Raw genomic sequence first — 144,179 nt, 5'->3', positions numbered from 1 at the left:
GTGCTCAAAAGCACTCATCGATTACTTCACAATGTAGGGATTTCCAGTGAGATTTTTCTCTTTAGAGTATTTATTTCCTTAATCTCAGCTGCATACATTTCCCAAACTTCAAAGAAATATCACAATTATTATTTTCCATAAAATAACAATGATGTATTAATGTCTATATTATGTCCATATTAGTCCATCTTTAAAATCTCCTTCCCCACAAGTAGTTCTTGCCACTTCCTTGATGCAAGTTCAAATCACTGTCTCTCTCACCATTAGTTCATCAGATCAGCTGGAAATGTATCTCAATGAACAATATCAAAGCAAAATGAGGGAGAATTCGAAGCTGCAGAGATATGTTTTTTTGAGAGGAATGATGAAAATATCATAGAAGGACAGAGTAACAAATGAGGAAGTGTTGCGAAAAGCCAGAATAAGAAGAGAGCCGATATGATCAATCAGGAAATGGCAACTGGAATTTCTGGGATATGTACTGTGGAAACAGAAGCTCAAACATCTTACAGTGATGGGAAAAATTGACGGAAAAAAAAGTAGCAGTCAACAGCGCATGATATTCATAAGTTACATCAAGAGGTGGACTGGTAAAAGTTTTGAAGAGCTTATTATAACTTCTCAGATTAAAGGCAGATGGAAGACCGTGATCGTCCACATCATACAACATGGCACATAATGATGATAATGATGAATGCATAAAGAAATAATATTTTAATTTGATAGTTTCTTCTAGCCATTATCATCGAATATCAAGTCATTTTAGAACATCCTTTCCTTTGCATCCATCATAAAACATTCCTTAAAAGGGACTTGCATTTCTATCTTGTGATACACAACATAGAATAAATCAACAAATTACATCAAAAGTCACTTCCTTTATAAACTTTAACGAGAAAATGAACCTCTGAACAACAATATGTCTGAACAACTTTTAGCATCAGAAAATTTCACCTTCCAAGTGAACCAAGGGATCACATCAGTGCTATTATGAGAATGAGCACTGTCACGGCAATCATGTACAGGCAGATTTACTGTAATATTTTTTGTTAAATATCATGAAACTTGCTTAGGGCCGAATCATTGTTTCCTCTCACTGCCTGTTAATGATAACACCGTGTGACTGAATACGCAACAATAATTGAAAGCTTGTCTGTGTATGTAACATTCTCTATTTAGGAGTAATGTTATCAGTGTTACCACAATATTTTGCATTATTAATTGGTATCCAATAATAACATTTGTTATAAGCTTATTTCCCCATTTTCAACTTGTAGTCGAAGTCGATCTGTAACATAATTGATTTCCTGAGGACACCAATAAATCAGAACAAGTTTTCATTTTAAGATATTATTCACACCACAGTATGAAATACTCACAACTGTTTGATTAAGGGCAAATACAAAATCTGGACAGATACAATACTCTATGGAACTAAAGTCTCTAAAAATCTTATGGGACTTACTAATTTCAGTTGACTAGGTAGGAGAACTTTTTCACTTCATCGTAGCTTCTACTTCGGTGCATCTTTCCAGGCAAAGGCTTCACTGCAGCCTTTTAGAACATAACTCAGAAATACTCAAAATTATCCTGTTACCTTAACATAAAGTAATGGAGTGGAATAGTGGACATAATTGGGGAAATGAAAATGTCTAATATCTTCATAGTAAGTATGCTCAATACCTGTAGGACACGAAGGGAAAGTGCAAAAGGATATTTGTCTAATGGAGAAGTCTTCATTAAAAATGGATTTTTCACAATATTTTAATCTAATAACGGTTTCATTGTCATGTTTCCATGAGTGGGACTATTCAATGACATAACAGTGTCTGTACTTTTCTTCAAGTGTAGAAGGATTAAGGGATTTTTCCATTAGTTTATCTTCAATATCTGGGCTGTAATCTTTCAGTTTTGTTTTGGTGTTATTCATCATTTCTGCAAGTCATTCTTTGCCTTTCCATGTATCGATGTTCATTTCATCTGCAATGCAGTCAGAGTGAATGCTTACATGGAAAAGGACAATCACTTTGCCAGAGGCAAAGATTAAGGGTTCCAGTGTTTTAGTTCACAAATGATAAAGAGGTAAGGGCAATTTAGTCATATCATTGCTCTCAGATCCCTCTATTCTCTGAGTGATTAATTTTTTGGGGTACCTGAGACAGATGAAACAATTTCCGTAGTAAATGTGACTCTGAGAAAAAGTCTTGGAGTGCTGTGACGGTTGTGATCTTACTACAAGAAGTTGCAGAGACTAACCATGTATATTAACCAAGATATGTTCCATTTTCGCTTTAAGAACAAAAGACTGACTTCCATTTATGACCTGAAGTTAAGCAAACTGGTATCTGGAAGTTTACTTACATCTGTTTTTGATCTTACAAGTGGCAGCTGCTTGTGTTTAGAAAGCAAGCTTAACAAACATGAGATAAAAGTGAATATTTATCACATTATAAGATGATGAGAGGCATAGATAGAGTATACAAACAATATCTTTTCCAGGGGCTGAAATGTCTAATACCAGAAGGCATGCATATAAATTGAGAAGGGGTAATTTCAAAGGAGATGTAAGGAGCAAGCTTTTTTTACACTACGAATGGTGGGTACCGGAATGCGCTGTCTGGGGTGGTGGGAGAGACAGAAATATTAGGAACTTTTAAGAGACGTCAAGATAGACACATGAATGTGGGGAAAATGGAAGGATATGGATGTTATGTAGGTAGAAGAAAATAATTTAGTTAGCCATTTAATTACTAACTTAATTGGTTTGGCACAACATTGTGGGCTGGAGGGTCTTTTCCTGTGCTGTACTGTTCTATGTTGTGTGTTTTATGTTTCTCCTCTTGTTTATCCTGATATAGGCAGATCATTATCACCTTTCTCTCTCACTTATATACATTTCTGCTCATCTCTGATTGCTGCTGCATTCCACACTCAAAGTAAAGTTCCTGCAAATTGCTTTACTGTCATATTAGTGACCAGTTTGTACTTGTGCCCCGTGGCTTGGTCCCCCATTCACTTATAATTATTTCCTCTACCTCTATAAAAGCTTTTCATAATGCAGACCCCTATCAATTCAGCTTTTTTTTTAATGCGGAACGGATTGGATGTATTCAATTTCTAATGATAGATCCTTAATGTCTTTTTGCAACTTGTTCAGTATCTTCACATAAGATTTTTTTGATATGGATTCTAGAATCATGCTGAAGTGTGGTCTGGCCAAGAATCTATATAAATTCAGCATTACTTCTATTTTTTTTCTGAAACCTGTTATTAGAATTGATTTTTAAAAAAAAATTATGTTAAGTTTCAAAACTATTTTTGTTAGTACTGTATCCATAGTTCCTTAATCTTTCTGAAGATATGTATTGTTGAAACACTTTTTCTCATCAACACTAAAATGAGATTAATGTACTAAACAATAATTTGTATATGTGGACTATATATATTTAATCTGCAATTGAATTTTATCTCCTATGCTTAACTGAGATAAATCCCAATTTAGTACTATAGACTGTGAAACAAATTAGAATATAATCTTCATCTGTAGCCGTGCTTAATAATAGTATTTTAAGATGTTATGAAAGGGCATTGTCATTATCCATTCAAAATAACCAGCTGTGTTATTACCAGTCAGATTTCTATTAGCCAAATGGAAATTCTTAGAAATGGTAATAAATATTATAATAAGTTAGCATAACTAGTTATCTGACTTCAGAGGAGCAAAAAGGAATGCTCATAATTGCATCTGTAAACTAGCATTTTAGAATAGAAAAAGTTTCCACGTTCAGTCCTTCTAAGGTAATGGCAGCATCTTATTCTATAAAACAGTAATAAAATAAGAATACCATGATGGAATGGTGGAAGAACTTTGATGAGCTAAATGGCCTAATTCTGCTCCCATGTCTTAAGATTTTATGGTTTAACTGTTGAGTTGTGAGTGAATCATGGTGAATGATGGAATCTTTCTTTAGTTAAGTAGTCTATTGTTTATTGTCTGGATATTTGCCCAGTGTGAAGAGATCTGGTAGATTTGATGCTTAAGTTATGGTTATTCAACTAAATGACTATGAGTTTGGAATCATTTTGGAGTTGTAAGGAAAGGAAAGAAGGAAATGCCAGAAAATACACATGCAAACATCTGAAAGAAATTGAAACTCCCTCCTGCATGTGTTCTGTACTCAGATGACTCGTGTATTATTGCAAAGGAAATCTGATACTGACAGGATGACTGGGTTAAGAGGTAGCCCAGGGCCCAAGCAAAATAACATTACGTATGTGTGTTTAATGGTTTATTGCCAAGCCTTAGAATATCCAGATGCGATGACATCTTTTGGAATTATATTCCTGTCCAAACATAACTTGCTTGTATCTGAAATTTTCAATTGTAATTACAAATGTAATTTTACCTGAAACATGAGCATTGGAGAAAACTGCAGAGAATAAGTTTTAATTATTTAATTTAAGTCCTAATGTGGACAATAACAATGTACAGTATATTATCTTCTGTGGTTTCATTTATTACAGATGACTTGGAGGATGATTTAGGAACATGATTCAAGAATGCAAACTCAGCCAAGAGCTAAATGTGTGAAGTTCTGCCAGAGTTGTAGGGCATCTAGGAGCTTGCTTTAGGCCGCACAAATTTAGCTCATGAAATCGCATCATTTTACTCTGCAGCTTTAAGAATGATCTTCTCTCCTTAAATGGGTCATTGACTGTTTCTAACATTTTGTGTTCCTATATCTGCATATATCCTACTTGATTACATTCAATCATGAAAGGACAACAAAATTAATTACCTTGCCCCATTGCTTCAAATAGAGAGCCTCACCTGTTCAGGATGTGTATTAGAAACCTGTGCATATGCATAGTTTTCTGTAAGTGAGAGGAAGTTTATGCACAATGCATCTGCATTTCTGAGATGTGTACTATAAGATGTAGAGTTAAAAGACACAACCCACTAGTTATATAACTAGATATTTTTGTGCATTGTTGCTTCTAGAAAATTGTAAAACTCACTGTGTCTTCTGCATTCAAGTTCTGCGTGGCTGCTGTTGTCAAAAGACATTCTGGTTTGTGAAATTCAACCTGTTGTTATATATTAATAATTGTGGGTAAATTTGCAGGCAAATATTTGACAGTGAGAGTATTGTGCACAATATGTCATTAGATAGGAACACATTGAAGCTGAAGTATATACATTACATAGATTCATTGTTTTGGATATTTATGGGGTCACAATAAGGATATCAACTATATGGGATTAAGGGGTATTAGTAGAGTTATGAATGCTCTTTTCGGAAATCAAAACAAAAGTTTGTTCTCAGATGCAGTTGAATTTAATAGCGGTAAGAGTTATCTGCAGTTGTCTATTTTCCCCATTGCACCCAGCCAGATTCTAAGACCTTCAGTTGTAGGGCATGTAAAACAATGAGGAAGGAAGTGTCAGATTAGTTGGGAATTGGAGTTCAGAGACAGGAGTGGCAGTAGGGGTTCAGAAGAATGGCAATGAAGAGGAAAGCTTAAGGGAGTAGGGTGTAATTAGGAGGAAATTGCAGAGAAGGGGAAGTTCTTGCACTGTATGCAGAGAAGACTACAGCGTATGTCAGGGAAAATTGAGGCTGGAATTGTGGAAGGGAATTGAGTTGTTTGGGCATTAGGGATGACTAGAGTCAGGGAGGAAGTAAGATCAGGAACTACAGCAAGAAAGAGAGGATAGGAATGAAATACATGAGTATAGTATGGAAGGGGAAGATTGGAAAGAGGGTTGTGGGTAGTGTTGAAGGTGAACTGTAGGTTGAGTGTGGTTCTGATTGCAGAGAATTGTGATTACTGGGTATGGCCCATAATATCTACTCACTCCTTTTCTATGTCCTTTAGTTATTTGTTTATCAGAAGTTTATCATTCTCAAATATGAAATTAGCAATTACATTTTTGGATGTAGTGTGGATTAGTTTATTGTGATTAATGTTTTTCACAGACTGACTTGGTTAGGAGTGCTCCTGTTAGGAAGACAGTGTACCTCTTGTAGTCAGGAGCCTCTGCATCCCATTAACTGCTGTTAGGACTGATGAGCAAAAATAGAAATTAAATGTGAGGACTGCAGCTTGCTTTATAGTTAATCATCTTCATCTCCATTCCACCATTCCCATCTTGGCTAAAATAGGAAATGGGTGAGTTCAAGCTCGGTCATGCTTGAGAATTTTGACATCACACTCCTGCCAAACCCACCTGTTGTCAGAAGTTAAAATTCTTCAAAATAGTACATAAGTGCTTCCATTATGAAGCGACAAAAAATCCTTCATTTTTGAGATTTGGCTGACATATGATTCCCTAAATACTTTGAAAACATGTGTAAATGTACATTCTGGGATAATGATCCATCTGAAGATCTGAAATGACCAGAATGATTATCCTATATCCCTGTGAGAAGGGGTTTTAGTCTAATCTTCATAGGACTTGGTTACATGTACGGAAAGAATGAAGTACTAAGGAATGCTACTAATACTGAACTACAACCAAACTCAGATGATCTTTCATTAACTATTGATTGGTTATTTTAGTGGTAAGATGTAGACTGACCTTGCTCTCACCCGTTATCCACAGAATCATATATTTTAATGTACAAGAATAGAAATAAGTACCCTGGCTGATTTCTTCTTTTCAATCCTTTCCTCAATAGAGTTGAAACTTTTTCGTCCCTCAGTTACTAGAAACTGAAATCTCACAAGTCACCTTTGAAGTTAGCTTTATAAAATGTGCTTGAGGAGAGTGAGTTTATCTCAGCAATGTTATCATCAAACTTACCAGGTAGGACAGAGAGGTACGTTCTTTGATCAAGGTTGTCACTGTCACATTCTAGACCCTTATATGCTATTGAAGAGTCGATGTCATCAGTAGCTATGTCCTGTTGAGTAAAATTTAGCCATATTCTATGGTGGGATAGTGATAAAGCAAGTAGAGATGCTGTCTATAACTACAGCAACCTGGCTTCAGTTCCATCTGCATGAAATTTACATATTCTCTCTCTGACCACATAGGTTTCCCCATGGGTGTCCTTGTTTCCTCCCATACCTCAAGAATTTGCTTGTTGATTATCCAATTTAACTTGCCACGAGTGTGTAGATGAGATTTTAAAAAACTGGAAGAGAAGATGTGAATGTAAGGAGAAAAGGTTAAAGGGAAAGCGGATTGCTCTGTAAGTTGGCATAGACCTGTTGGGTAGAAATGCCCTTCTTCTATCTAATAAGGGAATATGTTTTACAGTGGCAGCTTTTTGCTTTTGGGGACTTCAGTCCATCTGCACTGTAATTCCTTTAGCTTAGTATGTTCATTTTTATAAACTTACAGATTAGTTTTTCTGCAATGATCTTTTAAAAATTACATGAAGGAAAAAAGTTTCCACTGAAATGATATAATGACTGGAAAGAGTAATGGATTTTTATCTTTAAACCTCAGCATTGCGTCGGGCGTACCTTATCATGAAGGAGAAATTAGTCAAAAAGGACAACACAACTTTTTAGCAGAAGAATAATTTGATCCTGCTTCATTACTGGTTGATGAAGTATGCATCCTGTCTGGTTGCATCAAGGTCTGGAATGGCAGTTTGAAAGCACAAATATGTAAGAAGCTGCAGAGTAATGGACTTTACCCAAAACACAAAGGGCACATTTCTCCCAGCATTGGTAATATACAAAGGAGGCAATATCTATCATCAAGGATTCCCACCATCTGAACCAAACCATCTTTTCATATTTACCATCAGACAGGAGGTACTGAAGCTTGAAATCCCACATTACCGGGTTCAAGAACAGCTATTTCCCTTCAACCATTTTGCTCTTGAACAAACTGACAAAGCCCTAAACCTTACAGTTCAGCAACACTATGAAAATTTTGATCACTCTGTTCTAAAATGTACTGGGTTTTTTTTTTGCTCTAATTTCTTGTAAAAACTGTATATAACTTACATTGAGTTGCCACTTCATTAGTTACAGGAAGTACCCAATAAAGTGGCCACTCAGTGTATTTTCCTGGTTTTCCTCTGCTGCAGCCCATTCACTTCGAGGCTTGAAGTGTTGTGCATTCAAAGATGCTCTTCTGTACCCCACTGTTGTAACATTTGCTTATATGAGTTATTGTCGCCTTCCTGTCAGCTTGATCCAGTCTGACTATTCTCCACTGACCTCTCTCATTAACAAAGTGTTTTTGCCCACAGAACTGCTGCTCACTGGATTGATTTTGTTTTCCACACCATTCTCTGTAAACTCTAGAGACTGTTGTGCATGAAAGTCCAAAGAGATCAACAGGTTCTGAGATACTCAAACCAACTCATCCGGCACCAACAATCACTCTATGGTCAAAGTCACTTAGATCACAGTTTTTCCCCATTCTGATGTTTGATCTGAACAGCAAATGAACCTCTTGACCATGTCTGCATACTTTTATACTTTGAATTGCTGCCACATGATTAGCTGATTAGATATTAGCATTAACAAGCAGGCATAATAGGTGTACCTAACCAAGTGGTCACAGAGTGCATGCTTGACTTGTTTTTCTTGTAAGTACTGTTTTTTCGATGCTATTTTTTTTCTGTGATACTGCAATAGTAGTCTTTCATTGCACACATGCGTCCATGCACTTATGCACAGGACAATAAATTTGACTTTGAGTACATTTGTCTTTGGTTTATGATCCTCCAGTCCCAAAAATTCACCCCTTATGTCATTCTTCATACCAAGGTGCTATGCACAGAACTCTAATTCAAGGTGCTAAGCATAAACCTCTTTTACTACAAACTTTCTGGTCATGAGCTAAAATCCTTACCAGACATAATTATGCAGTGATGTGAAAAAACAAATGGAGTGAAATCACTGTCTGGAAAAAGCATGTGATTTTTAACATAACAGTTAATCTGTTCAGCTAAGACTTGCAGTGAAGGAAATGGAAAGCTTTTAATCGTGTGACAAGGATGACACAGCTATTTCTTGCAACTATTTGGTTCAAGAATATTGTACAAAGATGCATTTTAAAAACATTTTCCATTCATAGGATGTAGAATTGATCAGACTTAATTCTATTTATTGTCCATCCAAACTCATCCCTGAACTGGGAAACTAAGTGTCAATAGGTAAACATTGACCAGACTCTAAGGATGGCAGATTTCCTTCCCCAAAAGGAGTTGTTGAACCAGATGTGTTTTTAACAATAATCTAGTAACTTCAGGGTTAGTGATACTGAGACTAGTTTTTAACGTCAGTTCTATGAATTGGATTTCAGTTCCCTAGCTGCCAAGGTGGGAATTGGATGCCTGTTTCTACCTCGAATATCTGGAATTCCAACTACGGTAACAACCCTACTGCACCCAGCAGTTTAGTTGGATGTGACTGCGGCTAACCATCATGCTGCACATCACATAACAGTATTCTGTCCCCTTTGTATATTTGGTGGGATATTTACTGACATAATTCCCTCATCTCGAAAGTGTTGGGTTGATAAGCATAATTGGAAACAAGGCAGTTGTTCTGTAACCACAGGGAAGATAACATTTAAAAAAAAGCAAACAATGCTATGTGAAGGAATACAGACCAAAAGAAAATCCAGGAAGGGCTCATTAAATATATGGTTGCCTGCATGTGGTTTATGTGTGCAAATGAAAGTACCAGTTATCAGAGTCAGAATCCTGTTTAGTATCACCGGTATGTGCAATAAAATTTTTTAACTTTGCGGCAACAGTACAAAGCAAAAGCTGATAATGGAAAAAGAAAACTATGAATTAGAGTTTAAAAAAAAATTAAATTAAATAAGTAGTTCAAAAAATAGGAAATAAAGAAGTAGTGAGGTAGTGTTCATAGGTTCAATGTTCATTCAGAAATCGGATGGCAGAGGGGAAGCAGCTGTTCCTGAATCACTGAATGTGTTCCTTCAGGCTTCTGTATCAGGCAATGAGAAAAGGGCATGTTCTGGGAGGTGGAGGTCCTCAATGATGGACATTGTCTTTCTAAAGCACCATTCCTTGAAGATGACCTGGATTCTATGGAGGCCGGTGCCCATGATCAAGCTGGCTAATTTTACAACTCTCTGCAGCTTACTTCGATCCTGGGTGGTAGCTTCCCCAGCTCCCACCCCACCAGATGGTGTTGCAGCCAGTTAGAATGCTCTGCATGGTACATTTATAGAAATTTGTGAGTATTTTTGGTGACAAACCAAATCTCTTCAGGCTCCTAATGAAATATAGCCACTGTCTTGCCTTCTTTATAGTTGTGTTAATATGTTGAGTCCAGGTTAGGTCCTCAGTGATGTTGACACCCAGGAACTTGAAATTGCTCACACACTCCATTTCTGCTCCCTCAATGAGGATTGGTATGTGTTCCTTTGTCTTACCCTTTCTGAAGTCCACAATCACTTACCTGATCTTATTGACCTTGAGTGTAAAGTTGTTGCTGTGACTCTCTCAACTAGCTGGTATATCGTGTTTCTGTACACCCTCTTGTCACCATCTGAGATTCTGCCAATAGTAATCATGTTTTGTAAATCCTGTTCTCTTGTACCAATTCCTCACTCCTGAGTACAATTGCTTCATTGTCATTTTAATTTAAGAGCACTTCTCTCGAGCTTGTTCCCCGTACCAGATTCCATAAGCTGCAACCTCCTGAGGTAGAATATGCCCTCTCCCCAAGTTATAATAAAGCAAACCTAGTGAGTGGTGAAATGGTGCTCTGACTCGAGCTGCCCGTATTATTTTCAGAACCCAGACTGGTAATTGCCATTTAGTTTTTTTACTGTCACACGTACTGAGGTACAGTGAAAATCTCTGCATGCCATCCATACAGACAACTGCATTCTTTTTCCAATATTTTTATTGATTTCTATATAGAAGAATACAGAGTTCAAGAGAATACATATTATAAAACAAAAGAAAAAAATATAATAATACCAGATACAGTATATTAAATCACATTAACAAACTCCTTACTCTATATTCATATGGATTAGATTAATTCATATATTAAGATATAAATAATTTCAAAACATAAGTATGTTGAGGTAGTACAAAGACAAAAGCAATAACAGAATGCAGAATATAGTGTTATAGTTACAGAAAAAGTGCAGTGCAGGCAGATAATAAGGTGGAAAGCCGACAATGAGGTGGATTGTCAGGTCCAGAGTTCATCTTTAACATAAGAGATGTCTGTATATGAGTTTTATAAAGAAGTATGAAGCATATGGAAACAATTCTGACACCACTGCACATCTGGTTATGTGTGTGTAACCAGGAGGGAAATCATGGATTTTGTAATTGACTTGTTAAGAGCATGAATGAGCTCAGTAATCAGCATTCATTAATATTCCATTCATGCAGCACATAAACATGATGTGCATTAGGATTTTGAAGTGTTCAGAATAAAGCATCAGTTGAACAACTGTGGTTTTTGATGAGTGAAAAGAGTTTTCTTTATGAGAATTAAAGTGACAGAAACAAAGCCTGGGGAACTCTTGAAATATTATGCTAGCGGTAAAAGGAAGAAAAATTGATGACTGCTCCGAATTGAGTAATTTAAGTGGAAACTAGACAGCTGTGAACATAATTTAGGCAAGAAACCATGCTCTTGTCTTGTTATTGAGCCCTCGAGTGACAAATGGAAAGTTTATGCTTCCAGCCTAGTTGGCTTGTTTTATGACATGTCTAATAGCCGAGGAAGATATCCTTTAAAGAAATGTACAAGTCTCATCAGCACACTGCTGTATCTGATTACCATCACCACATTAATTCTTCATGTGATATTTGTTTAACTCAGTATTCCAGGGTAGGTGTCCTGAGAGGAGACAAATGATTTACATGTCTTTGGTTAAACAATTTTATGTTTTCCCAAGAAACTTGAAGATAAAATTTAATTTCAAAATGCAGGTAAATGTTTGTTCCTTTTCAAGTAGCTCAACATAATTAGGAAAATATAGAATATACTTGGAACATATTGAAGGTTAATCATTGCCACTTTACACCATAGACGAGTTTGTGTTCTAGCTGTGTTTATTGATTGAATGGAATCATAAAGACAAGTTAATCTATTTAAGGAAGGAATATGAGGGAGAAAACAATCAAGCAAATGAAAATTTGATGAATTACTGCATGCAGTTGTAATAAATACTCTGAGTCATGTGCTGTGCTGTGCTGAAGTAATGACACAGTAGACAATGTAGATACGAAAATATAAGACAGTTGAAGACTCACCAGCTGAAATAGAGAACTGAAATCTGAACAGCATGCATAACAGCTCCGAAATTGGAATTAAAAATGCTGCTAAAATGTAGCTGTAAGAAAGAAATATGCCCACACAGTGAACACAACAGCTTCCTTCCCCAGATCCCTCATCAGCTCACATCCTCTGGACCTCCAATACGTATAGTTTCCTGAAGAAGTGTCTCCCACACTGCACCTGCCTTCATTGTTAGACTTGCTTTACCCCATCATTTTGTAAACAAATGGGAAGATTTACTGTAGGTCTTCAGTTACTAAAGACATTACTCAGTGGGTTAGAATGTGAACGGATAAAATATGAGGGGTACCATGGGAGCGTAGAGTTTACTGCGGCACTGTTACAGCTCGGGCCGTTGGAGTTCTGAATTCAATTCCGGTGTCCTCTGTAAGAAGTTTGTACATTCTTCTCGTGAGCATGTGGGTTTCCTCTGGATGTTCCGGTTTCTTCCCACAGTCCACAGTTAGTAGGTTAATTGGTCATTGTAAATTGTCCTGTGATTAGACTAGGGTTAAATAGGTGGTTTGCTGGGCGGTGCAGCTCACTGGGCTCGGAAGGAGGGCCTGTTCCACACCCTATCTCTAAATAAATACTGTAAATAAATGAGATACTCCTGGTGGTTGTGTTAAGTTTAGTTAGAATTAAGTTTCAAAGAAATAGCACCGCATTTGATGTAGGAAGAATGAAAAGTTGTGACAGTTCTATATTCTGTTTTGTTGTATTTGTCTTTTCTGACTTTTCAAAGATGTACACTCGTTCACTATCAGATGTGAAATGTGATTAAAAAGCAACTCCAAGTTGTTTTTTTTTAACAAGTGAACCTTCATAGCCATTTTGTTCTGAAAAAGGCAACATTATTTCAAGGTATTCCGTGCAGTCTGATTTCAAAGAATTTGGGAATGCTGCATTCAAGTGATGCAAATCAGGCTAGCTCAGTTATAAACAGCTGGACAGAGTGCTTTGCTGGACCAACAAAATTGAAGAATCTCGATATGCTTAGAAAAACTTAGTCCAGTCAAACCTCATTATTACAATCTCACGGAAGCTATCAGTGCAAGCATTACCAAGATCCATCTTATTAATACTTGACCTTTTTGACTGACTATTTGGAGCTTTACCATGGGCCAGAGAAATCAGTTTCAGGAGGGGTTCTAGTAACAATGTGTCAATATCCTCATGGCAATTAAACCCCAGTTCATGGGATATTCATGCATAACCAGTCCATGGATAACCTTCACCAACTATTCATAAGCCATGATTGTTGGAAAGGCTGCTAGATGATTTCTTTACCTGCATGCTGTTATTTATTTGCTATTGTTAAGATCCAGAGTGGGCTGCACTGAGTTTAAGGTAACTCATCTCAGAGAAACTATCTTGGGGCACATGGCCTTCCCACAAATCTTCTTATCAGCCCTTGCCACAATATCTATGAAGTAGGGAAGAATGAGTGAATGTCTCTCCTCCACTGCTCAAGAACCTTTCTGTCATGTTTCTGCACAGAGGGCTCGAGGCAAACTGACATCATTATATTCAACACAAATATGTGGCTGAAATTTACTTCTCTGAAAAAATAATACATTTGCTTGAATGTTTTGAAGTTTCAAGTAAATTTATTATAAAAGTACATGTTGTATATGTCACCATATACAACTCTGACGTTCTGTTTCAGATGATGATGCAACCAATTAGAAAGCTCTCCACAGTACATCTGCAGAAAGTTGCAAGTGTCTTTGGTGACATACTATATCTCCTCAAACCCCTAATGAAATATAGTTGCTGTTGTGCCTTCTTTGTAATTGCATCAGTATGTTGGGCCCAGGACAGATCTTCAGAGATTTTGATACCCAGGAACTTGAAACTGCTCACCCTTTGCACTGCCAATCCCTTGATACAGACTGGTGTTTGCTGCTTCGACTCTTCCTTCCTGAAGTCCACAGTCAATTCCTTGGTCTTACTGATGTTGAGTGCAAGGTTGTTGTTGTGACACCACTCAACCAGCTGATCTATCTCACTCCAGTATGCCTCCTCATCTCCATCTGAAACTCTGCCAATAATAATTGTGTCATTGACAAATTTATATATGGCATTTGAGCTGTGTCAAATGTTTAATCAGTCAATCATGAAGCAGAAATTCAATGCATAAAAGCGTGAATACACAATCAGGAGACTCTGCTGATGTTCATACCAAACATCAGATGTTTGATCTATGTGACTTTGACCATGAAATGATTGTTGGTTGTAGGTGGGGTGGTTTGAATATCTCAGAAACTGATCATCTCTAGGATTTTCATACACAACAGTCTCCGGAGTTTACTGAAAATGGTGTGAAAAACAAAAAAATAATATTTCTATAGCATTTCTAACCATATGATATTATGATTGTAGTGCCCTATACGTTCTTCCACTGATACATGGCTTGTCTCATCATTGACAACTAAGACAGCAGTACCTTCATTCCCATGGAACTACAAATATATTGTGAAGGAAATTTCCAGAGTACACTTCAAAAAATTCTTCTTTTAGGCAGTAGTATTATGACTCTTCCATTCTGTGTTTGGACATTTGAAATTTCCCCTGATTTTTCTTTTCTTTAGCTTTTTGTGCAAATTTTGCAATTTTCTGCTTTCTCAGAAGTTGGCAGCCAAAAAATACATAAGTATTGTAAAGATGTTTATAATATATTTTAACTCAAACTAAACAGATTCTGTTCCTTTCTGCTCCAAGGTGCCCTGCTTTCTTCTGCTTTAGAATATTTTTCTCAACCATTACTGACACCCCATCTCCTTTCTCTCATTGTCTGTCTTTTCTGAGCACCTGATATCCAGAAATATTTATTACCCAATCCTGTCCCCAGTTTTAGCCAGGTGTCCTTTTCTTCTGTAACATTATAACCTAACCTGCCCAATTTAACTTATAACTCCTCATTTTGCTTAATACTCCATATATTTATGATCATAAACTATTAATTTGTCTTAAATTTCATTGTATTATTTCTTAATCCATTCCTGTCTAAAACAATACTATTTCTCACCCTATTGTTATTTATCTTTTCCAATTCTAGACACATGGAATGCCGGAAAAATAAACTGTGGACTGCTGTTGATTGTGGTTTGATTGTTTTTAATACAGGACATCTTGGTGGTATAGCTCTGTTATGTATGCTTATAGGTAATGGCGAGCAGGTTGAAAATGGAAATTACAGCTGCAAGATCCACAATCAGCAGGAGTGGTTACGAAAATCAGAATCAGGTTTAGTATCACTGGCATATCATGTGAAATTTGTTGTCTTTGCAGCAGCAATATAATGCAATACATAATTAAGGAGAAAAAAACTGAATTTCAGTAAGCATAGATTAAATAGTTATTATCTAAGTAGTGCAAAAATAAAAATAAAAATGTAGTGAGGTATTGTTCATGGGTTCAATGTCCATTCAAATATCAGATGGCAGAGGGGAAGAAGCTGTACCTGAATTGTTGAGTGTGTGCTTATAGGCTCCTGTATCACTTTCCTGATGGTAGCAATGAGACCAGAGCATGTCCTGGGTGATGGGGATCCTTGATGATAGATATCATGTTTTTGAGGCATTGCTCCTTGAAGATGTCCTGGATGGTACAGAAGCTAATACCCATGATGGAGCCGACTAAGTTTACAAGTCTCTGCAGCTTACTTCGATCTTGTGAATTAGCCCAACCCCACTCCCTCCCCACCAATACCAGATGGTGATACAGCCTATTACAATGTTCTCCACGGTACATCAGTAGGAATTTGTGAGTATCTTTGGTGACATACCAAATTTCATCAAACTCCTAATGAAATATAGCTGCTGTTGTTCCATCTTTGTAACTGCATCAATAGGAAAGTTCCTCGAAGATGAGACACCCAGAAACTTGAAAATCTCATTGCACCTGTCACACTCAATTCTTAAATATATACTAATAATCACGATGCTTCCATAATCAACTTTTTAAAATTGAAAATGTACACATGAATGTTGAGATATGCAGCAGAATTTCCATACCTGAATCAATATAATAACAATAGAAGGGGATTAAGTTGTACAGGGAGACCTACTCCATGCACTTTGTTATGAGAATAGTGGTACATTAACCAAGCATCAAAATATTGTCATGATGAAAGACTGATGATTGATATATGTCAGTCAGTCAGTCAGTGGGTCCCGTCCCGAATCCGGGGTTGACGGCTATGCACCTCCATCTTCTTCGATCTTGCGCTCTTTTTCTGGCCCCAGCATAACTCAACCCAGTGGATTGCCTCACATTATCATACCAAGTGGTTTGCTGCCTTCCTCTTTCCCTTTTTCCTTCTATCATCCCTTCCAATAACAACTTCTGCAGTCCACCACCTCTTAACAAGTGCCCAGCATATTCCAACTTCCTTTTCTGTGTTAAAGCTAATTATTTATTATTTACAGTAGGCAGCAATAATTTTCAGATTATTACAGCAATGAGATATGCAAGTCCTGATGTTTATGTTCTCATTTTTTTGTGCTGCTGGATCTGTATCTGAATCTGTGACTTCCAGACCATTTGCAGATATTATCAAATATCTGTACATACCTTCAAAATGGTGCCGAGCTGCAGTCTCTTTTGAAGTCATAGCTCTGACTTAGTTAACTTTTAGTTTTTACTTAGGCTTGAAGGATGGTTTTGGGTTCAGAGAGGGGAGATGGGTTTAGGGACAGGGATGTGGGGGAATTGGAGGACAGGGCAGAGTCTAAGTCTAAGTCTCCACTTCACGTTCGAAACCCAGCAGCGTGAGCTGACTGGTGTTCGAGGCCTAGTTATCAGGGTCTCCTCATTGTCGAATCCCGCGTTCAAGGCCTGGTGTTTGGGCTATCATCCAGGGTCCTTGTTCCTCATCATCTGTGATTCCTGATTCGATACCAAAGATGAAGCATAAAGGTTGATCGGAGGTCTGGATTAAAGTCTGGAGGTCGACTGGAGTTCTGGATTGACGGCTGAAGGTTGGTCAGAGATCTGATTGAAGCCTGAAGGTTGATCAGAGGTCCAATCGAGGCCTAATGGCCAGAGCCCAGGTCTGCGAATCTCTGCAAGTGCACTGAGGAAATTGTGCCTTGTGTCTGTGAATCCACAAGTTCACTGGAGGCTGAAGGACTGTGTATGTGGGTGGGAGGAAAGAAAGGGGCTTGATTTGCTGTTGTAGTTTTTATGCTTGACATGTTCTGTTTTTGTTGTATTCTGCCAGATATTGTGGACATGCTATGGTGGCACTGGAATGTATGGAGGTAGGAAAAGATGGGAGAACACACGCCTATTTTCATCGAAAGTGTAAGCATCTTTAAGTTTCCGAGTGGCTACAACTCAGAGGACTTACCCTAGGTTCAACAAATTGATGCAGTCAGGAAGAAGGCATACCTTTGGCACGTGCAAATTCCTATAGATGTACAGTGGAGAGCATTATGACTGCATCACCTCTCTATCCAGGACATGCCCTTTGCTCTTTACAACCACCACAGAAGATGTACAGAAGCCTGAAGGTCCACGCCAAAGGATTCCGAGAAAGCTTCTTCCCCTCTGCCATCAGATTTCTGAATGGTCTATGAATTCAAGTTTATTATTCCTTCTTTTACAGTATTTATTTATTCTGTAATTTATAGTAATTTTATGTCTTTATACAGGAAAGCCGCAGCAAAACAACAAATTTCACATTATATCAGTCAATGATAATGAATCCAATTTTGATTCTGATTCAAAAATACTATCAATTCTATAGTCATGCTAACAGAGCTTTAAAAATGTAAATTAATTTTAATTAAAAATATTTTCATGATTGAAGTTATTTTTAATTAGTAAGTTTCCTTCCAGTTCTGGCAAGGAAATTGATGGTTGATAGAAATCTTTAACTAGGCAGGCACCTTATAGCAGAATAGAAAGATCCTACCATATATCTGAGAACCAATTAACATAAGAAGATAACATAAGAAATAGGAGCAGGAGGAGGCCATCCGGCCTGTGGAGACTGCCCCGCCATTCAATAAGTTCATGGATGATCTGTTCATAAACTCAGCTCCATCTACCTGCCTTTTCCCCATAACCCTTAATTAACTACTTAGTCTTCACTTTCTGCATTTAAATACCACTTCACAAACACAGGAATCCCTTCCAAAATCATCTCCAATTCTCCTTACATCTATTGCCTCTTCTAAGATGCTTCTTTTAAAATCTACATCTTTGATCATGCCCATGATTATATGATTCAAATATTTCATTTTGTAAGCATGTTTCTAATTGTTAGAACATAGTGCAACACCAGACAGGCTATTTGGCACAAAATGTTGTGCCAATCTTGATGCCAGTTTATACTAAATGTCCTTTTCCTGTCTATCACCTATATTCCTCCATTCTCTTCCTATTCAGATGTCTATCTGGAAACCTGTTAAACGCCACTAAACTGCCTGCTTCCACTACTCCCTTGGTAACCCATTCTAGGCACCTACCACTCTCTACACAAAAAGTTTGCCCCTCTTTCACCTTTAAATTTCCTTCATTTAACCCTCATAAGCATGCAATCTGATGTTTGACATTTCTACCTCGGGAAAAAGATTTTGAGCGTCTACTCTATCTATGCTCCTCCTAATTAAAAAAAAACAAACTGGACTCCTCAACCTCTGCCACTCTAGGGAGAACAACCCAAGATTGTCCAATCTTTCTTAATAGTTCATATTCTCTGATCTAGTAAGCCTCTTCTTCACCCTCTCCACATCTTTCCTATAATGGGAAACCAGAACTGCACACAACACTCAAAGAGCAGCTTGACTAAAGTTCTATACAGCTGCAGCAGTCTTCCTCACTCTTACACTCAATACCCTGACCATTCTGTGCATCATCTTTACCACCTTATCCACTTTCAGTGGGCTATGGACCTGGACCCTAACATCCCTCCATTCTCTATTAGATAGATAGATATACTTTATTGATCCCGAGGGAAGTTGGGTTTCGTTACAGCTGCACCAACCAAGAATAGAGCATAAATATAGCAATACAAAAACCACAAACAATCAAACAACAAAATGCAAACTATGCCAGATGGAAAATAAGTCCAGGACCAGTCTATTGGCTCAGGGTGTCTGACCCTCCACGGGAGGAGCTGTAAGTTCGATGGCCACAGGCAGGAACAACTACTACTACTACTAAGAATGCTCCTTAATACTATTAAGGAGCATTCTATTAACCTTTATTAATTTCTCCTTTCATCTAACCTCCCAAAGTTCAATACCTCACACTTTCCCAGGATAAATGCTAACTGCAATTTCTGTGTCCATATCTACAGTATAGCTGATCTATTTCCCAATTTATCCCTTGTTAGTTTTTTTTAGACTGTCCAACATCCAATCTTGGAGTCATCAGCAAATGTGCTAATCCACACATTTTCATCCAAATCACTGACGTATATCACAAACAATAGAAGTCCCAGCACCGCTGGTTATGAAACACCAGTGGTTGCAGCCTTCCTACTAGAGTTTGCTTAGTAATTGCTAATGATTCACACTCACTGAGTGATTTATGTAAGTCTATTGCTGTGGAATGTAACAATAATAATTCAAGAACTTCAAGGGTAGATACTTTGTATCACTCACAGTTACATAACATGAAAGCAGACACTTTGGTCCAACTAACCATCTAACACTAAACCCATCTTGTTCTCTCCACATTCTCATCGACTCCCCCCACCCCGCCAGTCGTCTACAGCCTGGGGCCATTTATGGTGGCAAGTTAATCTAACAACATACACTTCTTTAGGATGTTGAAGGGAACCTGTTGAAAACCATGCAGTGACAAGGAGAATGTGAAACTTCCATGTCAGCTGTGTTGGAGGTTAGTATTAAGCCTTGGGTGCTCTGAGGCAGAAGCTTAACAAAATGCAGACATCCCACCCTGCAAAAACTCATTTCAGGGAGGTAGCAGCCCTACCCCCCACAACCCTGTATTCTCCACCACCCCCCCCCCCTGCACCGGTCGACCTCCAAGCGCGTATGTAATACTTTGTTCAGTGATTTTGTCTAATCTGTAAACCAAGTTGAGAATATGCAGAAAATGTGACATTAAAATATGTACATATATTATATTATATTATACTATCATGTTTATTCTATTACAACTTTAAGCAAGTCTACAGGGAGTTTGGTGTCATCACGTAGGACATCAATAGAGTAGCTCCTTAGCAGCTAGCCAGCTAGTTTAAATAATGTTAGCTATGCTAATGAATGAATGACACCTGTTAAACTCACCTCAACATGTCCTTTACATTTTAACCCCCATGGGCAATAGAAAAGTCACTGTTGCAAACAGTGCAATGAACAACACTGTCATTATTTTTGAGGTCAACTGTAAAGCCCACCCACAAAGAAAACTGATAGGACTACTTAGCATGAAGAGAGACCAATCAGGGTGCTGCTCTTGCTCTCGCTCTCGCTCTCCCTCTCCCTCTCAAAAAAATTGATTGTGGAATATTGTATATAATTTCTGGGCATCAAGGAGCAACTATCAATATGCGGGAGACTCCGGGAACTTCCAGGAAAGGTGGGATGTCTGAAAATGTGCCACTGGGCTCCTTCTCTCTGTCATTACTTACTTACTGCCCATTACACCGTTGGCATTTAAGGCAGCAATGAATGTCCTCCATTTCTGACCATATAGAAGCTGTCACAGTTCCGATCGTTATTTTCTCTTATTATCCTAATTCTCTTTTCCCCATGTTCTCCTGGGCTCCTTGATTGCAGCACCTGATTCTCTTCTAAACCTGCTGCATAAAAACCCTGGCTTTGCATCCACTCATGGCCAGACCGCTGCTTCAGCCACTGCGGTAATTCATGTTCCCAGCCGCTTAGAATGGTGTATTCTACGTTTACTTCCATACCGAGGTTTACCAGTGAAACTCTGTCTCTCCATATCAAGATAAGTATTCTAAGTTTACTTCAGTACTGAGATTTACCTGTGAAGCTCTGTCTCTCCGTGTCAAGATAAGTATTCTAAGTTTTACTTCAGTACCGAGGTTTACTTGTGTAACTCCGTCTCTCCGTGTTAAGAAAAGTATTGTCTGCCACTTGCCTTTCTATGCTCCCTGTCAAGATAAGTTTTGCCTGCCGCATGTCTCCTGTTTGCCGTTCAGCTCCAGCAACGCCATGTGTCAAGAAAAGTATTGTCTCCCATTTGCCTTTCCATATTACGCTCCATGTCAAGATAAGTGTTGCCTGCCGCTTGTACCCTGTTTGCCATTCAGCTCCAGCAACACCCTGTGTCAAGAAAAGCTTTGCCTGCCTCCTGCTCCTCCGTTCACCCACGCCGTTTGCCTGTGTTAATTCTGGCTCTTGACTGCTTAGCATTGTGTATTCTAAGTTCTGTTTCTGTGCCGTATGCCTGTGTTAACCCTCTCTCGGCTGCTTAGAATTGTGTATTCTAAGTTCTTATCCCGCACTGTTTTCCAGTGTTAGTCTGTCTCTCGACCACTAAGCATTGTGTATTTCAAGTTCTGTTTCCACGCTGTTTGCCTGTGTTAACTCTGTCTCTCCATGTTAATAGGAGCATTGCATGCCACCTGTCTTCCCGTTCATCCTTCCGCCTGCTGTTCTCTCAAGCCATGCTCTCACCCTGGTCTGCATCCCTGCTCTACCTCGTTCCTCTGCCCGGCTCGGGGGTTAAATACCGCATTCCCACCGTAGCAACCCAGGTTCAATTTCTGGCCAAGCCTTCCTCGCTTCTTGGCTTTCCTCTGCCTAATCCTTGCACCCGGGCCTTCCCTGTAACCATTAATAAACATTTTAGATTACTCTACCTCCGTGTCTGTGCCCTGTGTTTGGGTTCACCCTGTTCCATTGCAACAGAAGCCATCTTCATTGTTGTTTCAGTAACATTTGCTTTTCAACCATTTAGGGTTGTTAGCCCTGAGCTGAACCCCTGAACCTGGAGGACTGGTGCACCACTCTTATCTGGCCTCTACCCTTTGATTCATTTGGCATGAATGACCCTACCAAGAAGCAAAGTGTAAGGCTATGACTCCTGCCCACAAAGCCATCCAGCATGCGAACTTCCAAACGCTATGACAAGGTTGTGATCCTCTTGGAGGGCTCTCTGCTATTGCTCCAAATTTAAACTGTGAAGAAAACAATCAGTTCACATTAGATTCAGAACAACAAAAAAAAAGTCAATAACGAACGTTCCACCAAAATCCTGCTGAGTATCCTACTGCCCAACTTTTGGGAATCTTGAAGCCAAACAGAAATGTGCTGTATTTTCAATTCATACCGTGGGCATGTGGACAAGTGGTTAAGGCATTGGACTTGTGACCTGAAGGTCGTGAGTTCGAGTCCCAGCTGAGGAAACATGTTGTGTCCTTGAGCAAGGCACTTAATCACACATTGCTCTGCGACGACACTGGTGCCAAGCTGTATGGGTCCTAATGCCCTTCCCTTGGACAACATCGGTGTCGTAGAGAGGGGAGACTTGCAGCATGGGCAACTGCTGGTCTTCCATACAACCTTGCCCAGGACTGCGCCCTGGTGAATGAAGACTTTCCAGGCACAGATCCATGGCCTCGCAAGACTAATGGATACCTGGTTCCATTTCCAATCATGTTTGTGATTGTTATCCAAACTCAGTTTTGTTTCAGCAGCGTTGTTAATGCAAAATTATTTTCCCCAATTTCAAATATTTCCTGGTTTCATGTTCCATGTCCCTGCAGTTTCCTCCAGTTCTTCCCTTTCCTTGCAAATACGAGGGTGATTAATAAGTTCATGGCCTAAGGTAGGAGTCAATTTTAGAAAACCTAAGACATTTAATTTTCAACATAGTCCCCTCCTACATTTACACACTTAGTCCAGCGGTCATGAAGCATATGGATCTTGGACCTCCAGAAAGTGTCCACAGCAGGGGTGATTGATAAGTTCATGGCCTAAGGTAGAAGGAGATGTAATGTAATGAGAGCTGTATAACTCATCTCCTTCTACCTTATGCCACGAACTTATCAATCACCCCTCCTATGGTTGCTTCCAACACTGCAGGCCTTTAGGATTATTTCCCCCTTCATCAACTCTGGCCTCTCAAGTACCCCAATCTATCACTGGTAGCCATGCTATCAACAGTTGTAGATGAGTGTGTCCCCACAAAATCATACAGGGTCTTTCCCAACAAGACAGCCCTGGATAGACCATGAGATCTAAAATCATCTGAGGGTCAGATCAGGGGCATTCAAGTCCGGAGACAAGAAAGCTACAAGACATGTATGCATGATCTCCAAAAAGCCATCTCATGGGTGAAGTGCAGATTCTGGACCAAATCTGAAACAATGAGGGATGCTCAGCAGCTGTGGCAAGGCTTGAATGCTATCATCTCCTGTGAAGTTAAACCAAACAACATGGGAGATGGCAGGGCTTTGCTTCCAGATGAGCTCAATGGCTTCTATGCTCACTTTTAGCATCAGAACATAGAGGAATCATCACAAACCCCTACATCTTCTGATGATGCTTTGATCTCAGTATCTGAAAAGCCTCATTATATCCTTGTGCAATTGGATCTTCTATTTCCTCAAATGCAGACCCTAATCTGTTCAGATTGGCAAAAACATTTTCTTCGCACAGGTGCACCTCAAAGCTGCGTGCTTAGACCCCTGCTCTATTTGCTTTACACACAACTGCATGGCTAAGCACAACTCCAATGTCATATTCAAGTCATAGGCTGAACCAAAAGTTTTGACGAATCACCATATAGGAGGAAGATTGAAACTCTGGCTGAGTGGTGCCAGAACAACAACCTCTTACAACAACCTCAGCAAGGCCAACAGTTGATTATTGACTTCAGGAGAAGGAAACCAGAAGTTCATGAGTCAGTCCTATTCAGAGGTACTGATGGTTAGCAACTTTAAATTCCTCAAAGTTATTATTTCGGAGGGCATGACGTGGGCCCAGCACATATGTGCAATTACGAAGAACGCATGACAGTGCCTCTCCTTTTTTAAGATTTTGTGAAGATTTGGCATAACATTTAAAATTTGGTAGTGGAGAGAATATTGCCTGCTGCATCACAGCACAGTATGGAAACACCGGTGCCCTTGAAAGGAAAGTCCTACAAAAGGTAATGGAGTGGATATGGTCCAGTCCATCGCAAATAAGGTCCTCCCGACCACTGAGCCCATTTACATGAAGCATTGTCGCAGGAAAGCAGCATCCATCATCAGGGACCCCCACCACCCAGGACATGCTCTCTACTCGCTGCTCCCATCAGGAACGTGGTACAGGAGCCTAAAGATTCATACTGCCAGGTTCAGGAACAATTATTACCCCTCATTCATCAGGCTCTTGACCAAAGAGGGTAACTTCACTCAACTTCACTTGTCCCATCATTGAAATGTTCCCAAAACCTATGGTCTCACTTTTAAGGAATCTTCATCTCATGTTCTCAATATTTATTGCTTATTTATTTATTATTTTTTTTCCTTATTTGCACCATTTGTTGTCATTTGCACTTTGGTTGAATGTCCAAGTTGGTGTGGTCTTTCATTGATTCTATTATGGTTACTATTCTATTATGGATTTATTGAATATGCCTGCAAGAAAATGAATCTCACGGTTGTATAGGGTGATCTATATGTACTTTGATAATATATTTACTTTGAACTGTCAAACGCCTAAGCTCTGGAATTCCTTTCATAGGAATCTCAACTGCTGTGCCTCTCTTACCTTTTTTTAAGTAGTTTGTTAAGACTGAAATTAATGTTGATAAGAATTGGCTCTTAAAATGTTGTTCCCCATTGAACATTTGTGCAACCTGGCAGAATGGATACAGATGAATTTTATTGTTCTTACACATACTGGCAGCTTAGTTTTCATCATTAAATATTCTGTTTTGTAGAGATAAGCCACTTAGCTAGAAATATGACACTGAAAGAGGCCAGGAATCTGAGATGAGATGAGTAATGGAAACCAAAAGATACCTCTCACTCTACAATTTTTTTTGGAAGATGCAGTTGGTAAAGAGCAAAGCAATTTTTTCCCCTCTCAATAAATACTCCTAATTCTGTAATAACAGAAATCAGCTTGAGCACATTGTTGGATCAGTGTATATCCAGAAATGTAGAAACAGAAGTAGATTATTTAATCACTTGAGTTTGCTTTGCTGCTTTGGTCTGTGAATTAACTTCACATAAGTGCCTTTGCTACTTACCTCTCGTTAAAACAATTCTTATAAATCTCAATTCTATCACTAAGAATTGATCCAGCTTTAATTTCTATTTGCAGCTTTGAGCTTTCAATCATATTTTGATTGCAGGAGCGCTTGCTATCTTAGATTTTCTATTTCAGTTTTCGGCAGGGAAACTGATGATCAGGATAGTCATTGATACACTGCAGCTGGGCCAGTCTAATTTACACCTTACAATTCACTAGAATTTCTAGGCCATTGACACTCAATAGCTGTTTTGTTTTTCTACATTTCAAGCAACCAATCACAGACAATTGTTCCCACATTGGTCGGTGATGAACTGTTATTTTCCAGCCAATCTTAAACTCTATCTCCTTGTAACTGCCATTTAAAACAAATTATTTCATAACTCAAAACATATTATCTCAAGTATTTTAGCTGACGATTACAGGATCTTGTCCTCTGTCAACTGAAAAAAAAATCCATTGGACTTAATTCCAGTTATGCTAGTCTTGCATATGGATGCAATCCTTTGCACTTTTTCATGGCAAGATAATGTTGATTCAATTTCCAATCCCTATAAACCTCCATTCCCAACGGGAAACCTTAATGTCCTCTGTTTCTTTCTTAAGGAGCTAAACAGTTCCCCTTCATTAACACGCTCATTCACTTGGCTCAATTTGTCCTTGCCCTCAACAACTTCTCTTTTGATTTGCAAATGCCCTAATCATGACAGTCATTTTGTTGGCTATGCATAATAGTCTTTGTTCCAGCCTGTTCTGGTATACACCCTCTCAACCTTTTCTCTGCTACATTCATATCTGCATAAGAGCTGCTTCCAGCACTTGTACAGAAATTAATTTCACAAACTTTGCCGAATCTACTACTCCAGCCCTCAGATTCTCCTGTCCCATCTGACTCTTTGTTTGATCTCTCTGTCACCATCTCAGGTGACACACTGTCACTGAAACCTTTTATAAATCCAGCCCCCTCTACAACTATTTCCTCGAATGTAGACCTGCTCCTACACTGCCACTAATTAGGATGCCATTCCCTTTTCTCAATTTCTCCTTCTCTGCTGTATCTGTTCTCATGATGAGGCCTTCTGCTCTAGAGCTTCTGAAATGTTCTACTTCTTCTGAAAGTGTTGCTTCTCCTTTACCATAGTTGTTGGAGCACTCACACATGTTTCTGCCATTTCTCACATGTCGACGATGAACAACATCCTCTCAGAACAGCAAAATAACAATACAGTTCTCTTGGTCCTCAACCTTTCCCCCACCACTCTTTGTATCCAACCCAACATTCTTCACCACTTTTGTCAGCTTAATGTAATCACAGAACCAATTACGTCTTTCTCCTTCTGTGTTCCACAGGGATCACTCTGTTTGAGACTCCCAAGTCCACTTATCCCTCTGCACTTTCTCCCCATTTCTTAGCATTTTCCTCTGCAACTGTAGGAGGATTAACACTTGGTCCTTCACCTCCACCCTCGTCATTATCCAGGAACCTAAATTGCATTTCCAAGTGAGGAGGAGATGCACTTGCATCCTTTCTAGCCTAGTCTGTGCCCACAATATTGCCTTCGCTACATTGGTGAAACCGAACCAAGTGGTTGAAGATTTTGAAGAGCACCCGCTATCTGTCCACAATGGTCATCTCAACCTTCCAGTTATATGCCATGTTGACTCTCCTCTCCATTCCTCTCGCACACTAGCCTGCCTGTCTTCAGCTTTCTTCATTGCTAGAGAGGCCAAATGCAAAGTGGGAGAACAACATCTCAAGCTCTTCTTAGGTTACTTACAACCCAATGGTATGAATATTGAATTTTCCAGTTTCAGATAACCCAAATCTATGGTGCTCTCCTCTCACACACATATACCAGTCTATCTTGTTCTTTTTCCTCTGTTTTTTTTTAATCCTTCCTATCCCCTCCCTCCATCTGGTTTCATTTGATCATCACTCCCTCCTCATTGAGTTCATCCTGTCACTATCAACTTTTATCCCCATCCCACTCCCTCACCTGGCTCAATCTGCCAATCAGCATCTCCCATTTGGTTCCAGCTATCACCTAATGGACTCTAACCCACCACCCCAATCCTTTTATACTTTATACTTCATTGTCGCCAAACAATTGATACTAGAAAGTACAATCATCACAGCGATATTTGATTCTGCGCTTCCCGCTCCCTGGCTTACAAATTGATAGTAAATATTAAAAATTTAAATTATAAATCATAAATAGAAAATAGAAAAATGGAAAGTAAGGTAGCGTAAAATAACCAAGAGGCAGGGCCGCACCCTCCAATCCCTTTACTGCATCTATTGGCAATCTTTCCTGCTTCATCTCATTCTTGATGAAAGGTTTCAACCCAAAACATCAATTTATATGTTCTGCCTCCACAAATGCTATGCTTGATGTACTGATTTCTTTCAGAGTTCTCTTTTTATTCTAGGTTCTAGCATTTGCAGTCTCTTTTACCTTAATCTGATGGAGGGTCTTTGACCTGAAACGATTTATCTCTCTAGAGATGCTTGTGACTTATAGAATGCTTTCGGCATTTTCTGAGCAAAGACAGGCAATACAGGGAGGATCTTAAATCGGCAAACAAATCAAGACGGAGGTGCACTGATAACTAAAACAAGACAGGTGAAAATAATTCACTCGTAATCAGGGGAGGAGGAGTGCAGGGCCTGGAGGGTTCTGGTACCCCCAGGAGGTCAGATCAAGGCATGACATGTACATCTTCCCCACCCCCCGCCCCCACTCCTGTGGCCAGCAGCTGATGGCCAGGGTGATCCAGATGGTGAAATTGGAAGTTTCTGATTTGATCCGGGTTTAGGATTTCATTGAAGGGAACTCACAGTCTTTCCTCTGGGTCATAACCCTTGCAATCAACCAAGTACTGGAGCCAGCCATGAATTAGGGAGGAGTCCAAAAGCTGACAGACGATATATGCCGGCTGACCATTAATGATGCAATGAGCCAGGGTGATCGTGGGACTGACACCAGTGGACTGCTCAGAAGGGGCTTTAGATGGGAAACATGGAAGGTGGGGTTGATATTGGGCTCCACAGGGGACTGTCTTGTCTCCCTTTCTCTTCACCACTTACACCTCGGATTTCAACTACTGCACAGAGTCTTGTCATCTTCAGAAGTTTTCTGATGACTCTGCCATAGTTGGATGCATCAGCAAGGGAGATGAGGCTGAGTACAGGGCTACGGTAGGAAACTTTGTCACATGGTGTGAGCAGAATTATCTGCAGCTTAATGTGAAAAAGACTAAGGAGCTGGTGGTAGACCTGAGGAGAGCTAAGGTACCGGTGACCCCTGTTTCCATCCAAGGGGTCAGTGTGGACATGGTGGAGGATTACAAATATCTGAGGATATGAATTGACAATAAACTGGACTGGCCAAAGAACACTGAGGCTGTCCACAAGAAGGGGCAGAGCCGTCTCTATTTCCTGAGGAGACTGAGGTCCTTTAACATCTGCTGAACGATGCTGAGGATGTTCTACAAGTCTGTGGTGGCCAGTGCGATCATGTTTGCTGTTGTGTGCTGGGGCAGCAGGCTGAGTGTAGTAGACACCAAAAGAATCAACAAACTCATTCGTAAGGCCAGTGATGTTGTGGGGATGGAACTGGACTCTCTCACGATGGTGTCTGAAAAGAGAATGCTGTCCAAGTTGCACGCCATCTTGGACAATGTCTCCCATTCACTACATAATGTACCGGTTGGGAACAGGAGTATATTCAGCTAGAGACTCATTCCACCGAGATACACCACAGAGTGTCATAGGAGGTCATTCCTGCCTGTGGCCATCAAACTTTACAACTCCTCTCTTGGAGGGTCAGACACCCTGAGTCAATAGGCTGGTCCTGGACTTATTTCATAATTTACAGGCGTAATTTGCATATTATTATTTAACTATTTATGGTTTTATTACTATTTAATTATTTATGGTGCATCTGTAACGAAAACCAATTTCCCCGGGATCAATAAAGTATGACTATGACTATATACATGGCCTGTGGTATTTGGAGGTGGTGGTATATGGGTTGATCCAATGGAGAATCTTGAACAATCCAATGTAGCATGACACCACTTTCTGAGACTCAACCCACATAGGAAGGTCTTTGGTGGAGAGTCATACCCTTTGACCACGATGGAACAAAGGCCTCCTACTGTTGTTGCAGAGAGACCTTCAGCAGGACTGCCCAAGCTTTCCTCCATTTGTACCAGCAATTACAGACCATCCGTTCAGCAGACAGGACTCCCACCATGGACTCCTACTAGGTATAGGGAGACATACCTGACGAAGAGTGGCACAGGGCATTCTGAGCAAATTTTGCCCAGAGCAGGTGATCATTCCAGGTGGTTGGGTCATCCAACACAAGGCACTTCAGGGTCTTCTCCAGGTCCTGGTTGATCCTCTCCGTCTACCCTCTGGAGTAAGGGTGAAGTCCTAATGAGTGACTGACCATAGCTCCAGTGAGTTGAACCAGGAGGTAAACTGAGGGCCTTGGTCAGAAACAATGTCCTGGGAAAAGCCATGTACTCTAAACACACATTGCAGCATTGAGATGGCTGTCTCCTGAGCTGAGGAAAGCTTGAGTAGCAGGCCTTGGAGAACTGGTCCACCATCACCCTAATCACGGTGTTACCTCATGATGGAGACAGACTGGTAACGACTCCATGAGATATGGGACCCAGATCGGGAAGGAATGGGCAGTGGGTGTAGCAGCCCCCATGGACATGCTCTGGGCTGCCACATATGATTTGACATTCCCATCCACGGCCAGCCACTGGAACCGACTCCTGATGAACACTGCATTCGAGCAGTGCCTCGATACGTGCCACGTGTCCCCACTTTAACACATCCGTTAGGAGCAAAAAGGCAACCAGATAGGCTATTACCTGGGTCTGCCTCCTGCTGCTGTGCTCTCTTGACGATGGTCTCCTGGTGATGATGGCGCCACCAGCGGGGTCCTTCGGGCTATGGGTTCTGAGAGAGTGACTCGGTCTGGTGGTTCAAGCTGCCTGAAGAGGGCATCTGGCTTCTGAGTCTTCAATCCTCGATGGTAGGTAATGTTGCTATCAAAATGTTACTATCAAAATGGTGAAAAAGAGAGATCAGTGAGCCTGGCACGAATTTAAATGTTTGCTTCTTGAATATAGGTCAGTTTCCTGCGAGCTGTCCAGACCACAAATGGAGTTTTAGCTTCCCCCAGGCAAACCTCCAGGGCTAATTTGACCACCAATAGCTCTCTATTCCAAATGTCATAGCTCTTGTCTGCAGGAGAGAGCTACTGGGAGAAGAACGTGGATATAGCACAGGGATGAAGTCTCTGATCAGACAGACGTCATTACAAACGAACATCCCAAGCCTCCAACCCCACCGTCTGAGGCGTCTATTTCAATAGCGAATGACAGCTCTGAGTCAGGGAGAACAAAGCCAGGATCTGTTGTGGCCCAGTGCTTCAATTCCTGCAAAGCCACCTCAGCCTCTGTGGTTCAGTGAAATGGGTTGGAGGGCAGTAAGGGAGGCTGCAACAGAACAGAAGTTGCGGATGAACATAGAGACATAGAACGTTCTGCATAGAAACAGACACTTTGGCTCATCTAGACTGTACCAAATGATTAGACTACCTCATCCCAACAACCAGCACTTGGACCATAGTTCTCCATACACCTCCTATCCATGTACCTATCCAAATTTCTCTTAAATGCTGAAATCAATCTCATATCCACCACTTCTGCTGGCAACTCTTTCCATACTTTCACCGCCCTCTGAGTGAAGAAATTTCCCCTCATGTTCCCCTGAACACTTCACCTTTCTCACTTAACCCATGACCTCTAGTTCTAGTCTCACCGAAACTCAGCAATAAAAGCCTGTTTGCATTTACCCTATCTATGCCCCTCACAATTTTGTATACGTCTATCAAATCCTCTCCCTCACATTTCTACACTCTAGAGAGTCCTAATCTATTCAACCTTTCCCTATAACTCAGCTTCTCAAGTCCTGGCAACAACCTTGTAAATTTTCTCTGCACTTTTTCAAACATATTGACATCTTTTCTGTAGGAAGATGATCAAAACTGGACACAATTCTCCAAGATTAGGCCTCACCCAATGTCTTATACAACTTCAACGTAATATTCCAACTCTTGTACTCAACATTTTGATTTAAGACCCTATCTACCTGTGATTCCACTTTCAAGGAATTATGGACTTGTATTCCCAAATTGCTCTGCTCTACTACACTCCTCAGTGCCCTACCAGTCACCATACCAGTCCCACCCTGGTTTGTCCTTCCAAAGTGCAACACCTCACTCTTGTCTGCATTAAATTCCAACCGTCATTTTTCCAGCTGGCCCAGATCCCGCTGCAAGCTTTGATAGTCTTCCTCGCAGTCTTCCTCACTGTCCACTGCAGGTACAAACTTGGTGTCATCCACAAAGTTGCGGATCCAGTTTACCACATAATCCTCCAGATCGTTAATAGAGGTTACAAACACCTACAGAGCCAGCACCGATCCTTGTGGCATACTGCTTGTCACAGGCCTTCAGTCAGAGGGGCAACCCTTTATTACCATTCTCTGACTTTTCCTGCAAAGACAATGTTTAATTGAACTTACTACCTCATCTTGGATGTCAGGCCCTGGGGAATTATCTACTCTAATATTCTTCAAGACAGCAAACACTTCCTCCTTGGTAATTTGTATACAGTCCATGACCTCACTGCTGCTTTGCATTAATTCTAGAGTCTCTATGTCCATCTCCTGAGTAAATACAGATGCAAAAAACTCCATTTAAGATCTCCCCCATCTCCTTCAGCTCCATTGATAGTCATCCACTCTAACCTTCCAGCAGAACAGTCCCTTGCTATTCTTTTGCTCTTAATATATCTGTAGACACATTGTGGGCCGAAGGGCCTGTACTGTGCTGTACTAGACACCCTTAGGATTCTGCTTCACCTTGTCTGCTGGAGCAAACTCGTGCCTTCTTTTAGCCCTCCTGGTTTCCTTCTTAAGTGTTCTCTCACATTTCTTATACTCCTCAAGTATTCCTCATTTGCTTCGTCCTACCTATACCTGCTATGCACTTCCTGCTGTTTCTTAAGCAAGTCCTCAATATTTCTCAAAAATCAGGTTTCCCTAAACCTGTTATCCTTGCCTTTTATTCTGACTGGAACATACAAACTCTGTACTCACATTTTTTGTCCGTCTTGTACGAGCACTGCCGTGACATTTTCCCTGACTAGTACTGCTATCCCTGGCCCTTTAATTCCGACTGCTTTAACATGACTGGAACAATGGAACCTGGGAACGTTGAACTGCCATTCCAGCCGCCAAGCCTCACTAATGACCACAATGTCAATAATTCCACATACTGATCCAAGCCCTAAACTCATCTGCCTTTCCTACAATACTCCTTGCATTGAAATATACACAAGTCAGAACATTAGTCTTGCCATACTCAACCATTCGATCCTTGACTTTATATTTTGGCTTAACAACATTTTCCCCACAACCATTCTACTATCTGCTCTGGCATTCTGGTTCCCATCGCTCTGCAGTTCTAGTTTAACCACCCCCCCTCCCCCCATGCAGCACTGGTAAACCTTTCTGCAAGTATATTGGTCCCCCTCCAGTTTAGGTGCAAACCATCCCTTCTGTACAGGTCCCACCTTCCCTGGAAGAGAGCACAAAGATCCAAAAATCTGCCTGGCACCTGAGAGGCAGCATGCCATCCGGAAATATTGTTCTCATCCACAGAACCTCCTGCCTGTTCCCCTAACCAATGAACCCCCTATCCCACTTTCTATTCTGATCCACAGAGACAGACACAGTGCCAGAGATCTGACCGCTGTGGATTGCCTCTGCTAGGTCATGCTCCGGATGTATCCTAATCTGTTGTTGATGGGAATGGCCACAGGGATACTCTGCACTGGCCTTTACCCCTCCTGTTGGTAACCGAGTTTCCTGTGTCCTGCACCTTGGGTGTAACTACCTCCCAGAATGTCCTATCTATCAACCCCTCAGCCTCTGAAATCATCTGCGGTTCATCCAACTCCAGTTTCAATTCCTCATTATGGTCTGAAAGTAGAATGCACTTCTTGCAAGTCTCCCCACCTTCCCACATCACCCAAGTGGACCGTTCTACTATCTTGCCTGGCATCCCCACTGCTCTAACTGTGCAATGAGAAAGAACAAAAGAAAATTAAATGAAAAAAAAATCTATCTACAGCCTCTGACTCTCCTCATCAAAGCCTTTTAGAGCCAAAGCCTGAATTCCCCACACTAACACTGGCTCACTTCCACAATGGATGCTCCACTTAAACCTAACTTCTGCTTATTGGTTCTTGTCAACTGCCTAATTATGCACAATGCAACGTCTCCTCAGGAGATGCAGCACAGAGAATGTCCCAACTGGTGCCTCTAATTTCCTTTGAACTCTCTCTTCCACTATGCCATCTAACGTCTCCCTAGGAACTGTGCCACGCAGAACCTCCAGTAAAAACTTATGATCCCCAGATACTGCTGGAGCTGCTTGATCGTGGTGGGATGCAGCCATTCCCTGATGGTCTGGTCCTTGCTATGGTCCATCTGCAGGTTTCCCTGAAAGGGAATAAACTTGAGGAAGAAGACTGCAGAGATGTAAAACTCATTCCTCTCCGGCTTGGCAAATGGTTGGTTCTGGAGTAAACATTGAAAGACCCATTGAATATATTGGACGTGTTCATGGTAGATCCCAGCACATGAGGACCAAGTGAGATAGCATCTCTCAGAGAACATTGCTGATAAGGGACTGGAAAACCGCAGAGTGTTAACAAAACTGAATGCTATCATGAGATATTCGTAGTGGCCAAAAGCAGCTTTCCATTTATCACCCTCCCAAATGCAGACCAGGTTGTATGCATTTTGGAGGTCCAGTTTAGTAAAGGTGGTAGCCCCTTGCAGCAACTCAAAAGCTATGGTCATCAGTGGCAAGAGGTACTGGTTCTCTGCTGCGATCTTGTTGAGCCCTCAATAATCTTTACATGGTTGAAGTCCACCATCATTTTTCTCCCCAAAGAAGAAGCCCGCACCAGCAGAGAATATGGAGGGGAGGAGGGAACCAGACACTAGGACCACAAATATACTCTTCCATGGCCACCTTTTCTGAAACTAACAGCGAATAGAGTATTCCTTGGGGCGGACATTTTCCAGACAGCAATTCAATTCTGCAGTCATAGGTTTGATGAGGTGGGAATGCTATAGCCCTTTCCTTACAAAAAATGTTCTAAGAGGTCTGTATCCTCAGGATGAATTCAGGACAGCTCGGGAGAGGCAGGAGGTAGCCTCAGAGTGAAAAGGTCATCTGTGGAATGCACCAGTGGACCTGTCACTTTGTGGGCTATGGAGGACCATGCAGGTGTGTTTTAAGATTAACAGGAACTCAGGAGAATAAATGAGATGAAACTGGATAGTCTCAGTATGCTGTTCTATGTGCAGACAGATGACAGCACTGAAATGGCAGATCCTCCAGAGGTCTTCCGTGCAGAGACTTGGCTGTGACCAGTTGATTGAGATGAGCTAGGGGACCTCAGGAATGTCTTTCCAACCCAAAGTCCATGATATTGCCTGCTGCACAAGATAAAGACTCCAAGGGCATGCTGCTGTTTGCCGCAGGAGATGGAGGTAAACACATGACCCCAGATTCAGCAGACCTGGGAGAAATGATGGAGTCTGTCACAGACATCCCTTCCCTGGAAGGGTCTGGATGATTTCCCAACAACTCAGGACAAACAGAATGGAAATTGACCAGCCCACCTCAGGAATCTGTCCAGTTCTATTGGCTTCTCTGGAGGAAGTTGAGGGGAGCTGGAGGGGTGTGGATGACTGCAACAAGGACAATGAGGCCAGAGGTGCTCAGAACCTGGCAATCCTACAGGACTTACTGTGACGCTCCCTTTTCCTTTCTTAGAGACGATTGTCAACCCAAATGGAGGTATCAATGAGAGTGTCAATATCTTCACCTGGTTTTTGGCTGCTAATTCATCATCAATGTCATCTTTTAGCCCACAGTGGAACACAGCTATAAGGGCTTCAGTGTTCCAACAACTCTCTATCTCCAGGGTGCCGAACTCGATTGCATAGTCGGCCACACTACAGGTACCCTGACAATATTGGGGGAGTCAGTTTGCCACACCTCATCCTCTGACTGGGTGGGCAAACGTCCTCTTCATCTCCCTGAAGAGGGATATGTCTGTACAACTTGGAGAATTCCTTTCCCAGAGTACCATAGCCCAGGCAAGAGCTTTGCTAGAGCAGATAGAGATAACATGGCCACTTATGCAGTGGTTAGCGGGGAACTTGTTGGGTTGCCGCTCGAAAACCAGAGAACACTGAGTAAGAAACCCTCTACAGGTCCTGGGGTTGCCATCATATCACTCAGGCACCAGCATGTTCAGAGTCCCACCATGGGAACCATGGGGAACTGGACAAACGGGTGATGCCTATGTTAGCTAGAGATTCAGGAGCTGGGGTGACAGCAGGGGATGCAGACCAAGCCAGATTATCTCAGTGAGTACCTGCAGGATGGTCAAGTTCTGCTAGAGCAGCTGCTCATGTCTACTCAGCATAACCTCCTGGCTGGCCAGCATTGATTGGAGATACTCATACTCTGCTGGTTCCACATTTAGCTCATTCTTACACGAGAAAATCTGCAGATGCTGGAAATTCAAGCAACACACACAAAATGGTGGCGGTAGTAGAGATAGAGAGAGTCTTACTATCTCTTCTTTCAGTTAGCCCTGACAAAGGGTCATGGCCCAAAACATCGACTGTACTTCTTCCTATAGATGCTGCCTGGCCTGCTGCGTTCCACCACAACTATCTCTTCTTTCAGTTAGTCCTGACGAAGGGTCTCGGTCCGAAACATCAACTGTACTTCTTCCTATAGATGCTGCCTGGCCTGCTGCGTTCCACTAGCATTTTGTGCGTGTTGCTTTAGCTCACTCTTGTTGAGATTGCAAGGCTGGATTTGATCTGGGATTGTTAAAGTGAAGTGGACTACCAGGAGAGGCTGAAACCAATTGGACCCAAGTACAGAGCAGGATGGAGTTGAATAAAGAATCTGTACTTGTGAATTTTTTTTGGAGAGAACACTAGCTAGGACACAAGAATCACCCCACACAGGGTAAACAAAACAAAACACAGATAACTTAAAAAAAGCACAGGTGAAAATAATCTATTAGTAATCAGGGAAGGAGGCATGTTGGTGCTTGGAGGACCCTGTTGCCCCCAGGTGGTCAGAACTTAGGCATGACAATAACACATTTCCACCTTATAGGAATCCACTTGGGGAATTGCTTTCCACAATAGTTTGGACTGCTTGCTTTTGTGTTGACATCTCTTCCAATGTACAACTTTTGTTGCTACCTTCCAGCTATATAAACTGGTATCATATTTAAGACTGCAGATGGGTTAAATTCCTCAGTGGTCTTTTTTTGCTATTCCCTTCAAAGTTGTGGTCTTGCAAGTCATATAATGCAGAAGACTCAGTGTGCTTATCAGTGTGCAAGGAATCTATTTGCTAAGCCTCACACGAACCTATTAGATAGCCCACAGTTTAAAAATCTGCCAAAACACCAAAGAATGGGTAAATCATTTAATGCATAATGTATTTGCTGATTGTTTTTCCTGTTTTTTGATTCCTCAAGCTGAGCTTGCAACTCTGTACAATTTTAAATAGCTGTGGATTGAAATAATCCTCCATTTTCTTATCTAAACGGGAACTCGTGTGATTCTCTGTATCAAACGAGTTCCCATTTTCCAGATTAGTAACCACATGATAGAACATAGAGCCAATCTCTGTCAACAGCATATTCTTCTTATGTCTTCTTTAAGCAGTGTTCGGCATTGAAAACATTTCCAGTGTGATCCTATACTTTGAGGCTATGTTTAATATTAAAGCATTTCCTATCTTGACATGCTTGCTGTGAAGGATTTACACTTGACTGACAGTGAATTAGACTGAATTGCAGCATCCACGACACAATCCTTGGAAGGCTGTAGCTGCCATGCTTCAGGTGGCCATCAAGCTAGTAAAACACAGTTCTGTGCTTTTTTAAGGAATGGGATAACAACATATGAAATAGGAGCAAGATCAGAATATTCACCTCAGGAGGCTGTTCACTCCATTATCACAGAGGATCTCGATGCCATTTTCCAGCTCCTTCTCCAAACCCCTCGATTCTTTTAATGCTCAAAAAGTCTATTGATCACAGGTTTGAATGCCATCAGAGACTCAGCCTCTATACACCCCTATGTTAGAGATTTCAAACCCTCTGCATGAAGCTATTTCTTCTTATTTCATCACTAAATGATATGCACACATTTTTGACTGTGACTTTCTGCTTTAAGATCCCGAGCCCCAGGAAACATCCTCCCCTTGTCTACCCTGACAAGCACTCCAAATATTTTGAATGTCTCAGTGTGGCCACCCCTCATTCTTACGGGAAAGTAGAGACTTAGATTACTCCATCACTTCTCATATATGTAGATTGAGAATCAGATTTATTATCACTGACTTACATGATGTGAAATTCGTTGTTTTGTAACATATCTTCCTCCGAAATACATTGTATTTATCTCAGAACTGAAGAAAGCATTTTGCCCTTGAGGACCGTGTCAGCTTCTAGTGGAGCAATTCCATTAATTCCATTCCCATTCTTTAATGCCTGGTAGTGTTTCAAGTTATTCTCACTCACGCAGACACATCAACTCCCCTTTGATTTATTTTGCTATTGACCTACACTGGAAAGTAATTTGCAGTAGCTATTTATCCTACCAGCCTTTGTTTGGGAGGAGACAGGGTCACCTATGGAAGCCCATATGGTCACAGAGAGAATGTGTACACACCACAGAAACAGCACCCAAGGTCAGGATCGAACCAGAGCTTCTGGGGCTGTGAGACAGCTGCACTATTGTGTTGCCCTGGTAAATGTTAAATGCACAGTGTCTTTGACAAGTTTGTCCTTCTTTAGCAAAGTAGATCATATACACTATTTTAGAAGTGGAGCCCGCAAGGCGCTATATATTTGTAGTAGGACACCCCTACTCTTGTACTCTGAACGTCTTGCAACAAAACCCATTTGACTTTCTAATTGCCAGCCGCACCCAGCAATTATTACTTGGTTAATTTATGTAGGAGCACACCCATGTCTAATTTAGCATTTACATTTTCTCTTGCCATTTAAAACATACTAAGTACTTCTGTATTTTCTATTGAAGTGAATGACCTCACATTTTCCCACATTACCATTACACTCCTTCTGTTATATTGCTGCCCACTTATTCAATTTATCTATATCCCCTTGAAACCTCTTCCAATTCTCATTACTAAACGTCTCACTTGGTTTTGCGTCATCAGTAAACTTGGAAATGTTACATTTGATGCCCTCAGGCAAATGGTTTGTTTAGATTGTGAACAGCTGTGGCCCGAGCTTGGATCCCTGCGGTACCCAACCAGTCACAGCTTGCCAATCTGAGAAAAAACAACAATTATTCCTAGTAACACACACACAAAATGCTGGAGGGACTCAGCAGGTCAGGCAGTATCTATGGAAATGAACAAACGGTCGACTGTTAGGGCTGAGACCCATCTTTAGGAGTGGTAACAGAGGGGGAGGATACCTGAATAAAAAGGTGAGGGTAGGGGAAGGAGGATATCTAGAAGGTGATTGCTGAATCCAGGTGGGTGGGAAAGATAAAGGACTGACAGGAGAGGGGAGAGGATCATGGATGAAAGGGAAGGAGGAGGGGACCGAGGAGGAGGTGATAGGCAAATGAGAAGAGGTAACAAGTTGGAGTGGGGAATGGAAGAAGAAGGGAGAGAGAGGGAGTTTTTTCTACCAGAAAGGGGAATTGATCAGGTTGGAGGCTACCCAGACAGAATACAAGGTGTTGCTCCACCACCCTGAGGGTAGCCTCATCGGGGCACAAGAGGAGGCCACGGACCGACATGTTGGAACAGGAATGGGGATTGAAATTAAAACGTTTGGCCACCAAGAAGTTCTGTTGTTGGGTGGAGTGGATGTGCTCAACGAAGCAGTCCCCCACTTTATGGCCAGTGTAGAGGAGGCCACAATGGGAGCACAGGACACAGTAGACGACCCCAGCAGATTCGCGGGTGAAGTATTGCCTCACCTGGAAGGACTGTTTGGGGCCCTGAATGGAGGTGAGGGAGGAGGTGAATGGGCAGGTGTGGCTCTTAGGCTGCTAGCAGGGATAGGAGCTGGGAGGGAGATTAGTGGGGAAGGTCCACCCCATGAGCCTCTACATCAAGCACATCATTCACTGCAGCTTCCGCCATCTTCAAAGGGATCCTCCCACTAAGCATATTTTACCTACCCCCTTTCTCCACTTTCCACATTGCTCCCTCTGTGATTCTCTTGTCCATCCATCCCTTTCCACTAATCTCCTTCCAGATACTTATCCCTGCAAGCGGCCAGAGTGCCACACCTCCATTCAGAGCCCAAAACAGTCCTTTGAAGTGAGGCAACACTTCACCTGTGAATCTGTTGGAGTCATCTATTGTGTCTGCTGCTGCCTCCTCTATATTAGTGAAATCTGTCGTAAATTGGGGGACCAGTTCATCAGGCACCTCCACTCCATTCACCAAAAGCCGAGCTTCCCGGTGGCATAACATTTTAATTTTGATTCAAAATGTCAGTCTATGGCCTCCTCTTGTGCCCATGATTAGGTTACTGTCAGGGTGGAGGAGCAATACCTTATATTCCATCTGGGTAGACTCCAAAATGATGGCATGAATATCAATTTCTCCTTCTAGTAAAAAAAATCCTTCCCCTTCCCCTCTTCTTCTATTCCCCACTTTGACCTCCTAACTCTTCTTACCTGCCTATTACCTCCCTCGGGTCCCCTCCACCTGTCCTTTCTCCTGTGGTCCATTCTCCTCTCCTATCATATTCTTTCTTCTCCAGCTCTTTATCCTTCCTACCCACCTGGCTTCACCTATCACCTTCTCGCTATCCACCACATTTTTATTCTGGCGTCTTCCCCCATCCCGACCAGTTCTGATGAAGGGTCTCAGCCCAAAAAGTCGATTGTTTATTCATTTCTATAGATGTTGCCTGACTTGCTGAGTTACTTCTGCATTCTGTGTGTGTTGCTTTGGATTTCCAGAATCTGCAGAATTTCTCATGTTTAAAATATTCCCTGTCTTTGTCTTAAATCCATGCAAGTATATTATCATCTGCTCTCTGTGGTTTAATATTGTTGACAACATGAATCTCATCGAAAGCCTTCCGAAAATCCAAATGCACCATATTTTGTGGTTCTCCATCACTTACTCTATCAGATGTATTGTCCGAGAATACGGAGAAGTTCAACAAAATTTCCCTTTCATTGATCCTTTTTGATTTTTCTCAATTATTTTCTTTTCTTAGTGACCCTTTAATATATTTGCTGGTGCAGAGAAAGTTTTTCTTTTGTAAATTGTGTCCCTGATATTAGGATCTCTGTCCTTGACGGAAATTCAGCATGAATTTATTTCCTCTAAGATTAAATTTTCCTCAGTAATGTTTCTCATGTGGCCCTGCTTCTGGTCACTTGTGCCTCACGGAGTCTCCCATCCAACTTGCTACTTATTACCCTAGATGAGTGAAACAAGTCCGTCTTCTTTGCAGGGCAACCTCATCCTTTTCTGAGTTTTGAGCTAGACCCAGGAAAAGAAAAAAGGGAGAAGTATTAATGTGATATGAAATTATTTGGCTGTAGCAGGAGAAGATAATCAGAAAGACCATTCAGCATTATGTTGTCATACTCAAGGACTCAAGTATTAAATGTTGCCTTCATCCGCTTCTTGAATGTATGGCTTTCCTTTCCCCTTCTTCCACTTTACTACGAGCTCTGAAGACAACTCCCACTTAGTGCAGAGAGAGAAGTTCATAAGTTACCTTAAATAAACAGCTACCCAGCTGATAGCAATCCTCCACGCCAGTGTGATTTGAACAGGGGGAGTTGGTGCATTGAGAAAAAGGAAGTGTTTTGAATGCAAGAGGAAAATATTGTGCCATTAGAGATAGCAGAACATGCAAGATCTTATCTTTCATCATTCTGTGCCGTGTCATATGACATAGGCGATCAAGGTCTCGTGACCATGATTGGCCTTGGTACATATTCCTACAGAAGTGGTTCCTATTGCCTTTTTCTGGACATTGTCTTTACAAGGTGGGTGACCCCAGCCATTACCAATACTCTACAGTGTCAGTGGTGGCATAACCAGGATTCACCAGCTGCTCATGAAAACATCCAGCTCTTCCTACTCCCATGGCTTCATCTGACCCTGATCAGGGTGGGGGAGTTGCTAAGTAGGTGTTGCTCCTTACCCATGGGTGACCTACAGGATAGCGGAGGGGAAGTGTGCCTTATATCTCCTTTAGTAGAGACAAAACCCCACCCCGCCATGATTATCTAGGTCAATTCATTGATGTGACTTTACAGCTGAATGCCAGGCTTGGGAACAATGGTCCTCACATCCAATCTGTCCTGCCATTCAGGGAGAGAGTGGTCAAGCTACAGCCCCTTGGCTGGATTATATACATTAATGCCACCATGGTGGTCAAAGCATGATACTGTACCTGTGATTCGCTTAAACTCAGAAAATTTAAACCTCATTTGTAGAAGAGTGAAAGAACATTTTATAATGAGAGTTATTTCAAGTAGATACTAATCCCTTCGCAAATCCAATTTGGACAGCTGCATGACACAGCTGAAAACCCAAGGCTACCAGCCAGTCAGATTTAAATGGGTCTGAGAAGTGGTTCGATTTTCAAATTTCTGCTATCATACAGGCAACATTATCAGTAATAACCTACATTTACATGGTGCCTTTAGTATTTAATTATGTTTCAAGCTGCTTCACAGGAGCCCAAAAATACCCAGTGGAGAGTCTCCCTCATGAAATATTAATTTTGTTTTTAGCACTACTTGGCACTTTGGATTCTTCCAGTTAATTTTTTTTTCAAAGCAAAAAGACTTGCCTGAAGTCAAACAAGCACTCTCAGAATATTGGCAGAAGGTTCTCAAAGAGCTGCATAGAGTTCAAAGTATGTTAGTCAATAATGCCTGTCATTTTTGAGGTACAGTATTTATTTAGCCTGGTGTTCATTCATTCTTTAGGTGCTGTGTTGTATGACGTAGGTGGTCATGGTCTTTCCATGATCGTGATAGTTCTTGGCAATTTTTTTCTAATAGAAATAGTTTGTCATCACCTTCTTCTGGGAGGCCGGTGGAGGTCGTTGAATAAAGTGTCCGCAAATTGTGCTTGAATGAAGATGATGCAAATTGGAGATCAGTTCCACTTGGCATGTCTCTGTGCCTCCAACTCTCTTACTAGCATTGTTACTGCCCTACTCTTTTGCAGCCATGCAAGTCGTAATGTCAAGCCAATATTGCAGCCATTGAAATTTCTGCAAGGTGTAATTGTCTTTATTGGCAGCTGGGCTGCAGGTGAAGAAAAGCATGGCCCTTCTCATGGGTCAATAAAAAGAAGGCTGGATCAAGTGGAGTAACCATTTTGGAGCAGCTATTGACAGTGGACCTTTAGAATTGTAGAGAGCTGAGATAAAGCGAGGCTGGATAGGCAACACAGGTGCTTGGAATGAGAGCAGGAACTTCAAAAAGACAAAACTCATTGATCAGCTAATTGGAGGGCCTTTTGTCCAATGAAAAGAAAGTTAGATGGGGTGAGATGGAGATGGCCATTACCTTGGTCAGTTCAAGAGGCTTTAATGAAGGGACACTGTTACCAGTCAGATTTTAGTTTTGTCCTTGATCTTTAGTGTTTGATTCATTGTAGGAAGGATAGCAATGGTGTACTTGCCCTTTAAGATGTGGGAAGTCATGGAATGTTTGGATCTCCCTAATCCATCTGTGGTAAGTGCACTCAGGAAATGCAGTTGGATTTGGATGTACTCTTGACCATCTGTGAGGCTGAGGGCCTCATAGATGTGACCTATGCTGAGGTAGTTAAATCCAGGATACAGGATGGGTGACTCTCAGGAAATGGAAGGGGAGCAGAAGGTCAGCCATGTGGTCATTCCCAACACCAACAAGTAAACTCACTTGGGTATGGTTGAGGAGGTTGTTCTTTAAGGGGCATGAACAGTAGACAGGTCTTGGACAATGTGACTGGTTCAGCGAGAAAGGCCAGTCAGATAGATTGATAGAGGGACAGATGGGAGCTTCCATGAGCACAGAAGAGACACTAGGATGGTTTGTTGCTACTGCGGGGGGGGGGGGGGGGGAATCATTGTCAAGCATGTATGTTTCTGAACAACTACAGAAAATTCTTGGGGAGAGGGTGGGGTTGGTAATGAACAGCCTTAAATCATTATGCACGTTGAAGGTTCTCGGCCTGAAATATTGACTGCTTATTGCTTATCATAGGTGTTACTCTGGATTTTCAGCATCTGAAAATCTCTTGTGTTGAGTTAGAACAAGAGATGAGGTCCTGCAGAATAAGCATGGGTTGCTAGCTAAGTTGATAAGCAGGACCTTAAGCTAGAGCTCTCTGGATCACTTCTTGTGCTACTGGCTAGCAAGGTCAAAAATAAAAGCGTAGGTCAGATAAATTCATGGCTCAGGAACTGTTGCAGGGCTTGGGAATTCAGGTTCTTGGACCATTGTTATCTCCTCTGAGGTATAGGAAACCTGGACAAGAGGGAAGGATTGCACCAGAACCAGAGAGGGACCAACGTCCTTTCAGGAAAATTTGCTAGCGTTGCACAGCAGGGCTTAGACTAGATTGGTGGGGGTAGGGGGGTGGTGTGGGACTCTGTGTAGCAGCAAGTTGTGGGGTAAAGCAATAACTTGTGAGAGCACTTCTAGTGATCAGGATGGCCAGAGACATAGTAATGACAGGGAAAGGAAATCTCTGTTAAACCACATTGATTTCAATGCTTGAGCTTTAACAGGTAAGGCAGATAAACTCAGCATGAATTGGCTCTGAGGACTGTGATGTAGTCAACAAATTCAGCTGAGAAGGGTAAGATTGGCAGCTCAGTATTCCAGGATACAGATGATACATGTGTGAAAAAACTGCAAGTAAGCAAAGAATGAGTGTAACCTTTTTGATAAGGGAGAAGGCAACAGCAGTACTTGGAAATGACATTGTTGGGGGATGGTGCAGTGAGGCCAAATGGGTACAACTTGTAAACAAGAAGAGGAGGGTCACTGTTGATGGGCTATATAATAGATCTCCTGATAGTCAGTGGAAATTTAAGGAGAAAGTGTATAGAGAAATTGCTCATATTTGTATAAATATTAGGGTTGTTTGGTTAGAGATTTTAAGTTCCCCGGTATTAACTGGGTAGTCCAGAGCTGTAAGGCCCTGGATCAGCTGGAATCCATATAATGTGTGCAGGAAAGTTTCCTGAGTCAATATTTTGAAGTCCCAATTTGGAAGTGTGCAACACTGCACCTAATCTTATGGAACGGGGCAGGACACATAACTGAGGTGACAGTTGGAGAGCATTTTGATTCTTGTGATCATAATTCAGTTTTAAGGTTGATGGAAAAAAGTAGGACAGTTCAATAATTAAGAGTGTTAAAGTAGAATAGGACTAACTTTGAGGGGAATTGGGCACGGTGTAGCAGAGGATGATTGGGTGAGCCTAAATGAAAGGAAAAAATTCTGTGGAAGCTTTTAAAATTGTGATTGCAAGTGTTCTGAAGCAGTATGTTCCTGTTAGAGTGAAGGGTAAGCCTGGTGAGTTAAGGTAATCCTGGCTGATAAGAGATAGAGGCTGCGACCAAGAAAAATAAGGAAACATAAATCGGGTTCAGGAGGTCAGCATCATGTAAGTCCCTTGAAGACTATAAAAAGTTAAGACTACTCTTGAGGTGGATTTCAGGAGCACAGTAGGTGGACGAGATGGAATCTCGCAGATTCCAGAAGGTTCTATAGCTATACTAACAATGGAAGGTGACGAGGAAGAGAGAATGCCTCCTTTGTCTTAAGCCACAGGAGATGGGTGGGAATTTTAACAAACATTTCTCCTCTGTGAGAAACTTCTTTTCAAGGAGCAATCTGTGGTTGCTCAAGAGGCAAGGGAAACCAATAGAGCTGTTTTGGAGGACAATCATATTACCAAGAGGAGGTATTTTCGGACTTGCAGCACATTAGGTGGATAAATTTATTTTGATTTAATGGCAGTGTGGAGTTGGCCCCTCCAGCCCTTTGAGCCATGCTGCCTCAGAAAACAAGCAAACCTGATTTACCCAAACCTAATCATGGGACAGTTTATAATGACCACTTAACCTACCTGGTACATCTTTGGAGTGTGGGAGGAAACTGGAGCACAGGGAAATCCCATGCATTCCCCGGGGAAGATGTAAAGAGATTCATTACAGAATAGCACTATAATTGAACTCCAAACTCTGCAATACCCCAAACTGTATTAGTGTGACACTAATACAGTATGCTCTTGTGGTGCCTGCAGGACACTCCAGGGTGAGATGGAGTACGTCCTTAGACTTTGTGCAAGTCTAGAGAGGAAATTGCTGAGGACTTTATGGAGATATTTGTTTCATCAGCCACTGGTGAAATTCTGAAAGTCAGGAAGGGGGTCAATATTGTTCCATTCTTTAAAAAAAGGGAGCACGGACAAACCAGGGAACTACAGGCTGTTCAGCCTAACATCAGTAGTGGAGAAGTTGTTAGAGGGAATTTTGAGGGAAAGAATCAATCAACATGCAGGTAGACTGATTAGTAGGAGTTAGCATGGCTTTGTGCATGACAAGTCTTGCTTGATAAACATTTTTTTAAACCTATGAAAAGATAACATCCATCTTTTAGTTGCCTATTTGGACTTTGGTAAGGCCTTTGATGAAGCCCTGTATGGTAGGCTGGTCTGGAAGGGTAGGTCCCATGGAAACCAGGGAGTGCTAGTTCAGTGGATTTATAGTTGGCTCAGAAATAGAAAGTAGAGGGTAGTGGTTGAAGGTTGTTTCTCAGAATGGAGACTGATGACTAGTAGTATATCACAGGGGCTGGGGTTATTTATATAAATGATTTGGATGCAAATATGCAAGGCTTTATCAGTAAGTTTGCAAATGACATGAACTTGGAGCCATTGTTGAAACTGGAGAACAGGAAATTATAATTGGTTTGGGAAGTGGACTGAGGAGTGGCAAATAAATTTCAATTGATATGTGTGTGGTGATATTGTTACATACCTCATGGGTATCTTGTGACTGTCTTATGACCATGATGTAATTGAGTATCTAATGAGCATGATGTACTGGTCTTGTGGAGGTCACATGATGTAATTTTCCCACCGATGTAAGGTCACGTGATGACATGTTCTCACCAGGTATATGCAGGGAGACCCCTGGTGTGACGCAGTTAGTTTTTCCAGTTGAGTTTTAAGCTTAGTTTGTTTTTTAATTTGCCAGATACTCCATTATGCTGCGTATTTGTCTTATGACACAGTTTCATTTTAAAGTGGAGTTCTACTTTCTATTGTAAGTAGCGTTGGAGAGTGAAGACCTTACTAAAGTACAGGAACTCGCAGAGTCGAGTAAAGCTGATGTCGTTCGGCGGTATTGGAGAGGATCAACCTTGATTGAATCTTTGTTCAAGAAGTAGTGACTTGCATCTGAGATGTTCTCTACTAAGGCAGGAAGGATTGTGCAGTGTCTATTCTCCAGAGGAAAAGGTCAGTTCCTTTAAACCATTTTATTTCCGTCGTCGTGAATTCTGCGGACAAGGCAGGTTCCGGCTGGGATCAGCAGTAATGTGGCACCTTTGAGGAATTCTTCGCTTCAGGAAAGTCTCTCCTAATTAACTGTATAAATCTCTTGGACTTTCGAATTTACCATTCCAGGAACTGTGTTCGAATTTACCACTTTAAGAACTGTTTTCACATTTACCCTTTTAAGAGCTGGTCCAGAGTTGCCGTAGAGCAATTAACTTCCAGTTAATTTAATCATTTGAATATTTTTCGCTGTTGTTGAGCAGAGTTTAATAAATGTTTGTTTGTTTTTATAAGACGTGACTGTGTTGATATATTCATTGTTGCCAGTCACGTGACAATATATTTTGAAAAATCAAAGCAACATAGCCTAGGACAAGTACTGTGAAAGGTGGGGCGCTTGGGATTGTAATGGAAGCAGCTTAGTCAACAAGTCTATATTTGGTTGAAAGCATTTACTACACTAGCCTTCAGTCAGGGCATCGTGTTTGGTCGTGTGCATAAGTTGATGAGTTTGCAGTTGGAGAATTATGTACAAATTTGATCACATTGTTACATACAGACATGATTAAACTGGGAAGTGCAGGAAAGATTTGTAAGGATGTTACCAGGACTAGAGGGCTTGAGTGATAGGGATAGGTTGGCCAGGCTAGTTCTTTATGTATTCAAATTATAAGAGAATGCTTCTTTAAAAATGATAAGAATCATAGATAAAGTGATGGTAAGTCTTTTGCCAATGATGGAAGCGACCAAAGCTGGGTGGAACAGGTGAATGGAGACTGAGCCAGGATGATCCTGAGGGGTACCATTTTCATGTAAAGTTGCCTTTCTCAATGCTTTTTCTTCCATGGAGGAACCCTTGAAATAATTTTCCGGTCTTGGGGAGACCCCGCATAAAAATTATATCTACAGCTCACGGTATATTAGTGTGATCAGTAAGTTGTAGATATAATAAATCAAAAATAATTTTCAATGCTATTTTGAGTAGAGAATGAATTCTTAGGCAAACTTTCCTGGGAAAAAGAAACAGGTAGTTGAGCTTAGTTTATCTTTCCTGAAATTGATCTTTCTTTGCCTTTCATAAATATTAAAAATTCTTAAGAAAAACTTAATAATTTTCTGTTAAATATCTGGTTTAAGCCAAAATGGGATTAAACTTATCTAAAGATAGGCTAGGTAGATTTAATTTAAATAAAGGTTGTAAATTGATTTTAATACATGCTATTTACAACTTAATTTATTGACAATGTTGAATAGTAGCTGCTAAAAACCATAAGCCAAAGCAATATGAATAAAAATATAGCCCAAGACACAATTTTATACACTACTTTGGAAAAAAAATTCTTACTAAGTGACATGATCAGGCTCAAATATAGGCCTAGGATGTAAAAGCTGTGCTTGTTCTTTGCTGCACTAATACTCAGTTCTGTGTCAAAGTTGAGATAAGCAGACACATGTTTCACCTTCTGAAATGAGACACTTTATATCCTTGCTCTTGATGCTTGTTGAACAAGAAAAAGCTTGCTCACACGTGTAAGAAGTTGAAAACTGCAGCAAAATGTTGTTTGCTTTTCTACAAATGGTAGGATACCCTTCTTTCACAGAAGCCCAGAACTTGTCCAGGAACAGGTCAGTAAATCTCATCTTGAGTGCATGATCAGACTGCTCTCTCAATGTCTTTCCTTTTTTCTCAAAGCCAAATTCTAAAGCTGAGCAGAAGATACAAAGAAAAAGTCCCTCATCTAGTCCTATCCATGTTGAAAGGGAGGTAAAATGCTGTTCAATTTTGTTTTGCAGTTCTTCCAAGTGGTGTTCAATAAGACTTGAGACTTTCTGATATCCTTCCTCACTCTCAAGTCTAAGCATCAGTGGAAATATTTCAAGGTTTCCTTTTGCAACATGATTTTTCCAACGATTCAGTTTCCTTTTAAATCCAAGAATTTGTCACCTCCAATTTTCTACTGCAGCAGTAGTGTTTGTTTGCTCCCATAAGTCAGTTGGTGGTGGGAAAAGGGAAGTTGGGGAAGGTAATTTGGGAAGGAGAGACTGACATCACAGCTCAGGTTGGATGAGTACCTACAAAGCTTAGAAAAATGCTCTTCACGCTCCTCAACAGCCTATTGTACTCCCCTCCGTGCAGTACAGCGCTCGCCAATTATGAATGGCCTCCCATATCTTGTATCAAAAGCTGAGAATGGACTGAACCAAATAAGCATGGTCCTACTGCGCACTGCCATACTGGGCCGAGAGACTCCTAATGAGATTTCTCGTGGGCCCACTCAGTCACTGCCCACCACTATGAGTGCTGACATTGTGAGTTGCGTGAAGTTCAAAAAAAGGTGTTTAATTTTTGAAATCTCAATTTCTTGCGGAACCCCTGTTGAGAAACACTGATGTAGAGCAAGCTGCTGGGGGATGAGGTTGAGGCAGGTACAGCAGTATCATTTAAGAAGCACGTGGATAAGTAAATAGAGGGGCTGTGCTTAGAGGAAATGGGCTGATGCAGGAAACTGGGAGTAGCTGGGTGGACACTGGTTGGCATGGACTTGTTGGCTAGCAGGACCTGTATCTATGCTGAATTGCTCTATAACTCTGCCTCTGTTCTCCAAATTGCTGTCAAAACAGCCTTCATTTGTTTCTTTATTTGGAAAGGGATTATAAAATTCTAGAGTTTAAAAATTATTTTTTCAGAAATATGAAGAGAGATTTATTTAATTTCAGTAAGCTGGTGATAATTGAAGCATAAATTTGCAGGAAAATAAAGAAGAATTTTTTAAAAATCTTTAATCATTCACATGATAAATGCACCAGCTAGATATATAGCCATTGCTGAAGTGAAGTTTATAGGCCACATACAAAATGTATCAACCCTTTTAACTCAGCGACTTATGAAAGGCTCCTGACATCGGCAGTGAGTCCAAGGATAGAATGAAAACACAAATGTATGCCAACATCTCATCTCCAGCATGTTCAGTACCTCTGAACCTGAATCACTGCTGGGGAAGTCCAGAGCAATCTGCTGCAGTGTTACAGAACTGTTAGCTAACTGTTATCAATTGACCCCAAGGCAAGTGAGAGCCAACAATTTGAAAGGCAGGGAAGGAAACAGTGTTCAAATGGCTTCAGAGATGTTCCAATTTTGTGGCTTCCATTGCAAGATCTCCACTTACAGCTTCATGCTAATATTTTTTTCTGAAGGATTGCAGAGGACATCTGTATGTGGGGAAATAAGAATGGTTTATTTTCATTCTCCTACTGTGATTTTCAAGGCGTGTAATTTGCTGAGTGCCTTGGATTCTGGATGATGGGGAATTAATGCAGCTGAGCACGTTCCTTGTCTTTGTGACATAATCTCATTTCAGAGACTGAGTTTATCATGCTGACCTAATTCTCAGAAATTAAATTGCTGCACGCAGGTACAGTGCTTCAATTGTAAGTGCTGTTACATGAGAAGTTCCAACCTGGATTTAACTGGCAAAACTTTCTTGAAGCATATGTTTTACAAAACTTGAAGCAAATCTTTTTCTCTTCCATAGAAATATTTTAGTATTCATCGTTTGATCTATAAGCACACACTGTCTAAAGAACAAAAGAGAGAGAGAGAAAGAGCTTGGTGAAAAGTAATGAAATAAGGACCTTTCCTAACTTCTGTTATTCTTATTGTAGAAAGACTTGAACAATAACATCAACAATCCTGCTTAAGTTTCCAAATTTTACTGTTGTGACTAATTCAGCTTCGAATTTGTTTGTTTATATGTCAGCAATGACAGTTTCAGTGCCTCAGTGTCTGGTCAAAAACAAATGTTCTTCTCCTTGCTCTTCAGTAACTCTTGCTGGAAATCCCTGTATATGGGTGTTAGGTGATGAATAGAATCTAACTGTGATCAGCAAATCATGAAAAATCCTGACTTGTTTTTCAAAGTTCAAAATAAATTTTGTTGTTCACCATATACAACCCTGAAATTCATTTCCTTGTGGGCATACTCAGCAAATCTATAGAATAGTAACTAAAAGGATCAATGAAAGATCAACTAGAGTGCAGAAGACAAAAACAGTGCAAATGTAAATAAATAATAATAAGTAATGAGAACATGAGGTAACATGATAAAGGATCCTTAAAGTGAGATCTTTAGTGGTGGGAACATCTCAATGGACGGGAAATTGAGTATAGTAATCCCCTTTATTCAAGAGCCTGATGGTGTAGTAACTGTTCTTGGACCTGGAGGAGCGAGTCTTAAGGCTTTTGTTTCTTCTACCTGATGACAGCAGTGAGAAAAGAGCACGGCCTGGGTGGTAGGGATCTCTCATGATGGATGGTCCTTTCCTATGACAGTGTTTCATGTAGATATGGTCAATGCTAGGAAGGGCTTTACCCATAATGTACTAGGCCGAATCCACTATCTTTAGTAAGATTTTCCGTTCAAGGGCATTGATGCTTCCATACCAGATAGTGATGCAGCCAGTCAACATGCTCTCCACTACACTACTGTAGAAGTTTGTCAGAGTTTTAGATGTCATGCCAAATCTCTGCAGACTCCTAAGGAAGCAGAGATGCTGCCGTGTTTTCCTTGCGATTGCATTTATGTGCTGGGTTCAGAACAGATCCATTGAAATAGTAACTCCCAGGAATTTAAAGTTGTTGACTCTCTACACCCCTGACCTTCCAATGATTACTGGCTCTGATTCTGGTTTCCCTCTCCTGAAGTCTACAATCAATTCCTTGGTCTTGCTGACATTGAGTGAGAGATTATTTTTATGATAACATTCAGCCAAATTTTCAATCTCCCTCCTGTATGCTGATTCATTACAATCCTTGATATGGCCCACACCAGTGGTGTCATCTGCAAACATGAGTATGGTATTGGAGCTGTGCTTAGCCACACAGTCATAAGCGTCAAGCGAGTAGAACAGGGGGCTAAGCGTAGAGCCTTGTGGTGCACCTACGCTGATGGAGATTGTGGTGGAGATGTTGTTGCCAATCCAATCTGACTGGGGTCTACAGGTGAGGAAACCCAGGATCCAATTGCACAAGGAGGTATTGAAGCCAAGGTCTCAGAGCTTATTGATTAGTTTTGATAGAACTAACTTTTGCATGGAAGGGGTGGAGTGTGGAGGTTGTTGGCACTGCAAGACTCTGGACATTCAGGATAAAAAGAGGGGAAAAACTGAATGAAAAGAAATTCATTATTGTCGTAGCGTGGATGAAATCACAGGAGAGACGGAGTCACTGGTAGATACAAAGCAGCTTCTTTATTCGACACAACAAGGTACAGCAGGCATCATACGGATGGGGATGCTTTCAGTAGAAAGGTCTGCTAGCCCAATGTGGGCTCAATATTTATATGCTAAACACAAAGGCAATCGCTACTTAAAAAGTTATAGACAATGCTTCCTTTTGAAGTGACATACAAAACATCACACTTCCTAACTTCATCCTTTCCTTCCGACGCCAACATGTCTGGGTAGGTATCCACAGCCTTTAGGAATGCAAGTTAAATCCACAATACATTTATTTGGCATTTTATGTGCTAACATAGAAGACAACTAATATTTATAAAGTATAGTTAGTACTGTCTTCGAAACTACACCATCAGGTCAAACTACAGCATCTGGTCAAACTACGCCGTCAGAAGCATCTGGTATTTATACCTTTTTAGGAAGCGCATTGTTGTGAACTCAATCCACAGTACTTTGTCAAATAGAAGTCTGGTGGCCAAAGTTATTTAAGTGTAAACAAATCATCTAGCCAAAAAAACTCACTCTAACAGTCATTATATCCACAAGACTCACAGCTCCAGTGAACTGGATCTAGTTCTCCTTCTACCTCCTTTCAGTGTTTGGACTGGCAGGTTTTATGGCCATTGTAATTTGCCCCTAATGTATTATGAGTGGTAGAATCCAAGGCAAGTTTATGGGAATGTTGGGAGAATAAGTTACAGAGAAAGTTGGTGGGGAATGGAATTGCTCCATGAATCAACATAAACTCAATGGGTGGGATGGTCTCAATGTTATATGGAGATGTGAAAGTTCCTCACACAATCTACAGCTGCTCTTTTTGCTGCTTTCATAGCGAGTGGTGGCTATTTCATGTATATAATATAATAAGTAAGATTTAGAAAGGAAGATTAGAATATAGTCAGCTGTATTAAGAACAAAGATCTCCAACTTATTATGAAACATCAGGCATTCACCACCTCACCAGCAAACATTTAACAGACAGAATTCAAGATTATCTTCTTCTCATTCAATCTGCTGTCAATAGCGTCAAATTGACAATGGAGTTTTCTGTGGGAAACTGGCCAATATATTGCTTTAAGCTGTTCTGGAAGGGATCATCTTTTGTGCAGAACTTTTCTTCAGCATTTGTTCTCCATTGCAGACGGTCAAAAGTGTGCATGAATAATTTTATTCTTTGGCAAAACTGAGCTGAATCAGTCACCATTGCAAATCTATGCTTCACAGACTTGTGGTATGGATATTTATCCATAGTTTCACCAACTATCTTTAATCACAGACTATGGAAAAACTTATTTCAAATTTACAAAAACTGTATTTACACAAAACTATATGGTGACAAAAGTTCAAAACTCAAAGTAAATTTATTATCCATACACCAGATATAATCCTGAAACTCATTTTCTTGCGGGCATACTCAATAAATCTCAATAACCTTAGTCGAATCAATGAAACCAGCTGGGGTACAACCTGTTGTGCAAAAGACAACAAACTGTGCAAATACAAATGGAAATAATAATAATAAATAAGCAATAAATATTGAGAACATGAGATGAAGAGTGCTTGAAAGTGAGTGTGTTGGTTGTGGGAGCAGCTCAGTGATGGGGTAAGTGAAATTGAGAGAAGTTATCCCTTTTGTTCAAGAACCTGGCTGAGGGGTAATAACTGTTTCTGAATCTGGTGATGTGAATCCTGAGGATACTGTATCTCCTTCCTGATGGCAGTAGTGACGTGGGTGGTGGAGGTCCCTGATGATGGATGCTGCTTTCCTACGACAAGGCTTCGTGTAGATGTGATCAGTGATGCGGAGGGCTTTATGCATGTTAGACTGGACTGTATCCACTAATTTGTGCAGGATTTTCCATTCAAGGACATTGGTGTTTCCGTACCAGGCTATGATGCAGCCAGTCTATATACTCTCCACTACACTTCTATAGAAGTTTGTCAAAGTTTTAATGTCATGCTGAATCTTCATAAACTCCTAAGGAGGGAGAGGTGCTGCCGTACTTTCTTCGTAATTGCATTTATGTGCTGGGCCCAGGACAGTTCCTCTGAAATTTTAAACAAAGAGGAACTTAAATTTTCTGACTCTCTCCACCTCTGACCACCTAATGAGAGCTGGCTCATGGCCCTCTGGATTTCTTCTCCTGAAGTCAATAATCAGTTCCTTGGTCTCGCTAACATTGAGTAAGAAGTTGTTGTTGTGGCACCACTCAGCCAGATTTTCAATCTCCTTCCTATATGCTGATTCATCGCCACCTTTGATTCGGCCAAGACAGTGATGTCATCAGCAAACTCGAATATGATATTGTTCTGCTTAGCCATGCAATAGTAAATGTAAAGTGAGTACAGCAGGGACTAAACACACAGCTTTTTCTGGAGATAGTGGCAGGGATGTTGTTGCCAATCCAAATTGACTAGGGTCTGCAAGAGAGGAAATCGAGGATTCAATTGCACAAGGAGGTATTGAGGCCAAGGTCTTGAAGCTTATTGTTTAGTTTTGAGGGGATAATGGTATTAAATTCTGAGCTGTAGTCAATAAAGAACATCCTGAGGTAGGGACCTTTGCTGTACAGACGTTCCAGGGTTGAATGAAAAGACAATGAGGTATCATCTGTTATGGATCTGTTATGCCAGTAGGCAAATTGGAATGGATCCAAGTTGTTCCACAGGCAGGAGTTGATATGTTTCATCACCAGCCTCTGAAAACACTTTGTCACTGTGGATGTAAGTGCAATCGGATGATAATCATTGAGGCAGGTCACCACATTCTTCACACAGAGTATGAAGCATCAAACCACAGTCCTTGAAACAGTTTAGTAATGTTCAGTTTAGTGCAGATCTTCTCAATTGACCGCTGTGTCATTCATTGACTACAGGCCGCAGAGGTAGACCCCCGATCAAAATCACACAAAATTGCAATAAAAAAAAATGGAGTAGCCAGAAACCAGAACCACATATAACATGAACTACAAAGTCCAACCACAAACCGTGTTAATTAAGCTTTGCTCCTGGCCCAAGACTCTGGCAGCAGTGAGAGAGAGAATGACCGGACAAACACAGGCACCTTCCTCTGACGGCAGTGAGTGAGAGGGCTTGAGAGAGAGAGACAGGTCAAACGCAGGCACCTTCTTCTAACGGCAGTTAGCTGGAGGGAGAGGGAGAACGGTCAAACACAGGCAGTTGGTGCTGAACACCCACTCGCCTTCCGCTATCGTCCTCCTTGCTTTCAATCATGCTGGACACTTTAATTGGCAAGATCAGTGAGTAATGGAGTTGACCGACATCCCACCTCTCCCGGAAGTTCCGGGAGTCTCCCACATATTAATAGTGGCTCCCTGATGCCCTCAAATTATATACAATATCCCGGAAATCAATTTTTTGAGAGCGAGCGAGAGAGCACGAGAACGAGAGAGGGAGAGAGAGAGCGAGAGTGAGAGAGCGCGAGAGCGACCACGAGAGAGAGAGAGCAAGTGAGAGCGTGAGAGTGAGCACGAGAGCGACCACGAGAGAGTGAGAGAGCGCACTAGAGAGAGTGAGATTGAGCGCGAGAGTGACCACGAGAGAGAGAGAGCACGCTAGAGAGAGCGAGCGCAAGAGCAACTACGAGAGAGAGAGAGCGTGAGAGATAGAGCGCGCGAGAGAGAGAGAGAGAGCACACACGCCACGGAAGAATGTTCCAAAAAAAGAAAATATAAAATGTATGTCACCCCAGACTACCCTAAAGTGTACCCTTGCCTAATAGGGGTCAAAAATAATGACAGTGTTTCTCGCTGCACTGTTTGCAACGGTGACTTCTATTGCCCATGGTGGGTTAAGACTGTGTAAAAGACATGTTGAGGTGAGTTTAACACGTGTCATTTGTTCATTAGCATAGCTAACGTTATTTATACTAGCTGGCTACTTGTTAAGGAGCTACTTTATTGCGGACATCCCACCTCTCCTGGAAGTTCCGGGAGTCTCCCTCAAATTGATGGTGCTACCTCCCTGAAATGAGTTTTTGCAGGGTGGGATGTCTTAGTTGATCATGGGTCTATGCCCCGTCCCAGGCTTCTTGGCCTCCAGACTGCACTCTCTGCTCCAGACCTCACCGAATTCCCTCAGAGACAGCCAAGTGCCAGATCGCTGAATCAGCCAGAAAACACACCATCTAAATGTTAATCAAAGCTTCCAATGTATGAGGCTTAGTAGTTGAATCAAGATGAGTTAAAGGGGTAAAACAACAACATAGTTCATTAAAATGTACTCTTTTGTAGAAAAAAAACACATTTTAAAACTTCTTGCGTTCACTTTTATTCCTGTGTATTTTTCCCTCTTTTCCTGAAGATATTGATTGTGTTTTGTTAAATACTGATTCACTTTCCTGGTGGAATCAAGACAGTGAATTTTATCAACCATGTACCCGTGAGACATTATAATCAGCTGACTTTCCAGTAAAAATGATACATGAAATAAATACTGTTTATGTTAAATAGCACTGAATGCAATATGTCAAATGGAACATTATTTCTGGTTCTATTTCCCATCCTTCTCATGTTTATTTTATTTAGTTTACAAATAGAAGTCCATAATGCAGTAAATAATTTGGCATAATAATGTCACCCTTTAAGCTTTCAGCATATCAAAAATTGGACTTGTTTTGACAGTTGCCAGAAGGAAGTAGAGAGTGCTTAATTTGAAAATAAATTATTCTGCATTTGACATTGTCACATTGTTCAGATTTAATATTCAGAGATTCAAATTTCAGTCATTTGCAGGTGGGGAAGAATAAAATCTCAAACCTTATCTCTACCTAGCAGCACTGTCAGGTTGGGGAAGGGAAAAAATAAAGCTGACATTCTTTCAGTATCTGGCTGGATACTGAAAGAATCCTGTTTGTCAGTCAAAGAGCTATTTAAAGTAAGTTAGAGTAATCCCCTGTGTAAGTCTTGGAGGTAAATTTGTGAAAGTCAGAACAAAGGTAATGAAATGAATAGTGCAATTTACCATCCTTCTCCAGGGTGATAATGCCAGGTAATGCTTTGCTTGAGAGCAACTCACAGGAAAGCTGTAACATGGTGCAGAGCAATCTCAGGGAGAAGATTTATGGCTGCAATTCCCCACACAGAAGAAGCATTTTAATTGGTGTGAGCTTCTGTTAAAGGTGATGAAATCTTCATTTGGGTAGGGTGCAACGGAAGTATTGCAAGTAAACGCATTATTGATAGGAAGGTCTTTTTCTACTTTGAGAAACAGCAGAGTAATACAATTGGATATTGTGGTCAATCCATTTGGATGGCATATGACTGCAATCACTGTTTATTTTGCTTTGCAAGTATTTTCACTAATGAATATACTGAAATGTCACTGGAGGTACATCAAGGTGTGATCAAAATTGATTCATTGTGCCAATCCATAAACATTTTTGACAGGGATGAATACTCAAAACAGTTTGGCTTCTTGTTTTTCATACAAAAAAGGGACTAAAATCACAATCTATACTACTGCAGAAGTCAAGGACTGGAGAAACCAAATAGTATTTATAGATAATACAAACGTATATAGGAATGTGAATGAGATACATTAGTGCAATTGGATGCAGTCATATAATATACACTATTAAAAAACAGGCAATTAGACCCAGGTGTTACAAGGTTGGCTATTAATTTGCATTCTACCCTCTACTTATAATTCTCATGCAACTCTGTTGCCATAACCTTCCATTTTCTCCACGATTGTATGTTTATCTGGCCTTCCCTTTAATTCAACAAAACAACTCACCTCAATCATTTTGTGTAGCTGTGAGCTGTACGTTATCACTGCTTTCTGAATGATGAAATTCCATATTTGATTTTTTTTCATTGATTTAGCTGTACTTGCAGCATCTTGCTTTGCTCTTTTCTGTGTTAAAACTCAAAATAGATCATAATGTTGACAACGGTCAGACCATTGTTTAATCTTTGTCCTATTTAAATAAATTATGTGTGTAAGTGATATGACATCATCAGATACACAAAGGAAGGATTAAAATGCACAGCCATGGGTAGTGGTATGAGCTAGCTTACTGACCATGTCCCAACAACTGAAGACAGAAACAATAATCAATATATTTTGTCTTCAAAAGAAAAATAATGTTTTGAAGAAACTTTTTGAATCACTTTCCACAGTTTCCCTAGACTCATTAGCTTGGAATGAAAAATAGGTTGGGCCTCAATGTTTTTCTAAGTGAGTGTTATGCTAATAAACCTGTGCACCTATCACTCTCTGTGTTTTAAAAAAAAGCCTCGTAAATCTCCTTAAAATTTACTCCTTTCACCTTAAACTATGTCTACTAGCATTTTACATTCTTACCCTGGGAAAAAGTTTCTGATTATTATTTATATCTCTGAAAAGAATTTCAGGATGTATATTGTATATATTTCTCTAACATTAAATTGAACCTATTGAATCTAATGAACTTTATGCACTTCTCTCCTCTCAGGTTACCCCTCAGCCTCCGTTGCTCCAGAGAAAACCATCTTTGTAGTTTTATTGATCCTCTCCTTACAGTGAATACTCTATAATTCAGGTAGCCTTCTGGTGAATCTCTTCCCAACCTTCTCCAAAACCTTCACATCCTTTTTTTTAATGCGGTGACCAGAACTACACATAATGCTCCAAATGTGGCCTAATGAAAATTTTATCCAGCTACAACATGACTTCCCAATACGCTATACTCAGCATCCCAACCAATGAACGAAAATATGCTATATAATGTCCTTACTTTCCTACCTTGTTGTATTGCCTCTTTCGGGGAGCTATGGAGGTTTGTATACTACAAGATAGCTCTGTACATTAATGCTTGTGAGAGTCCTAGAACCCTGCCATTTACAGAATGTTCCTCTTACATTCCCAAAAATTCAACACCTCACAGATGTCTAGATTTAACTCCACCAGCTATTTCTCAGCCCACATTTCCAACTTGTCTATAACCTGCTGAATCCTCAGACAAATTTCCTCAATATCCATGACTCTATGGATAACACATACGAGAAAGTCTATAGATGCTGGAAATCAAAAGCAACACACACAACGCTGGAGAAACTCAGCAGGTCAAGCAGCAGCTGTGGAAATGAACAAACAGTTGACATTTTGGGCCTAGACCCTTCTTCAGGACTGAGAAGGAAAGGGGAAGATGCCAGTATAAGAAGGTGGGGAGAGAGGAAGGAGGCTCGTTGGAAGGTGATAGATGAAGCTAGGTGGGTGGTAAAAGTCAAGGACTTGAGAAGAAAGAACCTGATAGGAGAATGGATCATAGGAAAAAGGGAAGGAGGAGGAGACTCAGGGGGAAGTAATAGGCAAATGAGAAAAGTAAAAGTTCAAAGCAAGGAATAGAGGAAAACACAGATTATACAGTAAAACATCAGCTGGACGAAACACTAGATGAACCAGAGAAGAAAACCCCACCTGAGTGAAATACTTTACCCAAGGTTGACAAGGCAGTTATGTTAAGTTTTACTTATGTGGGAATAAGGGGGCTTTTCTGGTTGGCCACCAGTGACTAGTGGCATACCACAGGGGTTTGCTTTGGGACCGCTTCTTTTCACGTTATATGTCAATGACCTGGATGATGGAACTGATAGATTTTTGCTCAAGTTTATAGATGATACAAAGATAGGTGGAGGGCCAGGCAGTGTTGAAGAAGCAGGCAGTCTGCCGAAGGACTGTGACAGATTAGGAGAATGGGTAAAGAAGTGGCAGATGAAATACAGCATAGGGAAGTGTATGGTTATGAAATTTGGTAGAAATAATGAAGAAATAGACTATCTAAATGGGGAACAAATTCAGAAATCAGAGGTGCAAAGGGACTTGGAAGTCTTCAAACAAGATCCCCTAAAATTTAACTTGCAGGTTGAATCAGTGGTAAGGAAAGCAAATGCAATGTTAGCATTCATTTTTAGAGGACTGGAATATAAAAACAAGAATGTAATGCTGAGGCTTTATAAGGCACTGATCAGATAACACTTGGAGTATTGTGAGCAGTTTTGGGCAACATCTAAGAAAGGATGTGGTGGCTTTGGAGAGGGTTCAAGTGAGGTTCACAAGAACGAAAGGATTAACATATGAAGTGCATTTGATAGCTCTGGGCCAGTACTAGCTGGAGTTTAGAAGAATGAGGAGGGATCTAATTGAAACCTGGTGAATGTTGAATATTCAATGTTGAAAGGCCGAGATAGAGTAGATGTGGAGAGGATGTTTCCAGTAGTAGGGAAGTCTAGGACTAGAAGGCACAGCCTCAGACTACAAGGACTCCCCGTTAGAACACAAATGAAGAATTTCTTTAGCCAGAGTGTGATGAATCTGTGAACTCATTGCTACATATGGCTGTGGAGGCTAAGTTATCAGGTATACTTAAAGAGTGGAGGCTGATAAGTTCTTGACTAGTAAAGGTGTCAATGGCTATGGGGAGAAGGCAGGAGATTGAGTTTGAGAGGAATGTTAAATCAGCCACCATAGAATGGGGTAGCAGACTTGATGGGCTGAATAGCCTATTTCTGCTCCTATGTGTTATGGTCTTATTAATGCAGCAATATTTTCATGCAGAGTTGGTGGGGATCACATACTTGAAGAAATTTTCCCATACATGGTTGCTCCGTTAAATGTTATATGTGCATTTGGTTATTAAACTAGATTTAAAAGCCAGCACTGGAGAACTTCTGCCTTTCACATCACGCTGTATGGTGGCTCAGCCGCAGATATTTGAGTGGGATGAAAGTATCAGATGAATAGTCAGTCCCCACATGCTAACACATCAGCATTGTCAAGGTTGTTTTGACTCAAAATGCGTGCAAACAAGGCACTGTTACCATCTTGGATTTTAAAGGACCTTAATATCAGTAAACAGATGCTTCCAGATTCAATTTCATCCTTTCTGGCATATATCAACTCGTTAATGGTAACAGTCAACAAAGAAAATCAATGTGACCTTTGGATGGATGTTCAATGTTATTAACTTTGTCAATTGATTTGTATTGGTCACATAGTTACTGTAATCAGGGATAATCTCTTGGTTGATAATTGTCTTGGAGGTTCAGATGTGGTTGTAAATGAGAAGAAAGTGGTTCTGGGAGAAAACTGAGGGGTATTTTGCATTTAGGTTGTATGGTGAACAATGGTGTGATGGTCTTAAGTTGACACATTGCCTTGTTTGAGCAGCCATCTGTAAGGAAGCCCTCTGGTATTTAACCAGGTCACCAGTATTCAACAAATCGAACCTATTGTACTCCCCCTTCTGTCAATTTAGAACAGGGGGCTTGCCAACTCTATCTTAATGAAACTTCCCATTCAAAAATGAACCAGGTTGCATGGTAGTCGCATTGCTTGTCCTCTTACAACCTCCTGATCAAACATTGAACCAGGCTGAAACTACAAGGGACTGGCACTCTAAGCACACACTTTGATGTTGCTTTCCCAAACCCAAGGCTAAGCATGCAAGCACCTGCTGAAGGTCATAGATCAAAGAGAAATGAATTGCAAACAGCCTCTGGAGTTTATTATGACTGCCGGTAGATGAAAGGAAACCATGGGAGAGCAGAGAAAGGTGAGGGGGAGCATGGGAATAAAAACGTTCAGTGTTAAGATTTAATATAAAAACTAAGGAAACTGATGACTGGAAGAATAGCAGCATTTTCCGGACAGGCAGAGAAAAAGAAATCTGAGTTTATTTACATAAGACCTTTATGGAAATAATCGTGCTTGCAAGAACCTGCCATCAGTGTTAGCACAATGGTTTTGGCCACTGCCAGTAATTAAAAGGAAAAAGCAGTGTTCAGTCAGGAAAATAATCACCACATTAAGTCAATTACAAAGGAAACTGTGTAGCACTGCCACACAACCTTACAAAGGTCTTTCTTGTTGCCATAAATATATAGATCACTTAGTGTGTCACTTGTCTGGTTCTTTTTCTATGTTGTTTGTTATTGCAGTCAGTTGGCAAGCATTTGTATTTTTAGAGGAGGAACTGCACTTGGCTGCTTTCATATAGAAAATAGTGAAAAGTGTGGAAAGTTAGAAAAGCATAAACTACTGACTACGTTATTCATTTCTCTTCCTCCCTTCAGTTTCTGCTTCCTGCTCCCAGCCAGCGTTATTTTTCCTCCTACTCCATCCAAAAACTGAACAATTTTTCTGTCTGTCTACTGTACCTCTTTCAACATTCTGCTGTGTCAGTTTAAAACACCCATGGTGATGATTATTCATTTCTTATTTTTTTGCTAATCTTGCTTTCTAAAAACAGCAGCTGCCACATGTAAGATCAAAAACAGATGTAAGTAAACTTCCAACTATCAGTTTGTTTGACCCCTGATCATAAATAGAAATCATCTTCAGTTCTTAAAATGTAAATGGAAAGCAGTAACCAGCTTGAAGTTAAAAAAGCATTCTCTATAGATCAGCCTTGAAAACAAGCTCTGAATTTTGCAGACACCTCACTGTGTATAAACAAATGCTAGCTCACAGCATCCTGTCTTACTGGTCAAGAGTAGAATGTAAGAAAATATGATGTTGAAATTGACTTGTTTCAAACAGACATGCTGACTCTTCAGTTGCTTAGTTCAAGGACGTTTGCAGAACAGATGGATCATATAATTTAGCATACCAATAACTGATGGGTTTATAGTTGAAAGTTGATATACACAAGGAAGTTAGCTTCACAGCGCTTACAGCCTCAGTTAAGGTCTCTATTTCAAAAAAATGCTTTTGGATCATTTATGTTAAAAGCATATCTGAGGAAATGCTTGTGAGGTCACCCAAGTGGGAGAAAAAGAGTATAACTGTAGAGAACTGTTCAGACTTATGAGGAATGGGGTAAGAAAAATCAAGAATAATCATTAGAGAAATAATTTCTCCAGCTTTGGTTTCTGTGACAGATCATTTGTTCATCTGTCATTTATTGGTATGTACCTGTATTTTGGAAATCCTTTATTATTTGAGTTTAAGAAATCCTTTGAGTTTGATCCTTTATGTTCAACAAATGCTCTGTATTTTGGATTTTAGAAGTAGTTTGTAACTTGGAAATGTATTTTTATGTTTCATAGTTCTAGATAATGATTATGATTCCAGATAAAATAGAAATCCTCTGAGAATTGGGAAATGTTTAAGATAGAAATCCTTTGAGTTTTAAATGTGCTTAAGAATGTGTGAATTTGAATGTGTATCTCTATAAATAAATGAACTGTGTTTTAAATTACTTTGTTAGCCAGAAGTATTTTCTCCTTGGAAGGGAGAGGGAACCCACTGCTCAAATAGTGAGTATTGGCAGCTAAACTCACTGTGGAGAATAAAGTTGGGAAGTAAACTAGTCTTTAATTGTCGGTAAGTTCATCTGATCACTACCTTGGACTAAAGATATCCCCAGGCATAAACCAGGATTAAGAAAAATAAGACATTAATGAATAATTGTTGATTAGGTAAAAATATCAGGCTGAGATGTGTATCTGGATTTTGAATCCTAATATTCATTTGGGATTTCTGCATAGTTTGTAACTAAGGTCTTGAATAAATATTCTTTCAGTGGAATATAGATCAGTAGGAAAAGACAGTCAGTCAAATTGATTCGATTCCTGGAGTAGTTAGGCCTAGCAACTGTGAAAATGAATTTTGCAGAGCAACTGAACACAACTGTAACTTAGTGACACTTTGAATGGAGTATGATGGAGATAGAAGAGACTACGGGTGCCGGAATTTGGAGCATGCAAAAAAAAGCTGGAGGAACTCAACAGATCAGGTAGTGCCTATAGAGGAATCAGAATCAGGTTTAATATCACTGGCATACGTTGTGAAATTTGATGTCTTTGTGGCAGCAGTACAATGCCATGCATAATAATAGAGAAACCAACTGAGTTACACTAATATATATAAAATTGTTAAATTAAATAAATATTGCAAAAATAAATATAAAAATTAGTAATGAAGTAGTGTTCATGGTTTCAATGTCCATTCAGAAATCAGAGGGGAAGAAGCTGTTCCTGAGTCATTAAGTGTGTGTCTTCAGGCTCCTGTACCTCTTTTCTGGTTGTAGCAATGAGAACAGGGTGATGGGGGTCCTTTTTGAACCATCTGTGGTAAACCATATATATGTTGTAACTGGGTTAACTGTCTGGACATGCCCCTCTGCTGACTGCCCCTGTGGCTCCTCCCACAGATTCCTGAATAAAGGTGATTTTGTCTTATCCCTCCCCCTCAGTCCAGGGGCAGACACTCAGCATGGAGGTCGTATTGTACAGCGATAAAAGCCTTTCAGTATTTTACCCAACTTCAGTCTTTTGGAGTTATTGAAGGTGCTTCACCATTACTCCTTGAAGATGCCTGGGATACTACAGAGGCTAGTGCCTATGATGGAGCTGACTAAGTTTACAACACTATGCAGCTTATTTCAATCTTCTGCTGAAGACCCTCTCCCCATATAAGATGGTGATGCAAACAGTTAGAACGCTCTCCACGGTACATCTAATAAATCTTCAAGTGTCTTTTGTGACATACCAAATCTTCTCAAACTCCTATTGAAAATAGATAGTTGATGTTTTGGGTTGAGACTCTGGATCCATCTGAATCTTGTTGAAAAGAAAATTTTAAGATAAGTTTTGAAGATATAGAGAGGTGAAGTATGATAATGGAATTCAAGGATGACCCTTTCAGAATGTGAGACAAAATGGATGAAAGCTCTGTCCCAGTGGTAGAGTAGAAGCTGGTGGATGGGGAAGGTAAGTGTGGAAAGCAAACCAAATGGTGGATGCAGCATTAGGCTCTGCTCCTCTCATTCTCACAATTTTACAATACATGCCCTGTTGTATTAGTAGCTGTAATCATCTCCTGAGGAATCACCACAAATAACAGGACATTGCAAAAGGCACTAACCCCATTGTTATTCTTTCATTCCCATTGCATCCAGAACCCATTAAAAATTACTAAAACAACTATCCAAATTTATTTCTCGTTCAAATCTGATATTAGGTCCAAATATTTGTGATGAGCATAAACTGTTTACCATTGAAATTGAATTTTACCACACACTTCCATAACTATTTCCATAAATTTGGGAAGTATTTATGTAATTCATGTAATGTTAATTTAGTTCAAGCTTGTAGTGAAAAATATATTCTCATACTGACTTAAAGTGTGTTTTAGTTTGCAATCAACTCCCTAATACTGCTTTTGCTAAGTTGATTTGTATCTAGGTTCACAGATTAGCTTAATGGAAAGCTTGGCTCAAATTGTATCTTTATCAGAAGGATTGAATTTCACATTATTACACAAGATGATCTGGAGCTGAAAATTTAAAAAAAAACAATGACTGAGGTAATTAATTTTACGTTATCCAATAATGATCATTTTTAATTGATGGTAGATGATGGTAGATGATAAAGGCTGTATGCAATTTATTACTGGCTGAGAAGTTGAAAACACACTGCAAATTTCCTGAGGAATACATTTAGCCTATGGCATTGAAGAGTTAATTACAACCTTCTTGTCGTTAAATATAGCACAGAGGAAACATTTTAATATGAGGCTCTCCAGGCACACTGATTACATAAAACTCATGTGAAAACCATAAGAAGCTTGAATTGAGGAAAATCCATTTCCCACCCAGCTAAGCTTCCTTTTTCTGAAACCACACATAACAACATTAATCCTTACAAGCAATCAATAATCTTCTGTTAGCTCCATGTGAATGAAACAAATGTGGTAATCTCACCAACAAAGCACTTTACAGCTCAGAAAAAGACCACTCACTTCATCACAATCATGGCACTCTTCAAATGTTTTAGCTCCATTTTATCTATAGATTCAATATTCAGTCACTTTGCAAATCTTTCTTTACAATTCATTTTTCTTGTAAACAACTTGCAAATACTTGTAACTAGCAGTCCCCTTATATGGTGGGTAAACTTTGCCATCTTCAAAATTGTGAGAAGTCATCTCTTTCAAAATCTTGTGAGCAGGGCATCAGATTTTGCAAACGTACTGTCTTACCATTCCATTGATTTCTCCAAAACTTATTATTAACTAATGCTAATTTATTTCAATTGATCATCTACTTAAATCTCTTGTTTTCCATTATTCTAAGAGATTTTACATAGAACATAGAATAGTACAGCACAGTACAGGCCCTTCGGCCCACAATGTTGTGCTGACCCTCAAACCCTGCCTCCCATATAACCCCCCCCACCTTAAGTTCCTCCATATACCTGTCTGGTAGTCTCTTAAATTTCACTAGTGTATCTGCCTCCACCACTGACTCAGGCAGTGCATTCCACGCACCAACCGCTCTCTGAGAAACAAAACCTTCCTCTAATATCCCCTTGAACTTCCCACCCCTTAACTTAAAGCCATGTCCTCTTGTATTGAGCAGTGGTGCCCTGGGGAAGAGGCACTGGCTGTCCACTCTATCTATTCCTCTTAATAGCTTGTACACCTCTATCATGTCTCCTCTCATCCTCCTTCTCTCCAAAGAGTAAAGCCCTAGCCCCCTTAATCTCTGATCATAATCCATACTCTCTAAACCAGGCAGCATCCTGGTAAATCTCCTCTGTACCCTTTCCAATGCTTCCACATCCTTCCTATTGTGAGGTGACCAGAACTGGACACAGTACTCCAAGTGTGACCTAACTAGAGTTTTATAGAGCTGCATCATTACTGCACGACTCTTAAACTCTATCCCTCGACTTATGAAAGCTAACACCCCATAAGCTACCCTATCTACCTGTGAGGCAACTTTCAGGGATCTGTGTACATGTGCCCCCAGATCCCTCTGCTCCTCCACACTACCAAGTATCCTGCCATTTACTTTGTACTCTGCCTTGGAATTTGTCTTCCAAAGTGTACTACCACTCACTTCTCCGGGTTGAACTCCATCTGCCACTTCTCAGCCCACTTCTGCATCCTATCAATGTCTCTCTGCAATCTTCGACAATCCTCTACACTATCTACAACACCACCAACCTTTGTGTCATCTGCAAACTTGCCAACCCACCCTTCTACCCCCACATCCAGGTTGTTAATAAAAATCACGAAAAATAGAAGTCCCAGAACCGATCCTTGTGGGACACCACTAGTCACAACCCTCCAATCTGAATGTACTCTCTCCACCACCACCCTCTGCCTCCTGCAGGCAAGTCAATTCTGAATCCACTTGGCCAACCTTCCCTGGATCCCATGCCTTCTGACTTTCTGAATAAGCCTACCGTGGGGAACCTTGTCAAATACCTTACTAAAATCCATGTAGATCACATCCACTGCACTACCCTCATCTATATGCCTGGTCACCTCCTCAAAGAACTCTATCAGGCTTATTAGACACGATCTGCCCTTCACAAAGCCACATTGACTGTCCCTGATCAGACCATGATTTTTTAAATGCCCATAGATCCTATCTCTAAGAATCTTTTCCAACAGATTTCCCACCACAGACGTAAGGCTCACTGGTCTATAATTACTCGGACTATCCCTACTACCTTTTTTGAAACAAGGGGACAACATTCGCCTCCCTCCAATCATCCGGTAGCATTCCTGTGGACACCAAGGACAGAAAGATCCTAGCCAGAGGCTCAGCAATCTCTTCCCTCACCTTGTGGAGCAGTCTGGGGATTATTCCGTCGGGCCCCGGGGGCTTATCCGTCTTAATGTATTTTAACAACTCCAACACCTCCTCTCCCTTAATATCAACATGCACTAGAACATCAACCTCACTCATATTGTCCTCACCGTCATCAAGTTCCCTCTCAATGGTGAATACCGAATAGAAGTATTCATTGAGGACCTCACTCAATTCCACAGCCTCCAGGCACATCTTCCCACCTTTATCTCTAATGGGTCCTACATTCACTCCTCCTATCCTTTTGTTCTTCACATAATTGAAGAATGCCTTGGGGTTTTCCTTTACTCTACTGGCCAAGGCCTTCTCATTGCCCCTTCTTGCCTTTTGTTTGCCTTTGTTTGCTTTTGTTCATTTTCCCTGCATTTCCTTCTTCCTCAATATAATTTGCCCAGTCTCAATGCAGAAGGAACCCAAATTCGTCTTTGATTGTATTTTCCTTTACGTAGATTTATATACAAGATTTTATAATTTGTTTTTGTGTTTCTTGCCAGGTTTCTATTGTACCCTATTTTTCATTTCCTTTTCGATATTTAAGTTCTCCTTCGTTAAATTTTAAAAAATCCCAGTGTTATTACACTTTCTAGCAAAATTATAAGCCTGTTCCTTTGAATGCTATGTTTAATTTTTTCCTGTTATCTATGGCTATGTCATTTTCCTGTTGTGCTTTTTACATTTACAGTCGTAATTTTCAGTATTGTTGCCCAACCACCATGCAAGTCATCAAACTTTGTATCTTTTTGTATTTAGATTTAAGGCTTTATTTTCAGATCAAATCATATTTAATCTTAATGTAAAATCATTTGATAATTGCTATTCTCTGAATGCCTCTAAATTGCTTAATTGATGCATAATAATATAGGGCATCCCCTGGTTCGCACCTCAAAACTCTGATAGAGAAAATGATTCTATGAAGCGTTTGTATTCTGTGCCATCAGTTCTTCTCCCATCATTGTGAAGCTGCAAGTTGACCACATATGAGGGCACAGTGGCTCATCAATTGAGCAGAATGTGAAGGAGCCTACATGGCAGGAAATCCAGAACATCATCCAGAAAGCTAAAGCATCAGTTACCCCAGGCCCAAGCAGCGTACCTTATGAGGTGTATGTTCCCCATGACTGCCGTAGAGGGCATCGAGAGGAAAACCAACAAGCACCTGCGGAGATGGTTGGGAGTTCCCCTAAGCTTCTCTTCAGTGGGCCTCTACATTCGTTCTGGGCAACTGCAACTTCCCCTGTCATCTGTTGTGGAGGAATTCAAGGTGGCAAAATTCAGGGCCTTATTAAGCTTGAGAGATTCCAATGACATCTTGGTAAAGCAAGCAGGTGTTACAACCAGATCTGGGTGCAAGTGGGCAGCCAATGCAGCTGTGGAGCAGGCAGTGTGTTCTCTGAAGCTGCGAGATATCAGCGGCAACCCCTGCGTCGGGCAGCAAGGCCTCGGCTCAGTTCACTTCCAGCAGTGGGGAAATGCAAGCATAAGGAACAGACGAAACATGGTACAGGCAGAAGTACGGATCCGTGAGGAAGCGAAGCGGATGTCAAAGACAGTGGAACAAGGGTCCCAGGGTGCCTGGACAAAATGGGATCTGACTAAGCGCAAGATCTCGTGGGCAGAGTAATGGAGACTGGAACCCTTCCGTACTTCCTTCCTCTTGTGATCTGTGTATGACACCCCTCCTTCACCATTACATCTGTACACATGAGGGATGAGAAAGGACTTGAACTGTAAGCTCTGTGGTCAAAAGGGGCACTAGCTGATATACTCTCCGGGTGTAAAACAGTTCTAACTCAAGGATGGTATAGGTGGCACCATGATAAGGTGCTTCTGACTGTTGCTGACACACTAGAGTGGGAGAGATGCAAGAAGAGGACGGCTGGCACAGATTTGAGGAAGGCTATCACCTTCACCAAAGAGGGAGCCAGGCCTTTCGTAAGCAAACAACGAAAGCCCAATTTGCAGCTAACAGCCAGGTCCTGGGAGCTGAGGGTTGACGTGGGAAGGAGGTTGTAGTTCCCGGATGTGGAGCACACAACCCTATGCCCGAACATTGTACCGTGGTCAACTGAAGACAAGAAAATAATTCTGGTTGAGCTGACTGTGCCATGGGAGGAGGGATGGGAAGAGGCTCACAAGAGAAAGGTTCTGAAGTACCAGCCCTTAGTGCAGGAGTGTAAAGACAAGGGATGGCAGGCATGGTTTCTCCTTGTGGAGATTGGCTGCAGAGGTTTCCTAGCTAAATCAGCATGACGGTTGTTGTCAGATCTGGGCCTGGATGAAAGGAGCAAAAAACAAGCAGCTCGTAGGATGGGGGAAGAGGCAGAATGAGCCTCTTGTTGGATTTGGAGTAGGCAAGAGGAGGAGAGCTGGAAGCCAGGAGCAGATGAGCAGTAATTTGGCCACCACTGCCGGCCCACCAACTAGAGAGTGTCGTGGTTAATGGTTGAAACATTCTGTGAAGGCTGGGAACCACTTGATAAAATCTGTTCCTGGCTGAAGGCTACGGTGGCCTTATAAGGTATCTGGAGAATACACCCTAACGGGTCTTTGTAACAAGTTTCATAGCTTCAGCAGACATGGTTCAATCCTGACTTCCAGTGCTGTCCATTTGGAGTTGTCTACTCTCTTTGTGATCACATCAGTTTCCTTTGAGTGCTCTGGTAACCTCCACCAATCTAAAGGCATGTTGGTGCGTTAATTTACCACTGTAAATTGCCAGTAGTTAAGACAATTAACAGGTAAATAAGAAGCCTTTAAGATAAGTCAGGCTAATTGGAAATAAATAGAACAGTGCACTTAATGAGAATGCTCTGAGTGATATTGAAAGTCCTCACAGAGTGGACATGGAGAGGATGTTTCCAAAAGTAGGGGAGTCTTGGTCCAGAAGGCACAGCTTCAGAATACAAAGACATCCGTTTAGAACAAAGATGACTAGGAATTTCTTTAGCCAGATGGTGGTGAATCTGTGGAAATCATTGCCCTAGGCGGCTCTAGAGGCCAAGTCATTGGGTACACTTAAAGTTGTGGTTGAGAGATTCTAGATCAGTAAGGACATTCAGTGTTATGAGGAGAAGGCAGGAGAATGGGGTTGAAAGGGATAATAAATCAGCCAAGATAAAATAGCAGAGCAGACTTGATAGGCCAAATGGCCTAAATCTATTCCTAAATCTACTCCCATTTTAGTCAACGAAATAAGTGCCTTCCTTCTATGTCATAAGGTAATTCAAGTCCAATTCTCTGCAAGTACATGATTTCTTTGTAAAATTTGGTATTGGAAGTAAAACTCCACAAATTGATGCAATGCAAAATTCTTGATATCAAAGGAAGAGCTTGGCACTCAAGGTTACATCTCATCCATATTTGATACTTTCTCAAGATCTACTGTGATTCAAAGATGAGTTTGACATACTTTGATGCAGCCATCAAACAGATATGTTCCAGATTTATTGTTTCTTGTGGATCTCAAAAACAAGTTGAGAAAATGATCAGAACTGTGCATATGGTTTCCAGTTTGCTACTTGATTTCAGCTGGATATCTTTCCAGAAATAACTGGAAACCTCATTTACACTTGATAAGATCAGAGACAGTGATGATGTAATGGTCACAAAATGATTGTCAGCTGTCAGTATTTCCCTGCTGTAATTGTTATATTGTTATACAGTATATATAAAAGTTCAAAGTCCATTGATTATCAAAGGATGTACACATTATTCAGCCTTGAGATTCATCTCCCAACAGGCAGCCACAGAGCAAAGAGACACAAAAAGAGCCCATTAAAAAAATGGAGACCGTCAAACACCCAATGTGCAAAGAAAAAAAAACAAATCATGCAAACAATAAATGCAAGTGAATAACATTCTGGACTGAAGTTCACAAAGTGAGCCCATTTATAGACCCTTAGCTCGGCGCACATCAGAGCAGCAAGCTGAACCAGCCCATCCTTCACCTTGGGCTCCGGCACCCTGACCTTTCAATCTGGCCCCGTGCCTAAATTGTCGTCCAAACATTGGGTTCAGATACTTCAACATGCTCTGGGGCCAGAAGGGTATAGAACCTGAAACCTTTCCTCTTTTCATAGATTCTGCAGACCAGGCTGAGTCTTTCCACTATTTTCTGTTTTATTGATTTTTCATTGGGTACTGGTAAATATTGAGTGGTGGGGTGGAGATACATCTCTACCAAGGGAGGTGTAAGGAGCTCCTTCTCTCCGCTAGTCTGTAGATTATTGTTGGACAAGGTGTAGCACCTGCTTAGTCCCCTGATCAGGGTCACGCGAAGCCATGGGAGCAGATGGTGCACGGTCATATGAGCAGCTGGTGCATATCATGTCCTGGTTATGTGACCACTGTTGCTGGGCAGGCAATCTCTGAAGAGTATTGATAATGACTGGTGACACCCATCTTGTAAAGACACTACCCAGAAGAAGGCAATGGAAATTTTGCCAAGAGCAATCATGGTCACGGATAAGACTATGATCGTCCACATCAATATGACACATCACATAAAGATGATGATGACTGGTAAATATGTTGTTTGCCTTCAGTTGTGTTTCTTTGTAATCTGAATGAATGTACTTGTTGTTGTCAGGAAACATTGCAAGATCTGAAATTGCACTTATTCCTTCACTGGAGTTTTTCTGGAAGGTATGTTCTAGAAAGCAGGAGACCAACTGCAGGAGAAAGGTACAGCAAAGGGAAAACACACAAATGAGATGAGATTAAAGGAATACATTCTCTCCCAGAGGAATTTATAACCCAGAAAAACATCTCACAATTCTCCAAGGTGCAAAGGCTGAGAAGGCTTTATTTACCTTGTAAGTCTAAGAGAAAGCATAGATTATTACACACATCACATCTTGCACAGGTATCACCTGCTCAGTCGAGGACATAGGAGTTTTAATTCATTCATCTGCAGTCAAGTTATACTTAGGCTCATTCATTCAAAATGAGTGTTCTCAAGAATCAAAACGTGTCCCACCACCTTTACTTATAAGTGTATGATCATCAGCAACCTGTAACTCACCTTTGGGCCTTCTTCCCTGTCAGCTACCATGATTTTTTAATCTTCAAAAGCACTTCATCACTCATTCCCTTTGAAAAGGTATCATTCACAAGAAAAGACTAAGAGTGGAAAGTTGGAGCAACCTAAATATTCCCATTTTTACTGACTTAGCATTAGTCCTCTGCGGTAAATTTCAACAGATGCTAAGATTCTATAAATATTCAGATTACCGTGATACTTTCACAATTTCTACTATTTGTGACCCAGGTGTGAGCGTTTGCTGGCATAATTAATTACTATTTTACTTAATCTAGCAGTTCTATGCAATGCTCCCTTATGATTGTTGATTCTCTGAAGTCTGTATCTATATTGATCAACAGCAACAGGACATAAAATAAACCTGGCTGAGTTGGTTCTTGAATTGTCCTTTTGCTCACATTGGCTTGATCACCCAGAGTGCATCCTGTTAACCCATCGCTTATGTTATCTGATGTCCTAATTTCTGTGTTGGTATGTGGAAGGTGAGTGGTAGTATAGCATTTGCAACTAAACAAACTGGAGTGAATTATGGCTTAATACAAACAGGTGGCTAGGACTGGAATAAAGCTGTGTGCAATGCACCTGTGTCCCATAAACCCTCTGCCACCACAGCAGTTTCCAGAGTCATCCTCTGTTTCACCTGGGGATCCAAGATGAGTGCATCATGATATACACGTTCCCAGAAAGTGGTGTGGAGGGGGGGGGGGAGATATGTATCACTTATGATCTCTTTTTGTGTGGCTTCATCGTTCTGCTTAGAATAGAGGTTCCCAATCCTTTTTATGTCATGGACCCCTACCATTAGCCAAGGGGTCCTTGGACCCAGTTGGGAGCTCCTGGCTTAAAACTACAGTATGCAACCTGTCCTTGGTATTGTGGAGGAAGGACCTGTCTCATTGCCACACAATAGAAACATAGAAAACCTACAGCACATATAGGCCCTTCGGCCCACAAAGTTGTGCCGAACATGTCCCTACCTTAGAAATTACTAGGGTTATCCATAGCTCTCTATTTTTCTAAACTACATGTACATATCCAAAAGTCTCTTAAAAGACCCTATCATATCTGCCTCCACCACCGTTGCCGGCAACCCATTCCATGCATTCACCACTCTCTGAGTAAAAAACTTGCCACTGACATCTCCTCTGTACCCACTGCCAAACACCTTAAACCTGTGCCCTCTTGTGGCAGCCATTTCAGACCTGGGAAAAAGCCTCTGACTATCCACACAATCAGTACCTCTCATCATCTTATACACCTCTATCAGGTCACCTCTCATCCTCCGTCGCTCCAACGAGAAAAGGCCGAGTTCACTCAATCTGTTTTCATAAGGCATGCTTCCCAATCCAGGCAACATCATTGTAAATCTCCTCAGCACCCTTTCTATGGTTTCCACATCCTTCCTGTAGTGAGGCGACCAGAACTGAGCACAGTACTCCAAGTGGGGTCTGACCAGGGTCCTATATAGCTGCAACATTACCTCTCAGCTCCTAAATTAAATTCCATGACTGATAACAGCACATTTGGAAAGCCGTGAAATCATCGGCAAAGTCAGCATGGATTTGTGAAAGGAAAATCATGTCTGATGAATCTCATAGAATTTTTTGAGGATGTAACTAGTAGAGTGGATAGGGGAGAGCCAGTGGATGTGGTATATTTGGATTTTCAAAAGGCTTTTGACAAGGTCCCACACAGGAGATTAGTGTGCAAACTTAAAGCACACGGTATTGGGAGTAAGGTATTGATGTGGATAGAGAATTGGTTAGCAGACAGGAGGCAAAGTGTGGGAATAAACGGGACCTTTTCAGAATGGCAGGCGGTGACTAGTGGGGTACCGCAAGGCTCAGTGCTGGGACCCCAGTTGTTTACAATATATATTAATGACTTGGATGAGGGAATTAAATGCAGCATCTCCAAGTTTGCGGATGACACAAAGCTGGGTGGCAGTGTTAGCTGTGAGGAGGATGCTAAGAGGATGCAGGGTGACTTGGGTAGGTTGGGTGAGTGGGCAAATTCATGGCAGATGCAATTTAATGTGGATAAATGTGAAGTTATCCACTTTGGTGGCAAAAATAGGAAAACAGATTATTATCTGAATGGTGGCCGATTAGGAAAAGGGGAGGTGCAATGAGACCTGGGTGTCATTATACACCAGTCATTGAAAATGGGCATGCAGGTACAACAGGCGGTGAAAAAGGCGAATGGTATGCTGGCATTTATAGCGAGAGGATTCGAGTACAGGAGCAGGGAGGTACTACTGCAGTTGTACAAGGCCTTGGTGAGACCACACCTGGAGTATTGTGTGCAGTTTTGGTCCCCTAATCTGAGGAAAGACATCCTTGCCATAGAGGGAGTACAAAGAAGGTTCACCAGATTGATTCCTGGGATGGCAGGACTTTCATATGAAGAAAGACTGGATGAACTGGGCTTGTACTCATTGGAATTTAGAAGATTGAGGGGGGATCTGATTGAAACGTATAAAATCCTAAAGGGATTGGACAGGCTAGATTCAGGAAGATTGTTCCCGATGTTGGGGAAGTCCAGAACGAGGGGTCACAGTTTGAGGATAAAGGGGAAGCCTTTTAGGACCGAGATTAGGAAAAACTTCTTCACACAGAGAGTGGTGAATCTGTGGAATTCTCTGCCACAGGAATCAGTTGAGGCCAGTTCATTGGCTATATTTAAGAGGGAGTTAGATATGGCCCTTGTGGCTACGGGGATCAGGGGGTATGGAGGGAAGGCTGGGGCAGGGTTCTGAGTTGGATGATCAGCCATGATCATAATAAATGGCGGTGCAGGCTCGAAGGGCCGAATGGCCTACTCCTGCACCTATTTTCTATGTTTCTATGAAGGCCAATACACTGTATGCCTTCTTAACCACAGAGTCAACATGCGCAGCTGCTTTGAGCGTCCTATGGACTCGGACCCGAAGATCCCTCTGATCCTTCACGCTGCCAGGAGTCTTATCATTAAAACTCCATTTATCCATTTAGTTGAACATTGCCAAACTACCTGCCTTTGTTAAAACTTTCTTTAAAGAAAACACTCTTGAAAAGAAATCATCAGGCAGTGGTCAGCATGAAATGTCCTGCAGTCTTGATAGAGAAGGATACAATTGATCCAGTCGGTTTGTTTCCTGAGCAGACTGTCAAACCCATTTGGAAGAATGCCTCATTTCCAGAAGTGACCAACAAGTACAAAGATTTTACTTGGCTGGCCCACCTGTTCAGATTTTTCCTGCATAGTTGACATCTCACCCTAAATGCACACTGATCAGGAGATGCCTACAATGATGGAAACACTTTCGTTCACCACTTTGTAGACAATACATTTGCAAATAATGAATGGAAAAGGTTGCGAGTGTCATTGATGAGGTTTGTCCTGTCAGCTGTGTAACAGAGGACCCTCTGATCTATGGGCTATCCCAGGGATGCATACCAACACAAATATTAAAAGTTATGGGAAGATCACTTATTCAGTAAAATATGTACTTCTGTTTGTCGAAACTGTTTGGTCCCCCAGTACAACAGGATGTCCCTAAAGGAATGTTGCTACTTTGCATGTTCCATACAAGAGCAAGATGCACGAAGGGATGCAATGAAGCATTGTGCAACTAATCTAAAGGTCTTGGGAGGAAGTACTGAGTTTAATGTCCTCCTGCTGCTGGGCTGGGTTTCTGTGGGTAAGCCCCTCAAATACTTGAAGAATATAGTGTTTCAATATTTCAAAACCAGATTTTATTAAAGATGAAAATGTACAAAAAGAAGAATATGTGAAAAAAGAAATGTTTTGGTCAATACATTTTGTATTGTAAACTTTAAAGAGAGAGATAAATCCACAAATAACCATAGTACCAGAGCCATGCTGTGGCTCCCTGAGGTGATTCCCTTGCATTGTTGAGGGGGTGCCCCACCCAACTCTATCCCACAGCAGCAGAAGGAGCCTATACTGTTGTCCCACCTCACAGAGCTTTAGCATTGGCTACATTGAGCTTCCGTACAACCCTCAGCATGTACTCCTGTAGTTTGGACTGAGCCAGTGTGCAGCATTCTTTTGCAGATATCTTACTGTGCTGGAAGACCAACAAGGTTTGGGTAAATCAAAGGATGTCCTTCACTGAGTATTGATCACTTTCCAGCAGCACAATATCTGTCTTGGTATGTGCCCCTGGGAACAACTTGTAGATCAGAGAGTGTGTCTCCAGAAATAGCCCAAATATCAGATCAGCTGCTGGGCATGAACTAGGAGATGGACCTTTAGTCCATATCAACATCCTCTGAGTAAATTCACAGTCAGCAAAGAGTTGGGTAACTATTTCTTCCCCACGGCTGCGGTCCTGAGGGCAACATACACTAGGGGTGATATGTCTTCTCTAGATAAAGTCTCTGACTGGGAGGGCATCTCTTGTCCAATGTCCTCTTCAACGTCATGAATTTGAAGGTGCTAGGGATCTGGTTCAGAGAATCTGAGGCATTCAAGAAGAATTAGATGGAGCTGATTATGAAGGTAAATTGAGAAACTGTTATAAGGGGGGTGGCTGGGACGGGTCCACATGCAAGACACAGACACTGAAGTACTAGGGACAGGACTAGGATACAAGGTGAGGGCTAGGACATGGTCACGAAAACCGGGAACAGGACTGAATAAGAGAGCTAGAAGCCAAGGCTTGGACTCTGAGCCAGAGACTGGACAAGGACCCAGAATCTGGGTCTTACCTCTGGCTCGGACCCCAAAACTAGGCAAGGACGTGACTTGGCTGGCAGGCAGGACAAGGCTGGAGTCTTCAGGCTTGAAGCTCGGCTAGAGACTTGAGGGGAGGCTTGGCTAGAGACTTGGGGGCAGGGCGTGGGTCACCTAGGCAGAGCGCGGATCACCACCCGAAAGAGGCAAGGGACAGGAAGGGACAGAACCCACTGCAGGATAAAGGCAATCTGGCCTGATTTACCCGACGGAGGCAAGGGACAGGAAGGGAGCTAGGTACAGGGTGGCTCCAAGACAAGACTTCAGGCGAGACGAGGCGAGAGTTACCGGCAAGACAACGGCAAGGCTTCAGGTGAGGCGAGGCTTCAGGCAAGGAAGCAGAAAGCAGGGGAAGGGATACAAGAAATAAGGACAAGAACAATCCAGCCCACCTCTGGTCTCTGGAGGTATTTATGCAGCCAGTCCCAACGAGAAACAGCTGCCTCAATTAGTGCTCAAACAGGAACAGAAACAAGGTAGACAGGAAAATCTGGGGCATGGGTCGATGGACCGGACCGTGAACCGGAATGCGGACTTCACGGATCAGACCATTACAGAAACTGGGTTTGTGGAAATGATGATTTCTGTCAATAACTGAAAAGAACTTGCTAATCAGGTATGATATGCTCTCAGGGCTGCTGTACTTGGCACAGATGTGGCCTGTTCCCCATCCTCAGGATATCTTCCAGTTTATCCAGTTCAGGCTCCAAGAGATCAAAATTCAAGATAAATTTATTATCAAAGTACAAACTGTATGTGTCACCATATACAAACCTGAGATTTGATTTTCTACGGGCATACACGAGAAATCTAAGAAACATGAGAGAATCAGTAACAGACCACACCCAGCAGGACAGTTAAACAATAATTGTGCAAAAGGCAACAAACTGTACAAATGCAAAATGAATAAATAAATAAATAAAACAATAAAACAATAAATAGTGAGAACATGAGATGAAGAGTCCTTGAAAGTGAGTTCATAGATTGCGGGAACATTTCAATGATGGGCCAGTGAAGGTGAGTGGTTATTTCCATTGGTTCAAGAGTCTGATGGTTGAAGGGTAATAGTTCTTCCTGAACCTGGTGGTGTGGATCCAGAGGCTCCAATATCTCCTTGCCGTTGGTAGCAGCATGAATAGAGCATGTCCTGAATGGTGATGGTCCCTGATGATGGATACTGCTTTCCTGCAACAAATCTTTGTGTGGATGTGCAAAATGGTGAGGAGGGCTTTAGATTAGGTTAGATTAGATTTAACTTTATTGTCATTGTGCCGAGTACAGATACAAAGCCAATGAAATGCAGTTAGCATCTGACCAGAAATGCAAAGAGTAGTGTTATTTACAAAATAACTATAAATAAAAGAAGTGCTACAGCACACAAATATAAAAGTACTGAGACAGTACAATACGGATGCAATACTGCTTAGCGCTGTGATGAGAGGTTCAGCAGTGTCACAGCCTCAGGGAAGAAGCTCTTCCTGTGCCTGCTGGTGCGGGAGCGGAGGCGCCTGTAGTGCCTAGCGGATGGGAGGAGAGTAACAAGTCCATGGTTAGGGTGAGATGCATCCCTGATCATGCTTTTCACCCTGCCCAGGCAGCGTGATGCCCATGATGAACTGGGTTGTATCTACTACTTTTTGCGGGATTTTTTGTTTAAGGATATACCAGGCTGTGATGCAGCCAGTGAGTATACTCCACACTATACATCTGTAGAAGTTTATCAATGTTTTACATGTCATGCTGAATCTTCACAAACTTCTAAGGAAGTAGAACAGCTGTTTTCTCCATAATTGCACTTGCATGCTGGGCCCAGGACAAATTCTCTGAAATGATAACACCAAGGAACTTAAAATTGCTAATCCTCTCCACCTTTGATCCCCCAATGAGAAATGGCTCATAGACTTCTGGTTTCCTCCTCCTAACTCTGGGTGAGGGGTTGTTGTTGTGGCACCACTCAGCCAGATTTTCAATCTTCCTCCTATGTGCTGATTGGTGATCACCTTTGATTGGGGCAACGACCGTGGTGTCATCAGCAAACTTGAATACGGTATTGGAGTTGTGCTTAGCCTCAGTCATAAGTCACATGTATGAAGAGAGTAGAGCATGGGGCTAAGCAAACAGCCTTGTGGTGTACCCGTCTTGATGGAAATTGGTCATGATGCACAAGTCCCCTGAGAATGGGGGCGAAGCTGTACAAGTTTTCCCTCTTCCTGATGACACATACCAATCCTCATAGAGGGGTCCGAAGTGGAGAGAGTGAACAATTTCAAGGTCCTGGGTGTTAATATCTCTGAGGAACTTACATGTTTCCAACATATCGATTCAGCTATCAAGAAATCAAGTTAGTGGCTGTATTTCATTAGGAGTTCAAGGAGATTTGGTATGTAAAACACTCAAAAATTTCTACAGATCTGCCATGTGACACAGTCTGGTGTTGGGGGTGGGGGCTGGCTACTGTACAGGATCGAAGTAAGCTGCAGAAACTTGTAAATCTCAGTGCTACCATCAGGAAGGAGGTACAGAGGCCTGAAGGCACACATGCAGTGATTCAGGAACAGCTTCTTCCCCTCTGCCATCTGATTTCTGAATGGACGTTGAAACCATGAACATCACCTCGCTACTTTTTCTTATTTCTGTTTTAGCACTACTTACTTAATTTAACTATTTGATACTTAATTGTTATTCACAGTTTTTTTTCTGTATTATCATGTGCTGCCTTCTACTGCTGCCGCAAAATGAACAAACTTCAGGACATATGCCGGTGATTTTAAACCAGATTCTGATTCTGAGAAATGATTGTATCAGTCAGTGTCTGGACACCAATAAGTGGGCACAAAGTGCTTAGTTTCTACATGTCTCTAGCGTGCAGAAGAGAGGATTGGGGCCATTACCTCGCAGCATCCCAGTCAGATAGACATTGCCACACTACCTGTCCTTTTTGGAAATGTCAGCATCCATTCTTGACCATGAGTCCATCAGCAGTGATAAGTGCAGAACATCCTGCAGACACAGCGGGACAGAGGTATGTTGGATTCTGTGGGTTTGTTCCTGAACAAATGCTTCTAACCATGTTGCAGAATCCATTATTGCCAGAGCTGCTTGAAGATCATATCATCCAAAGAGGCAATACAAGAACAAATAGTGGCTTGTACATAAAAGGTACTAACAGTGCAAATATATAGACCCAATAACATTATGAACGTATAGACTAGACAAGTCCATAAGTAGATTATGAAGACACGTAGTCCTCTTTTATTGTCATTTAGTAATGCATGCATTAAGAAATGATACAATATTTCCTCCGGTGTGATATCACAAGACACAGGACAGACCAAGACTGAAAAAACTGACAAAACTACATAATTATAACATATAGTTACAACAGTGCAACAATACCATAACTTGATGAAGAAGTCCATAAGCACAGTAAAGTTCAAAGTCTCTCAAGTGTCCCACATCTCACGCAGACGGGAGAAGGAAGAAAAACTCTCCCTGCCACGCCGACCACAATCCGACTCTGAGTCATCTGAATACTTCAAGCTCTGATCAGCTCTCCGACACCGAGTGCTGAGCGCCATCTCTGTCCGAACGATTCGACCTCCTTCTCGGTTGCCAAAAGCAGGCAAGGCCGGGGATTTTGAGGCCTACCCTCCGAAAGATTCCCAACCACACAGTAACGACAGCAGCAAACGAGCATTTCAGAAATTTCTCCAGATGTTCCTCTGTGCTTTTACGTCCATTCTCCATCAAATCAGAATTGTCCACAGCCCCTATTTAAATGTAAAGAAAGCTACACTCTTTTTTGTAACTCTTATATATATTTTTGAATAAAGCTTATTGTTTGAAGTTTAACGAAAAGCTTATTGGGCTAATATATTCTGACAGGGTTATGAAAATGATACAAGTCAGAAAGATCGGAAGCTTATTGGCTGCTTGCATATACCCATCCTTACAAACATCTGATTTATATTGGAAACATACTGTAAATCATCCCAACATTGCATGTAGCAATTGGTAAGCTCATGTTCATGTGGCAAAAGAAAAGCCTCAAAATTAAACCACTTTTGATCCACCACTATAACTCTGCTGGAAGTGGGCTAAAAAAATTCTGATCAAGCAGCTCCAGGAAATTCCTGTATTTTCTTCATGACAATCTTATACATGAGAATTGTCAATACTCAAGATTGTTTATTGTTATTTCCAATATGCAAGGAGAGCAAAAGATCCGATGCAGCACAAGAAAAAAACAATAAGATAAAGAACACAATAATAAGATTAAATAAATATGAATACTTAAAGATAGTTTATACGCATAGATTTATTGTATGTTCATAAAGTGACACTAAGCACAGGAGCATCCGTACTCTTGCAGGAAATGATAAAGTAGTAGTGATGGGGGTGTGGAGGGGTGGGTTAGTGGGTGGAGACATTGATCAGCCTTACTGCTAGGGGAAAGTAACTCTTTTTAAGTCTGGTGGTCCTGGCATGGACGCTCTGCAGCCTCCTCTCTGATGGGAGCGAGACAAGCAGTCCATGAGCACAATGGGTAGGATCCTTTAAGATATTACTAGCTCTTTTACAGCACCTTTCTGTATGTCCTTGATGGCAGGGAGACTGCTGCCTGTGATGTGTTGCACAGTTTTGACTGCCCATTGTAGAGCCTTCCTGTCCTCTGTAGAACAATCAAAGCACAACAATGTGTCTTGATTCACTTTATATTCTGGTGAACAAGTTCTCTTTGTAATCAGATAGAACCCATCTCCAAGGAGTAATTTACAGCTGACGTTCTTGCTTCTAAAGAAGATGTGTTGCTATTTTTAAATGTGCTTTTGGTTACAATGTGTCAAGTTCAGTTGACAATAGTTGTTCAAGACATTGAGTGGATTAATCATGTAATTTGCATTTAAATGTTTTGATTGTATCCAATGTAAAATGATGATAAAATAGTAATTGAATTGTAACCACAGATGCACTGGAGAATTAATACAAACACAATTTAGTGCCATACTTCAGGCACATTTCTATACAAGGAAAGCTTCAGCTCAGAACATGTCTCATTACATTGATTGTTACTATAAAACCCACTTCCTTTGCTGGAGCTAGTGTAATCTGTAATTCAGTTCCTACACTTAGAATTGTTTAAATCAGCATTTTCACTGTCTCATGTAATCTCTTATACTAAAAGCCGATATAGCTGAAGATAATCATAATGATAATCCTTTCAAGTCTCTAACATGTATATTTTTTAATCTCTGGATTCATGTTTGTCCCTGGTTTGAACTCCAGGGTGGCTTTGGATAGGTGGGTGGCAGGTTCTGTTCAGAACTCAGAAACAGAATATCCTGTTTCCAGGGACTTCTAATATGTTGCCCCCGAGACATGCTGAAGAAAAAGAAATCTAATAGGGTAGGACTGTGGACCATGGAATAAGGGAAATAAGTTGGAGAACCAGAGCTGATGGGTACTGTTGGTTATGGGGACAAGGAATATGTCTGTCCATGGCCCCGGCCTCCTTTTCTGACACCATGATGCTAGATGCAGGTTGGAGAAGCATCACCTCATATGCCAACTTGGTAGTCTCCATGCATGGCATCAATATTGATTTTTCTCATTTCCAGTAACATCTACCCCATTTTCATTTATCCCCCAGCATTTGTTTTCCCTCATTTCTGTGGCTCCATTGTGTTATATTAAATTTTGCAAAACATTGCATGAACATCTGGAAGGCCAGACTTACAATTCTGCTCTTTCTAAACTTTTAGCATGTTGGATCTGTAGATTAAACATTGTTAATATCTGTGGAATGTCTGTTGCTGGTAGCTGGATTCTTTCTTAGTCTCAGGCACCATTAACATGAGGATGTCTGTTAATGACTAAATGTCTGTTGGTGACTGAGAGCTAGGTTGATGGATTCTTTCTTAGTGTCTGCATTCAAGCTTATTGCTTATGTGTGCAGTCATTAATGTACTTTTGTAAGTCCAAAGGAATGTTGTGTTGAGACATGAATGACCATTAAAGCATTTAATTGATTTATGATGTTGTTTGGTGTGAACAGACTTAGCTAATGTAGGGTCAGAGAGTTTGTCTCCGTATGTCTCTACCTTGTGAAGTGTATGAATATATTGGGCTGCCTTTCTCAGCTTCGTTGGAGTTCAACCAAGGGCCAGAGATTGTGATCAGTGCCAAGGATCCCAGGGGTAGTTACATGAGCAAGTTGGAATTCAGGGTTCCCATGACAACAGCAACAATCAAGTTGTGACTAGGAATCATGAACCCTGAAATCTTTGTAACTAGCTTTGTAAGATTTTGTGCTTTCTATTTTATGATAATAAATTAGATGTAAGTTACTTTGTTGAGCTTGTATGCTTATTGCCACATCTCCTGTATACTTGAATAGCTTGGGTTTGATTAATGCAGCCCATTACATTCATCAACCCTTCTCTTCGCCCCCACACGCTACCTCTTGCAAACTGCCCATCATCTCCCTCAGTTTCCTATCTCCTTCCCTTTCTTCCATGCTCTACTGTCCTCTCCTATCTGATTCCTTCTTCTTAAACCTAACACCTCACAACTTCTCACAACATTCCCACAACATTCCCTTTCATTCTCTTCTCCCCCACCACCTTCATTCCTCCTCTCATTTATCATCTGCCAACTTGTATCCCCATCCCTCCCCCATCCTATTATTCTGGCTTTTTCCCTTTTCCTTTCCAGTCCTGTTGAGGGATCTTAACCTAACCCTTCACTGTTCATTCCCTTCCATAGATGCTGACTGACCTACTGAGTTGCCCCAACATTTTGTGTGGATATGCTGAATGATGCTGGGATGTTGTGTGATTTCAGTCAGCTCACTGTAGCGATGCATCACATGGGTATTAGAAAAACAAAATATTACTCTTGTGGTGTCTTCTTCTTGACATGTCCTGATGAGCTTTCAGTACAAAAGACTAAGTCAATAGGCCATTGTATCTAGTTTAAAACTTAATTGTTCAAAGTAATTTAACATTAACAGATTTTTAAAGGAATGCTTTAATTTTGAATCTTCACCTTTTAGATGATGCTCTTTCTGCACTCTCATTTGGGCTGAACTGGGTCCTGCATGTAGCAGCTGCATCAGTGCCTTTACTTTCTGAGAAAGTTAAATAGGTTCGGCATTCCACTGGGTACTCTTACCAAATTCCTGCAGATGTATTGCTGAAGGTATCCTGACTGGTTGCAGCATGGTCTGGTATGCTAACATGAATGCACAGGAATGAAGCTGCAGGGAATAGTAGACTCAGTCCAGTACATCATAGGCACGTCACTTTTACCATCAGTAATAGCTACAGGAGGCACTACCTCAGGAAGGCAGCATCAAAAATCAAAGATCCTCACTGTCTGGTACATCTTTCCCTCTCCCTCCACTCTGCTTTTCATTGGGATTACTTTCTACATGACTCTCTTATCTACTCGGTCCTCCCCACTGACCTCCCTCCTATCACTTATCCCTGCCACCATGGCAAGTGCTACACCTGCCCTTACATCTCCTTCCTCACCACCATTCAGGGCCCCAAACTGTTCTTTCAGGTGAGGCAGCACGTTGCCTGTGAGTATATATGGATTATCTATTCCATCCGATGCTCCTGGTGTGGCATTCAGTGAGACTCAACAGATTGGGGACAGCTTTGTCAAGCATCTCTGCTCTGTCTGTCACAAAAGGCAGAATCTCCTAATGACCACCCATTTCAACTTAACTTTCCATCCCCATTCTAACATGTCTGTCCATGGCCTCCTCTACTGCCATGATGAAGCCAAACTCAGGTTGGAGGAGCAATACGTTACTGTATTATTCTGGTCTGGGTAGCCACCAACCTGATGACATGGACTCCAATTTCTCTTACTTCCAGTAGTTTCTCCCCCCACCCATTTTTCTTTTCTCTTCATACCCCTCTCCCTTTTTTCATTCCCCATTCTGGTTACCGTCTCACTCCTTCTCTTCTCTTCCTTCACCCTCATGACCTGCCCATCACCTCTCTCTGGTTTCCCACCTCCTTCCCCTTATTCCATGGTCCACTGTCCTCTCATATTAGATTCCTTCTTCTTCAATCCATTATCTCTTTTATCGTTCGCTTTCCAGCATCTCCCCTACCTACTCACCCATCTTCCTCTCACCTAGTCTCCCCTCTCACCTACCACCTCTCCCACTTAATTTTCTTATTCTGGCATCTTCCCCCATTGCTTTCCAGTCCTGATGAAGAGCCTTGGCGCAAAATGTTGACTGCTCATTTCCCTACATAAATGCTCTATGACCTGCTGAGTTCCTTCTACATTTAGTGTATGTTCACTGTCTAGGCCATGCCACCTTCACACAGGTGCCATCAAGGAAGGACACAGGAGTCTGAAGTCCCATACCATCAAGAACAGCTACTTCCCTTCAGCCATTCTCTTTTTGAACTAATTGGTACAACCCTAATCAGTACCTCAATATAGCAACTCTAAGACCACCTTGATCACTTTTCACAGCAATGGACTTTTCGTTGTTGTAATTTAATACTTTCATATAATAATTTTGCATATTTTGAGTGCAATTTATATATTTTTTATGAATACTGCTTTTCTGATACTAAGAACCTTTGATGCCACTGCAAATAAAGTTTCTCATTGCAGCTGTGCATGTGTATTTATGGACATGACAATAAACTTGACTTTGACCTAAAGCTCCCTTGATACTACTTCAAAATTCAAATTAAATTTATTATCAAAGTATATATATGTCACAATATGCAGTCCTGTGATTGATTTTCTTGCAGACATACATATTAAATCCAAGAAACACAAGCAGAGATCTGTGGAAATGTAGCCAATAACTATCTCACATTTTAAAAATAAACTAAAAAAAATCGACTGTCTGGTCTTTTTTACACCACTCTTAGTGGGAGCTGTTGTGCTTATATTTTGTTGCAGTTTCTTTCATTGCAACCATGAACACATTTTGAAAGCACTGCATAGTGTTGCATTTTTGGAACTTCCTTTGAAAACCATGGAAGATGTTTTATAGAAAACAAATACATATATTTTTATTTTATTGATATGCAGCACGGAATAGGCCCTTCCGACCCTTCGATCCGCGCGGCCCAGCAATCCTCCAGTTTAATCCTAGCCTGATCACTGGACAGCCTACAATGATCAATTAACCCACCAGCCGGTACGTCTTTGGAATGTGGGAGGAAACCAGAGTACCCGGAAGAAGCACACGTGGTTATGGGGAGAACATACAAGCCCCTTACATGCAACGGCAGGAATTGAACCCGCGTTGCTGGTACTGTAAAGCATTGTGCTAATCACTGTGCGACCATGCCGTGGCACTCCATCCTTACATTTAGATTTCTTCTGACTAACAACTTGACAAGACTTTTGTGATTAATTTGATTGCTCAAGTAGTTAACAGACTAGCACACCATATAATATAGGAAGATTGTGATTTGCAGTCTCCGGAAACCATTGGTGGGAACTTCTGTTATCCTTAAGTATATGGTAACAGCTGGGAAACTTAAACATGATTTCTGTTCTTTCTCCACATTTATTGACTACTCTCATAGATGGAAGTGAGTTGAGTACAAAATTGCTAATAAGAGAGAGCATACCTTGATATAGTGCAATGCCTCAGGTTAAGGGAGAACAAACTGCTGTGATGCCCTAGCATTGCTATAGACATGCTGAATTAGAGGCAAATTTACATCCACAGCACAGCGTTATCAGCATTCACTGTCAAATTTGCATTTTAAGGAGGCAGATGGATGCAGTAGTATAAGCCAAGTAATACCTGAGATGACACTTCTCTGTGTAAGTCGGTGCCGTTGGAAAAGATGTAAAGATAATAACTAGTGATGAAAAGAAATGAGCAATTGTTGTGACTTGAGAGTAAGCCAGCTAAAGGCAAGATGTCGAGCAGACTCAGAAATTAATTTAAATGAACTGTGAATCCAGCTGTTAATTGAAGCTAGAAAACTTATTTAACAATATATAATGATTTGAAAAATATGTTAAGAAAATTCCAAGTAATTAGACAAAGTTGTAATTGAGTGAATTTTATGAATAAAATGTCACGCTTTAACAAAGCAAAAAGATTGACAGAAAAAGGCAATGTCACTATGCAGTAGTGTTCCAGGCCATTTTCTTCTGTGACTTCTGTGGTTGGGGGGTGGGAATCAAATTAAAGAGGCTAGGCGTGAGGAGGTTAGTTCACTACAGGGGGATGGGAACCAGTGCAGAGAGACAGAGGGGTGTAAAGTAAGGGTAGAAACAAAAAGTACTATGGAGAAAAGTAAAAGTGGCAGGCCGACAAATCCAGGGCAAGCATTAAAAAGGGCCACTTTTCAGCATAATTGTATAAGGGCTAAGAGAGTTGTAAAAGAGCGCCTGAAGGCTTTGTGTGTCAATGCAAGGAGCATTCGTAATAAGGTGGATGAATTGAAAGTGCAGATTGTTATTAATGATTATGATATAGTTGGGATCACAGAGACATGGCTCCAGGGTGACCAGGGATGGGAGCTCAACGTTCAGGGATATTCACTATTCAGGAGGGATAGACATGAAGGAAGGGGAGGTGGGGTGGCGTTGCTGGTTAAAGAAGAGATTAACGCAATAAAAAGGAAGGACATAAGCCGGGAAGATGTGGAATCGATATGGGTAGAGCTGCGTAACACTAAGGGGCAGAAGACGCTGGTGGGAGTTGTGTACAGGCCACCTAACAGTAGTAGTGAGGTCGGAGATGGTATTAAACAGGAAATTAGAAATGTGTGCAATAAAGGAACAGCAGTTATAATGGGTGACTTCAATCTACATGTAGATTGGGTGAACCAAATTGGTAAAGGTGCTGAGGAAGAGGATTTCTTGGAATGCATGCGGGATGGTTTTTTGAACCAACATGTCGAGGAACCGACTAGAGAGCAGGCTATTCTGGACTGGGTTTTGAGCAATGAGGAAGGGTTAATTAGCAATCTTGTCGTGAGAGGACCCTTGGGTAAGAGTGACCATAATATGGTGGAATTCTTCATTAAGATGGAGAGTGACATAGTTAATTCAGAAACAAAGGTTCTGAACTTAAAGAGGGGTAACTTTGAAGGTATGAGACGTGAATTAGCTAAGATAGACTGGCAAATGACACTTAAAGGATTGACGGTGGATATGCAATGGCAAGCATTTAAAGGTTGCATGGATGAACTGCAACAAATGTTCATCCAGTTTGGCAAAAGAATAAATCAAGGAAGGTAATGCACCCGTGGCTGACAAGAGAAATTAGGGATAGTATCAATTCCAAAGAAGCAGCATACAAATTAGCCAGAGAAAGTGGCTCACCTGAGGACTGGGAGAAATTCAGAGTTCAGCAGAGGAGGACAAAGGGCTTAATTAGGAAGGGGAAAAAAGATTATGAGAGAAAACTGGCAGGCAACATAAAAACGGACTGTAAAAGCTTTTATAGATATGTAAAAAGGAAAAGACTGGTAAAGACAAATGTCGGTCCCCTGCAGGCAGAAACAGGTGAATTGATTATGGGGAGCAAGGACATGGCAGACCAATTGAATAATTACTTTGGTTCTGTCTTCACTAAGGAGGACATAAATAATCTTCCAGAAATAGTAGGGGACAGAGGGTCCAGTGAGATGGAGGAACTGAGCGAAATACATGTTAGTAGGGAAGTGGTGTTAGGTAAATTGAAGGGATTGAAGGCAGATAAATCCCCAGGGCCGGATGGTCTGCATCCCAGGGTGCTTAAGGAAGTAGCCCAAGAAATAGTGGATGCATTAGTGATAATTTTTCAAAACTCGTTAGATTCTGGACTAGTTCCTGAGGATTGGAGGGTGGCTAATGTAACTCCACTTTTTAAAAAAGGAGGGAGAGAGAAACCAGGGAATTATAGACCGGTTAGCCTAACGTCGGTGGTGGGGAAACTGCTGGAGTCTGTTATCAAGGATGTGATAACAGCACATTTGGAAAGCGGTGAAATGATCGGACAAAGTCAGCATGGATTTGTGAAAGGAAAATCATGTCTGACGAATCTCATAGAATTTTTTGAGGATGTAACTAGTAGAGTGGATAGGGGAGAACCAGTGGATGTGGTATATTTGGATTTTCAGAAGGCTTTTGACAAGGTCCCACACAGGAGATTAGTGTGCAAACTTAAAGCACACGGTATTGGGGGTAAGGTATTGGTGTGGGTGGAGAGTTGGTTAGCAGACAGGAAGCAAAGAGTGGGAATAAACGGGACCTTTTCAGAATGGCAGGCAGTGACTAGCGGGGTACCGCAAGGCTCAGTGCTGGGACCCCAGTTGTTTACAATATATATTAATGACTTGGATGAGGGAATTAAATGCAGCATCTCCAAGTTTACGGATGACACGAAGCTGGGTGGCAGTGTTAGCTGTGAGGAGGATGCTAAGAGGATGCAGGGTGACTTGGGTAGGTTGGGTGAGTGGGCAAATTCATGGCAGATGCTATTTAATGTGGATAAATGTGAAGTTATCCACTTTGGTGGCAAAAATAGGAAAACAGATTATTATCTGAATGGTGGCCGATTAGGAAAAGGGGAGGTGCAACGTGACCTGGGTGTCATTATACACCAGTCATTGAAAGTGGGCATGCAGGTACAGCAGGCGGTGAAAAAGGCGAATGGTATGCTGGCATTTATAGCGAGAGGATTTGAGTACAGGAGCAGGGAGGTACTACTGCAGTTGTACAAGGCCTTGGTGAGACCACACCTGGAGTATTGTGTGCAGTCTTGGTCCCCTAATCTGAAGAAAGACATCCTTGCCATAGAGGGAGTACAGAGAAGGTTCACCAGATTGATTCCTGGGATGGCAGGACTTTCATATGAAGAAAGACTGGATAAACTGGGCTTGTACTCGTTGGAATTTAGAAGATTGAGGGGGGATCTGATTGAAACGTATAAGATCCTAAGGGGATTGGACAGGCTAGATGCAGGAAGATTGTTCCCGATGTTGGGGAAGTCCAGAACGAGGGGTCACAGTTTGAGGATAGAGGGGAAGCCTTTTAGGACCGAGATTAGGAAAAACTTCTTCACACAGAGAGTGGTGAATCTGTGGAATTCTCTGCCACAGGAAACAGTTGAGGCCAGTTCATTGGCTATATTTAAGAGGGAGTTAGATATGGCCCTTGTGGCTACGGGGGTCAGGGGGTATGGAGGGAAGGCTGGGGCGGTGTTCTGAGTTGGATGATCAGCCATGATCATAATAAATGGCGGTGCAGGCTCGAAGGGCCAAATGGCCTACTCCTGCACCTATTTTCTATGTTTCTATGTTTCTATGTTTCTCGTTAACTGTCTATTGCTCTAATTCTCAGGTTCACATTGGTATTTCCTAATTGCAAGATCTACACTGGGCAAAAGCATGGTAATGATTCACGCAGATGGGTCTTGTCAGTCGTGGTTGGCAGCTCAACTAGGAGAAGGAAAGCTCTGATCTCAAACCTCCACTGCCTTGCGGCTATACCTACTCTTGGGGAAGGCTTTGGGAGTAAACCTGAGGAATGATCTGGAGTTGAAGCCCCTCAGGCAGTCTTAAGCTGAGTTTCTGCAGATTAGTAACTCCTGTGATGCTGCTGTTGCCAAAGTGTGTTGGTGTCTGCTGTTCCTTTGGATTCATTAGTTGTGTGGAGAGGGAGAGCCTGCTGCATGGGCAATAGCTTGATCTCCTTATCGTACTTCCCTGGCTTGCATACTGGCTTCCATATCACATAGACAGCTAGGGCACATCATCCATGGTCAACCCCAATGAATGGAGGTCCTCATGGTAATGAGGATTGCAAAGGTTCACATGGCATATGCATAGCGGCAAAATAAGTTAACTCATAAATTCATTGAGACAATAACATAACAGAGTGTTTTCAATATGTAGCAGGCCAGGCAGTGTCTCTAGGAAGAGGTACAGTCGATGTTTCAGGCTGAGACCCTTAGTCAGGACTAACTGAAAGAAGAGCTAGTAAGAGATTTGAAAGTGGGAGGGGAAGGGGGAGATCCAAAATGATAGGAGAAGACAGGAGGGGAAGGGATGGAGCCAAGAGCTGGACAGGTGATTGGCAAAAGGGATATGAGAGGATCATGGGACGGGACGCCTAGGGAGAAATAAAAGGAGGAGGGGGGAGAAACCAGAGGTTGGGCAAGGCGTATAGTGAGGGGGACAGAGGGAGAAAAAGGAGAGAGAGAAAAAGAATGTGTGTATATAAATAAATAATGGATGGGGTACGAGGGGGAGGTGGGGCATTAGCGGAAGTTTGAGAAGTCAATGTTCATGCCATCAGGTTGGAGGCTACCCAGGCGGAATATAAGGTGTTGTTCCTCCAACCTGAGTATGGCTTCATCTTGACAGTAGAGGAGGCCGTGGATAGACATATCAGAATGGGAATGGGATGGGGAATTAAGATCTGTGGTCACTGGAAGATCCTGCTTTCTCTGGCGGACAGAGCGTAGGTGTTCAGCGAAACGATCTCCCAGTCTGCGTCCGGTCTTGCTAATATATAGAAGGCCACATCAGGAGCACCGGACGCAGTATATCGCCCCAGCTGACTCACAGGTGAAGTGTTGTTGCTTGAAATTCCAGCATCTGCAGATTTCCTTGTGTTTACGTTTTCAATATGTCCTTGGTATTTCCAGAAATTTTGTTTCCAGCAAACTCTCCAAATTTCCATTCATCTTGACAATAATGAGGCTTGAATAGGCCTTGCCTAGCAGAGACACACACTGTCAAACATTTTAAGGCTGTTCTTTAGTAACTATTGAATTAAACAATTCTATTCATTGTCATGATTTGGAGATTTCTGACATTTTATTATATCCTTAGCCTGCTTTGGGATGATATCTGAGGGTCTTGCATTTGTACATGTGTGTTCTGCATGCTGAATGTGCTCCCAAAAGTTCTAATGGTTTTACTTCTGTAATAAAGATAGCTTTGCTTGGATAGGTAATCAGCCCTATCAAGGCACAATATGTGCAACTGAACATGACTGGAGCACTAAAGTGTGTGGTTATTAACTGAACATGATGAAAGTGGAATCTTTTATTACTGATGTTATTGATTACATAGTTTTGTGTATTCTTCATACCACATACATCACAGAATGGAAGGTATGTTACAAAAAAAGATCTGAATCAAGGAAAGCACCATGGGTGAGAATAACACCTCTTCTTGTTCCGTCATGAAGAACAATGAAACTGCATTTGGACTAGACCCTCAGTACAATACATGGGAGACCTGAATAAGCACCGATGAAAATTTTAGTTTCAGCTGCATCACTAATTAACACATTATTGAAGACTGACATCCACACCCTTTCCCATCGTTCTGATCTTTCCAGAGGAAATAGTCAGCACTCAATTATATAACATGAATCAGAAAACTGGCCTTTAATATATAAGTTGTCTGTGTCAGGTCATAGGAACATGTGCAAATATTGTTCAAAAATGCAGTTCAGGTGAACTGTGGCCACGCAGCTCCCCTGCCGTCTGTCTCACCACTAATCAAGGGGAACAGGCCTGCAGCATCTTACATTATTGATACCCAACAGGGTCTTGCAATCGCAAGAGAAAAGTCCAAGACAATCACCAATGGCTACATTGCATGCCGCCTACACGCTCCAGCTCCGACGCCTTCAATGCCTTCCTGTAGCAGGCAGTAAGACAGTCTGCACCAAGTCTAACTCCTCTGCCAGTGAGCAGCTAGTTGAGGTAGACCTGCATTACCCAAAGTTCTGGGAGTCCAGCATTATCTTGCGATCATGAAAAATACATTTAAAAAAGAAAAAAATCACCTTTGGATGGCCCCTGAGAGGTCGCTGTATCTGAGCGCACTGCCATCTTACTGAAGGTCTATGTGGATTTCCTATAACGCTGAAGTCTGGCTTCAGAGATTTGAGACTAGGACTATGAAATGCACAATAAAAAGGGAAGTAGCTGTCAAAATTGATGCCAACTTTTTGATCTCCAGAGAAGGGCAAAATTAAATTTAATGACCTCAACAGAATGGCCATAGTATTCAAACTGAACTTATATTTTTGAATGTACTTTGTATGCATGGTATTCCTTCAACCATTACCTTCAAGGTGGCAGAGAGGACAAAGCAAAAGCAGGGTCTCAGAGTGGGCTGCAGTAGCTGCATAGGTATTCTTGATTTTTCAGCATTTTAGGGAAAATTAGAAAACAGTGGGAAATTCAACTTTTTTTGTAGCCTCTCAGGAATGCATGTTCTCTTCTGCAGGTAAAACTAAACCTGATGTAATTCAGACATAAAAATAATTTCTGGGATGGTAGCTTTCTAGCATTTACCTTGCTTCACCATGTAGTTGGTTCACCACTGCCTTTTCCAAACTTTATAAAACAAATTACACCATTTTTACAATCTGTCACTTCTAAAAAATATTTCAAATTCCACTCTCCTATACCTGAAGAATTTCACACAGGTACCAACAGATCAACACCATTGATACTTCAATTGTATCACTAACCAAGGAAATCTATGTACATCCAATCTGATCTTTCATGAAGTGAACATTTACCATTTCTCAGTCCTGTTTTCCTGATAACAGCTAGCAAGTTCTTTGAGACTGAGCTTAGAGCCAGTTGACGTTAGTTGACATCTTAGGAGATATTGACTTATATAAAATCAATCAGCTAACCAAAGCAAGTCTATAAATTATAAACCTGCATTGTTTTGGCATCACTTACTTTTAATTGTAGTTTTTCAACATTTTAAGGTTTTCTTTCCTCTTTAGTCAGAAATAATTGGTATTCTTTCAGATGTTTAGCTATTTTATTTCAAAAAATAGACTTTATTCAAAGAATTAAAATTGTATGTAAGAAGTACAAAATGGTACATAATTTTATTTGCATTCAGAGTCATCCTGTCTATAGGTGCATTATGTTATCAATTTAATACATTCTATGTTCAAAGCACCAATGGCATTCATATTGCCTCTTTGAACAGTACATCATTCAAGTGTCTGCAGGACACTTATAAATGACTCAGGCCCTCAGTGCCCATTGGTGGCAGGATCTCAGATCACAGCCCATTCTCACAAAGCATTTGCACTGGCCTCACCAAGCATGTCCATTGGCACATTGTACTGCAGTCTAGAAAGTGCCAGCTGGCACCATTCACTTACCTAACCCTAAACCTGACCCTAACCCTAACTGAGCCCAAGTAGCACAAGAGGGATGATTTTCCCACTGTCCTTATAAATATAATCTAACCCTGAGGCATCTAGTCTTCAGTTACCTTGTTGACTTGTCATGTTTAGTATCTGTTCCCTCTTGGTCCTTGTTATTTTGAAGTTTATTGTTAAAGTTAATGCTCACCGCTAAATTGGCTCTGCTGCTTTGCATTTGGGTCAAACCTCCTTCACATTGCCTGACAGGATGAGTGAACCAATGACTGAACTAGAAGAGTCTGCTTGCCCAAAGGAGCAACATGAGCAGACAATGCAGAGCAGCAGGAAACAATTGACTATCTGCTCGGCACCCTCACGCTCTCAAACAACTCTCCGTCTTGTTACTGCAATCCCGCACCATTCAACCTCCTCCCTTGGAACAATGGATTCCAGTGCCCGAATGCTTTGAGGGATCCCCAAGCTAATGCCAAAATATCCTGTTCCAGTGCATCTTACAGTTAAAGCTCCAGCCATGCCTGCATGTTACTGACCAAGCAAAGATTGCCATTATCATATCTCTCTCGACTGGGTGAGCTCTGACATGGACTGCCACTAACTGGCAGAATGAAACACCCATTTTCAACAATATGAAGGTTCTGCCCCGCAGGCTGATCGGCTCTACTGACAGACGAGGCCTCTCAAGCCAGGAAAGAAGGTATCTTGCTCTCAATATTGAGAGCTGCAAGTTGGTCCCACGATATGTGGGACCGTTTGTGATGGAAAAGGCTATCAACAAGGTCTTGTATAGATTGTGCCTACCATCATCAATGAAGATCCACCCAGTGTTCCATGTTTCCCAGTTCAAATCAGTTACTACCTCCTCCCTGGCTCCAGTCACCCCACCTCCCTCTTCTCCCACTTCCTTCCCACTTGGTGGATGGTTCTACAGTGTGGTGCCTCCTGGCACCTTGCAAGGTACAGGGCAAGGTCCGGTACCTTATGGATTAGGAATGGTATGGTTCTAAAGAACATTCTTCGACCCTGGTAGGTGAAATCATGGGTAAATCTCTCATCCAAGGCTTCCCATGGGCACAGGCCTATTGAGCCTTAGGAGCTGTGCCTAGAGAGAGTGGGGCCCTGTCACAACCACAGACTCTGCTGTGGAGTTTATACACCCCCGCAGGTGGGCTGCGCAGTAGGTCTGGCAATTGCGCTAGTGAATATGCACAGTCCAGTTAATTACTGGGCCATTATGGTAGTACTTAAATCACTTCTTTTCACTTCTTTTTGTCGTAGTCTTGTCAAGACTTAAGCAAAGCACTGCAATATTATGCTCTTTGCTTACCCTTGTCCTTGTCTGAGAAAGAGGACTACCATTTTGACTGACTCTGGAAAGGAGCAGCATTTATTTAGTATTTAGATATTGCTTTCAGCCACACTGTTGGCATTTTACTTTCAGTTTGAGAGTTTTAATTAACGGTCCTGTTGGCCTAGCCTTTATTGTTTTCCTTTCCCTTAAAATTCTGCAGAATTGCATTAAATTCTGTGAACACTTGACCCACTGCAGTGTCTGTCTGTCTGTCTCTCTCTCTCTCTCTCTCACACACACACACACACACACACACACACACACATTTGGGCCATATCTAAATGTTCTGACGTCAGCAACAAGAATACCAAGGCCAATGATCTCTTCCAGTAGTTGGACGTGACTGAGGACAATGTCAATCAAGAGTCCATCCTTCCTCACTCTTGCATTACTAGTCTGGTGATTTGGGGAATAGCGGTGGAGATGAAGGCCGCCCAACAGTCGGATCCAACCTGAGTGGAAGGCCTCCCAACCGGTGCCTGTCACAGTGCATGCCAGAGTGTTGGAATGGGGACACTGCTCCCATCCGGCAGGACATTTAGGAATTCAATAGACCCTGGAATTTATCAAGAGACAATTTTGCTTGTCATCTATGTCTCAGGCCGTCTGTGACTTTATCTCTGCCTGTCCCATATGCCCAGAATAAGACGTCACGTCAGCACCCTGCATCTGCTCTGACCGCAGCCTGTGCCTTACTGCCCCTGGTCCCACCTCTCAGAAGATTTCATGCCCGTGTCCGATGGAAACACTGCAACTCTGGTGTTTGGGGACCAGTTCTCCAATGCTGCCCACTTCATTGCTCTTCCTAAGCTCCTGTCAAACTTATGCTTCAGCATGTGTTCAGGCTCCATGTCTTCCCTCAGGACAAAGTGTCTGATTGCTGATCGAGGACCACAGTGTTTTCAAAAGGCATTCTGTTCTCTTGTGGGAATCACGACCAGCTTCTCATCTGGTTTCCAACTCTAATCTAATAGCTAAACTGAGAGAATAAATCAGAAGCCTGGGACAATCCTGTACTGCCTTGTCTCCTCCAACCCTATGTCCTGGAGCTGCCAAAATTTGGGCCCACAATAATCAACTATCATTCTCCAATGGCATGCCCACAACTGAATGCCAAAAGGGATTTCAGCCATTGCTTTTCACTAACCAGGAGACTGATGTAGGAGCTCCTGTTGCTGAACAGGTGGTTCAATGCTACCAGTGCATATGGAGACGTACCAGGGCTTCTCTGCTGCGTGCTCAGAAATGCTAGGCAGGCTGATGGCTCCACTGACAGGTGAGGCCCCTCAAGCCAGGAGAAAATGTCTGGCTGGCGTTTAGCAATCTTCCCTTGAAAGTTGAGAGCTGCAAGTTGGCCCCACACTACATGGGGCCCTTCATAGTGGTGAAGGTTATCAACAAAGTCTCATATAGAATGTGTCTACCATCATCAATAAAGGTTCAAACAGTGTTCCATGTTTCCCAGCTCAAGTGGGTGACTACCTCCACCCTAGCTCCACTCACCTCACCCCTCTCTGTCCACCCCACTTGATAGAAAGTTTCCTGATCCATTCTGTTCTATTTGTTGCATCTCGCTGGGTGTCGGGCAGGATCCAGTATCTTGCAGATTGGGAGAGGTATGGTTCTGAAGAATGTTCTTGTGTTCTAGCCCATGACATCCTGAACAAGTCTCTCAGCAAACACAGGTCTCTGGTGCCTTGGAAGCTGCACTTAGAGAGGTTGGCGACTGTCATAACCAGGCGGTCCGTGTAACCTTGAAGGCGGGCTACAGAATGGGCTTGGAAATCACGCTTGCGAGTATGCATGTTCCTGCTGATTAGTGTTTCATTATGGTAGTATTTAACTTCCTTCCTCTCATTTCTGCTATTGTTCCTTTGTTTAAGAAAGGGAGTAGAGATAACCCAGGAAATAATAGACCAGTTCTTCTTACTTCAGTGGGCAAGTTGTTGGAGATGATCCTGAAAGGCAATATTTATGAGCATTTGGAGAGATATTATCTGATTACGGATAGTCGATAGGCTGGTCCTGGTCTTATTTCATAATTTACTGGTATAATTTACATATTGCTAATTAACTATTTATGGTTCTATTACTATTTATTATTTATGGTGCAACTGTAACGAAAACCATTTTCCCCCGGGATCAATAAAGTACGACTATGACTATGACTATGACTATAGTCAGCATAGCTTTATCAAGGGCAGGTCATGCCTTACAAACCTGATTGAATTCTTGGAGGATGTAACAAAACACATTGATGGAGTAGAGGATGAAGTGTATAATGGATTTCAGTAAGGCATTTGATAAGGTTTCTCATGCGAGGCTAATTCAGAAAGTAATGAGGCACGGGATCCAAGGAAACTTTGCTTTGTGGATCCAGAATTGACATGCCCACAGAAGGCAAAGGGTGGTTGTAGATAGTTCATATTCTACATGGAGGACAGTGACCAGTGGTGTTCTGCATGAATCGGTTCCAGGACCCCTCCTCTTTGTGAGTTTTATAATTGCCCTGGATAAGGAAGTAGAAGGGTGGGTTAGAAAGTTTGCCAATGACACAGAAGTTGGAGGTGTTGTGGATAGTCTGGAGGATTGTCAGAGGTTACAGTTGGACATTGATAAGATGCTGAACTGGGCTGAGAAGTGGCAGATGTAGTTCAATCCAGATAAGTGTGAAGTGGTTCATTTTGGTAGGCCAAATATGAAGACAGAATATAATATTAATGGTAAAACTCTTGGCAGTGTAGAGGATCAGAGAGACCTTGGGGTCCATGTCCATAGGACACTCAAAGCCGCTGCGCAGGCTGACAGTGTCATCAAGAAAGCGTATGGCGGGTTGGTATTCATCAACCATGAGATTGAGTTCAAGAGCTGTGTAGTAATGTTACAGCTATATAAAACCTTAGACCCCACTTGGAGTACTGTGTTCAGTTCTGGTCACCTCACTACAGGAAGGATGTGGAAACTATAGAGAAAGTGCAGAAGAGACTTACAAAGATGTTGCCTGAATTGGGGAGCATGCCTTATGACAATAGGTTGAGTGAACTTGGCCTTTTCTCCTTGGAATGATGGAGGATAAGAGGTGACCTAATAGTGGTGTATAAGACGATGAGAGGCATTGATCATATGGATAGCCAGAGGCTTTTTCCCAGGGCTGAATTGGCTAACACGAAGGGGCATAGTTTTAAGGTACTTGGAAGCAGGTACAAAGGGGATGTCAGAAGTAAGTTTTTCACACAAAGTGGTGTGTGCGCGGAATGCACTGTCAGTGACAGTGGTAGAGGCGGATACAATAGGGTCTTTTAAGGGACTCTTAGTTAGGTACATGGAGCATAGAAAAACAGAGGGCTATGCGGTAGTGTAATTCTAGACAGTTTCTAGAATAGGTTACATGGTCAGTACAACATTGTGAGCCGAAGGGCCTGTAATGTGCTGTAGATTTCTATGTTCTATGTTCAAGATGTGACCAAAAGCAGAGCCATGTCAATGCTCCCTGCTTACTGTTGTCCTGGTTCTAGAAAAGCAGACCATCATTTAGATGAATGCTGTTAAAAAGCGGCATTTATTTAGTATTATGTTACCACTGCACAGTTCCTATTATAAGTCAGTGAACTGCTGATCAGCTTCAGTGTCTCTCTCTCTCTCTCACTCACTCACAGCACTTGGGCCATTAACATACATTCCTGTCAGATGATGCCTTTCCTCATGGATTCAATAGAATCGTGGAACTGTATATTTCTGGGCCTGTCTAGTTCTACAGTGCCAAATGGAAGCCAAATGGAATCATACTGCTGAAAGATATGGAACCAGCCCCTTCACCTCAACTCATCTATGTCATCAATGATGCCTATCCAAGTTAGTTCCATCTGCCTGTAATTGGCCATTTCCCTTTAAACCTTTCTGATTCATGAAGCTGTCCAAATTTTACCCATCTCTACCAGTTCTTCTGATAGCTCATTCCATATACTTAACCATTCGCAGGTCCTTTCAATCTTTCACTTCTCACCTTACGCCCTCTAGTTTTGAACTCCCCTACCCTGGGAATAGACTTCTGTTATCTACAGTCTCCACTCCCCTTACAGTTTTATTATCCTTTATAAGATCACTCCTCAACCTCCTTTTCTAAGAGAAAACAGTCACAGCTTATCCAATTTCTCATTATAACTTAAGGCCTCCAGATCAAGCAATACCCTTCTGAATTTTCTCTGTATGCTCTCTGCCTTAAAAACATGCTTCATCGAGCGAGGCAATCAGAACTGCACACAATGCTTCAAGTATGGTTGCTTCTGGGAATTCCAGTCATCTCAAGGGTAATGGACAGGGCTTGTCAGGCACCTCCAGGTCAGTGCTGGTCCAAGTTCTCCTGCTCACTCTCACTTGTGGTACAAAATTAATTCTATTTACCATAAATGTGGTGAACAGCATAGAATAATTTTAACCCTTCTTGCTCTCACCACCACAGTTAGGTAATTATGCATGTTATCCTACTGCTTAGCACTACAGTGTGCAATGTAAAGTTAACTCTGGGTTCAATGTTGACATCATCAACAAATAGTCCTAAAAAATTACTGTAAATTCCGGTGTATAAACCGACCCACACCCCCCACCCCCATTTTCAAGGTGAAAAAAAGTGACTTTGTATAAGCCGACCCCTTTTGTAGAGGTTTTTGATTTAGCCAGAAAAGATCACAAGATCTCACATGCCGGTACTCAGCTTTGCTGGATCCGGAACCTGGAAATTTTGTGAACCAGTACCTGCTAAGAAAATAGGCCTACACATTATAGAGCGTTATAAGCTAATTCCTAATAGATAAATCGGGGAGGGAAGTTTTGGATTAGTTTCCCAATGGTAAAGAATCCTATGAAATGTAACCCCCGTAAAACCATTTAGTACCCATCGTAATCTCGTTAAAACATAACACTGGGTGGTGGGATCAGTACGTGTACTCAGTATTGAGTTTGCGACCACCATGTACAAAAGTTTAAAACGAATGCAATATGATGCTGGCTTCAAGCTGAAGGTTGTTGATTTTGCTAAAGGAACGAATAATTCTGCAACTGCTAAGAAGTTTAGTGTAAATGAGAAACAAGTGAGAGAGTGGAGAAAGGCAGAGGACACGCTGAGGGAAATGCCAAAGACGAAATGTGCAAACCACGGGAAAGCATGCCAGTGGGCAGAACTGGAAGAAAAAGTTTTAGAGTCGGTGAATCCCCAGCGATCGTCTGGATACATTGTTACCAGAGAAATGATTCGAGTTCAAGTGTTGAAATGGGCTGAAAAACACCGTGAGGTCAGCCAAAATTTCAAAGCTACGCGAAGTTGGTGCATCCAATTTATGAATAGACGTAATCTTGTGTTGAGACAAAAAACAAAGATTGCTCAGAGGTTGCTGAGGGACCTTGAGAATAAGATTACGGCCTCCCAATCATTTGTAATCAAGCATCGAAAGGCACATTCTTACCCGCTCTCACCGATTGGCAATATGGACGAGACACCAATGTTCTTTGATTTTGCTGGCAACCGCACTGTCAATCAGAAGGGGGAGAAAACAGTCCTTGTCAAAACACCTGGACATGAGAAGCAACATTTTACTGTCGTGTTAACGTGTATGGCTGATGGGACCAAACTACCACCAATGGTGATTTTTAAGAGGAAAACATTCCCAAAGAAGAAAAATTCCTGCGGGGTGTTGTTGTTTACGTTCAAGAATGTGGCTGGATGGACGAAGCGGGTTGCTTGAAGTGGGTTAAAGAGGTGTGGCATCGATGTCCCGAAGATTTCAGGAAGGAGAAGTCGCTACTTGTCTGGGACATGTTCAAAGCGCACTTGTCAGGTGAGACAAAAGCAGCATTGAAAGCTGAAAGTACGGACATTGCAGTCACCCAATGAGGGAGGAGAAGATGGCGGTGCGACACAGCGCGCGCGGCCATTCCGAATGATATCGTATCTGTGAAGTAGGATGCCATGCACAATCCTGATTTGATAGAGATAGACGTGAAGAAACACAGAGGAACATCTGGAGAAACTTCTGAAATGCCTGCTTCGCTGCCGCTGCTACGGTGCAATTGAGAATCTCCGGAGGGAAGGCCCCAAATCCTCACCCTTGCCTATTGCCTGTTGCCGGGGCCGGGGTCGAAGCGCTCGGCAGAGATGGTGCTCGGAGCATCGGTGTCAGAAAGCTAGTTGGAGGCTCGGAGTTTTCGGACGAACTCAGAGTTGGACTGTGGTCGGATGCTTCTGGGATGCTGCATCGGCAATTTGAGGTGCTGGAGGTTTACCGTCTGCGTGAGGTGATGGGACTTTCGAGAGATTTTGAGACTTTACCGTGCCCATGGTCTGTTCTTATCAAATTACGGTATTACTTTGTACTGTTCTAACTATACGTTATAATTATATGGTTTTTGTTAGTTTTTCAGTCTTGGTTTGTCATGTGTTTCTGTGATATCATTCTGGAAAAACATTGTATCATTTCTTAATGCATGCATTACTAAATGACAATAAAATAGGACTGCGTGTCCTCATAATCTTATCTAATCTAATCCCCGGTGGTTTGACGTCCGTGCTCCAGCCACTAGATGTGAGTTTAAACAAACCATTCAAAGAATTCATGCGTCGACAGTGGAAAGAATGGATGATGCCTGGAAATCAGTCATTCACTCCAGCACATCTCTAGCTACAGTTTGCAGAGTGGGTAATGCAATCATGGGAGGAAATGAAGGTCGAGTGAAGGCCTTCAAGAAGTGCAGCATCAGTAATGCTTTGGATGGCACTGAAGATCACTTGCTTTGGGAAGAAGTTGATGGAGATTTGGCAGCCAATAAAGCTGCAAATGATGATGTCGAAGCAGAAATTGACAATCCTTACGATGATATGGTGACTGCCGAAGAATGGAGTGCAATTTTTGGAGAGTCAGATAATGAAGAGTGTGAGAGTTTCAAGCTCTGAACGTTTGATGACAACAGTGTGCACAAGTAAATTGAGAAACAGAATGTGTTTTGTAGATCTTTTGTGTAGATTTCATAAGCGTTTGTATTTTGTTTTGTATTTGACTCAAAAACAGCCAATAATTATGACCTGTATTCCGTGTATTCATTTTCCCAAAGTTCGCACCCTCTGTATAAGCCGACCCCCTAATTTTAGGACCAAAATTAAGGGACAAATTCTCGGCTTATACACCAGAATTTATGGTAATACATTCTATTTTAAATGAATTATTTCCTCCTTTAAATGTTGTTGGCAAATACTTCTACATTCCCATTTTGGTGAAGACTGTGTTCAAAACAACTGAATTTTCAAAGAAGTCCTCAAACCTTCAACAGTTCTTCACAACCTGGCAGTGTCATGAATCTTGATGCCTTTCTCACCTCTCGAGATATTAATATTGCTGATGATGCACTTCCAGAGCAGTGCCTCAGATGAAAGGCATCCATGTTCAGTCTTTAAGAGGCCACTAAGCTGGTACTGCAGATGAATTTGAAATGCTTGAAGCAAAAGATGAAAGAATGCTATCTACTCCAATGAACTATTTCTCAAAAGTGCCATGAACTAAAGTATTTTTTTGCAGTATGTTTTTAAAGATTAGAATTCACTGCCACGACAGGGAGGAGTGGAGTCAAATTCAGTTGTGGCATTCAAATGCCGGGGTATAGGGAGAAGGACCAGCTAGATTACTCATAAATTGAGCCAGTCCGGTATCAACAGGCTTCCTCCTGCACTGTACCAATCATGTCATTCATGCTTCTGCTCAAGATGGGTACGCGAAGATCAATATTTCATCTGGTTCTGGACAGAGTACAAAAGGGTGCAATTTTCCAACATTCTGCAAATTTCTCAGTGGTCAATTAGCAAATAATATTCATCTCCTTTTGCAAATCTGTGCATAGCTGAAATGTGTTTTTAAAACATAGATTGACTTTATCAATCAGACATCAAAATGATATTTCCAGTTTGGATTTCTATACATCCATGTCACTGAAATATTTTAATATGATCAATTATTCCTCGGTCATGATAACAACTTTAATGTTAGGTTGTATTAAAGCAAAGTAGTGAGAATTATGACAGAGTGCTTCAAGCAACCTTCAGTCATACTGGTGCTCAAGAAGACTGTGTTAATCTGCCTCAGCGACTATCTCCCAGCAGCAATTACTATGCACTCACTGTGATGAATTGCTTCAAGAGGTTGGTCATGAAGCATATCAGCTCTTGCCTGAAGTGTGACCTGGATACACTCCAATTTGCCAAGTGTCACTCAGGTCAACAGCAGATGCAATTTCATTGGCTCTTCACTCAGCTGTGAAACACCTGGAATTGAAGATGCATACATCAGGATGCTCTTCATTGACTACAGCTCAGCATTCAACACTAACACCCTGAAAAATTAATAATTGAGTTCCAAGACTTGGCCTTGGTACTTCCTTGTGGAACGGAATCCTTGATTTCTTCACTTGCAGAGCCCAGTTAGTATGGATTGGTAACATCTCCTCCACGCTCACCATCAGCACTAGTGAACCACAAGGCTGTATGCTTAGTCTCCTCTCTACTCACTTTGTACCCATAATTGTGTGACTAAGTACACCTACGAAGTCGTAATTAAGTTTGCTGATGACACCACTGTTACTAGCTGAATCGAAGGTGGTAACCGTTGGCATGAAGGGGCAAGAATGAAAATCAGTAAAATCATACCACAACAACAGCCTCTTACTCAACATCAGCAAAACCAAAGAGCTGATTATTGACTACAGGAGGAAGAAACTAGAAATCCATGAGCCATTCCTCACTGGGGAACAGAGATGGATAAGGTCAGTAGCTTTAAATTTCTTGGCATTAACATATTAGAGGAACCTTCCTGGGACCAGCACATTAGTGTCATCACAAAGAAGGCAAAATAGTGGCTTTACTTTCTTAGATGTTGGTGTAGATTCAGCATGTCACCAAAACATTTGACAAATTCCTAGAGATACACAATGGCGAGTATCCTAAGTGGTTGTATTACAGCCTGGTATGGACACACAAAGGTACAGGATCTGAATCAGAACCAGAATTAGGTTTAATATCATTGGCACATATCATGAAATTTCTTGTTTTGCAGCAACAGGACTGTGTGATGAATAATAAAGAACTATATATTACAATAAGAAATATAAATATATTAAATTAAATTAAATTAAATACATAGAGCAAAGTACATAGATGGGTGGACCTCAGGAGATGATAGCGCCTAATGGCAACTCCTTTGCTTGCATCTTCAGAAAAGGCTCTATTTCTATCTTTCATATCTCCATTTTTCCCTTTCAGGGTTCTTTTGAAGACCCTGACCTGGAGTTACACACTGACTTTCGTTCTTTGTGGGAATGGGACCCAATCCCGGGGGTCTCATGACCAGCCGCTGTTCGATATACTACCAAGGATGCGGCCTAGAAGACTAGTGCGCCTTCAGAGTTGTGGGATCTTGTGGCTCTGGAGGTGGGTGGACTCGAGGTCACTGCCTCTGCAGGAAATCAATGTGTCGTGAGAGGCAGAAGATGGAAAGCAGCAAGCTGGCTGCTGGCTGTTTGCTCAGAGACCTGAGTTCTTTGGGCACAGAGCTCAGAAAAAGCGACGCAACGGCTTCTTAACATAAGTCAGCAAGTTGTTTGTTTTCCCCTCTCGCTGTGAAACGGAGATATCTCTTTTTCCCTTATTAGGGAGAGAGAGAGAGAGAGAGAGAGCCTGTGGTATGTAGAATTACTGGTTGAATGAGTAGTCTTTGACATACTGCAAGTCTCTGTCTTTATTGATGCTTTGCTGCGTGCTTGAGTGCTTGGTGGGGGGTGCTGATGCTTTTTTTGCTGGTGGGGGAGTGGGGATCGTTGCTTTGCAGCTGCTTGTTGTAATGTAGATGAAATCACAGGAGAGACAGAGTCACTGGTAGATACAAAGCAGCTTCTTTATTTGACACAACAAGGTACAGCAGGCATCATATGGATGGAAATGCTTTCAGTAGAAAGGTCTGCTAGCCCAATGTGGGCTCAATATTTATATGCTAAATACAAAGGCAATCGCTACTTAAAAAGTTATAGACAATGCATAGACAATGCTTCCTTTTGAAGCTACACACAAAATATCACACCTTCTGATTTCATCCTTTCCTCCTGAAACCAAAATGTCTGGGTTGGTATTCACAGACTTTAGGAATGCAAGTTAAATCCACAATACATTTATTTGGTACTTTACCTGCTAACATAGAGGACAATTCATATTTATAAATTATAGATAAAACTGTCTTAGAAACTACAGCATCCGGTCAAACTACAGCGTCAGCAGCGTCTGGTATTCACAGCTTTTAGGAAATGCATTGTTATGAACTCAATCCACAGTACTTTGTCAAACAGAAGATTGGTGGCCAGAGTCATTTAAGTGTAAATGAATCATCTACCCCAAAACTCACTCTAACACTGCTCATGTGTGGTAGGGGGGAGCTGGGGGAGGGCTTTGTGGTTCTAACTTTTAACTCTCATTTATTCTTTGGAGCACACTGCTGTTTTTGTGGATGGTTGCGAAGAAAGAGAATTTCAGGATGTATATTGTATACATTTCTCTGACATTAAATGTGCCTTTGAAACCATTGAAACCTTTGAAATGGGATTTTAAAATAGTGAGGTAGTGTACATGGGTTCATTATCAGTTCAGGTATCTGATGAAAGAGAGAAAGAAGCTGTTCCTAAAGCATAGTGTGTGTATCCTCAGGCTGCTGTACCTCTTGCTTGATTGTTAGCAATCCGAACAGGGCCTGTCCTGAGTGATGAGGCTCCTTAATGATGGATGCCGCATTTTTGAGGTATCAGCTTTTGAAGATGTCCTTGATGCTGTGGAAGGTAGTGCCCAAGATCAGCACTATCAGCAGTTTCTTTCCCGATCCTGTGCTGTGGCCCTTCCATACCAGATGGTGTGCAAACAGTTAAAATGCTCCCTATGCTATATCTGTAGAAATTTGCTGGAGTTTTTGATGACATACCAAATATTCTCAAACTCCCAATGGAAAATTTCTTCCTAAATGGATTAATATGTTGGGCCCAGGTATAAAGCTTCAGAGATGTTGATACTCCGGAATTTGAAAGAGATCACCCTTTCCACTGCTGATCACTTGATGAGGACTGGTGTGTGTTCCCTCGACTTTCCTTTCCTGAAGTCCACAATCAATTCCTTGGTCTTGCTGACATTGAGTGCAAATTGTCATTGTGACACCACTCTTGTGATCTATCAGTTGTGATAGTTGTGATCTATCTCACTCCTGTACATCTCTTCATCTCCATTTGAAATTCTGCGAACAATAGTTGTGTCAACAGCAAAGTTATAGATGGTGTTTGAGCTGTGCATAGCCACACAGTTATGGATGTAGTGAGAGTAGAACAGTGGGCTAAGCATGCATCCTTGATGTTCGTCAATGTTGATTGTCAGCAAGGAGGAGATGTTATTTCTGATCTGCTCTGACCCTGGTCTCCTGGTGAGGAAGTCAAGGATCCAGTTGCAGGTGGAGGTACAGAGGCCCAGGTTTTGCAGCTTGTTGATTGGTACTGAGGTAAGGTGGTATTGAAAGCTGAGCTGTAATAAATAAACAGCAGAATGATGTAGATATTTTTATTGTCCAGTTGGACAAAGGCCCAGTGGAGAGCCATTAAGATTGCATCCACCATAGACCTATTGTGGTGATAGGTAAATTGCATTGGGTCCAAGTTCATTCCAGCCTCTCTAAGCACGTTATCATAGAAGATGTGAGTGCAACTGGGCGATAGTCATTGAGGCAGCTCACCCTGCTCTTCTTGGGCACTGGTATAATTGTCATTGTTTGAAGCAGGTGGAAACCCCTGACTACAGCAATGAGAGATTGAAGATGTCCTTGAACACTCGTGTCAGTTGATTGACATAGGTTTTCAGTGCCCTACCAAGAACACATTTCGGGGCCTGATCCTGATGCCTTGCGAGGGTTCACCCTCTTGAAAGGTGTTCTGATGTCAGCTCTGAGACAAAGGTGACAAGAATGAACAAGGCTGCAGAAACTGTTGGAGACAGCCCAGTTCATCACAGGCAAAGTCCACCATCAAGAACATTTACATGGAGCGTTGCCACAAGAAAACAGCATCCATCATCAAAAATCTCTCTTCTCACTACTATCACCAGGCAGGAAGAACAGAAACCTTAGGTCCCACACCACCAGGTTCAGGAACATGTATTACCTTACAACTATCAGGTTTCTGAACAGGCATGAATAATGCCATTCACCAGAGACCTGAACTGATTCTACAACCTGCAGACTCATTTTCAAGGATCCTTTACAACTCATGTTCTCAGTATTATTTTAATTTGAAAAAAATTTCTTCTTGTAACCGGGTGACCGTCGGATATTATTCAGTATCGTTAAAAGTGTACTTAGGCATCCATCCAGGTAACGTTAGAATAGTTGTCTGTGCCTTTAAGGGAGATGGTGATGTCATTACTCACGTGTGGGATAGTGGGGTGACCATTTTGCTTTCTGCTGAAGACACGTTGAGGCGTCGGAATTGAGCTCCTCCCGAGGCTGGGCATGGTGAGGAAAGGTGAGCATTAATTGACAATACCCATGTGAATTCGTTTATGCTTGTTGGCGGATCGAGAACATCGGTAATTTGACATGTTTTACATGTGGATGCCTTAGATTTCCACCAGTGAAGAAATCAACGCTGGGTAGCATGGCTTATACCAAGTTCTTCACCATCCAAGTAGGTCAGTCTTCCTGTAATTTAACTACTAGGCAATACCTGGTAAAAGTTGTGCCAAAGTGTACCTTTCGTCTCACTTTATTGTATCGGCACTGATTGTGCACATAACCGCGTAATGTGAATGTTTAGTCTCTGTTCGGAAGTTCAGCACGTGTGTACGATTTAGATGAGACGTATTTGCTTACCTTTTTTGCTGTTATGTATAAGATGCAGGGTGGGTGGGATTCTAATGTTGTTTGTATTGTGTTCCTTCAGGATTGCCACTACCGTATTTGTACCATATTAGTACTGTATTAGTTCTGGTATTTTTATACAGCATACGCAGTTCTGTCCATACACAAGGGTGTGAATTGGAAGTTAAACTGAGATTGTAACGGCAAGAACTGGTTGTAAATTCGTTCGTTTTGTTTCGCGAACCTCTTCTGGCACTTAAACATCGAAAACCGATAAAGGAATTAAAACCCGAAAAGATCTTTGTTGTCCTGAGTGTGTACTTTTCCCCAGGCTACATTCTTTTGAACATTGGTTGTTTGTCAATCATTATTTTTTTCATGTAAATCCCTGCAAGGAAATGGTAACATATATGCACTTCGATAATAAAGTTGCTCTGAGATTAAACTTTTGTAACTTTTAAAATACGTTTGTAGAAGAAATTTTGTAAAGCAGATTGTGAGCATACAGTATATTACAAGAAGAAAATGTCAGCCAGTGAAAGGGCACTGGACTGCCATTTGTTCAGACAAGACTTACAGTCAAAGGAAGGAAGTGACTTCTGGTGAGATTGTCCAGGCCTAACCAGAAATAAAGATTAATTTACTTAGAAGACAAAACAAGCTACAGATGCTGTAAATCTGACCTAAAAGCTGAAAAAGCTGTAAACACCAAGCAGCTCAGATGTCATTGTAGACTAAGAAACAGAGGTAATGTTTCAAGTTAATGAATGTTTCATCAGAACTGTGGAAAAGATAAAAGTAAAACCTATTTTAAATTTCAGAGAAGGGTGAGGGGTGGAAAGAACAAAGGATTTGTGGTGGAAACCATGACAGACTGACTGATAAAATTGCTGGTGGTGTTAGTTGAGAATGCTGGTGAAGGCTTTCAGGTATCTGAGGGAGGTGTAAGTAAAAAGAGATGGTGGTTTCATGAATGGCCTGAAAAGAAAGAATGATTAACATGTATCTCATGCCTTTCATGACCTCGTTGACTGAAAAAGCTCTGCAACAAAATGGATATTTTTGAATGAAGTTATTGTTGCAATTTAGTGCACATGCGCCGGTCGTGCATGCAGCCTGTTACAGCCGTTCCAATCGGATTCTTACTTTTTTCTTCTTACTTTTTAACTTGTTATTTTTTGTGTTTTTTTTTCACGGTAACACGTTGAAGCTGCACCCTCTCTAACATGCTGGTAGGGCGAGTTTTATTTGGGTTTTTAGTGCTGGAAATAGTCACGGGACAGAAGCATGGTCGCATTGTTCATTCCAGGGACCAGCTGCTTGCGCTAATGCCGGCCGGTTTAGCGAGCATAGCGGCAGACACCCCTGCTGAAATCTGGAGGAAAACACACAGAGGGTGCAGAGGGGGATCACAAAGTCAAGGAAAGAGGACCAGGTCGAGACAACAGAGACATATGAAGAAGAGGAGTTCGGTGGGTAATAAAATGGACGAGTTCACAGCGCTAGCCAGGCGTCAGAGAACATTTCGGGAGTGCAACATTATGTATTTCACTGGAACGGGGCTGCACGAGGACATACCCAATGAAAACTTCTCCATGGATGGCTTCCAGACCGTTCCAGCTGACCGGAAGTGCACTGACAGCGGTAAGCGTAAAGGAGTTGGGTGCTTACTGTTCTGGTTAACAACAGATGGTGCAATCTGGGTCATATTACGATCGAGGAACGTGTTTGTAGACCGGATATTGAACTTTTTACTGTTGGACTTCAGCCACATTCCACCGAGTTACAACACTGGGCAGCACGGGAGGTCATTCCTGCCTGTGGCCGTCGAACTTGCAGCTCCTCCCGTGGAGGGTCAGACACCCTGAGCCAATAGGCTGGTCCTGGACTTTTTTCCATCTGGCATAGTTTACATTTTGTTGTTTGATTGTTTGTGGTTTTTGTATTGCTATATTTACGCTCTATTCTTGGTTGGTGCAGCTGTAATAAAAGCCAATTTCCCTCGGGATCAATAAAGTATATCTATTTATCTATCTATCTATCTAATGAGAGAAGACAATTATCCACAACGTAGTCTTTTTAGCAGGAGTGCGATAGCTAACAGACAACTTGGTCATTACTCATTTTGGTAAAGAAAAAGATATTGGGCTGGTCTCTGCTCCCTTCTTTGAAATGTAAGAGATCTGGTCATTTTTTTGCTCAAAATTATATAAACTGCTGTTTAACAATTCTGACAATCTAGAACAAAACCAGAATTTGCCTAAAGTGCTCAGTGGTCAGGCTGCATCTTTGGAAAGAGAAACCAAGTTAATGTTTCAGATCTTTTTCAGAAGATGAACTCACACATTAACATTGTTTCTCTTCCTGTCGATGCACCTTGACCTGTTGAGTACCCAGTATTTTCTGTTTCAAAGGTTTCTAAGGTACAAACGGTTGTACATTTAACATTAGAGAAATGTATACAATATACATCCTGAAATTCTTTTTCTTCACAACCATCTATGAAAACAGAGGAGCGCCCCAAAGAATGAATGGCAGTTAAAAGTTAGAACCCCAAAGACCCCCCCAAGCTCCCCCCTTCCATTCACAAGCAACAGAAAGGCAACGGCCACCAGCAAAAAAGCTCCAATGAACACTCAGCATGCAGCAAAGGATCAATAAAGACACAGACTTGCAGCACCCCAAAGACTACTCGCTCACCCGATAATTCGACATACTACAGGCTCTCTCTCTCCCTAATAAGGGAAAAAAAGGTGTCCTTGTTTCACAGCGAGAGGGGAGACAAAACAAAGCAACTCGCTGATTTATGGTGTTAAAAGTCTGTTGCATCGCTTCTTCTGAGCTCTGAGCCCAAAGAACTTGGGTATTTGGACAAACCGCCAGCTGCCAGCTCGCTGCTTTCGATTTTCTGTGTATTCCCATGACACAACAGGTTTCTATGGAGGCTCTGATCTCAAGTCTGCCCGCCTCCAGAGCCACAAAATCCTGGAACCCTGAAGGTGTGCTAGTCTTCTAGGCTGCATCCTTGGTATATTGAATAGTGGCCAGTCATGAGACCCCAAGAGCGGGTCCCATTCCTGCAAAGAACCAAAGTCAGCGTGTAACTCCAGGTCAGGGTCGTCAAAAGAACCCTGAAAGGGAAAAATAGAGATATTAAAGATGGAAATAGAGCTGTTTCCGAAGACAAAAGCAAAGGAGTCGCTGTTAGTTCAGTAGCTATTTGTCAAATTAAACAATCAGAATACAAACACACTTGGCCATGCTCACATCTTGGGACTCCAATTCCTCATTCAAGGAGGCAATTGATCCTTCATTTTCATACTTCCATAGAATTGACCACCTGTATGCTCTACTGCGATCTGATTACTGATTTCTATTGATTTTGGCATGAGTAATTGCAAACCCTGCAATCAGCAACCACTAGCAAGCCCTGAAGTGAAAAATACATCTTTGTGTTACATTCAACTTGGTATTCATTGCAAGACCAGAATTGTGGAGCTGTTAACTTTATGTCCATCATCACAATATTACAACAAACATTTAATAATCATACCTAGTTTTTTATAATAGTCTGACGCAGTGAATGGGTTGTTCCTACCCTTTGTTGAATATTCAGAATAATGCAGCAGAACTGATTTTTTGTATTCATTATCCTTTTGTGCTTCTTGTGACCTTTTATTTGTTTATGAAGTGCTGAAGAGTCAAATATTCAAATCTACGAACCTCGTCTTCAGCGTTTGCACTGCCAAAGAACTAGTAAAAATTCACAGCATTAAAAGTCTCAAAGGAGCAAACTCTACATTAAAATATGTCCTCATACAAATCATGTTTTAATTCAATACTCAATCAGGTGAAGATCATATTACTGTAATGAAAAAAAATGTTTCTTTTCTCCTCAAAAAAAAACATTTTTTTAAGTGATGTTGTCAGGGGTGTATCCTCCCTGCATCAAGCTTGTCCAGCTCTTGAAGAAGTTGGTAAGTTTCAATAAGGTGACATCTCATTCTCCTGGACTCCAGTGAACATACATTCATTCCATTCTTCCTTCATGGAGTAAGCACAGTACTCCATGGAATAAGCCTGGAGAAGTATATAAGCCAGCATTCTGAGGAGACAACACCATCAACTGCACGCTGATGATGGCTTCTTGGTTGGAGCCAAAATCCTGCAAACATTTTGCAAACTTCGACGATCAACCAGACTTCCAAACTTCTAAGTTTATTCATTCTTCCCTCATGGAGTAAGCACATCTTATTTACTTCACTACAGGTTAAACAATGCAATGAATTTAATGTTTAAAAGCACCTAGAATAATAAATGAAAAATAAAAAAATATATATTTCTTGTATGTTTATTCCATTGATCCTAAATGTATGATCTCCTATTACTTGCCAGGGAAATAATGTTTCTCTGTTTGCTTTCTGAAACTCTTTTGAAATTTTACACTTGTTAAATTTGCTCTGAAGTACCTCAGCTCAAGGAGTACTTCCCCAACTTTACAAGCTTCTATTAAAATTATTGTTGCTGTTTCATGTTGGCTCTTTTCTTCTGATATCCTATCCTTTTTAAAATAGACAGGCCAGAATATCAGGCTATGCCACGTTAGATTGTTTTTCACTGCATGGCAGTCACATGGCTCCAAAGATATTGTAGGCTTTGTGAAGAATATAACAGCTGCTAGATTAGACTTTTCCTGTGAGTAACTAGTTTATCGTGATTGTATATACGTGCTTTTTATCAGATTGATGCACTTTTTTGCAGCAAATTGGAACATATTTCCATATGTATGAATATTTATGGTTTTGCTAAGTATTAAATGTGTTAACAAATTTGTCCTATTTAATAGAAAGATGCATCCCTTTCATCTGTCTGAATACTTGAGCTAAAAATCTAGACCAAAACTTACATGCAGTGTAGGATAAATAATGATTGTCAAGTAAGATGGATGTATCATGATTAATCATCAAGGACAAAGCATATTCTTTGAATCTCTTAAAAGAGAACATCTGGTCATTGTCAGATGAATGCTTATGGGACCATTCCATGCATAAAATGACTACTGTGATTCCCATGTTGACTATAATTAAAAACGTTTAAATCATTTTTGATACCATTTTTGTTGTTTTTTTTATTGCCACATGTACTGAGGGGAAATGAAGACTAAAGTGTTACAGCTACGGAGAAGTGCAGTGCAGGCAGACAGTAAGCTGAGATCGAAGCTGTCCTTAAGCCTGATGTATATGCATTCATTCTTTTCTATCTTTTACCCAATTGTGTGGGGGGGGGCGCTGCAGAAAAGAGAGAATGCCTGGGGTGAGTGGAGTATTTGTTTATGTTGGCGCCCTTACTGAGTCAGTGAGAAGTGTTTACGGAGCCTGTTGAGGGAAGGCTCTTTCCTAACTCAGAGGTTAGACTCCCCATTAGCAGGATGATTGGACCTTTTATCATCCAACAGATGTAGAGCTCCCTTGCTAATGCTACCCTTATTGCTATTGCATCTTATTGTATTTTTGAGACTGTGACTGCTTGGGTGTTCCGTTTAGGGAAGGCTCATACCACTCCTTTGTTACTGTTTTGCAGTTTATCTTGATTCCCCTGTCAGGCACATCCTGGCTTTTATTGTCTGATGTAGTGAAAAACTCTCACATTTGGAACTAAGAGCCCTTAACATTGGGAAGTGCACTCTCTCTTGCTGCATTAACAAAATGCAGGCTGTGTTGCCTGCGTCTTCAAAGCTACTGTGCCAGTATCAATTAAGTTGCCTTACTGAGAACTTCTCAATCACAAAATTCCACATACTATTTTCATTCACATGCCTCTATATTTCAATGATAAGATACCTGTTTCTTTCTGATCAAGATCCCATAAAGGAAATAAAATGTTGACACTTAAGATGGTGGTTTTAAGCATTTCCAGCTTGCAAAATCAGAGCTGGAATTCCGTAGTCTGTGATTGTAAGCTGAACAGGTGGTATGGACTTTCAGAAGTCGTAACATGAGAGCTTCCTGATAAGTTTTTTTCTAAAATTTTGTATGAATTGTAAGAAAGGTAGAAGGAAGTCATATCATATTATGCTTACTTGAAGTGCAGGAGGCCATTTAGCATATCAAATTTGCGCCAACAGTCAGATTTTATTTCAGGTTTACACATTTGCAATTTTTTGATTTTCAGTTGTTTCTATGGATGTACAAGGAGCATTAAACAGTCTGGGTCGATATTCTTTAGATGAATTATTGTATAGAAAATTCTTATAGGGTTCAAGGAACAGATGCAGTAATGATACTTCATCTATCAGTGTGCTACAGAACCAAGTGATACAGTCTCAAGACAGGGAGTTGTCAATTCAGGATACAACAAGAAATTTCCTCAGCCAGAGTAAGGTGAATGGAAGATAGTGGAAGTTCAGTTGTTGGGTATATTCAACGTAGAAATTGATAGATTTGTTTGGATATTAATAAAATCAAGAGATTTTGTGTTAGTACAGAAAATGGTGCCCACTTGAAACATTAGTTACAATCCAATTAAATGACAAAATATTTGCAAGGGTCTGATTGGTCTACTGTTGCTTCTATTTCTTAGGTTCTTCAGAAAAATTGTCCTCAATACTTCATATTCAATGCTCCTACAAACAATGATGTGAAGAAAAATCAATAATTTCTAATTTCAGTGATATTAATTGAGGTGAAAATATAGGATAAGTGCCACAGATTACTCTTTCGATATTTGAAATAACTCATTTATACCGACTCTAAAAAGTATGTGGGGCCTTAGTTGTAAGTCTCATGCAAAAGAAAACACATTGCTCACTATATTCAGTGAGATGTCATCTAGCCCTTGGTGTGAGAGAAAGAGGGAGAAAGGCAATGGGGGAAAGCAACATGCAGAAGGAGACTGGGACAGAGAGAGAGAGAGAGAGAGACAGAGATACAAACAGATAGTGCAAAAGGTAGAAATGCACAGAAAGGAAGCAGAAAGACACGGAGTGAGATAGAGATAGAGAGATAGAGGAAGAGACACATTTGAATTTGTGTTCTTTTATGACTCTAGATGTACAAGCAAAGTATTTTGAAGGCATAAAAAGCTACAACAAAAATAAATTAGGTATATAGATAGATAGGTCAAGCAAAAGAAGAATATTGAGGTTATATTGATGGACCATTCAGAAATTTGATGACAGAGGAGAAGAATCCGTTCCTAAAACACTGAGTGTGCAGGTAACAATCAAATATCAATGTTAAAACAAACAATTTATTTATTTAACAAATCCAGCGATTCATTTTTATGATAATCTGCATCAGAGCTGGAGAGATTTTGCAGGTTCTCATAGGGTCTTTTTAAAAGCAAGACAAATTAATTGTATGAAAAATGCAATCAGGTAAAGTGAGGACAGAATTAAAATGTTTCAGAGTCAGATTTTTGAAACCTGCAGTCGATATATGCACAAGTCAGACAGATAAAGAAAGGATGTAAGTCAGGGAAGTTGGTGTCCCATATTGATTACTGGCTTATGGCAGAGTGCAGCATTTTAATTCTATCTTCACTTTACCTGATTGCATTTTTCATACAATTGATTTGTCTTGCTTTTAAAAAGGCCCCATGAGAACCTGTAAAGACCTTGAAGCACCAGCCCTTAGTGCAGGAGTGTAAAGACAAGGGATGGCAGGCATGGTTGTTCCTTGTGGAGATCGGCTGCAAAGGTTTCCCAGCCAAATCAGCATGGCGGTTGTTGTCAGATCTGGGCCTGGATGAAAGGAGCTAAAAACAAGCAGCTTGTAGGATGGGGGAAGAGGCAGAACGAGCCTCTTGTTGGATTTGAAGTAGATGAGAGGAGGGGAGCTGGAAGCCAGGAGCAGCTGGGCAGTGATTTGATCACAACTGCTGGCCCACCAACTGGGGGGTGTCGTGGTTAAGGGCTGAAACACTCTGTGAAGACTGGGAACCACCTGATGACATCTGCTCCTGCCTGAAGGCTATGGTTACCTTATAAGGTAACTGGAGATGCACCCTAACAGGTGTATGTAACAAGTAATCTCTAGTTTGTACCAGTGGCTTCCAGGAAAGAGTGGATGGCAACCGAGGAAGGTCGGTGACGCTGGAGAGACAGCTGGCCTCCAGGAAAGACTGGCATGGACTCACAAGCTAGCAACCTTGAGGGCAGCACTCACAAGAGGGCACCACTCTAGCTACGACTGAACACAAAGAGCAATACCCCAGAGTCTCCCGGGGGTGGGGGGTGGGGAGGATGAGAGACTCAACAGGACAGTCATACTGGCAATGGCCAGGACAGGAAACATGACTATGAGGAAGCTAAAGCAAACAACACTGACCGGAAAGGAATTCATGGTAAGGTGTCATTGCAGTAAACTCTGCAAAAGCATCAGAGGGCTCAAGATACACCAGAGCAGGTCTATATGTGGATCAATGGTGACCCAAGTGCTGCACACGGACTTAGTGACCGGTGAGGCGAAGGAGAATTCCAGTCAGGAAGCACCCCACAGAGCTGATAATCTCTCCGCACTTGAGTCACCTCAGCACCAATCAACAGACCTAGTGAGTTCCTCTTCGGCTACCCCAATCCACTGATCAAGGAAAGACAGGATCAAATGGCCTAGATCATCAGACAACATCACCTGGATGCAGTTTGATGATGATCTAGACGGCATCCTGGAAGTTGCCTTAGCAGATCCAGTACACAGAAAGATCAACTCACCCACAGCCATAGTGTACAATCTAGCTAAGGAAGGATTTGGCCCAATGGAGCGGAGAAGCCAGTCGGAGTTACCGCGGCAACCGAATAGGAGGGAAACGGAGATTCGTTGCTTGAGAGGCGAATTAAAGCCGCTCAGCAAGAGGTTTAAAACCAGCTCACCGGCCGATAAAGAAGGTATCAAGGACTTAACAAGTATGCTGCGGGAAAAGCTGTGAAACTCCAGGTGGCAGAACATCTGTGACAGCAAAGAAGGAAGAAAGAGAAAAGGTGAGCGCAGTTTGTGAGAGATCCATTCAGCTTCACCAGGACTCTTCTTGGCCAACAAAGATCTGGTATATTATCCAGCTCGAAGCCAGAGGTAGAGGAGTTCCTGCGGGAGGCACACAGCCACCCACGGAGGGGTCAGGGACTAGGAACCAATCGGGCTGTGCGTAGACCGGAAAATCCATCAATTGAGCTGATTGTGAAGGAGCCTACATGGCAGGAAATCCAGGACGTCATCCAGAAAGCTAAAGCATCAGCTGCCCCAGGCCCAAACGGCATACCTTATAAGGTGTATAAGAAATGCCCAAAGCTTCTTCGGAGGCTGTGGAAGGTCATGAGAAAGATCTGGGTCAAAGGTACTATTCCATCAAGTTGGAAATTGGCAGAGGGATGCTTTATTCGAAAGGAAGAGGTTTCCTCCATAATTGCCCAGTTTAGGACAATTTCTCGCCTGGACGTGGAATGTAAGATTTTCTTTTCCGTGCTCTCAAGAAGGCTGACTTCTTACATGATGCAGAACCTCTATATCAACACATCCATCCAGAAAGGCGGTATTCCAGGCTTTTCGGGGTGTCTGGAACATACCTCAATGATTAGCCATTTGATCTGTGAGGCCAAGCAGAAAAAAGGTGACCTAATAGTTGTCTGGTTAGACCTCGCGAACGCCTATGGGTCTATTCCACATGACCTCATCCTAGAAGGACTCGACCTCTACTACATCCCAGTGGCTATTCGAGACATGATCACCAGCTGCCTAGGAGGATTCAAACTCAGATTTACATCAGCCCATTTCACAACTAGTTGGCAGGACCTCCAGAAGGGGATTCCAACAGGGTGCACCATCTCCCCCATCCTATTTATTATGAGAATGAACTTCCTATTATCCGCAGCAGAAGATGTAAGCCGCAGCCCGATGCTGGAGTCGGGCATTGTTCAGCTGGCTCTACGAGGGTTCATCGAAGGCATCACTATAACAACTGCGTCACATGTCCAAGCAAGATGGGTATTGGAAACCCTGGGTAATGTAGCCACTTGGGCGAGGATGTCCTTCAAGGCCAAGAAGTCCAGGTGCATGGTAATCAGGAAGAGCAAAGTTACTAGCAAGTTTAGCCTCCAAGTTCAGGGTGAGGTCATCCCTTCCATCGAAGATAACCTAATAAAATGCTTGGGGAAATGGTTTAATGCATCACTGACAGATAGGGCCAATGTCACCAATGCTGTGAAGCAGACAGATGAATGGCTGAAGAAGATCGACAAATCTGGACTTCTGGGTAAATTCAAGACCTGGCTATACCAATATGGCTTTCTGCCCAGGCTTCTCTGGCTCTTCACACTTTATGAGTTCCCCATGGCTGCCGTAGAGGGCATCGAGAGGAAAACCAACAAGCACCTGTGGAGATGGTTGGGAGTTCCCCCAAGCTTCTCTTCAGTGGGCCTCTACATTCGTTCTGGACAACTGCAGCTTCCCCTGTCATCTGTTGTGGAGGAATTCAAGGTGGCAAAATGCAGAGCCTTATTAAGCTTGAGAGATTCCAATGACATCTTGGTAAAGCAAGCAGGCGTTACAACCAGATCTGGGCGCAAGTGGGCAGCCAACGCAGCTGTGGAGCAGGCAGTGTGTTCTCTGAAGCTGCGAGATATCAGCGGCAACCCCTGCGTCGGGCAGCAAGGCCTTGGCTCAGTTCACTTCCAGCAGTGGAGAAATGCAAGCATAACGAACAGGCAAAACATGATACAGGCATAAGTACGGATCCGTGAGGAAGAGAAGCAGATGTCAAAGGCAGTGGAACAAGGATCCCAGGGTGCCTGGACAAAATGGGATCTGCCTAAGCACAAAATCTCAGGGCAGAGTTATGGAGACTGGAGCCCTTCCGTATTTCCTTCCTCTTGCGATCCGTGTATGACACCTGTGACGAAAGTACACATACACTAAGATGTTAGCTGTCCTGTGCTGGCACCAGTGGGATCAGCAGTTGGTCTGCGACCTGTCTTCAGGAGAAAGAGAGATAAGGAAAACAATGGAGCAGCATTTGGAGATGTTAATGAAGGGACGGGAGAGTTTAACGGAAGGAGGCACAGTCTGAGAGCTGTCAAGATCGGCTCCTCTTTGAACCCTGAACTGTTTGAAGTGATGGACAGGCGATACCCCAGCAGGGGGATAAAAAGGGACAGGTTCGCTAAGGCAAGACACACACGACACCCCGAGGTAACGAGACCCTGGAAGCGGTGCGCCACCCACAAGTCGGTGGGAGTTTTGGAGGGCTGGTCGCGGGACCAAGCCATAGACGCACAGGGTGGAAAGGTACGATCGGCGGGAACCTGGTGTGTGTCTGCCCTTGCCTGGGTGCCAGGTTCACTGCAGAGGAGCGATCGTATCTGAAAACAGAGGGGTCACAGTCGGTGACCTCAGAAGACATTACAAAGGGCTCGCCCGAAAGCTGACTGCGAAGAATATCGAAGGTCTGTGTGGAAGCCGTTTGAATATTCAGTCGCTTTTGCTCTCTCTCTCCTCCTCCCCCTCCCCCCCCCCCCCCCGGTCCATCGCCACGGTAGTGATTACAGTGAACTGAACTTTGCGTCACTTTGAAACTGGTCATTTACCCCTAGATGACGATAGAGCTTGATTGATCCTGTTATCCTAATTCTGTGTACATGTGTGTTTATCATCACTGAACTGTTGCATTTATTATCCTTTTGATTAGAGTACTGTGTTGCTTATTTCTTTCATAAAACTTTCTTAGTTCCAGTAATCCAGACTCTAACTGAGTGATCCATTTCTGCTGGTTTGGCAACCCAGTTACAGGGTACGTAACACACCCCTCCTTCACCATTACATCTGTACACATGGGGAATGAGAGAGGACCCGAACTGTAAGCTCTGTGGTCAAAAGGGGACACTGGCTCATATACTGTCCGGATGTAAAACAGCTCTGACTCAAGGATAGTATAGGTGGTGCCATGATAAGGTGCTTCTGACTGTTGCTGACACACTAGAGTGGGAGAGATGCAAGAAGAGGACGGCTGGCACAAATTTGAGGAAGGCTATCACCTTCATCATAGAGGGAGCCAGGCCTTTCATAACCAAACAACCAAAGCCCAATCTGCTGCTAATGGCCAGGTCCTGGGAGATGAGGGTCAATGTGGGAAGGAGGATGCAGTTTCCGGATGTGGTGCACAGAACCCTACGCCCGGACATTGTACTGTGGTCAACTGAAGACAAGAAAATAATTCTGGTTGAGCTGACTGTCCCGTGGGAGGAGGAATGGGAAAAGGCCCATGAGAGAAAGGCCTTGAAGTACCAGCCCTTAGTGCAGGAGTGTAAAGACAAGGGATGGCAGGCATGGTTGTTCCCTGTGGAGATCGGCTGCAGAGGTTTCCCAGCCAAATCAGCATAATGGTTATTGTCGGATCTGGGTCTGGATGAAAGGAGCAAAAAACAAGCAGCTCGTAGGATGGAGGAAGAGGCAGAACGAGCCTCTTGTTGAATTTGGAGTAGGCGAGAGGAGGGGAACTGGAAGCTAGGAGCAGATGGGCAGTGATTTGGCCACCACTGCTGGCCCACCAACTGGAGAGTGCTGTGGTTAAGAGTTGAAACACTCTGTGAAGACTGGGAACCACCTGATGACATCTGCTCCTGGCTGAAGGCTATGGTTACCTTATAAGGTAACTGGTGAATGCACCCTAACAGGTGTATGTAACAAGATGGACCATTCAGAAATTTGATGACAGAGGAGAAGAATCTGTTCCTAAAACACTGAGTGTGCAGGTATCAATCAAATATCAATGATAAAACAAACAATTTATTTATTTAACAAATCCAGCAATTCATCGTTATGATAATCTGCATCAGAGCTGGAGAGCTTTTGCAGGTTCTCAAAGGGTCTTTTTAAAAGCAAGACAAATTAATTGTATGAAAAATGCAATCAGGTAAAGTGAGGACAGAATTAAAATGCTTCAGAGTAGGATTTTTGAAACCTGCGGTCGATATATGCACTAGTCAGGCAGACAAAGGATGGAAGTCAGGGAAGTTGGTGTCTCGTATTGATTACTGGCTTATGGCAGAGTGCATCATTTCAATTCTATCTTCACTTTCTCTGATTGCATTTTTCATACAATTGATTTGTCTTGCTTTTAAAAAGACCGTATGAGAACCTGCAAAAGCTCTCCAGCTCTGATGCAGATTATCATAACGATGAATTGCTGGATTTGTTAAATAAATAAATTGTTTGTTTTATCATTGATATTTGATTGATACCTGCACACTCAGTGTTTTACCAACAGCTTCTTCTCCACTGTCGTCAAATTTCTGAATGGTCCATCAACACATCTTCAATATTCTTCTTTTGCTTGACCTATCTATCGATCTATCTATGTAGATATCCAATCTATTTTTGTTATAGCTTCTTATGTCTTGCACCATCCTGCTGCCACCAAACAAATCTCCCTATATGAAGAATGTCAGTTGTAATAAACCTGATTCTGATTCATTTCAAAGAGTAATCATGATATTGCAAAGGTTATAATAAAATGTTCCTTGTAACAATGAATGTGGCCCAAAAATGAGTGCTGGGATTGTCAAGCCCGGGCTTCAGTGATTGTTTCAACCAGAGCTGTCAATGCACCATATTCAAGGTATCTACTCAGTTTAACAATTTCACCTACTGGCACGCCAACCACAGTTTTATTTCCCTCGTTATCTCTGCAGGCATACCAGTTTTGTGAGAAACCAACCCCCACTTCAAGTCTGCCTGCTTTGCTTAAAAATAGCCTGCATTTTTTAAAGGGAAGGTGCTTTGTTCAGGTGTCCCTAACAGTGGAAAGCATTCTAACCGGTTGCATCAGAATCAGGTTTAATATCATTGACATATGCTGTGAAATTTGTTGTCTTGAAGCAGCAATACCATGCAATACATAATAAAAACTAGAAATTGCAATAAGAAGTATATATTAAAACTTAAATTAAATGTGGTGTAAAAAGAGAGGGAAAATACTGAAGTAGTGTTCAAGGTTTCATGGTCCCATTCAGAAATCTGATGGTGAAGGGGAAGAAGCTGTTCCTGAAATATTGAGCGTATGTCTTCAGGCTCCTGTACCTCCACCCTAATTGTAGCAATGGAAAGAGGGCGTGTCGTAGGTCTTTAATGATGGTTGACGCCTTTTTGAGGCATTGCCTTTTGAAGGTGTCCTAGATACTGGGTAGGCTAGTGTCCATGATGGAGCTGGATGAGTTAACAAACCTAAACTGGTTAGAAACTCCAATGTGCAGGAACGCAAGAGACTATAGATAGTGCTGGACTCAGCTAGTTCCTTGATGGATACTGCTCTCCCCATTATTGAGGACATTTACAGGAGGTGATGGCTCGGGAAGGCAACATCAGGCAGGTGGTACAGAAGCCTGAAGACCCACACCTCAAAGTTCAATATCAGTTTCATTCCCATTTCCATCAGGTTCTCGGAAAACCCGAGTACTACCTCAGATTATATTTCTTGTTCTCTTTCTCTACACTAAAGCCATTATGTTATTTTTTTGCTTCTTTTTGTGCACGTTATATATAATCATTGTTAGTCTAACTTAATGTTAACTTATATTTGTAATATACTGTGTTGGTGATTGAAATTGGTGATCAAATATAATGGGCCAAAGAAATGGATAGATGCAAAACTCACAAGGCAAATAAGTGTACTTACATATAGCGTATCTCAAGAACTGCAACCTAGTCTTGATGCAGGTTTTTGGTCTGAAATGTCAATAATTCCTTTACCTCCACAGATTTTGGTTGATCTACTGAGTTCCTCCAGAAGATTGTTTGTTGCTGCAAATAAGCCTAATTTGCATCTCAGTGTGCTAGTTCTCCACTGTTTCACAGCTGAGTTGAGATCTGGCACACTTGAAGTAAACTGAACATCTTTCAGTATGAAAAGTATACAAAGCTGTGATCTTACTGACAAGATAAAAGAAAATATAATCAGCTTTCTTTGGAGTGAAAATGCCTGGGCTTGGGAGTTGAAGCTAGGTATAGTAATTACTTCACTGTAATTATCCTTACTGAATATCAATGTTTAAAAATTGTTCTTTACTCAGGTTCATTTATAAAATTTGCTCCATGAAGGCTCTTAGACGTGGCCTCCAGCTGTGAGCTCTTCTTCCTCTTTTATAGTTATATAAATGTCTGTAGGGTTCTGCATGAACTCTACTCATCTCTATCTCAGCCTATACTACAGGGGAACACCTGCTACTCATCTTAGAATGGGAGCAACTACTTCTTACAGGATTTTGAAAAGAAGACAAACTTCTTTGGCTGTTGACACACAACCACATCTACACACAGAGGCTACTTTATATGATACACCTGTACACTTGCTTGTTACTGCAAATATCTGATCAGCCAATCATGTGGCAGCAGCTCAATATATAAAAGCAAGCAGACGGGGTGAATAAGTTCAGTTGTTGTTCAGACCAAACATTAAAAATGTCATCTAAGTGACATTGACTCTGAAATGATTGTTGGTGCAATCATTTTGGTTTGACAGTTTGGTTTGAGTATCTCAGCATCTACTGATCTCCTGAGATTTTCACGCACAACAGTCTCTAGACTTTACAGAGAATGGTGCGAGAAACAAAAAAACATCCAGTGAGTGGCAGCTCTCTGGGTGAAAGCAACTTTTTAAATAGACAGAAGAGAATGGCCAGACTGGCTCAGGCTAACAGGAAGGTGACAGTAATTCAAATAACTAAGCATTACAATTGAGGTGTGCAGAAGAGCATCTCTGACAGCACAATAATGTCAACCCTTGAAGTGAATGGGCCACAGCAGCAGAAGGCCAGGAAAATGCAGCTGAGAAAACACTAAATACTGGTTGAACCTGAATATTATTGATGATATTTTGAAATGCACTAGGCCTTTGAAATGGCACTGTTCAACTATGTGAGCTTACCCAAAGTCTTCCACTGAGCATTGGGCTCCAACCTGGCAAAGAATTTTGTGTACAGATTGATGTTGCAATCTGCTTGTTTTACATTCTACTGCAGAGCATAAGCAAGCCATTCCCTAAAATCTTTTTCAATATGCCATCCAGTGCTATGCTACAAAAAAAATGAGCATTAGTCACACTTGGAACCAATGTGGGTCACTTGAGGCTGCATCAACAGTTGAATTTTGAGGAGAGATGTGATGGTTCCTTAATTATCCTATAATCCATTGCTTACATAGACATAGGCATATAGCACTTCTTAACTTACTGTTGATGATACCTTGAAAAACGCAACTGCTTTTGAGCCATTATGGTCAAGAGGTGAACATGAAAAAAAGACAGAAAGCTAAATGGAGAAATAAGCATCAGAAACAAAAGTCTTCCAGAGCTTAAAACTTATAATGGTGACATGCCTCCAGTTTTGCCCATTGAAACAATTGTGATCAGAACGTGAAGAATTAATTGACTTATAGGCTGATTTTGCTGTTCAGTAAAAAAAAATTGTGTATAATTTTAACCAATTATTACTTGGGAAGTGTCCAATTTGAACAAAACTGATTGTCAGTAAAACTTACATGAAACCTAAAACCATAAAAAGTCTTTACTAATTTGATTTCTAACATGTCACACAATTCATGTATATTATCGTCTATCATCCAGTTAAGAAGAGGTCTTATGTGAAGCAACAATAACATATTCACTACAGTATATGAATTATACTGGTAAAAATATAATATGAGCCAATCATTTCCACTGGTTGATGTTAATGTTTATATTCTACTTGGCTTCCTTCTACCTGTCGTTATCTAAATATATCAACACAACACTACATTCCCTTCTCATTCATATGCTTATCTAGCCTTCCTTAAAGGCATCTACTTGTTCACCACAACCACTTCCTGTGGTAGCAGCTTTGTATGTTCACATCTTTCAGGTTCAGAATTTTGCTTCCTCCGATTTCTGATTGCATGTTGAAGTTTTGCTCTTCCTCTCAAAACAGCAACTGCACTCACTCTGTGCCTGCGCCATACAAACATCTCATGATTTCAGGCTTCCATTAGGTCACATTTTGGCCTAGACTTTAAAGACAAAAGGATCAGGCTTGTACATATTTTCTTGATGCATATTACCTCACATGTCTGCTATCAGTCTTGAAAATCTTTCTTCACATCCTCTACAAGAAGAAGAGAAACTCTGCAGATACTGGAAATCTGAACAACACACCCAAAATGCCAGAGGAACTCAGCAGGCCAGACAGCAAATATGGAAAAAAATGTACAGTCGACGTTTCGGGCCGAAATGTCAACTGTACTTTTTTTCTATAGATGCTGCCTGGCCTGCTGAGTTCTTCCAGCATTTTGTATGCGTCTCACACCCTCTGTTGCCTCTCTGTCATCTTTATGAGGTGTGGTTGGATCAAATTTTTGCTCATTGCATAACATCTCTATTTTTCCAAAGTCCCTTTCTAGAAATAAACTCCAGTGGTTAGTTTGCATTTTTGTGACCTTGCTAAACTACCCTTGTTACTGTTAGTGCTTTGTATATTTACATTTTTAAAACCTTTTGCATTTTTTTCTTACCTACGTGGATATTAACTTTACTACTACTGTTACCTCATTGTTTTGCTTGGCAAAATATAATCCCTCAGAGTTCTATGTTGAAATATATTTGCCAGTTACATTCTTACTCTGAAAGTTTTAATGTCTTTTAGTTTGTAGAAGTCTTCTTGATATCAACCAATTTGGTATCATCTGCAAATTTAATTTCAAGCTTCATTAAAATTTTAGTTAAATTTAATCTCAGTTCATTCTAAATTAAATACGAAACCATGATCTAAAAGAGAGAGAGTATTAAACTACATTATCCATGTAAATATATGTATGGTCATTTGATTATTCCATGTCCTTAGGCTCCGGGGCTTCAAATGTTTGGTCAGTATTCCTCCAGAGATGCAAAAATTGCATCAGTTCCTCTCAAAGAATAAATTATGGACCAGCAGGGATAATCAATATTTGTCTTTTTTTTAAATCTTGAACATCTTGCTGCACCAATTTAAATTCAAACATCTTGCTGTGATTTTTTTAAAAATCAAACATCTCACTGTGCTTCAACAGGTAGATAGTTGTCTCGAGCTTGTTTAAAAGTTCCTCATCACCACTGTTATGTTTCGTAACTCCAAAACATAAAACTAATTGAAAGGAGCTATGGAGCCAGGAATGCAGACCAGCACGGGGCACCAAAGAGCATCAGGCCACGGCAGTCTGATGCACCTGAACATCATTGATTTCTTTTAATTGATGGTGGTGGCCCGTTGTGTCAGCAATGACAGGAAACCTGTGTGAGAGAACTTTTAAAGTGGAAAAGCCATTGCACTAGGGCAGTTTCACTCCGTTGACTTCAGAAGTCTGAGTCCAGTGATATGAACAAGTGTCACAAGCTGGGTCTTCCTTGGTTGCTGTGGATGACCATGATGCCTTTCGTGCCTTGCCATGCCCTTTGCTCTCGACAGAGCATTGCTGAAAGTCTTCCTGGCAGTTGGATCTCATTGTAGATTTCATCCGCTGTGTCCACTGGAGCTGACTTCACATGCTGGGACAGGCATGCCCCTAACTCACCACCAGCTACTCTCACCTGACTTAGCTCACCTGTCAAAGTGGTGTACTGGGGTGTGGCGGCTGTTGCATGCAAACGGCTACTTGGAGGAGACACAGGAGAGAGCTGAGTGTCCAGTGGGGACCAAAGGAGAGTGTGCAGCTGCAGAATGGACAGTACAAGCCTCTTCATCAGAGGTGCAACCCATCCCTGGACACCCCATGCACCACTTTAGTTTTAACTGGAACTTGTTAATTGACTCATTTAGTCATTAATTTTCCCTTGGGTTCTTCATGCAACTTTTTTAAAATCTGAGTTCATCATGCATCCTGTTTTGAGTTTATTGAGATTTGACTTTTTTCATATATGCATAGGGTTTCCATGCTATATTCACTATATAATTTGTCATTGCTCAGTCTTGAATTTGGGTTCTGAGTGAATTAATGCTCTGGGTACTCTAGCCTTCTTGAGTGAGTATGCTCTGGGTCATTTGTCATTCCTTTGTTATATTCTTCGAATAAGTCTTGTTGCTACTTTCTATCATTGAGTCTTAGGTTTCTGCATGTCTGGATTCGATTACCTGAAGATCTTGCAACAGTCTTTGTTTCATTTTTACTTTTAGTGAGGTGTGCACATATGATGTAGTGACTGAATGACGTATGCCATTTACACACTTCTACATATACCCCGTTATGAATTATTTAAATGAACAGGAATGTTTAATCAAACTATATATTTCCAATATTACTGAAATATTAAATACTTAACAACGTCCTTCTAATCTGTGCCCTCTGTTCCTAGGCCCACCCACTATAGGAAACATCCTCTCTATGTCCATTCTATCTCAGCCTTTCAATATTTCATAGGTTTCAATGAGATTTCTTTTCATTCTTTTAACTAATTAGATCACTTGAATACAGACATGGTGCTGACACTGAACATTGTGACATTTCTTTGTTGGGCTCTTGAGCAATTCTCTCCTGTTCAAGCAAAATCAACGGTTTGAAATGTTTTCTGGTGAAGAACCTTGTCTTGTTAATGGGACTGTATGTACCCTTTTCTTTCTCATGATGAAAGCAGACAATAGGACAGTTCTGATGTTAAAAATGTAAAAACTGGTTTTACTTGTGGAACAATAAGTTCGGGATATTTACAGTAGATGTTATTTCTTCGAATGCTGCATAACAGTCAATATATTAAGGTCACATCCATAAAAAATATATTGATAATCCAAAATAAATTTTAAAACATCTTAATTTATACATCATTGTGATCCAGAGCTAATTAGATTTTACTCAAAAGAACTTAATTCAAGACAGAATTAATGGCAAGACCTTTAGCAGCACTGATGCACAAATGAAACTTAGGGTCCAATTTCAAAGCTCCATGAAAGTGACTGTATGTATAGGTCAAATGGTAGAGAAGATGTGTTGCATGCTTGCACATATCTGTTGAGGAACTATGTTCAAGAGTCAGGAAGTCATGTTGCATCTTTATAAAACTTTAGCTAGGTCACATCTGGAGTGTGGCATTTAATTCTATTATAGGAAGGATGTGGAGGCTTTGGAAAGGGTGAGGTGTACTAGAATGCTGCCTAGATTAGACAGCATGTGCTATGAAGAGAAATTGGACAAACTTGGGTTGTTTACTCCTAAGTGGCAGAGGCTGAGAGGAGACATAATAGAAGTTGATAAAATTGTGAGATGCATAATAGATAAACCAGACAGGCGGTGCCTTCTTCACAGAGTCAAAATGTCTAACACAAGAGGGCATGTATTGAAGATGAGAAAGAGAGTAAGTGGGGCAAGTTTTTTGTACTGCTAGGGGTGTGCTCAGGAATGTGCTTCCAGGGACAGTCAAGGAAACCATTACAATAGATTTGTCTAAGTAGTTCTTGAATGGGCACATGAATGTGCAGAGAATGGAGCGATATGGACATTCTATAGGCAGAAGATATTAGATTAGCTAGGGCTATAATTCCTAGTTTACTTAGTTCAGCACAATATTATGAGAGGAAGGCCTGTTCAATGATGTTCTAATTGAACACCTGACTTTATATCAGGTTTGGAGATCTCATAAAATGTGCAGGTATATGTTCTATGTTCCACACACATTGCAGCGGAAGAGGCCAAAGCTGATGAATAATTGTGTACCACAGAAGGAGGCATGTTAATTATCTAGAAAATGCACCAGCAGCTGAAACCTTCAGCCTCCCTATGTGGCGTGCAATAGCCTGCATTATATAATTCCTGACATAAATGAGGTGCGTGTGGAATGTGCCAACACTTGTTCTTTCACTCCTTATTCATCGTTGCAAGGCTACACCCTCAGCTTGTGTCATGGAATGGATTCCAGGAACACTCCTCTCCCTGAGGTTTCATATCCTGTAAGTGAAATCCACTTTGCAGTCGCTTTTAAAAAGCCACCACAGATTTGCCTGTCCCTGTCCCTTTCAGATGAGAAAGGCATGATTTCATACCTGCTGTGTCTTGCGTCTGTGGAGATTCCAAACTGACACAATACTCAGATACACTCTATTGACCAGAGACCATCATGGAGTCATACTGCATGGAACAAGCCCTTCAGCCCAACTCATCCAAGCTAACAAGGATTCTTATCTAAGCCAGCCCTATTTGCTTGTGTTTAACCCATATCACTCTAAATCTTCCCTATCCAATTTTGTTTTCGTATTATTTTTACAGATGTCTCAGTCATGAATCCATATATGCTATTGTATAAGACAAGCACAAACTGAACAAATCCCTTACAAGTAGTCCAACTGGACATTAATAACGGTTCAGCATCAAGTGTCAATGACGGTAAATGTTTGTATTTTTTATGAGTTGCTGCCAGTTCTAATGTGCTGATCCTCTAGTTTCTGTTCTATATTCAATGTCTCTACTTAAGAAGTCGATGATTCCACACATTTTGCTAGCCACTCTTAATATGCCCTGTTAGTTGATGAGTTCACAAACCTCCCCACCTACCACCAAGTTTCTCTATTTGTGAACATTCACCTTTGAAACTAAGCACTTATTCTGCATTGCTCTTCCTCATTCTTTCTGTGAAAATCTCCTGTCTGCTGGCCATCTACATATGCCCGAGTACAGTTGATTGATATTACCTGCACATTTTATGAGATCTCCAAATCTGATATAAAGTCAGAACCAGAGCATAATACAGTGCTGAAGCAAATTCGTCGACCAGCCTTGTCCATGCCAACCTACAATTCCTCACATTGGCTGGCCCATTTATAATTGCCTCTTCACTCAGTCTATCTCTGATTCTAGCTTAGTCTACACAATCCACTATAAGCCCTCAACCTTCAGGTCAGCTTAAGCTGCACCTACCTTCTCACTTCCAAGTCTGCTTGAGATCTGCTTGACCACCATCCTTTCTGGTCCCCTTGACTTCCACCCTTTCACATTATCAATCACTCCAATGACCTTTCTAAAATTTAGATTTATTTTGTGTTAATTATAACCATAAGAATTCTGGAACCAAAAGATTATAGTCACTATTCAAGTGGTTCAATCATAGTTTTAGTTGAATGGGCATTTGGAAATCTTTCCAATGAGAGTCACTTTGAGACATTTTCATGGTCTTATCTTCATTTAATCCAAAATTTAGTCGGTTGCAACTTAGCTTATGGGAATATTGTTGAGCTCAGAATAAGAAAGAAGAAAAGAAGTAAAAGAGGAAATAAAAAAATAAAGAAGTAATTTTTGCAATGCCTTCTATGACCTGAAAACATCTAAAGTGAATCACTGCCAATGATATACTTTTGAATTATGTTTGGTGTGGTGGGAAAATCGTGGATAATCAAGGCATTAGGGCTCCGTGTGAAAAGACCAAATAATGCATTTGCTTTATTCCATTCCTTCCCTGTTAGACTGTTTGATGTAATTTATTTTTTATTCTTTTCTTCTAATATTTGATTAGGTGTGCTCTTGTAATACTACTGTGTCACTCTAGTTTCCCTTGGGATCAATAAAGTATCTATCTATCTTCTCTGCAGCATGGTCTCAAACAGAGTTGTCAGTTCATAAATAACAACAACTCTCTGACATAACATCCAGATGAGCAATTTTAAGCTTCACCTACATTTTGACAGGGACCATTTAATTACTGGTTAGACCCCTTAATAGCATTGAGTTACAGAAGGATTTTGGGGTCAAAGCCTATAGTTCACTGAAACTGGCTGTGCAAATGATTAAGGTGGTAAAGAAGGCACATGGACTGCTTGCTTTTATTAGTAGGGGTGTCAAGTATAAGACTGAGGAAGTCATGCTGCAGCTAGACAAAATTTAGTCAGACCACACTTGGAGTATTGCATGCAGTTTTGATTACTACATTATGGGAAGGCTATGGAGACTGTGAAAAGGGCGTAGAAGAGGTTTACCAGGATGCTCCTGGAATTAGAGGATTTGAGCTATAAGGAAAGATTGAACAAACTTGGTTTTTCCTCCCTCGAACATTAGAGGCAGAGGGGAGACCTGATAGAGTTTTTTTATATTATGAGAGGAATAGATAGGGTAGTCATACAGAATCTTTTCTCCAGTGAGGGAATGTCAAACACAGGAGAACATGCTTTTAAGGTTAGAAGGGGGAAGTTTAAAGATAACAAAGGTGTAAGTTTTTTTTAAACGCTGAGAGCGTAGGTGCTTGGAATAGCTGATCAGAGGTAGCAGTAGAAGCAAACAGTTTGGTGAAGTTTAAGAGGCTTTGGAGGGATATGGATGACATACCGGAGGAGGACATTTAGTAAAAATTGGCACCAAGATTGGCATAGAATGACGGAATGAATGGTCTGTCCAGTACTGTACTGTTCTATACCTAGTGTATTTCCCATGATCTATCAGACATCTCAGTGAAGTCTAATTCTGTCCTTAGCTAATACATAAACTCTGTCCTGCTTAGCCTATTGAATGGTAGATATTTATATGCATATCTTTAATGATTCTCTTCTTATTTCCCCTGGCTAGAGCAGATTATAAATCATGGTGGCCCTTGTAAAGATTGGCTAATCAGGGCATAAAGATAAGTATCTTCCTTGTTTGTGCTGATTACCTCTCCATTTAGGGTCACAGAATCATATAACATGCAAACAGGAGCTTCAACCCATTAAATTTGCACCAACCATCAAATATCCCTTTACCCTAATTCTACAAATGATCTCATTTTATTTTCCAGCATTCTCACCAACGCCTGCCAGATTCTACAATTCACCTACGTTTTTAGATGAAATTTAGAATGGTTGGTCAATCAAGCTAACAACATGCTTGTCTCTGGAATGTGGAAGGAAACCAGAGAAAATGATGCAAGTATAGTCATGGGGAGAGATGCAAACTGCACAAACAATACTGGTTATGAAGAGTGAACCTGGATTACTGAAGCTATAAGACTATCTACACTAGTCTGCTGTCCCAACTTTCACTAAATAATTGGCCCAATTCAAGACCAAATGTAATGGTGAAAGAACAGTGAGAATGGCTGGTGAATGAGCTATAGCTCCTATAATGGAGGTCACCTACTTCTTTAAATCGCCAGCCTAATCACAGACTAGATGGGCATATTGCAGTCACAAGCTGAACTTTCTACTGAGAAGATAAATTGTTTTCTCAGACCTTCAATATGAAAATATTGAATTAGATTTTTAAAAGAAGGAAGTTATTCAATATAATTCATAAGGTGAGTTGAGACTGTAGTTCAACAGTCCAACTTCCCCTGCAGTTACTTTATGTCAAAAAGTACAAATGAAAGTAGCTTTATTAATGAGTGATTCCAAGATTTGTGACACAATGTGATAAGTGGCTACCTTCTAATTACCCCCATGTCCTGTAAAAAAAAGGCCTGAGGCATGTAATATGTCTTTTCAGACATCTGTTTTTTGTCACTTCATCTGACAACCTCATTAAAAATAAACACCAGTTGAATTTGCTGTTAAAAATTATATATTTTGAAAATACTGAATACAGTGGAGGACTGGTAGAGATGAGATGGTGTTTTTCAGATTGGAGAGTGATTGGGAGTGATAGAATGACCAACACTCTGACAGATAGGTATTACCACACTTTGCTCAAGATTCAAGTTCAAGATTGCTTGATGTCATTTCCAGCACACAAGTCGAAAGGAAAACAAAATAATTGTTATTCTGGATCCAATGCAGCACACAAAAAAAAGAATAAGATAAAGAACACAATATAAAAAAACACAATATATATAAACACATAAGTTAGCTTACATACATAGATTGATTGTACGTCTATAAAGTGACCCTAGGCAAAGGAAAATCTGTACATAAGCTGACTAACAGGAATGGTAAGGAAGTAGTGGTGGAGGGTGTGGAGGGGTGGGCTCGTGGGTAGAGATGTTGATCAGCCTTGTTGCTTGGGAAAAGTAACTGTCTTTGAATTGGTAGTCCTGGTGTGGATGCTACATAGCCTCCTCCGTGATGAGTGGGAGTGGGACGAACAGTCTAATAGCAGGGTGGATAGGATCCTTCAGATGTTACGGGCCCTTTTCTGGAAACTTTCTGTTTATATGTCCTTGATGGCAGGTAGGCTGGTGCCAGGGATGCGGTGGGTAGTGTTGACTATCTATTGTAGAGCCGTCCTGTCTGGCAGAGTGCATTTTCTGATCCATGCAATGATACAGCGTGTTAGGATGCTGTCTACTGTGTATCTGTAGGAGGACATGAGTATAGATGTGCATGGACCAGCGGTCTTCAGTATCCTCAAAAAGCAGTGGTGTTGGAGAGCTTTGCTGATTGTGTAGGATATGTTCTGGAACAATGAGAGGATGTGCAAGATATGCACTTCCAGGAGTTTGAAACTGCTGTGCTGCTAATGTAAAGAGGTGTGTGAGTCATGCGAGTTCTACTGAAGTCGATAACTATCTCCTTTACCTTGTTGACATTGATGAAAAGGTTATTTGCCTCAAGCTCTTCCACCTGCTCTCTGTAGGTTGTCTCAGCGTTGCTGGTGATGAGCTCCACCATTGTGCGTGTCTTGGCAATCTTGACAATGTGATTACTTGGGTATTTGGCCATGCAGTCATGTGTGCTGAATCTATTTCGTATCATTGCTAAATCCAAAACTACTCTGGGACAGAAAAAGGAATCATGGCTTAAATAACATACCTTGCTGGTTGAAAAATTCACCAAGAGCTATCAGTAGTTTCAATTATTAAAGAATCCAAATTATGAGACTGATAGGCAAGTGGAAAAGTCAGCCCTTGTATAATGGCAAGAACTTAAACTGTTACAGTGGAATTCCACATTAATTGGGCCAGTCAACTAGAGCAGTCATGAATTTGTTATGCTTTAACTTTATAGCAACTTTACACCCACATTATTTAGGGTGAATTTATTAGTTTTCTAGCTGTTCCTTACATTGAACTCCCCCTGCACCCCCCCCCCAAGGATTCAGGTTAAGATCTCTGGCCAGGTGTGGAGTAAACTAAATTGATTATCTTATATTATAATGTTTTCCCAGTGTAAATCAAACTTAAAAGTCTGGCTGTAAAATAACTTTTAATTTTTTTAGAGATCATTCTCACCATAGTACAATTTTATGTCTACAGCTCCCAAGTGTCCTATTGTAGGGACCATCGGGCTTGTACGAGGCTCCCTTTCCATCCAATCCAGTGTTCTGCCATTGCAGAGCATCAAGAAATCAAGAAGTTCAGGCCTGCTCTTTGTTGACCGGAACTGTGCCAGTCACTGAACTTCCACCTGTCCAATTGTTTAGTCTGCTGTCATGTCTTGGCGCCATGCAAAGGCCTTGGTTTCTGCTTGAATTAATTAAATAAACGTGAAAAGCGACATCTGTCATGGAAGTTCTTTCTTTTGCCTTTAGCACAGATGCAAATGTAATGTTAATTGTGACTGTTGATCATTCCTACTGTTCTTAAATCAATGTTCTTACCAATGTATAAATCATCTTCTGGGGTGTTTTCATCTGATAAACCTTGAAACTTCCTTAACCTTTCTTGTGGTTTAGCTCAATGAAATCTCTTTTTTCTACAAGTCACAATGAAGCACTCTATTAAGTTGTAACGGTATGGGAAAGAGATTCTTTTATTTTTTATTTTGCGATAGAGCACAGTAATAGGCCGCCCTGGCCCAATGAGCCCACACTGCCCAACTGCATGCATGTTACTAAATAATCTAGAAACCTGTGCATCTTTGGAATGTGTGAGGAAACCAGAGCACCAGGAGAAAACTCATATTGTTACGGGAAAAGCGTAGAAATTCCTTACAGACAGCGGTGGAATTGAGCTCCCTTTACTGTCACTATAATAGCGTTACACTAACTGCTATGCTGTTCCAGGTTCGGGGGTTCAGCTCAGGGCTAACAACCCTGACCGGTCAAACTAAACTGTTACGGAAATAGCAATGAAGAATCCTTCCACATCTGTGCATGAAAGTATTCCTGTCTCCACCCAAGACCTGCATGACTGACAGTAATGAAAACCAAGCTACTGACATGATGAAGGAAGCCCTGAACACCGCCAGAGATGAAGGACTTCACTGCTGCTCTAAATGCCAGCAGCATCATGGGCAGTAGTTTGGTCGGTAACTGTTATGCTACTGTACTGCAAATTGCAAGCTTCATTTCCAGCTTCCTCATTACTCTCAGGTGAATAAATGCATTTGACCCAACTTTGCAAAATTACTTATATAACTGGTAGTGAGGGCTAAGTTACTATTTACAGCTGGGCATAATTCTAACTTGACCAATTCCATGCTGAATTAACAATGTGGCGCAGGACGCAGAGAGTAGTCTTCTGAGGGAAGGCAAAAGATTCATTCCATTATCTGCCATGGAAGGGGGATCTCTTCATCAAGCACCTCTGCTCCATCCACCATAGGCTGGACTTCTCGGTGGCCAAACATTTTGGTTCCAATTCCCATTCCTGTTCCAATATGTCAGTCTATGGCCTCCACTTTTGCCAAGATGAGGTCACCCTCAGGGTGGAGGAGCAGTATGTTCTATCTGGGCAGCCTCCAACCCATTGATTTCTCCTTCTGGTAAACAAATTCCACCCCTCCTTCCTCTATTCCCCTCTCTGACCTTTTACCTCTTCTTGCCTGCCTGTTGCTTTCTCCAGAGTCCCCACCCCCTTCCCTTTCTCCTATGGTCATGGGGAGAACGTGCCAACTCCTTGCAGTCAGCGGCGGGAGTCAAACCCTGATCGGTAATTGCTAGCGCTGTACGGTGATTTTGCCAACTTCTATGCTATCATGGCTCCTGCCAAACACAAAAACCTCTACAGAGCCCACCTCACTCCAGATTGTCTCTCAAAATTTAAGACGAGGGTTTCCCCAATGTGTTCTAAATGTAAAGTAAATACTGGAACTTTCCCCCACTGTTTTGGACTTGTCCCAAACTTCAGGCATACTGGAGTGATATTTTGGGTGAAATGGAAAAGATCTGAAGATGGAGCTTGAACTGGACCCAGTGCCTTTTCTCTTAGGCTTACCCAGCAGTCGTATTATTAATGCACATCAGACAGAACTTTTTAACATCCTGACTTTTTGTGCAAGGAAGAACATTTCACTTTGTTGGATATCTGATAAGGCCCCTGGACTTTTTGGTTGGCATAAATTAATCATGGAATACATTCCTTTGGACTTTTTGATATGTATGGCACACTCAAAAACAAATAGTTTTCATAAAACATGGCAACCTTTTCAGCAGTATATAGATGTAAACCTGTCTGCTATACTAATAAGAGCTTTTGTATAGGATGTAGTGGTGATGTCTATATTTTGATGGAAGTGCTCTGATAGCTGATATCTGTGAGGGGAGAAATGTAAATGTGAGTGTATCTGGAAATTGGAAGTTTTGTTATGCTGAGCAAAAAAAAATTAGAGAAAACAGCAGCAAACACAGCACCATTGCCCCTCATGCGGCTCCTTGAGGATAACCATTTCATTGTTTGAGGGGCTTCCCCACCCAATTCTGCCCCTCCATGTGGGATAGTGGAAGGAGCTTAAAGTATGGTCCTTCCCCACAGACACTTCACAATGGTTGCACCAGGTTTCAGTATATACTTAGAAAGAAAGATGGTGCTAGTAACTGGCAACTTTGCACATGCTGTCCCGAGCAAACTGCCCTCTCCACTATCCTATACCCGAGAAACCCTTCTTAACCTCCAATCCAGCAAGATCAAGATCAACAACACCCTGGCGAAGCTACTGACCCAGCTGGAGACCACCGCGCCAGAAATGCTTCTTAAACTCCGGACCGCAGCTGGACCCGACCAGCGAGGCCCACCACGTTCCTGGAGACCCGCGGTCTGCTACCGTGCCGGAGCGCTTGGAGATGTGGCCCATTCCGACCAGCACCTCTCCAGAGCAGACGACCAAACAGAAGTGACGGCGGAGACCTCAAGGTGCCCCAGACGCTTCCCCGGATCGACCACTGTAAAGCCCCTCTAGTGGCCATCCACAGCTGCCGGAAGTGAGGCCTCTGCCGCCGACCTCGGAAATTGAACCCAAGACTCAGCAGGAGCAGAGGCCTCTGCAACCATGACTCAGCTTAAGGACTTGTTTCAGCCAGGAGCCCGGCCATCCGGTATGAAGTGTCGGCTTTGGGGCCCGACCCAATCGACAGCGTGGTGCTCGGACATAGGGGCCCGGACCTGGAACAGCTGTCGGTGAAGTGTCGTCCCTACTATCTGCCACGGGAATTCACCTCGGTCATACTGACAGCGGTCTACATTCCCCCCTAAGCGGACGTGGAGTGTGCTCTGAACATACTGTATGCCAGCATCAGTGAACTTGAGACCAGGTATCCGGAGGCTTTGCTCATTACAGCTGGGCACTTTAACCAGGCCAGCCTCAGAAAGGTGCTGCCAAAGTTATACCAACATGTCTCCTGCCCAATAGAGACCCGAATATACTTGACCACTGCTACACAGCAGTCAAGGATGCCTACCGTTCCGTCCCATGAAATCACTTCAGAAAATCGGACCATCAGGCCGTACTCCTCCTCCCGGCTTACAAACAGAAACTGAAGCCGGAGGTCACGGTGTCAAAAGTAGTGTCGTGTTGGCCGGGGGAAACTGATGAGATCCTCCGTGACTGCTTTGAATCGGTGGACTGGTTAGCATTCAAGGACTTGGCAGCTAACCTCGATGAGTGTGCCTCAGCTGTCACAGACTTTATTTGGAAATGCACGGAGGACTGTGTGTCTCGCAAGACGATCCGGGTATTCCCTAACCGGAAACCTTGGATGAATTATGAGGCCACGTCCCTTTTAAAGGCTAGAGTTGCGGTTTTTAGGTCCGGGGATACCAGTCGCTACATGGAATCCAGGCGTGAACTCCGGGAAGCCATTAAGGGCACCAAGAGGCAATATCGAGCCAAGTTGGAAGCCCAGGCTAACCAGAGGGACGCCAGTAGACTATGGCAGGGTCTAAATGAGATCACTGGGTGCAAGGAAAAGGCTGGGAATATCAATAACTGTGGCGCTTCTCTTCCTGACGAACTTAACGTATTCTATGCAAGATTCGAACAGAAGAGGAGCTTCCTGCTCCCTCCGGATGAACCGGACCTGGTGGCATCGAGATTCATCGTCACTGAGGAGGACGTTAGAAGGGCCTTCTTGAAGATAAATCCAAGGAAGGTGACAGGCCCAGATGGCGTCCCAGGACTTGTTCTCCGGGTCTGTGCAAGTGAGCTAGCTGGAGTGTTTGCTGACATCTTCAACTGCTCCTTGCTTTAGTCTAAGATCCCCTCGTGTTTTAAGAAGGCAACAATTACCCCAGTGCCGAAGAAGAGCAAGGTAGCATGCCTGAAGGACTATTGACATGTGGCTCTGACATCAATTGCTATGAAGTGCTTCGAGAGATTGGTTATGACACACATCAACCACAGCCTACCGGTCAACCTCGTCGCTTTGCAATTTGCCTACCGGAGCAACAGGTCAATGGCAGATGCCATCTCTCTGGCCCTACATTCCTCCTTAAAACACCTGGAGAATAAAGATGCATACGTAAGGCTCCTTTTCATTGACTACAGCTCTGACTTTAATACCATTATTCCAAGTAAACTGATTCCTAAACTCCGGAAGCTGGGCCTTAGCACTCAGATCTGCAGCTGGATCTTCAACTTCCTCACAGACAGGACCCAGGCTGTAAAAATAGAGGACAAGCTCTCCTCTACAATCACTCTGAGCATCGGTGCCCCACAAGGCTGTGTACTCAGTCCCCTGCTGTACTCACTGTACACCCATGATTGTGTAGCCAAATTTCCATCAAACGCAATATATAAGTTTGCTGATGACACAACAATGATGAGTTTGAGTACAGAGAGGAAATTAAGAACCTGGTGGCATGGTGCGAAGACAATAACCTATCCCTCAACGTCAGCAAGACGAAGGAATTGGTTGTTGACTTCAGAAGGGGTAGCAGACCGCACGACCCAAATTACATCGGTGGTACGCAAGTGGAACAGGTCAAAAGCTTTAAGTTCCTCGGGGTCAATATCACAAATGACCTGACTTGGTCCAACCAAGCAGAGTTCGCTGCCAAGAAGGCTCACCTGCACCTTTACTTCCTGAGAAAACTAAAGAAATTTGGCCTGTCCCATAAAACCCTCACTAATTTTTATAGATGCACCGTAGAAAGCATTCTTCTAGGGTGCATCACAACCTGGTATGGAAGTTGTCCTGTCCAAGACCGAAAGAAGCTACGGAAGATCATTAACATGGCGCAGCACATCACACAAACCAATCTTCCGTCCTTGGACTCACTTTACACCGCACGCTGTTGGAGCAGTACTGCCAGGATAAACAAGGGGACGACCAACACGCTTTTCGTCCCTCTTCCCTCTGGGATAAGGTTCAGGAGCTTGAAGACTCGTACGGCCAGATTTGGGAACAGCTTCTTTCTAACTGTGATAAGACTGCTGAACGGATCCTGACATGGATCTGGGCCGTACCCTTCAAATATCCAGACCTGCCTCTCGGTTTTTTTGCACTACCTTACTTTCCATTTTTCTGTTTTCTATTTATGATTTATAGTTTAAATTTTTAATATTTACTTATTTTTTTACTATTTTAAATATTTTTAATATTTAATATTTGTAATCCATGGAGCGGGAAGCGCAGAATCAAATATCGCTGTGATGATTGTACATTCTAGTATCAATTGTTTGGCGACAATAAGGTATAAAGTATAAAGTATCCCTCAGCACTTATTCCTGCAGACTGGACTGTGCCAGTGTGTAGCGTTGCCTTCCAGACTTCTCACTGTACTGGAAGCCAAACTAGCTTTGAGCAAACCTAAAAACCACCTTTTTAAAACTGATAACGTTCCAGCAACACTTAATGTCTGCCTAAATATGTGTCGATTGGAATAGACCATTGATCAGTGAGTCCTTTTTAATGAGCTGCTAGTGATGAACCAGGACTTAGGCTACATCCACACTAGACCGGATAAATCCGTAACCAAAGATTTTTCTCTTCGTTTTGACCCTCCATCCACACTGCAACGGCATTTTCCTCCCCCAGAAACGGAGCTTTTCAAAAACACTCTCCAGAGTGTTTAAATCTGAAAATGCTAGTTGGCCGTTGTAGGCTACGTCCACAGTAGACTGGATAAATCTGTAACTGAAGCTTTTTTCTCTTCGTTTTGACCCTCCATCTACACTGAAACGGCGTTTTTCTCCCCCGAAAACAGAGCTTTTCTAAAACACTCTCAAAATGCCAGTTGGCCGTTGTAGTGTGTACGGGTTAACCAGCTATTTTTAAAACCGCTGTCATGATGTGCCGGAATAAATGGTGGCGGCAGTGCGGCATTTCATTGTTTTCTTGAACGCAACCTCCAACACCACAACAATATCTGACAATAGATGTGTAACAGCCTAATGTAACATCGTATGGAAATACAAGATAACACTAATGTAGACATGTTTTATACATTTAACAACATGCTTTATTAATGTACTGCTTGTGCAAACATTCAATAGATGCAATTGTCATTTTTGCCCAGTAACTCATTTTATTGCACATATTAAATACAGCAAAATAATACACAAAAACATACAAAGGTAAAGGCAAACAAATGAGATAACAGCAAATTTCATTTTTGCCCAGTAACAAGCCTTATTGCATTTAGTTGTAGCTGTCGTCCCTTTCATCAGTGAAAAGACTATGGCGGTAGGAAATGTTCCTGGACAAACACGCACAAAGTCTTTCATTTGGCAATTTTCTTTTAAGCTTTTCTAGTCTGTAACTGGACAAACGCGCACCAAGTCTTTCATCTGGCAATTTCCTTTTAAGTTTTTATGGTCTGTAACTGGACAAGCAAGCACCAAGTATACCGTTTCTTCTTCGCTTGTTTTCTGTGTGTCCTGCGCATGCCCAGTAGGAGAAGATTCACCCAAATATCCGTTTTAATGTGGACGGAGGTATTTACAGAAACGCCTGGTGTGGACACCTATCGTTTTTACGTGAAATCGGCGTTTTCAAAATTATCTGGTCTAGTGTGGACGCAGCCTTAGACCCTTGTATTTATTTCCACACTCTCTTAGCAAATCCGCTGTCTGCAGAGAGGTGGGTGATTGTTTCATCCCCATTGCAGCCATCCTGAGGTCAGTGTGCACTGGGCAAAACTTCATCTGTAGAAGAAAGCTCTGACTGGGAGCACATCTCAAACCGACAGCCAAGCCGATGTCTTGGTGCTTCTTGATCAATGATTCAATTTAATGTCAGAGTATTTATACAGTATACAAGCTGAGATCCTTATTCTTTGCAGACACCCATAAAACAGAGAGAAAAGACCCCAAAGGAAGAATGAGAGAAAAAGCTTCAGTTGGTGACATTGGCGAGGAAACGGGGTTGTCCACAGGGCCTCACCCGACGGTGCAGGTCTCCAAAGCTGATCCCAGAGATCCCGAAAACACAGGCCGCTCAGCGAATTCCGAGAGTGAGAACCTGCCTTCCATTAAGAACACAGTTTGAGTGCAGCTGTAGATCATAGACTCTGACAAGACGCCACCCACCTTGAAAAGGAAAAAGAACAGACCTTGAGAACAGGAGATCTCAGTTGTTCCGCGGATGAATTTGAAGTCATCCAGGTCTGCAAAAATCTCTTGTGCCATCTTTAACTCCTCCCACCAGCTGGTAATAGGCATCCTGCCATATGGTTTAGACCGCCTCTTCAGGGAACAAACCCACCAACTGAATACTGTTCCTGTATTGCAATGTCTGCAGTATTTCCATGCTGACCACTGCCATATCGCACATGATCATCAAGTTCTTCCCAGTTTCTGACAGAGAGCACTATTTCCACAAACCCAGTTTAGGTTCCAAATCTGCTCCAGATTTGATGGGGACTGCCGTGAAAGTGCAGAAGAACATCTGGAGCAGCTTCTGAAATGCCTGCTTCGCTGCCACCGCTACTGTGCGATTGAGAATCTCCGGAGACGTAGGCCCCAAATCCTTGGCTTTGCATTTCGCCTGTTGCCAGGGCCAGGGTTGAAACGCTCAGCAGAGATGGTGCTCGGTGCTCGGTGGTGAATAGGTGGTCAGAGGCTCGGAGTTTTTTGGACGGACTCGGATTCGGACTGCGATCGGATGCTTCCGGGATGCTGCATCGGCAAGTTGGCGGCGCCGGGGTTTACCGTCTGCGTGAGATGATGGGACTTTGAGAGACTCTGAGACTTTTACTGTACCATGGTCTGTTCTTATCAAATTATGGTATTGCTTTGCACTGTTGTAACTATATGTTATAATTATGTGGTTTTTGTTAGTTTTTAAGTTGGTTTTTCATGCGTTTTTGTGATATCATTCTGGAAAAACATTTTTATCATTTCTTAATGCATGCATTACTAAATGACAATAAAAGAGGACTGTGTGTCCTCATAACCATAACATAACATCAACTTCAGGTCATTGGGCCTGATGATCAAGGGGACTGGATCAATTGGACCATGGCTCGCTTGTCCCGTGGTTGACTCTGCTGCTCGATGCCAACTTGAACTGGTTGCAGATGTTGAGCAACCTGTGAACTGACGGTGGATCCCAGCAGAAAACTGCAGCATTGTCCATGTACAGGGAGGTTTTGTTTGAGTGCCTCCACTGCCTGGCAATATCGCCCTTCTTATGCTGTTGTCCTTCTGGATGGATTTGGCCAATCCACTCAATGACTATCTGTGGCATTCAATGGACAACTCTTTAATCTTTTCATCTCCTGCTCTCTCTAATTGCTCCTGTAAACTAGATAAAAATTTCATAAGCACAATTTAATTTTAACATGCCATCCACTGTAAATCACACCTGAATTTAATTCAATATGCTCAAAATATCAAGAGGTAATTTTGCTTTAAAAATATTATCAAGTACAAATCTTTACCAAATGGCATCAGGATGACAACTTTGAATGCAACTCTGAT

The sequence above is a fragment of the Mobula birostris genome, chromosome 3, assembly GCF_030028105.1.
Source record: "Mobula birostris isolate sMobBir1 chromosome 3, sMobBir1.hap1, whole genome shotgun sequence".
Taxonomy (NCBI): domain Eukaryota; kingdom Metazoa; phylum Chordata; class Chondrichthyes; order Myliobatiformes; family Myliobatidae; genus Mobula; species Mobula birostris.
This window is presented reverse-complemented; position numbering follows the sequence as displayed.